At 40.8% G+C, this 141,068-nt stretch overlaps 2 protein-coding genes across 6 annotated transcripts; one reads left to right on the top strand and one right to left on the bottom strand.

The window, feature by feature from the left end:
* Positions 1-2,069: 2,069 nt before the first annotated feature.
* Positions 2,070-74,207, top strand: NSMAF (neutral sphingomyelinase activation associated factor). Of its 4 annotated transcripts, none has more exons than XM_049854454.1 (31): positions 2,092-2,659; positions 18,862-18,951; positions 22,065-22,143; positions 22,236-22,303; positions 22,384-22,420; positions 29,541-29,591; positions 31,943-32,014; positions 32,309-32,356; positions 32,457-32,509; positions 47,249-47,378; positions 49,765-49,836; positions 51,333-51,441; positions 53,656-53,832; positions 55,096-55,175; positions 56,816-56,906; positions 57,000-57,063; positions 57,982-58,033; positions 58,142-58,262; positions 58,656-58,787; positions 59,599-59,641; positions 59,953-60,116; positions 61,536-61,644; positions 63,530-63,588; positions 66,721-66,788; positions 68,906-68,973; positions 69,401-69,524; positions 71,102-71,185; positions 71,664-71,814; positions 72,234-72,336; positions 72,446-72,555; positions 73,556-74,207. In XM_049854454.1, exons 1-31 carry the CDS (start codon positions 2,601-2,603, stop codon positions 73,648-73,650), a joined length of 2,763 nt encoding a protein of 920 aa, XP_049710411.1. In that variant the 5' UTR covers positions 2,092-2,600; the 3' UTR covers positions 73,651-74,207. The 4 variants fall into 4 exon arrangements, with proteins under 4 accessions (XP_049710408.1, XP_049710411.1, XP_049710410.1 ...); XM_049854453.1 differs by adding an exon at positions 4,782-4,945 and having other exon boundaries at positions 2,578-2,659; positions 72,446-73,648; XM_049854452.1 differs by lacking the exon at positions 2,092-2,659 and adding exons at positions 3,011-3,063; positions 4,782-4,945 and having other exon boundaries at positions 72,446-73,648.
* Positions 74,208-74,883: 676 nt separating this feature from the next.
* SDCBP (syndecan binding protein) lies at positions 74,884-101,645 on the bottom strand. Of its 2 annotated transcripts, none has more exons than XM_049854456.1 (9): positions 101,553-101,645; positions 89,854-89,919; positions 87,168-87,246; positions 85,553-85,662; positions 82,959-83,117; positions 79,971-80,146; positions 78,079-78,250; positions 77,249-77,340; positions 74,884-76,048 (listed from the first exon to the last, which is right to left on the bottom strand). In XM_049854456.1, exons 2-9 carry the CDS (start codon positions 89,902-89,904, stop codon positions 75,994-75,996), a joined length of 894 nt encoding a protein of 297 aa, XP_049710413.1. In that variant the 5' UTR covers positions 89,905-89,919; positions 101,553-101,645; the 3' UTR covers positions 74,884-75,993. The 2 variants fall into 2 exon arrangements, with proteins under 2 accessions (XP_049710413.1, XP_049710412.1); XM_049854455.1 differs by having other exon boundaries at positions 82,959-83,120.
* Positions 101,646-141,068: the final 39,423 nt, after the last annotated feature.

Genomic DNA, 141,068 nt, shown 5'->3' on the forward strand with positions numbered 1-141,068 from the left:
CTCTGCTTCTGTACTGTCTCTCTCTCCCCCTGCCGCTCAGTCCATTTTCTAACTTTGCCTTTGATGTTCAGGGCTTCTAGCTTGTCATAATCGTTTCACTTGATTTTTTTTGTCTTTTTTGTAAGAGCATTCGCCAGAAGCATCTGTCTATTCTGCAGTCTTGGCCCCACCTCTCTCTCTCTTTTTCATAACACGTATAACTCGTCTGACTTCATTCCACTTAAATGAAAGATACTGTATATTATTTACACACAGAGTCCTGGGAACTTTAGCATTCTCATAACACAAATTGTATTATGAAAACATGTAAAATCTCTTTACTTCATATACTTGAATGGGAGAAACAGTAACTTGTTTTCTGATTTACAGAATGTATTTTTTTATTAGAAATTTTCCTGTCTTTGTAACACAAAGTATATTTTGAAAACCTGTAAAACTCTTCTTTTACGTACCTGAATGTGAGAAGCTGTGTATTGTTTTCTTATTCACAGAGTGGGTTGGGAACACTCTGGTCCTTGCAACACAATGTGTGCTTTGAAAACATGGAAAACTCTTTTGACTTCATGTATTTGAATGAGAGAAACTGTATATTGTTTTCTGATTCACAGAATTATAGGGAACATTCCATGATGTAACCCAAAGTGTGTTTGGATAACAGGTAAAACTCTTTTGACTTAATGTAGTTGAATGAGAGAAACTGTATATTGGTTTCTCATTCACACAATGTATTGTGAACTTTGTGTCCTTGTAAAACAAAGTGTACTTTGAAAACATGTAAACCTCTTTTGACTTGAAGTACTCGAATGGGAGAAACACTACATTGTTTTCTCATTCACAGAATGTGTTGCCAACTTTCCCATGTTTAACATAACATGTACTTTGAAAACATGTAAAACTCTTTCGACTTCATGTAGTTGAATGACACTGTATATTGTTTTCTCATCCACAGAATTACTGGAAACATTCAGCAATTGTAACCGAAAGTGTTTTTTTCTTAACAGGTAAAACGAGTTCATCTACTTGAATGGCAGAAACTGTATATTGGTTTCTCATTCACACAATGTATTGGGAACTCTCACGTTCTTGTATCATAAAGTATACTATGAAAACATGTAAAACTACTTTGACTTCATGTACTTGAATGTGAGAAAGTGTTCATTGTTTTCTTATTGAAACCAGCCAGGAGAGTGATAACCTTGATGAAACACTGCTTGAGGGACTGCATAATAAGTCAGCCTCTTGTGACTCTGGTCCACTGTAGTTGACACTCTCACCTCTTTCCTTCCTCCTTTTGAAGCTCACTGGAGTGTCTCCTTCTATAGCACGGTGAAGCTAACGAAAGCCTTCCAGAAAATGAGTTACTCCTTTGTGGGAAATATGAGACCTGCCTTGAAGAGGAGAACTCCACCATGTAGTGTAAAAGGAAAATACTCAGTGGTGCCCAGTCACCATTGCCATGAGTCATGACAGAGTGAGAAAAAGCCTTCCCCTGGAGCTGGCACCCTGAATTCAGACTTCTAGCCTCCTAGAGGAGCCCTGGTGGCACGGTGGTTAAGAGCTTGGCTGCTAACCAAAAGGCTGGCAGTTTGAATCCACCAGCCTCTCCTCAAAAACCCTACGGCACAGTTTTACTCTGTCCTATAGGCTGGATGGTGCCTAACAAAAATGGCCTCCTAGTCTGTGAGAGGATAAATTTGTTTGTTAAAGCCATCCGCTTGTGGAATTTCTGTTAGAGCATCACTAGATAAGTAAGACAGTAACCAACTGTTTTGTAGCTATGACCTCTGAACAAATAAGGTACCCTTCCCGCGCCTTGCAATATCCCACCTTTCACTTCCCTAATCAGAGATGCACCAATCAAGAAGAACCTGTGGCTGATGCCTGATGTAGCAGTGTACTCATCCCTGATTCAAACACCCCTCTTTGGAAACCACTGTTTCACCTCAATGAGCTGTGTTATTCCTGGTTCGAACTGTAACCTTTGCTTAGGATAAATTTCTGTGGTTTTATCCAAAACAAACTTGTTTTCTGTACCGCAGTGATGCTTTAAATCCTTAAAAAGAAAGGCCAATTATTTCAAGAACCCAAAAAGTTATTTCAAGTCCCTGTAGCAAAAAAGCGGTTTAGTTTATGGGTAAGTATCCACTGTCATACATGAAACATTAAAAATGGGGCAATGCAGTAGCGGCTGGTGAAGTGCAGCTGGTAAAACGTTGGGCTTGTAAGCGAGCCGCGTCCTACAACCCCTGGCCTGGCCTCTGGGTCCTCCGCAGCCTCTGGGGACGCCTCGGGCCACCGCGCCCGGCTGCCCCTCCTACGGCCTGAGTCACGGCGCCGCCGCCGAGTCCCGACGCCGCGATGCAGCTCTGAGCGCGGCCGGGACGCCGGGCCGCGGGCGCAGCGTTGGACTCTCGGCCGCCAGGGCGCCACACGGGAGCCAGGCCTGTGGCCCTCCCCTCGCTCTCGGCCGCCGCCTCCGCGCGGGGACCTCGCAGACCTCTCCCCGGGTTTTCCCCGGCTCCCCGGGCCCGCGCCTTCGGCCGGCGGCGGCGGCGCCTGAACCCTTGCGCCCTGCGTCCGCAAGCTCGCGCCGTCCCTCCATGGCGTTTATCCGGAAGAAGCGTCAGGAGCAGCAGCTGCAGCCCTACTCCAAAGAGAGGTGAGCGCGCAGCCGGCGGCGGAAAGCCGAGGGGACGGAGGACGGGGCCCCGGCCGGGCTGGGGTCCTAGGTCGGACGCCGTGGGCTGGGAGCGGGGTCGGCGGCCGGAGATCTCCGGGGCAAGGAGCCTGCCGGGGCCGGGAGCCGGAGCCCGGGGTCAGAGGCCGCGGGCCTGGTCGGGCTCTGGAGACGGCCGGGGCAGGAGCCTGGGTCCCACCCCGCGGGGAAGCCGAGCTGCAGAGGAGCCCGGCCCACCCGGAAGAGAGGCCGCGCCGAGCAGGGTGCGGATCCTTCCCGCGGGCGGCCGGCCGGCCTGGAGCGCGGGGATGCCGCTCACCCGCCCGCGAGCCCTGGCCTTCGCCAGGGGCGGGCCGTAGCGGGCTCGACGGACGCCCCCAGCCCAGGTGAGCGGCGGTGTCGGGGCCGAGCACTGCGGTCGGGCGCTGCAGGCTGGTTCCACGCAGTCCCGACGGAGCAAGTAGGTTGGCGACCACAGCTGCCTGCCCCGGGGCGGGTAGACTTTCCTGCCTCACGTCGCCCTTCCTTTCCTTGCCGACTTTTTCAAACAAAGCACATGGGCAAATAGCTCCCTCTCCCCTCGTGGGCTTGAGGGAGCGCCGCGAGAAAGGTTTTTTTATGAGAAAAGCTAGGGCCTTCCCTAAACGCGTGCCACTAGTCAGAGCGACGGCCCTGATAAGTGCGGTGAAGGCTGTGCCTTCGAAATTGCCGGGTACAGAGCAGTCTTTTTCGCTGGCATCCGGGTAAGCGACGTTTGGCCTCGGGAGCGGAAGCTAAAATGATCTCCTCGGCGTCTCACTGCAGTGTGGCTTATAGAGTTTCTGATCCTCACAGGCAGAGTTAGTCTCCAAGGGAAGTCTCCCCTAAGAAACCTCACTTGGCTCTGAAGTCAATCCATTCCTGTCACCCAAACAGCTTGCTGATGCCTCGGGTCACAGGGCTTGTTACCTGATTAGGGTCTGTGCCTTGGAGGAGTCGAGCCAATGAAACATACTTCAAGTCAGAAAGAGTGAGAAAGTTTATTAAGGAGATGCATACATCACCGGGGACCCAGCAGAACGCAGGCCGTCTCTATGGAATCCCAAATAGCAATTTTACATTAGAGCTTACATAGGATCTTACAAGGGTTACAAGTGTCCTTGTAGTCCCCTGCCAGACATTTCTTTATTAGGCTAAAGGTAAACACATCTGATACCTGGGCTCCAACTTTCCTGTGGGGGTTGTATGCCACAGGTAGTCCGGATGGAACAAAAGGTTATTTGCATCAGTTTAAAACAAAGAACAAAGTCATTAACGTTTGGTCAAAACAAAGACATTAACAGAGGTATGTGAAGGAGGTAGGCAGGGGAAGAACAACTTATAGGTTTGTCTGGCCTTAGTTATATTAAGCTCTCAGTTGCCCATTTTGAAAAAGGAAGAAAACATGCTGGGGAGTATTGGGGTCACAGGCCAAAAGAACTCGGAGTAAATAATTTTGCAAATACTATTTTGGTTGTAAAAGCCACAGTTTTCTCTGAGTGTTTCTAGCTTGTCACGTGGTTTTCTGATCAGTGGATACCCACAAAGCTGGTTATATGTGTAAATACCAGTGCAAACTAAGGCTCGTGTGATTTTGCAGCACCTACCTTGTTTTATCCAAACCTTCATATGCTTCTCTAATCAGTAGTGTGGCCGGGTAGCCACAGTCTGAAATTTCATTCCTCATACTGCGGAGGAGATGAGATATACAGAAACCACATCTTGGATATGTGTTCTAAGAAAGTTTTTGGTAGTGTGATTAGGTTTTAGCAGCAGCCAGGCTTGTTTATTAATAACTGGGCCCTGACTAAAGTAACTCACACTTGCAGGTCTTCTGACTGCATTTGTGAGGCCTGTTTCATGTGGGAAGAGCTTGAATAGAATTTCTTTGTTTAGTTCCAGAAACATGAAGACATGTTGGTATTTTGTGTTAAAGTGATGAACGTTTGGATATGCATTGTGAGAACTTTGAACTACCTGAAATGCCATCATTTTTGTGATACAAGAGTCAGTTGTAATGCTTCTATGGACTCTGATATACAGGAAAACCTGTTTTCTTTACATCTGCCTGTTGTCTTGATGACAGTGATGTGTATACAGCTCTGCATGTATGAAGTCACGAGATGAGGATGGTTGGCCTTCTTGGTGAAGGGAGGTGATTCAACCTGCAAAAACTGGTACCAGCCCCTCTTTTATTGATTCATCAGTCATGAGTATCAGCGGTTACTGCGCATCAACGATCCAAAAAAGGTGGTGTCACATGTTTTATATTTATTTGACTCCTACTTGCTGACTGCCCAGTTTCTTAGAAGCTCTGCCTCCTGGCTTTGCAATTTTGGGCTGGCAGGCATACTCTAAGTAGGGCTTGTGCCATAGAATATGGATTGGAGTAACAGAAATCTGTCTCACAATCTGATGTGGCTAGAATCAAGCAATCTTTGTAAACCTACAATTCATTCCAAAAGCCCAGAATATTCTAAGACAACTTTGTTGTGCCCTAATTTATCATTCCTGCACAGATTCTTACCTGGCTCAACCCTTTGTGATGATAAACAGAGAGTACCAAAATTGTCAATGAGGTCATGGTCTCAGGAATACCCAGTAGAACTGTTACTTTCCTTGGGAAACTTGAAAAGGGACTATTTTAGAGGTTATCCATGAAAGGCCTCACCTTTTCAAAGTTATGAGTTTGTTGGCTCCTTTGATGCTGGCTTAGGAATTTTAGATTTCTGTGGATAACCAAGCCCTCGTGGCACAGTGGTTAAGAGCTCAGCTGCTAACCAAAAGGTCGGCAGTTCGAATCCACCAGCCCCTCCTTGGAAACACTGTGGAACAATTCTACTCTGTCCTGTAGGGTCACCATGAGTCGGAATCGATGCTATGGCAACAGGTACAGATAACTGCGTAATGGCTCCAGAAAAGGAGAAACTTGAAGTTAGCTTTTATTTTTCTTAGTGTTAACTTGATGCCACTGGGTTTAAAATAATATTTCTACGAAAATGGAAGCAGAGAGCTTGGTTGGGAGATTCTTACAGTGGTGGCTTAGACCAAGGTGGTGGCAGAGGAAATGGAGAGACATGGATGGATTCCAGATATTTTTGGGACGTAGAATTGGTAGGTCTTGGTGTGATAGATTGCATGTAAGAAGTGACAGAGAAAGAAGCAGGGGTGACTCCCAGGTAGAGTTGTCAGAAAAAATGCCCAGTTAAATTTGAATTTCAAATAAACAACAAATTTTTAGTATAAATATTTGGGACATACTTATACTAAGAAATTATTTATCTGAAATTCAGATTTAGCCGGGAGTCCTGTTTTCTTATTTGCTAAACATGTCAATCCCATTCCCAGGTTTCTGGCTTGAATAGCTATGCAGTGGTGCCGTTTATTTATCAGGATTATAAAGAAACGCTTTGATAATTTTCAAGATTAAAAAACAAAGGGAATGCTCTTTTTGGCCATGCAGATTAAGTACACTGATATCCTGATGCAGTGCAACAGGTTTCTCTTTATATGTCAGCCTTTCTTGCCCTGAGTTTGTAGTTTTCCAAGATGATTTGCTAGGCCACAGTCTTGTAGAGCAATTGGACAGTTCACTATGTAAATAAGGTAAATAAAACTGTTATGGGGATTGGTTGATTACTATGCAAATTAGGTGACTATGGCCTACCTAGGGGATTGGTCAGTTCATTGTCTTGGTGGGAGGAACAGGCTTACAAAAAGCCCAATCCCACCGAAGTTGAGGGGGACCTCACTACCATCAAGAAGAGGAGCCTGGAGTAAACATGTCCTTTGGACCCAGGGTTCCTGTGCTGAGAACCTCCAAGATACAGGAGAGAGAGTTGTTTAAGACTGAAGATGATACAAGACTGCACAGAGGAGGCAACCGCATGAGTGGTGCGAACCAGTAGACCAGCAGGACTTGGCTGCAGTGGGCTTGCCCACTGTCATGGATTGAATAGTGTCCCCCAAAAATATGTGTCAACTTGGTTAGGCCATGATTCCTAGTATTCTGTAGTCTTCCGTTTTGTGATTGTAGTTTTATGTTAAAGAGGATTAGAGTGGAATTGTAACACCACCCTTACCCAGGTCACATCCCTGATCCAATGTAAAGGGAGTTTCCCTGGGGTATGGCCTGCACCACCTTTTATCTCTCAAAAGATAAAATGGAAAGGGAAGCTAGCAGAGTGGGGGACCTTATACCACCAAGAAAGCAGCACCAGGAATAGACTGCCTCCTTTGGACGTGGAGTCCTTGTGCCTGAGAAGCTCCTCAACCAGGCGAAGATTGAGGACAAGGACCTTCCTCCAGAGCTGACAGAGAGAAAGCCTTCCCCTGGAGTGGACGCCCTGAATTTGGACTTTTAGTCTGCTTTAATGTGAGAAAATAAATTTCTTTTTGTTAAAGCCATCCATTTGTGGTATTTCTGTTACAGCAGCACTGGATAACCAAGACACCCACCCATGGAGCTCTCACTAAGCACCTTTGGGCAGCAGGCTTGCTGGTATCAGAAACGGTGAAAAATTGGGAGAGTGGAGATATGTCTGAGCTCCACCTCAAGGGCTCAGCTTTGGGCTGGTGGTGATTCTCATCCCTCCTCGTGAAGTTAGATGAAGGCTGATGCCGCTAAGTAAGTTTTGCCTGGTTAAGATTTAGATGGCATCTTGATTTTACTGGTTTTTAAAAGTAGCCTATGCAGGTGTTGATGAAGATAAATGGAAAAAAAAAAAAAGACCAACCACGTAGCTTCCTTGGCATTTTTGGAAGTGGCAGATGTGTACAGTGGGTTAATGGATGAGGATATTATACAAAACTGCTGCTATTTAAGATATTTCTATTTTAAGACTTAGGAAAAGGCTAATTGTTAAATATTTTTTGCTCTTCACACTCTTGGAGTGATGTGGTGGTACTACAGCAATTTTTACCTTGGGTAATACAGAAATTTAGGTGATTGTGGCATGTTCCTTCCCGGGGAGAGTCACAGTTTTAGCTCTATGATGCCACTGAACAAATTATTTAATCGTGGCTTATAAGCTGTTATCCAGGATAAAACATTGCTGATCTTGAATTCTGTATTGGACACCTACATATTACCTTATTAGCTTTGTAAGCATTTCTAAAACTTCAGCTTTGCTTCCAACATCCTGTGTGTGTGTGTGTGTGTGTGTGTGTGTGTGTGTAGTAGTTCTCTTGAATGTGCTGACATGAAAATTCTTTTACTCAACATGTTTTTTTATTCCCCTGATTCTGTATTTATTATACTAAAAATACTGATTAAGAGGGCAGAGTGATTTGTTATAGTACGTTTAGTCTTTCATTTCTAAGGATGATCATCCCATTTTTTTGTTATCTCTTTGCGGGATATGCCCGGTGTAGAGTGGAGACAGACTGCACAGTCACTACTCGATCAATCAGGAATGCTGATGGGTTGCGAGAAATGGATAATCTGGCTAACTGTGATTTACAGCGTAAGGTTTTTCTTCCTGACATAACAAAAGAGGAAATAGATGTTGCAAATATTTTGGTTAATTTAGAATTCACATTGGCCTTATCCAAATCGCTATCTGAAATTAACTTCTTCCGAGATGGCTACCTTTGAGAGGGCACAAGTATCTACCCGTGAATGGATTTTGAGTGTTTGCTATGTGATTTTTATTTAAAAAAAAAAAGTGATATAAAATAGAAGAGACTAAGAAATTAATTTCTTAGTGTCTTCTTAAAAACCATTTTGGTATTTAGAACCAGATGTTTAAAACTGTCTAAAACTTTCCAACTCATTTTTAAAATTATCTTTTTGTTATTAATTTTTAAATTGTGTTTAGTGAACGTGGCCCATATAATGATTCTTTGAAATTATGTTTCATGGCTTAGTACGTGGTTGGTTTTCACAAATGTTTTGTGTGAGGTTAAATGTAAATGTGTATTGACATCGGTACAATATTATTTTGTTACCAAGAGGAAACCCCAGGTTCTTACTCAGCGTGACTCCTATTGGCCAATAAATGAGAGGCTGAGGTAGAAGAGCAAAAAGGCGCCTTTATTTTGTTGTACAAGGAAATGGAGTTGGCGGGAGCTGCTGCTGCCAGGACTGCTCATCAAGGGCAGGCAGGCAGGTTACTTTTAAAGGGGTTTACAAGTAGGGAGTTCATACAAATTATGTAGGTGCAAAGGATAACCTCCAAGCAAAAGCAGGATTCAAATGCAAAGTTAAAGGGGGGGGGGGGGGGGAACAGCAAAGGAAATAATTGTGTAATACAACACTGTAGGGGAGGAAGCCAATAAAGGATACCGTCCTATGGGGGCTGTCTCACTACACACACACACACACACACACACACACACACACACACACACACCTTGTGATTTTTTTTTTCTGATTGACTATTACTGAGAGGTGCTTCATGATGGTGGCTTTGTGAACTTTGCCCTATATTAATTTTTGCTGTATGTTTTGTGTATACAAGTTTGAAATTGTTATCTTCTTGCCGAATTGAATCTATCAATACGTAACGACCTCGTCTTCTAATTTTTTGTCTATTTTGTCTGACATTAAAAACAACCGCAGTGCCGTTAAGTCGATTCCGACTCATACGACCGTATAGGACAGAGTAGAACTGCCCCACAGAGTTTGTCTGATATTATTAGAGCTTTATTAGTTTTCTTTTGGTTATTTGCATGATATTGTTACAGTCTGGGGCCCATGGACCCCCAGAAAGTGAGTCCTTGTCTTGCCCATGAGAAAAGAATTACTTGGGGTGACTTGGCTGCTGACTTTTAAAAGGAAAACCTTTATTAGAAAATGAAAGCACTGCACAGTGGGGCAGCAGCCAAGCCTATAGCACTCTAGCAGGCTACTCCCACCCGCATGAGTCTTTTTGTCTCGAGCTTTTATTGCTGAAAAGGAAGTGGGGGTAATAGCGAATCAGCAACTAGGGTTTCAAAGAATTCCTTTTTTTGGTATAAGGAGTCCCACGTGGTTCTTTTAGTTCCTTATCTGCACGTGCACTCTGCAGGTAAGATGGAGTCCGTGGCAAAGGCATCTGGGAAGGTTGGCAGCACTTATTATGGGGTGTCGCGCCTGCGCAGTCGCCTTTTGCCACGAGTTTGATTCCCAACTGCCGCTGCAGCTCCTTACTGCCTCTGGTGGAAGGTCATATAGCGGTCGCCGGTGGATGTTCCGTGCATTTCTCTCCGACTGGTTCTATCCCTCTGCTTCAGAAAGACAACTTTGAGGAAGTATATCTTAGGTAATCTGACAGCCTTTCATGGGGTTGTTTCCCTCAATTGTTCAGGAAACGGTTTGAGCTCAGGAATGTTTCAAGATTATGGACCTAGGTTCCTCTGGGTGACCCCTGGCTCTCTCAATAAAGCATTTTCCATTCCATTCTTTTAGTTTAAAATTTTCTATGCCTTTAAGTTTTAAGTGTGTTTCTTGCAAGTAGTATTGAACCCAGTGCCATCGAGTTGATTCCGACTCAGCGCCTCTGTGGGACAGAGTAGAACTGCCCCATAGAGTTTCCAAGGAGCGGTTGGCGGATTCAAACTGCCGGCCCTTTGCTTAGCAGCTGTAGCACTTAACCACTAGGCCACCTAGTTGGACTTTTTAATAATTCAGTCTGATGATTTTTGTCTTAATAGATTAGTCCATTTACATTTATTATGAGTACACATTTGAATTTATTTCTGTCTTCTCCTTTTGTGCTTTCATTTTGTCTTGTTTTTCCTTCTTTTGTATCAACCCAAGCCATCTCTTACCCCGTTCCATTATTCTGTCCTTAATAGTATGACACTTCTGTTCTGCCTTCTTAGTGCTTACCCTTGGAATTTTAACATTTATATTTGAAGTTAACAATTCTCTTTGTCCTCCTCCCTGACAATATAAGGGTCTTAAAATGTTTAACTGCTGTTGTTGTTCCATTCAAAATTGTAGTCTGTTATTGTCCAAGATTTTTGAACTATATTTTCAGCCCACAAATTAGATATTATAATTGTACAGCTAATGCTTGTTTAGTTTTATATACATATTTACCACTTTCTTTGCTCAGCATTCCTTCTTGCATGTCATGTCTCATTTTGGGGATTATTTTCTTGTTCCTGAAAAACTATTCTTTAGAAGTTTCTTTGATGAGGGCCTGAGGGTAGTAAACTGTTTTGGTTAGTCTAAAAATTTAATAGTGAATATCTTAAATTTTCTATGCTGCATTATGAGTTATTTAAATCCATTTTACAATTTAGGAATTTTCTCTCCAGTTGCCTAATTCGCAGTTTAAACCATTATTAATTTTTAATTTCGATTATTGTATTTTTAATTTCTAGCTTTAATCGGTTCATTTTCGTAACTACCTAGTTATTTTGGATTAAAGTCTCTTCCTTTGTCATGCTTTTGACGCCTTTTTATTTCTTTAAACATACTATTGAAATCAGAGCATATAAAATACCTGGAGTCTTTACAGGTTTGATTGAGCAGTTTGTTGCTGTTACTGACCCTCGTTCCTAGTAATTTTATTTCCTTGTGTGTTTTATGCTTTTTGATTATTCTCTGGTTTGACTTCTTGTTCCCTGGAAGTTTATCCTTGGAATTCTTTGAGACCTGGATATAAGGTATATTTTTCCAGAAAGTGTTTACGTTTGTTTCTACCTAGAGTGGCGAGAGGGACTACATTAATTTGTTGTGGGTTTAATTGGGCTAAATAAAAAAATCAAACCAAATCCGTTGCCGTCAAGTCGATTCTGACTAATGTGAATTCTGGCCCCAGGGTTTGTAGCTTCAGATTTTCCGGAGAGACTTACTTTGTTCCCGTTCTAGAGCCAAGGCCCTCCCATCTCTCACTGTGGGAGATGGGGACAGGTGGTTTTTATTTCCCAGTTCCTCCTCAGAGGTGAGGGGGTGGTCTTTAGGAGTTCTGGCATTTTTCTGTATCCTCTATGACTGTCCCCACCACATGGGCCTCAATAATTTGTCCTCAACAAAGGATTGGGCAAAGCCACAGGGAAAAAGGTCGCTCCAAGGCTTGCTAATGACTCTGGATTTATGCTTTGTGTTTGTTTCTGACCTCTAGAATCTCTCTTGCTTTTCTAATTTTTCAGCCAAGCATTTGAAAAGATTTTTGAGTAAGCTATCCAGCACTTTCAGAGAATCAGTACTGAGGTTGTTTCTCTGACATCTGATCTTCCATAGTGCCTGAAATGGAATTCCTGCTGATTTCATTAAGCCTGGGTTTATTTAATAAAGCTGTAGATGCACTGATTAAGAAGGAACCTTTGAGGTAATCTAATCTGTATCCACTTGGCCCAAATTTTATAGTTGAGATACGTGAGCCCTGAGTAACTAATGTGTTCTGACGGAGGTCAAACAACCAAGTCCTGGTTGAACTAAAGCTAGAACAAATGTGCCCTGAACCAAGCCCAGCCTTTTTACCACCATAATATACTGCTTCTGTTTTAAATATTAGGCATGTGGGCTATTGGCCAGTGTTTAGTTTCATGGAATCCTTGAAGCTTAGAATGATTCAGGAATGATTGAAGTCTGTTTTATGTAGATATCAGAGCCTTTTTACTCAAAGTGTGGTCCCAGGACCAGCAGCATGGGCATTGCCTGGGAGATGGTTGTTGTTATTAGTTGCCATCACGTCGATTCTCACTCATGATGATCCCATGTGTGAAGAGTAAAACTGCTCCATAGGGTTTTTGACGCTGTAGGAATGTAGAATCTCAGGTGCCATCCCAGACTTGAGAGTCAGATCCACCTTTTAGCAAGATCTTCAGATGACTGTGTGTCCATTAAAGTTTTAGAAGCCCTGCTCTAGATAACAGCATTAAGCATTCATCTTGATTGTTTTTGCTCCTTCAAAGTGTACTACCATCTTCTCAATTAATAGAGAAGGCTCATGAAAGTGTCCTTTCCAGGGCTGTGACCCTTGGTGAGGAAATTGAAAGACCGAGAGCATAGGAGATATATATATATATATATATATATATATATTTACCATTTCTTCTCTTAGATTGCTGGAACTTGCAAATAGAAATGACCGGCTTTATAGATTGTCATTGTGAGAGGGATTTGGATCCCTGAGTCATCTTAGCCCGGAATTAACTGCATCTTACATAGTCGGGAGAATGTAATCTCCTAGGGGCTGGATGAGGTAATAAAGAGAGCTTTAAACTTATTACAGAAGAGGAGGGTGGCAAAGGCCCAGTGAAATAGTGAAATTGGTTATGCTGGAGGACAGCAGGCAGGAGATGAAATGCTACTTCAGGGATACAGGGGCCTCCAGTAATTTACATGAGGAACAGTTGGGACAGAGCCTAGAAATAATACTGACTCACATATCTCTATACAAATGTGCAGAACATGGGTAAGAAAATGAGCTGAATGTTATTACAAAAGAGGATTCATGTGAGTTTTAGGCATCACTGAAGTGTGGTAGAGTGGGACTCAGGATTGGAATCTAGTGTTGAAAAGCTGCAGATCTATTCAAAGGGAAAGACCTGTTAGGAGGTGAGGCAGTGGGTTCAGAATGTCAGGAAGATACGCAGTGGAACCCATGAACCAGAGGGAAAAAAACTCAGAGAACATATTGGGAAGAGGAACAGAGATAGCATAATTGCACTCATTTGTTATAAGTCACCTAGCTGTGTGGAAAAAAAAATGGCTGATGTGTGTCTGATGCAATCACAAAATGGGAAGTGGCATTACAGAAAAATAATAGAAGACCATAGCCAATACCTGCTGAAATGCTTACTGAGGTATAATCACAGTTTCTTGACTTCCTTGTTGAATTTTAATTTATTTGAAGGCAGAAGACAGGAGAGCTTTACATAATACTGAACCTTAAAAAAAAAAAAATTTTTTTTTTTTTTAAGCAGAGATTAATTAATAAGGGAGCAATGGTAGATGTCTTTAGTTAAGCAGTCAATTTTATCAAATTTTATATTATTGAAGCCCACATAAGTTAAGAAGAATCCTATTATACATAGAACCTAGATTTTGAAAGTTTCAAGGAGAAGAAAAAGATAAGGATTGTTGGCTGAACCATTGACTCTGGAATGGCTTGTTGACCCACGAACTTTGTGAAAGTGGCAAAAATAGAATTTTGTGAAAGTATCCAAAGTAGAATTCTGAACATTCAACCCAAATGGTCTTTGGTGAAGATTTATAGAAAATGAGGCAAGCAAGTTAACAATATAGAGAGACTGCACAGATTGTATTCCTTGGAGCTTATGATTTGTAAAATATAAAGCAGGAAGGGCAATAACCAGGGACAGATTAAAGGGTAGTACAGACCTGCACAATTAGCACCAAGAAGGTTAAAGCCATACGTGAGTGGAGGTTTTAGAAAACACTATAGATTAAAACCAAAAGATCGGTAGCTCGAATCCACCAGCTGCTCCCTGGAAACCGTATGGGGCAGTTCTGCTCTGTCCTATAGGGTCAGTGTGAGTTGGAATCAACTGGACAGCGATGAGTTGTTTTTTTTTTTTTTTGGTTTGTAGATTAAAAAAAAAAAGTCTTCTAAAGTTGTGATTGAAACGAGGAAGTGCTAGGCAGCTGCTTAGGGTCCAGCCGAATGGGATAACGTTGATTGATGAGAGAGAAAGCGGCTCTTGTTTTGCCATCTGTAAATGACTCTGAACATTTATATGATGAGTGAAGATGCAAGGGACACCCATGTACTGTTGTCTCCTGGCAAAAAATCCTGGGAAAGTTTGCATTTTAAGTGGTCTAGGAACTTTGAAGGTGTTGAAAGAATTTATGTGTATAAATAGGCTTAAAGCTATTTCTAGATCAGACAGATTATTTATAAACAGCTGGAAGAGGAAGTCGCTGTCACCAGTGTCTAGCATGAATTCACACCGTAAAGTAGTCACGCTAATCTGATCGCTCTGAACAGAGTTCTAACTGGTAGGTCAGGAAACTGCAGTAGATTTAGTTCATCTGAACTTTGACAGAGAATAAGATTTGCAGTTGTGATGTTTTAATAACAAAATCGAGACGGGGAAGTTAATGTTAACTTTATTAAAAATTTTCTATCTAATGTGTTATTAGGAGAATGTTACTAATGATGGGTTACCAGACTGTGTTCTTGGCCCTTGTCTGTTCAGCATTTTTCTTAATCTCTTCCTTATTTCAAAACCATTTTAGGAAGTTTACAAAAATGTATATGATGCCCAATTTCGTTAAACCTGTTCACCAGCAGTGCAGTCTAGCTTAACCCAAGGATGGTGTTGGGGTATTCAGGGTAGGGATGGCCAGACACAGCACTCACACTCTTTCCTCTGCCCTTGCTCACATCTCTAAGGCTCCCGGGCACTTTCTCCCGTTGATCGATTGTCAGTACAGTGAAGCCTAGAGAATCTTGGGAAATGATTGACTAGCAGAGCCATCCAGATGCACCATAAGGGCTAATCATCAACAGAGCTCTGAGTAATTGTTGAGTAGCTATGAATGCTAGGTTCCTGCCTAAGGACTGCCGGGAGTGGCGCTATTTTAGGTTGTTGTTGACCAGTGTGCTTTATAATTTAGGTGACAAGAGACAGAACAGCATCTTTGTAGGCAAGTTGGGTTGCTGAAAGAGGAAATTTTTTTAAAGAGAGTGCGGTCCTTTTCTTCTGTAAAGGTGGATTAAACAAAAATTCAGAAGCAGGGCCAAAATTCTCCTAAAGAAATAATTTATGGTGTTATTTAATATGAATACTCATTGTCATCTAGTCAATTCCGTCATAGTGACGCTATAGGACAGAGTAGAACTGCCCCTTAGGGTTTGCAAGGAGTAGCTGGTGAATTCAAACTGCCGACCTTTTGGTTAGCAGCTGAGCTCTTAACTATTAGAATTGATGGCAGTGGGGAAAATTGTTTTTTTAAAGAAGGAAACCTTTCACTCCACAGAATGTACTGAAAACCATTGTTCTATATACCATGAAACAGCTGTAATCACTTTTACATAGAAAAATTTTAAAGCAAGGGTGACTAAAGACTTAAAAGAAAAACTCAGAAAAGTTCCATAGTCCTTTAACTTTGAATAGTATAATTTGGTTACATCCCTTCACTTTGTATTTCTTATAAACTGTATATATTGGTGAGTTAAAGAGGCCATAGGAGACTGGGTGGTACAAATGGTTAAGCATTTGACTTCTAATTGAAAGGTTGGCGGTTCAAATGAACTTGCCCAGAGGCGCCTCAGAAGACAGGCCTGGAAATCTGCTTCCAAAAAGTCACAGCCTTGAAAACCTTATGGAGCAGTTATACTCTGCACACACGGGGTCACCATAACTCAGAATCAACTCCACGACAATTAACAACAGCACGGAGGCTATAAACCATTTACCAAAATGGTGACTTTAGTTCTAAACTAGTTGATGTGATTGTGTTTTAATAATTATATGGAAGAGCTAGTTGTCTATGAAGGCTCCTTGTGGTTCATAGCGATAAATCATGTCATTGTCTTACCGAAAAACACTTATTTTTCACTATCAATAAGAGGAGGGAGGAAGAAGGATTGCGTAGCCTCAGCCCGAGCAGATGGTTTCAGGTCATTAAGATACAAGCTATAAGTTAGGGCCGAGATCATTTGTGAGTATCTCCCTGATTTATACTTTCCTAGATATTTTTTTTCAGAAATTACCTGATGCATCAAAGGACTGTTCTTAGCAACCCTAACTCTTCTGATTGTATTGGAATTCAGGATAAATATTAACAGTGAGCATTTCAAATTGAACTTTGGCAGTTTAGCCTATGATTAATTCTTGTTCAAGGATTTTAATTATTTTTAATTTCTAAGAGGTTTTTTTTTGTTGTTGTTCAGATCATTTTTTTAGTGAACAATTTTTTTTTTCTCATTTCATCAATACAGTTTCTTCCTTGTAAGGAAATTACAGTTTTTTGACCTTTTCTTCTGTCTCCTGCATTGTCTCTAGTCCTTCAAGTTGCCTCCTTCTGTTTGTTTTGGCCTTGATGGTTCTTGTTAGAGGCTGACCTTTGGCTGTCTTTTCTTATTTAAGTGTGGAGCACTCAAGCGGAGAAGGGCCTTTTCTGTTGGGCTTCACGGTGGAATGAAGTTTCAGAGACCTGGCTCTTTTCAAATGTAGGCCCTTTTTCTGGGGCTGTTTAGGTTTTCTGAAAATAATCCACCAGATTCCTTCCTGGAGTGGTGTATGTCTCCTGCTAGTGTTCATGTGTCTAGTCCATTGCTTAATTGCCTTCTTTTCAGACCACAGCCTACCCCCTGCTCTCCACTCTGCCTGGTGTCTAGTTGGCAGCCTCTTGCCGGGTTTTTCTATAGAAAAACCATCTGCCTGAGTGGGGTAGGGATAACCATCAGGGAAGGAAGCTGTGGGCCACTGTCCCTCACTCTTACTTTTAACCATTCCTTTGGCCTCATCTCTGCTCTCCCTGGTACCAGATACCTAAAATTTGAGAATCTTCATGTAATCCTGTGACTTGAGCTGGTTTTCTCTGGAATAGCAGTCTTCTCTGCAGGCATCTGCTACTCTGACTCCTGATGACTGCTGATTCTTGCCATCTGCTTTCCTTCTTTCACAAATGTGTTGATATCTCTTATCTGCTTTTATGTTTCTGGAAACCCCAGTGGCATAGTGGTTAAGTGCTACGTCTGCTAACCAAAAAGTTGGCAGTTCAGATCCACTAGGCGCTCCTTGGAAACCCTGTGGGGCAGTTCTACTCTGTCCTGTAGGGTCACTGTGAGTTGGAATCAACTCGACGGCAATGGGTTTGGTTTTTGGTTTATGTTTGCAGTTTGCTTTGATTTTATGCGGTTTATTGCTTACTTTTGTTTCAGGAAGGAATAGAAATAAGCAAACGAGTTCAGTCTGCCAGGTTTAATCTCAGTATTTCCTCCAACACACCAGACCTTCAAGACCCAGCTCACGTCCTACACTTGTCATGAAGACTTTCCACGTGACGCTAGATGCCAGTGATATTTCTTTGCCATATATTTTGTTTCTGTGACCATATTTTGTTTCTGTGACTGTACAACTAAATTAATACTTTTTGTTGTTACCTCCTCTTGTTTTTTAAAAATTTAAAACACTTAAAATGCGAAAAAGAAGTATATTTCAATTCCATTCAGTTCAGCTTACTTATTTTTAAATGCCCATTTTGTACAAAACATTAGGTTGGTTATTGTAGGGAATATCTGGAGACCACCTTCAAGAGGCATAGGGTCTTGTACAGTGACAAGATAAACACAGGTAACTGTGAAACATGGTGGAGGGGGTGGAGAGTGGAGGTACGGAGCCTTGTGTATCAGTTGGGGGTGGGGGAAGGAGATGATGAAATTCTATAGCGGGGACAGCTCCAAGCTTTGTTCAGGTCAGAATAAGCTTAATTTAATGAAATTTGCAGTTTCTGCAAAGGTGTAAACCAACCTCTTGGGCTATTTTACCTTTTGGTATGGTAGATATTAGACATACAAAGGAAGTCTGTCTTCTTTACAGTGGTTCCCCTTATCCAGGGGGGATGCGTTCCAGGACCTCCATGGTGCCTAAAACCGCGGATAGTACTGAACCCTGTGGATACTATGATTTGTCCTGTATCTACATACCTGTGATAAAGTTTAATTTATAAATTGGGGACAGTAAGAGATTAACGACAGCAATAATAAAATAGAACAACGAGAACAATATACTGTAATAAACGTTATGTGAATGACGGAGTAGGATGGCGTGAGATTTCTTTATGCTTTGTACTCATTTAACCTCTTTGAACTGCGATCAGCTGTGTCTAGCTGGAACAGAGGAAAGCGAAGCCACGGATGAGGGTGGGGGAGGCTCCTTTCTTCACCTGGTAGAAGAGCGCCTGGCATATCAAAACTAAGCCGGTTGCCGTTGAGTCGATTCTCACTCATAGGGACCCTGTGTGTTGCAGAGCAGAGTTTTCAAGGCTGTGACCTTTCAGATGTAGATCACCAGGCCTTTCTTCCAAGGCACCTCTGAGTGGGTTTGAACTACCAATCTTTCAGTAAGTAATCGAGTGCTTAACCGTTGGCGTTTCACCCAGGGATGCCTGGTATATAACATATGCTTAATAAGGATGAGCTGAATTAATGAACGGAACTGTTCTAATGAATGGTCAGATGTTTTAAACAGATTTTTCTTATACTTTCTAAAAAATAAACATAAAAGAAAGTTTGGTTATTTTCCCTCCAATTTAGATTTTCCTTGCTGCTGCTTACTTTGGAGGAGTACTATTTTGAACAGCACACAGCTAATCATATTCAGCACAAAGGCAGCCCGAGTGAAAGGTAAGGAAGATTTTTGGATATTTTACTGATATCTGATATTTTTTAAATTAAATGCATGATCATATAGGTTTTTTCTTCCTCATTTCTTATTGGAAAAGCAATGAGGAGGGGAATCTACAAATTGCTGCCATAACTTCAGACAGTTTTCAAAGCTCAGAAGCATTGTATTCTAATTCCCCTAAGGTTGTGGGTACCTTAAATCAGCTGGCTAGAAAGCTACGATTTTCATCACTTTTTTTCTTGCACCCGTCTTGTGCTTGTGCAAAATACTCTCTCCCCGTAATTACTTGGTTTTGGTGTTGTAAAGTGATGATCATGAAGCACAAGAAAAACTTGCTGCCAGTGAGTTGATTCCGACTCCTAGCAACCCTATAGGACAGAGTAGAACTGCCCCATAGGGTTTCCAAGGAGCAGCTGGTGGATTCGAACTGCTGACCTTTTGGTTAGCAGCTGTAGCACTTAACCACCGTGCCACCAGGGCTCCTGAATCACGAGTGGTATAAAAATATACACTTTCAGGATGAATAATGTGGTTTGAACTAGAAGCAACATCTGTTTTTTCTGTAGTTTCAGGGCAGGTATTTACTACTATAAAAACAGATTGTTTCTTTTGGTCTTATTTTGAAAGCTGTATACAAAATGTGGAATGTAGTTTTTTGTTTGTTTAAAATGCCAAGTAGGAATTAACTAAGATGAAAGTTGTTCCAGAAAAAATGTATATGCTAATGATTTCCTTTTGGGAAGTTACTTAACGGCTATAGGCTACAACTTAGAATTAAAGGATCCTTTGACATTAGATAAATACATGAAGTTTTAGTTTTCTTCAGGTTTTATCCTGAAAGGATAGAAAAATGTGTGGCGTTTAAGTGCAAGCCAAAGTAAAAAATCACTTGGCTTTTGGTAGCTTAGGACGTATCTGTTTCCTTAGCATTCAGTTGAATTAGACATTTACTATTACCTGACCAGGTTGTGGTGCCCTGGGGGCACAGTGGTTAAAGTGCTTGGCTGCTAACCAAAAGGTTGGCAGTTCAAACCCACTAGCCACTCTGTGGGAGAAAGATGTGGCAGTCTGCTTCCATAAAGATTTCAGCCTTGGAAACCCTGTGAGGCATTTCTACTCTGTCCTGTAGGGTTAGTAGGAGTAGGAATTGACTCGATGGTAACAGGTGGGTTGGGAACCATGTTGTTGGCTGCCATCGAATTGATTCTGACTCGTAACAACCCCCCATGCATTGCGTAGTAGAACTGCTCCATAGGGTTTTCTTGGCTGTGATCTTAATGGAAGCAGATCACCAGGCTTTTTCTTCCATGGTAAACCTTTAGGTTAACCCAAAAACCAAAACCATTGCTGTCAAGTTGATTCCGTCTCATAGCGACTAGCAACCCTATAGGACAGAGTAGAACTGCCTTGTAGAGTTTCCAGGGAACGCCTGGTGGATTTGAACTGCTGACCTTTTGGTTAGCAGACGTAGCTCTTAACTACTACACCGCTAGGGTTTCCTTAGGTTAACAGTAGGGTGCAAACAGTTTGCACCATCCCTGTTAAGTGCTTGGTTGCTGACAGAAAGCCTCGTGGTTGGAATCCACCCAGAAGTGCCGTGGATGAAAAGCCTGGTGATCTACTTCCAGAAGGTCACAACCTTGAAAACCCTAATGAGCACAGTTTGACTCTGCAACACGTGGGATTGTCATGAGACAGAATTGACTTGACGGCAACTGGGGTTTCCCTGACCACAGCATCTGCTTTCTTACCTCTGCAGTTTTACTCATATCCTTTTCCCTGTTTGATACTTTTTTTTTCCTTGCAACACTCCACTGTCCTGTGCCATAATAATGCCTTGCATTTGTTTATTATCAAAATACAAATATAATACACCAAACTGAAAAATGTTTTTATTGTTTTAAAGTTATTATTAGGGCAAAACGGTACGACCCCATGGAGGTGAATTTGGTAATATCTAACTAGATTGCATGTGCCTTAACCTATTAATCTAGCAATTCCACTTCTAGGAAGCTGTCTCAAAGATACACTGGCCAGTATAAAAAAATGGCAGGTACAGGGTTACTCATTGCAGCACTGTTTTCAATAGTAAAAGACTAGAAACAGTTGCCTAGAGGACTGATTGAATAAACCATGGAATGTCCACCTGATCTAGTAAATATTTTGTATATTTTAAAATAGAATTCAATTTATAAAAGGAACAGTAGTTCCTAAAAATCAAAACAAATGAGCTTTATGTAAAGTTGGTGAATTAACCACCTAGGAGAATAATTTTAATTGACTTCAAAACACAATACTTTAATTGTCCCTGGTGGGATATATCCTAAGTGGAAAAAAAAATGGCAAAGAAGTCATGAACTGTTTTCAGTCATAACACTTTGTAATGATATTGGTATTATTATTTTGAAAGGATTTTATAGACAATATGCAGATAAATTTATAAAGGTGGGTAAAGCAAAGGAGTAATTATGTTAATACCAAAGCCAAAAATTTTCTGTATAAAAGAGATATAAATATATTATTAAAGAACTTAAGCCTTGCAATCTTACATTTGAAGTGGAAATGCTTATATGAATTCATGTATTTTTGAATGGGGTCACCATGAGTCGCAGGCCAACTGAACTGGCAGCAAACAACACTTATTGAGCACTTAATATGTGCAGGGGACATAGATGTGACAGTCAGAGTCAGGTTTACCCACTGCTGTCGAGTCGATTCTGACTCCTAGCAACCCTATAGGACCGGGTAGAACTGCCCCACAGAGTTTCCAAGGAGTGCCCGGTGGATTCAAACTATAGACTTCTGGTTAGCAGCCGTCGTAACCACTGCGCCACCAGGGTTTCCAGAGTCAGGTTTAGTAGGAGCTAGATTGGCACAGTGCATCACAGATGAAACCGTAATTACAGTATGTGCAGATTTCTCTGATCTCCAGGGAGCTGGAGATACGGGAAACATTGTTTGCTGTGTTTCCAATCTTTGATATCCTTTCTTTAGCTGCACTGTTGATATTTTATTAGTTGACACATTAGTGGCCTACTTTCTAGTCAGAACATGTGATGATTCTTTTACAACTTTATCTAGGTTCATTAATCTTTTATACTTTGCTCCCTAGGAAAATCAGAGGCTCCTTAAAAATATGCTCCAAGTCAGTGATTTTTGAACCAGATGCAATATCCCAGCCCATTATTAAGGTAAGCACATTTTAAATGTGAACAGAAACATTCCAATTTTTGGTATTTATTTTGCCTTTGCTGATTTTTATGTTTCTGTCAATTTTATCCAGATTCCTTTGAGAGATTGTATAAAAATAGGAAAACATGGAGAAAATGGAGCCAGTAGACACTTTGCAAAGTATGTCATTGCCACTAAATGTTTACTTCTACTTCATCCAAAAAATTGTGTATATTTAATGACTTTTATCTGCATTTTAGGGCAAAATCTGGGGGAATTTCACTTATTTGCAGTCAGGTAAGAAGCATATAGTAAAAATGTTTTTCCTGAATAAAGATACATGTATTTTGCGTGGCGAAATTATTTGTGGAAATCTCAAATAAAGACTGTTGAATATATTTTTAAAAGCTTTTTAAATTTAATCATTGAGAAATACGTATCATTTAAAAGATGTGATCCCTAATGGGCAAATGGCTGCTGATTAGTCAAAGACTATTTATTAAGTGTGTGACACACGCAGGCTGGCATTTGCATCTTGAGGGTACCATGGAAGCCTTTGAGGGCACCTTTCCTGGACAAGGCAGCCGCTTTGAGACAAAGGGGCTGCACTTCCTCCTGTGGCCCCTGAACATTTAGGAGGCTGGAAACCCAGGGCGCACCCCCCCAAACTGACCCCTGCCTTACTAGGACAACCAGGGTGGTCTCTACTGATTATGACTCTTGGGGGCAGAACCTTTTGTTAACCTCAACTTTATTCATCTTCATTCACAGACGCAGTATTGGTGATAAAACCTGTTACTGTCAAGTCAATTCTGACTCATAGCGACCCTATAGGATAGAGTAGAACTGCCCCATAGAGTTTCCAAAGAGCACCTGGTGGATTTGAACTGCTGACCTTTTGGTTAGCAGCCGTAGCACTTAACCACTACACCACCAGGGTTTCCACTGTTGATAAAGAGATCAGTTAAAACATGGTTTGTCTCCTGTTAGTCTATAGATTTTTTTTTTTTAAATTGTAAAAAAGAAAGGAGTAGAGTTTGTGGACCACTTCCTTCTGACTCTGGATTTCATGTTCTTTGTAAATGAAGGGCTGGGAGGGCTCCAGGTTGCTTCCACTGTCTGCAGAGCCCTGGTTCCCGAGGTGTTGACATGTTCGGAGAACACTTGTTCCGTGATCAAGTGAGTTTAGGAGAAGCTTTGAGGAGCAGAGTTAAACAGATGGCTTTACTGCAGGGCGGACTCAAAGCCTTGACCATACTAACATGCATTGGTTCTCCAGGAGGCAAATGGTTAGTAGGAGACAGTGTTCCGGGCACATTTTTTTGGCCACTGGACCCTTCTGTTCATGGAGCACTTATTAATGTAAAATGAAGAAAATTATTTTGTGAAAACTGCAGGAGCACAGATTAGGTGATTTTCTGCTGTTGATGATTTTGCTAACTTGAAGGAAGAAAACATCTCACAAGCTGTCTTTGGTTTATCTTATTTCAACTGGCACATACGAAAACAGTTACAGCCATCTTAGTGCTTTGGAGAGGGAATACCATTATTAATTATTCCGGTCCACACCTCTGCTCCCATTATTTCTGTGTTATGATTCTTCATGATGGTCTTATTCTAGATAGGCCGTATCTTGAAAGCAAGAGGTATTTTTTCAGTAAGAAGTATGGCTTGTATCATAAAACTATACATTTTAGTTACATTTTAAAATGTTGATTCACTTTAATAGATTTTTAAAAAATCTCTCCACTTACTTGTAATAGTTTGTAGAAGAGCCGACTCAAAGTCAGCTTAATGCCAATAGTGCCTAGATGCATTCTTTCAAGAATTATTTTAAGCTTCCTGGGTCAACCAGGAAACTTTTGTGGGGTTTTTTTTCTTTTTGCTTATTAGGTCAAAAAGTCTCAGAAATATAGTGCACTGGTTTTCACAGAGTTTTGCTTCCACATTTTCTGTTGCTGCTAGAATAAGGAGGGGTGTGTATATGTGTTTAAGTATTCAAGGATCTGGAGATACAAAGGAGAATATCCAAAGCCCCTCTCCCCATGGACTTCACCTTTCAGCAGGGCAGACAGATGGCAAAAAAACATCTACAGTGATGCTATGAAGAACGCTAAAACAGGACAGAAGGATAGAAGTGCTAAGGAATACCTGTGCTGCTTTCATAGAGTGGTCAGGGTGGCTTCACTGAGGAAGTGACAGGAAAGAGACTTGAAAGGCTTGCGGGAGTGAGCTGTGTAATTGTAATGAATGTGTTCTAAGTAGAGGAGATGGCAAGGGCAGAGGCCCTGCAGTGACCTCAGCTATGGGAAGAGCAGTGAGGTAAGTGTGGTGGGAGTGTGGGAGTCAGAGAGCGCTGGGAATGTGATTGGAGCAGTGCACGGCCTGGTCATCAGGGCCCGAGGCCACAGAAAGGCAGGAGAATGAAGCACAAGAGAGAGAAGCCGGTGGAGAGCTGAAAGCAGAGAAGGACCAGGCTCTGGTTTATACATAGAGTTAGTCTCCAACTTACAACGTACTCGAGTTGGAAGTACCACACTTCTGATGGTCTTTTTTTTTTTTTCATCTTATCATTAGTAATATGTACTATGTATGTAACCATGGCCTGGGTGCAGCATCTGACCTCCTCTAACATCACAAGGGGGAAGGAGAATCAAGATCAACAGCCCAAGGCTGATTCCTATGCGGCGGAGGTCAGACATACCTCCTTTCTCTGCCGTCTTTACCAGTTCTAGCACCAACCATCCCTCCCACAACACTCTTTACTTGTCTGCTGGGTTCAGTAGGTCATTGCACTGGCCGCAGAGAATTCACAAACAATACTCATAGTTACAGGGTTTATTAGGGAAGTAATAGGTTACAATTCAGGTTCAGAAATACTCAGGATGTAGTTCTTGATCAGGACAGCCTCTTCTCAGCCTTGCCCCCAGGCATGCCTCTCTCTGGTCCCTGCCTGGGCAAGTGTTACAAAGGTCTTTTAGCTCTACTGACAAATGCCCCAAGGCACCCGGGTCACTCTGCCAGTAAGGCTCGCCCAAAGTCCACTTAGCTTTCTCTGTGGGCTCTGAAGCCCACTGCTGTATCTCCTGTAGGTCTCCTGCCGTTTCTCTGCCACCGCTTCTCTCCGTCTTCAGTGTTACAGCCCTTCTCTCTCTCGTTATGTCCCCCTTCTCTCCTTCTCTCTCTATAGTCTCCTGATTCCAGGGGCTTCTCAGTGCAGGGATCCCAGGTCCAAAGGATGCACTCTTCTCTTGGCTATTCTTCCTTGGTGGTGGTGAGAGCCTCTTCAGCTCCGGCATTGGTTCTCTAATTTTAAGGCAAAATTGGCTAATCCCCTGGTGGGCCACAATTACCTTTTTTATACAATTGCTAGGGTGAGAGTTAAAGACCATGGCAAGAAAGGCCACACAAAAGCAGTCCATTGCACTGCAGCATACAGTGTTGCAGTGTGTAATTTGCTGATGTTATTCTCAAATGTTCACTCACAGATGTTCAAAGATAGAATTCATAAAGATAGTGATAATAAAAGGCAATCATGATGAAAACTAAAAAAAAAAAAAAAAGTATTCAATTTATGTCAGAACTGACATCCGACAGGTCAGAGCAGAACCCCATTATAAGTTGGGGACTACCTGTATTTGTATTGTTAATGATATTAACAATATCATTAATATCACACGCAAGCAAAATTTTGCTGAAGATCATTCAAAAGTGGCTGCAGCAGTATATCGACAGGGAACTGCCAGAAATTTAGGCTGGTTTCAGAAGAGGACATGGAACCAGGGATATCACTGCAGTGTCAGATGGATCCTGGCTAAAAGCAGAGACTACCAGAAGGATGTTTACATGTGTTTTATTGACTTTGCAAAGGCATTTGACTGTGTGGATCATAACAAATTATAGATAACATTGTGAAGAATGGGAATTCCAGAACACTTAATTGTGCTTGTGAGGAATCTTTACATAGATCAAGAGGTGGTTGTTCAGACAGAATGAGGCACTACTAATTGGTTTAAAGTCAGGAAAGGTGTGTATCAGGGTTGTATCCTTTCACCATACCTATTCAATCTATATGCTGAGCAAATAATCCAAGAATCTGGACTATATGAAGAAGAAAGGGGCATCAGGATTGGAGGAAGACTCATTAACAACCTGCGTTATGCAGATGACACAGCCTTGCTTGCTGAAAGTGAAGAGGTCTTGAAGCACTTAAAGATCAGAGACCACAGCCTTCAGTATGGGTTACACCTCAACATAAAGAAAACAAAAATCCTCACAACTGGACCAATAAGCAACATCATGATAAACAGAGAAAAGATTGAAGTTGTCAAGGATTTCATTTTACTTGGATCCACAATCAACAGCCATGGAAGCAGCAGTCAAGAAATCAGGAGATGCATTGCATTGGGTAAATCTGCTGCAAAGGATCTCTTTAAAGTGTTGAAAAGCAAAGACATCACCTTAAAGACTAAGGTGCACTTGACCCAAGCTATGGTATTTTCAATAGCATCATATGCATGTGAAAGCTGGACAGTGAATAAGGAAGACCGAAGAAGAATCAATGCCTTTGAATTGTGGTGTTGGCGAAGAATATTGAATATACCATGGACTGCCAAAAGAATGAACAAATCTGTCTTAGAAGAAGTACAGCCAGAATGATCCTTAGAAGCAAGAATGGCGAGTCTGCGTCTCACATCCTTTGGACGTGTTGCCAGGAGGGATCAGTCCCTGGAGAAGGACATCATGCTTGGCAAAGTACAGGGTCAGTGGAAAAGAGGAAGACCCTCAACGAGGTGGATTGACACAGTGGCTGCAACAATGAGCTCAAGCATAATGATGTTTGTAAGTATGTTGCGGGACTGGGCAGTGTTTCGTTCTATTGTGCATGGGGCGCTATGAGTTGGAACCAACTCAACGGCACCTAGCAACAACAATGCTTGTATTTGTAAATCCCTCCAGATGCTGAGTAGAGAATGTCCCATCGGGTAAGATCGGAGGCCGGGAGACCAGTGGGGTGTCTTCAGAAGCCCAGGCATCTTGAACCAGGATGGTAGCTGTGGAGGGGAGAGGCAGTTGGTGTCTGGTTAGATTCTGAACAGAGGCCTGAGAGGCTGTGTTGACGGAATCTCTGCAGGATAAGGAGGAGAGTAGACAGTCAAGGATGACTCCTGCAGGATGGATCGTGCCCTTTGCCTCGGGAGAAGCCTGGGGAGGAGCAGGCTTGGGTTAGAATGTGAGGGTGAGAAGCCTGACACACCCCTAGAGGAGATGTCAAGGGGTATTTGGATCTGGGTGTCAGGGGAGGTCGAGGCTAGAAAGGTAAACTAGGCAGGCAGCAGTTTGCAGATACTGTGTTAAGCCCTGGGGCAGGTGAGATTTCCTAGGGATGAGGTGCACAGAGCCATCTGAGAGTGAAGGCCCTGGACCTCTAACAGGAAAGGTTGGCAAGAGAGCAGGCTGCAAAGGACGCCTGAGAAGGAGCAGCAAGGAGGTCGGGGAGAACCAGGAGCAGGTGTCTGGAGCCAGTGTGAGTTGTTTCAGGAAGTCCCGAGAACTGGCTTAGCCTTGGTGGTGGAGATGGCATGTGTCTTTTGTGACCCTCACAGGAGTGGCCTCAGTATCCTGGCCTGGGTGAAAACCTGTGTGTGGTGGAGAAAAAGTAGAGTCAGTGCTTGCAAAGAGTTTTACCACAAAAAGGAACAGAAATGGCAAAGGAAGATGTGAGACCGAGGAAGGATTCTTACCTGTGGTTTGTTTAAAATGGGAGAGGGCACGGCGTTGTTATAGGAGATAAGTGTTTGAGTAGCTGACGGGGTAGGGGTCACATTCTGTGCCCGTGTGGAGTGGCAGACCCTCCCTGTAGCAGGAGCCAGGCAGGTCTGTGGGCACAGGTGCAAGGAGGTTGGTGGGGCTGCTGGCTGGTGTTGATGGGCCTAATTATTCAGTGTACAGCGTCAGGGCAGTGGCACAGTGCCCTGAAAAACAGTGTGTGTCCAGCCATCTCCAGGGAAGAGAAGTTTCTATGAACAAATGTATTTCATACCACTGTGATTGAGTTTTAACCTCATTTCTTAGAAAACCAGAACTTAGACTAGCTTTCCTCAGTAGTCCACTCATTACTCAGGACAGGTGTTGACATTCAAAACTTGTCTTAGATATTTTATTCAGCAGGTAGTGATTGATATCTTGTTGCCTTGATGGTTCTCTTTTTAATTTAATATTTGTTATTTTAGTAAGCACCAGATCTTTATCCATTCATCTGTTGATGGGGACCTTCGTTGCTTCCATCTTTTTGCTATTGTGAACAGTGCTGCAGTGAACATGGATGTGCATGTATCTGTTCGTGTAAAGGCTCTTGTTTCTCTAGGATATATGCCAAGGTGTGGGATTGCTGGATCGTATGGTAGTTCTATTTCTAGTTTTTTAAGGAAGTGCCGTATCTATTTCCAAAGTGGTTGTACCATTTTATGTTCCTACCAGCAGTATATAAGTGTTCCAGTCTTTCCACAACCTCTCCAGCATTTATAATTTTGTGTTTTTTGGATTACTGCCAGCCTTGTTGGAGTGAGATGAAATCTCATTGTAGTTTTGTTTTGCATTTCTCTAATGGCTAATGATTGTGAGCATTTCCTCATGTATCTGTTAGCCACCTGAATGTCTTCTTTAGTGAAGTGCCTGTTCATATCCTTTGCCCATTTTTTAATTGGGTTATTTGTCTTTTTATTGTTGAGTTTTTGCAGTATCATGTAGATTTTAGAGATCAGATGCTGATTGGATTTGTCGTAGCCAAAACCTTTTCCCAGTCTATAGGTAGGGCATCCTTGTCTGGTTTCCATTCCCAAGGGGAATGGTTTCAGACTCTCTCCATTTAGGGTGAAGTTGGCTGTTGACTTTGTATAAATGACCTTTATTATGTTGGGCATTTATACAAAGCCAACAGCCAACATCCTTATCATGTTGAATAATTTCTCTTCTATTCCTGTATTTGCTGAGAGTTTTTATCATGAGTGGGCAAACACCGGGTCTTGAAAGCCAATTAATCCTTTAAACTAAACCAATAAAGCTATTAATCCAAAGGAACCCTGGTGGCACAATGGTTCAGAACTAGGCTGCTAACCGGAAACGTCGATGGTTTGAACCTCCCAGCTGCTCCGTGGGAGAAAAAGAGCTGGTTATCTGCTCCCGTGAAGATTACAGCCTTGGATACCCTATGGGGAAGTTTTGCTCTATCCTGTTGGGTCGCTGTGGGTCGGAATCAAATTGCCAACACACAGCAACAGCATTAGTCCAAGTTTTTTGGGAAATAGATATTATGTAATAGTGATTTTTAACTCTTTATATCCTAACTTATAGTTGTTCTTTACAGTGAAGAATTTTTTGATTACTTATTTTATAAGTACCGTTTTGTGTTTCTCAGGTATATTTCATTAAAGAACATAACATTGTTGCACCATATAAAATAGAAAGGGTAAGTAAAGCTTTTCGTTTACTCCCAGCAATTATAGAGTGATTTTGAGCAATAAGATTTTGTGACTCTGTTAGCATTTTAAATCAAATGTAACAATAAGGGATAATTAAAAGCTTGTTATATAGCAATTATAACAAAATTTCCCAAGGGAGCCACAGACTTTAGCCCAAAAGAATGCAATTAATTTTTGGGCTTGAAAAAAAAATAATATCCTAATAGAGAAATAAAGTTTAAGTGATTTGATGATAAAATTATAATTGAAATATGCATCATTTACAGGATTATTTACTGGATATTGCTAAGAATTTATTTGCTAATACGTTACTGAAAATTTATGTTCTAAAATGTTTCAAGAAACATTTATGGGTTATAAAATGCCCTTATTTGGGAACTCAGCAATAATTTCTAAATACTCCAAATTGTGTAGATGCCACAAAAACCAAAACCAAAACAAACCCTTTGCCATCAAGGGGATTCTGACTCATAGCGACCCTACAGGACAGAGGGGAGCTGCCCAATAGTATTTCCAGGGAGCGTATAGTGAACTCAAACTGCCAGCCTTTTGGTTAGCAGCTTAAAGCTTAACCGCCGTACCACCAGAGCTCTAGAAGCCACAAGTAGACTTGAATACAGGACTTGTCCGGTCAGCGGAGGCATTTCATGTACCCATGCAGTGCTATATTTAATTCTTTGTTCTTCAGCTTAATGCACAGTACAAGAACAACTGACCAAAGGGAGTTTTTAAAGGACTTAGGGACAGGCTAGTGCCCCTTATAATGACACCTGTGTCAGTTCAGGGGCCACCCTCTAGGCAAACACAGTCCCACAGGCTGCATCTCAGTCCCAGGTACAGCCCAGTCTCAGTTTCCCAGCTAGCAGGTGGAACACACAAATCGCATAGCAGTGGCCTCTGGGTTGTGTATACTAGAAACAGCTGCGTGTGCTGGTTAGCCAGAAGCCATAAATACTGAGATTTAATTACCTCCAGGTGGTGCTCTGGGCATTTTGGGCAGGACAATTCAGTCGGTGGGACTGCTCCTTATATTACAGCTTCCCCGCACCAACTTAGTGCCCGTAGGGCCTTTCCCCTGTTCTTGAGGCACCTCCACACATTGACAAAAACCCCAGAACTCCTCCTGGAGTTGAGAGCCACTGTCTTGGGTGCTCCTGCCCGAAGGCTCTCAGTATCCCCCCCTGAAGTGCAGGACGCTTACGTAAAAGGAACAAGGGTGAGGTTGCCTGAGCAAAGAAAAGCTCTTTTGTTCTGATGTGAATCAGAACATTGAAGGATTTTCAGATAAAAAAAAAAAAGTGTGAAAAATAAGCTGCAGTTTATAATAAAGATTGGAAAGTTTTGCAATCAGAGAAAGAAGCGACACTTTAGCTATAGTAGGTCTCTTGCTGTCCTCAAAGGATAATGGCTCCCTCTGGTACAGGCAGTTACATGAATAATACAGCAAAAAGAACTGTGTGTACCGAGAGATGAGAGAATCTCGTTCCCAGAAACATTATGTTGTGTTGTTGCTGGTGCCGCGGAGTCGATTCTGGCCCCTAGTGACCTCGTGTGACAGAGCAGAGCTGCTCCACAGGGTTTTCCTGGCGGAGTCGATTCTGGCCCCTAGTGACCTCGTGTGACAGAGCAGAGCTGCTCCACAGGGTTTTCCTGGCGGAGTCGATTCTGGCCCCTAGTGACCTCGTGTGACAGAGCAGAGCTGCTCCACAGGGTTTTCCTGGCTGTAATCTTTACAGGAGCAGATCGCCAGGTCTTTCTCCCTCAGAGCTGCTGGGTGGGTTTCAGCTGCCAACCTTTTGATTAGCAGCTGAGCGCTTAACCATTTCCGCCACCAGGGCTCCTTGACAATATTACGCAGAAGGACTCTCTTTGTATCAATTACTGTTAATTTAATTCATTTAGACCTGACTTCTAGTTACAAATATGAAGGCATTTATTGGAAGAAAATCAGACTTTCCAATTTGTATACTTTCTCATTCTGCACATATGAATTTAAATAAGTAAAAAAGAAGAGTAAAATTCTTCACAATTGTACTTGTCCACAATTAGACACTGCTGCCGTTTAACTACTACCCCCATCCTTCTGCGGACTTTTCATTGACTACTTCAGCGGGTGTTTATCCTGTCCGCCTCAGTGCCCTGGACTCTAGGCTGGGCCACATGCGCTTGGTCAGATGAACTCTGCTGCCCGGGACCTTGTATTTCTCCCACTGTGGAGTACAGACTAGGCAGACGTGTTTGGAACTCATCAGGTGGTTTACCAATGTTCTTACAGTCACATGGTTTTTGGCATGCTTCTTCTCCACCCTTGTTATGACCTTTTTTTTGTTTTTGTTAGGGCGAAATGGAATATGTCTTTGAATTGGATGTTTCAGGAAAAGTGGAAGATGTTCTGGAGAACTTGCTTCAGGTAAGCCAGTGGTAGCTCCAGCGTTCACTGGGCCCATTAGTCAAAATAGACTTTCTGTCAAATTTTGTATTTATACACCTTACCCAAATAGTAATCTCTCCTAAATATAAAGCAGATTTTACTTGAATAAATTGAAATGGAAACTATATGTTGAGAAGAAGCTATAGACATATTAAAAAGCAGTCTCAGCTGTTACTGATAACAGAATGATTGCTGATATTCATTGATTCTAAAGAACTATCTTCATATCTTCTAAGAAAAAAGTAAATATGTATGTTATTTATGATATTTTAGCTCCACAGAGCATCCTGCCTTGACAAACTGGGGGATCAGACTGCCATGGTAAGAGTCTCTAAAGATCTGTCTTTGTGAATTACCTTCTATCGCTATTTTATTCATAAATACTTAGATCCATGCTTTTTAAATTGTTCTGTTTTAATAGATAACTGCTATTCTGCAGTCACGTTTGGCTAGGACATCGTTTGACAAAAATAGGTAAGTTTATTTTAATAGTTTTCTTTTTCTGATTTTAAAAGCAGTGGTGGACGTCTGTGTGCCTTGTTTGGTGTTTCCAAAACAGATGTTGTCACTGCCCACCTCACCCAAACCCTGCTTGTCTTAGGGAACTGCACACCCTCAGTGCAGTAGATATTTTAAGGCTTCCTCAGCTCCTCTCCTTGCTGTCATCCCTCAGTCAGAAAGGCCTGTTGCTGCTGTTCCCTCAGATCTCTCTTCTCTGTCCGCTCTGCCCGTTCACACCACCATCACCTCACCCAGAACTCCATGCCAGCCGCTCAGCCTGTCAGCCTGATCCCAGTCCATTGCCTTCACCAGTCATTTTCCCCACTGTATGCAGTGTGATCTTCCTAAAGAACAGATTCAGTCATCTCACTTGAGTTTAAAGCTCTTCAGGACTCCCCATCGCCTTCAAGGTAAAGTCAGACATCTTATCTGGGCACACAGCCTCTGTGTTTAGCCCTGGTTTACTGTGTATGGTCTCTGATTTAGCTCTTGAATTCTGTGCTTTAGCGGATTGCGTTCCATGGGGTTCCCAGTTGCTCTGTGTGGTCTCTTACCTCTGAGCCTTTGTACACGTTCCTTCTGCTTAAAGTAATTCCTTCTTCTTTTGTACCTGTTAAGGCTTATTTAATCTTTTGATCTCAATGTAGAGTTCAGTTCTTCTAGAAAGTCTTTCCTTAACTTCTTAGCTACCATAGACATCTCCCTGTGGCGTTCCATAGGGACCGGTAGACTAAGCTCTTACTGTTCTAACAGTTTTTTTTTTTTTTTTATTGGTTTTCTTTATTTTGGGGGAGGGCCTTCTAAGTATATATTTTCTACAAAAAATTGTTTATATTGTCCCATTCTCTTAATTTCTTCTTGCCTTATATTGAGTAGATCTCCCATTTATATCCCTGTTTTCTCTCTCCTAGAAGAACAACTGTATTTTTACCATTAAGTATAAAGTATGTGCATCCCTGAACAATAGATTGTTTTCTTTTTGCCTAATTTTAAACTTTGGAATGTAGTCATTCTGTATGTATATTCGTGACTTGCTTTTTCCCCTTCATTGCATTCAGCAATATAAATACACCAGCATTTGTTGATGGACATCTAAGTTGTTTCCAGTTTCTGCTGCTGTGAACGGTACTTGTAGTGAATATTTTCATACATGTCTCCAGGTGCACAGGTATGAGAATTTCTGTAGGATGTGCACCTTAAGGGAAGAATTCCTGGGGTGGAGGTATCTGCAGTTTCCGCATGACTGAGGAATGCCATATCCTTTTTCTACGTGCGTGCACCGCTTCAGACTTCCGTCAGCAGCGTATGAGAGTTCCCACGACTCAGTATTGTCGGGGTTTAATTTTTGCCAGTATGGTCGTCATGTTGTGGTATCTCATTGCGGCTTGATTTATATTTCACTGATAGTTAATGGGGTCTTTTCCTATATTTACTGAAATTCATATTTCTTGTGTGACCTGTTCTCTAGCTCTAGTTTCTATGGATTGTTTATTTTTCTTATTGATTCAGCTACTTTATATAGTCTGGACATTAGGCATTAGTCAACAAGTGGGTGAAATTTTTTTCTTCTTCGTGGGCTGTCATTTCAGCTTCTTATGGTATCATTTCGTCACCAACACTATAATTCAAATGCATCAGTTCTTCTTTGCTATTGGTGAAGATTATTGAATATACCTTGGACAAACAAATCCATCTTGGAAGAAGTACAGTCAGAATGCTCCTTAGTAGAAGGGAGGATGGTGAGATTTTATCTTACATACTTTGGACATGTTATCAGGAGGGACTAGTTCCTGGAGAAGGACATCATGCTTCATAAAGTAGAGGGTCAGGGAAAAAGAGGAAGACTCTCAACAAAATGCATAGACGGTGGCTGCAACAGTGGCCTCAAACATAGCAGTGATTGTGAGGGTGGTACAGGACTGGGCGGTGCTCCATTCTGTTGTACATGGGGTTGCTATGAGTTGGAACCAACTTGACAGTGCCTAACAATGTATTGTTTACAAAACGAACATTCTGAATTTTAAAGCAATCTGATTTATCAGTCTTTTTCTTCTGAATGCTTTTTGTGTTTTAAGAGATGTATAACCCCAGTTCATGGAGCTTCTCAAATCTTACTTGTTTTACCTTTCACATTTAGGCCTTTTTGGAATTGAATTTCTGTGAATGATGTGAGAAACCAAACCAATACAAACCCATTGCTGTCGAGTCGATTCTGACTCACAGTGACCCTATAGGACAGAGTAGAACTGCCCCATAGAGTTTCCAAGGAGTGCCTGGCGGATTCGAACTGCCAACCTCTTGGGTAGCATCTGTAGCACTTAACCACTATGCTATCAGGGCTTCCGATGTGAGATAAAGGGGCCCATTTTCTTTTTTCCCCCCGAAATTGTCCCCCAAATTTTAAAGCTTATCGTTTTCCCCACTGGTCAGCTGTATCAGGTGTCCACCTATATGGAAAATCAGCATGTTGGCATTCTGTTCTACTCCATTGGGTATTTGTGTATATCTGTACCAGTCCTACAGTATTAATTACTGTAGCTTTATGGTAACTCTTTTTTTAATTATGCTTTTGGTGAAAGTTTACAGCTCAAGTTATTTTCTTATGCAAAAATTTATACACACATCGTTATGTGATTCTTGTTGCGATCCCTGTAATGTGACCGCACATTCCTCTTTTCCACCGTGGATTTCCCGTGTCCATTCAACCAGCTTCTGTCCCTTTCTGCCTTCTCGTCTCACCACCAGACAAGAGCTGCCCGTTTAGTCTTGTGTATCTACCTGAACTAAGAAGCACACTCTTCATGAATATCATTTTATGTCTTATACTCCAGTCTATTCTTTGTCTGAAGAGTTGGCTTCGGGAATGGTTTTAGTTCTGGGTTAAAAGAGAGTCCAGGGGCCATGTCTTCTAGGGTTCCTCCAGTCTTAGACCATTAAGTCTGGTCTTTTTACCAGAATTTGAGTTCTGCACCCCACTTTTCTCCTGCTCCATCAGGCACTCTTTGTTGTGTTCCCTGTCAGGGCAGTCATTGGTGGTAGCTGGGCACCATCTAGTTCTTCTGGTCTCAGGCTGATAGAGTCTCTGGTTTATGTGGCCCTTTTGTCTCCTTGGCTAATGTTTTCTTTGTGCCTTTGGTGTTCTTCATTCTTCTTTACTTCAGGTGGGTTAGGACCAATTGATACATCTCAGAGGGCCACTTGCTAGTTTTTAAGACCGCAGACACCAATCACCAAAGTGGGATGCAGAATACTTTCCTAACAAACTTTGTTATGCCAGTTGATGTCCCCTGAAACCATGGTCCCCAGAAACCTACCCCTGCTACTCTGTTCCTCGAAGTGTCTGGTTGTATTCAGGAAACTTCTTAGCTTGTGGTTTAGTCCAGTTGTGTCGACTTTCCCTGTATTGTGTGTTGTCCTTCTCTTCACCTAAGATAATTCTTGTCTACTATCTAGTTAGTGACTTCCTTTCTCCCTCCTTCCCCGCCCTTGTAACCATCAAAGAATGTTTTCTTCAGTGTTTAAACCTTTTCTTGAGTTCTTCTAATAGTGGTCTCATACAGTTTTGTTCTTTTGTGACTCACTAACTTCACTAAGCATGGTGCCTTCCAGATTCATCCATGATACGTTTTGCGGATTCATCGTTGTTCTTTATAGTAGCATATTCCATTGTGTGAATATGCCATAATTTGTTTATCCATTTGTATGTTAATGGGCACCCAGGTTGTTTCCATCTTTTTGCTATTGGAAACAGTGCTGCAGGTGAATATAGGTGTGCATATATCTATTTGTGTGAGGTTTCTTATTTCCCTAGGGTATATTCCAAGGGGTGGGATTACTGGATCACATGGTACTTCTATTTCTAGCTTTTTAAGGATGCTCCAGTTTGATTTCTAAAGTGGTTGTACCATTTTACATTCCCACCAGCAGTGTGTAAGTGTTCAGTCTCTCCACAACCTCTCCAACATTTATTATTTTGTTTTTTGAATTAATGCTAGGCTTCTTGGGTTGAGATGGTCTCTCATTGTAGTTTTGATTTGCCTTTCTCTAGTGACTAATGATCGTGAGCATTTCCTCATGTATCTGTTAGCCACCTGAATGCCTTCTTTGGTGAAGTGCCTGTTCGTATCCATTGCCCATTTTTAATTGGGTTATTATCTTTTTGTTGCTGAAGTTTTGCATTATCTTGTAGATTTTAGAGATTAGACCCTGATCAGACATGGCCTAGGCAAAATTTTTTCCCAGTCTGTAGTTTGTCTTTTTCACTCTTTTGGTGAAGTCTTTGGATGAACATAAATGTTTGATTTTTAGGAGCTCCCAGTTATCTAGTTTCTCTTCTGGTGTTTGTACATTGTTAGTTATGTTTTATATTCTGTTTATGCTAGATATTAGGGCTCCTAGCATTGTCCCTAGTTTTTCTTCCATGATCTTTATTGTTTTAGATTTTATATTTAGGTCTTTGATGCATTTGAGTTAGTTTTTGTGCATCATGTGAGGTATGAGTCTTGTTTCATTTTTTTGCAGATGAATATCCAGTTATGCCAGCACCATTTGTTAAAGAGACTGTCTTTTCCCCATTCAGTGGACTTTGGGCCTTTGTCAAATATCAGCTGCTCATAGGTAGATGGATTTATATCTGGGTTCTCAGTTCTTTTCCGTTGGTCTTTGTGTCTGTTGTTGCACCAGTACCAGGCAGTTTTGACTACCGTGGCTGTATAATAGGTTCTAAAATCAGGTGATGTGAGGCTTCCCACTTTGTTGTTGTTCTTTAGCAATGCTTTCCTTATCTGGGGACTCTTCCCTATCCATATGAAGTTGGTGGTTAGTTTTTCCATCTCGTTAAAAAATGTTGTTGGAATTTGGGTCAGGATTGCATTGTATGTATAAATTGCTTTGGGTAGAATAAACATTTTCACAGTGTTGAGTCTTCCTGTCTGTGAGCAAGGTTTATTTTTCCGTTTATGTAGGTCTCTCGGTTTCTTGCAGTAGTGTCTTGTAGTTTCCTTTGTATAGATCTTTTACGTCTCTGGTTAGATTTATTCGTAAGTATTTATTTTCTTGGAGGCTATTGTAAATGGTATTGATTTGGTGATTTCCTCTTTGAAGTTGGTGTAGCGGAATCCAACTGATTTTTGTATGTTTATCTTATATCCTGACACTTTGCTGAACTCTTCTATTAGTTCCCAGTATTTTTCTTGTGGATTCTTTAGGGTTTGCTGTGTATAAGATCATATCATCTGCAAATAGGGATACTTTTACTTCCCTACCAATCCAGATGCCCTTTATTTCTTTTTCTAGCCTAATTGCTCTGGCTGTTGGCTTTGTATAAATGTCCTTTATTGTGTTGAGGAATTTCCCTTCTTCTTCTATTTTGCTGAGAATTTTTATTGTGAATAGGTGTTGGACTTTGTCAAATGCCTTTTCTGCATCAATTGATAAAATCATGTGGTTCTTGTCTTTTGTTTTATTTATGTGATGGTTTACATTGATTGTTTTTCTAATGTTGAACCATCCCTGCATACCTGGTATGAATCACACTTGGTCATGGTGAATTATTTTTTTGGTATGTTGTTGAATTTTGTTGAGGATTTTGGCATGTATGTTCATGAGGGATATTGATCTGTGATTTTCTTTTTTTGTAGTGTCTTTACCTGGTTTTGGCATCAGGGTTATGGTGGCTTCCTGTTTTATATTTGTTCCAAGTACGTCATAGTTTTGATGGCATTTTAAATGCTATCCTATTAAAATTTCATTTTTTGTGTATTGTTGGTTTATAGAAATGCAATAGCTTTTCGTGTGTTAATTTTGTTTTCAACAGCCCTGCTTAAACTCTGTGGTCAATTCCATTAACTTTATATGTCCATTCTTTATGTAATGTACATAATCTTATTGATTGGTAATTGCCATTTCTATTCACTAGAATTTTTTATTTCAGATTTTTGCATTTGAGCATTTGTAATCATTCATCTTTAGGAAAAAGTAGAAAATATTGGTTGAATAGATTCATTCATTTATTGATTATTATGTGCTAGGTTTTTGCTAGAAGCTTATGTTTCTAAGTGAGATAATAATTTTCTGTTTTTTGCTACCTTTGTGAGTGACTGTGTGGGAAGCAGAATAACCTTAACCCTTGCCCTGCATTTTAAGGTGTTAAAGAATTTACTAGGAAAGCCACCTGACCAGTTATGTTTTCTGTGTTTGTGTTTGTTTTTTTTCACTACATAGCATTACTTTTCTTTCGATTTTTATATTGGCAGTTATATATATAAGTGGATTGCTGGGAGAAGAATAGCTTCCATTTTAGAAAGGAAATGGAATAATAATAGGAAGAATGACCTTCTTTTGACCTACTTTGAATGCATCATTTTTCTAAATAGTGCTTTAGTTCTGGGCTTAAGCATTGCATGAATTTAAAGAATTTTAAAGTTTTAATTTAGTCAGTCTCCAAAATGTGAGGCTCAAGAAACTGCGGGGTGGGGGGCGGGGAGGTTTTTGCAGTATAAAATGAGATATACCTGTGTTACATACTTCCTCCAAAAGAAAGAAGGTAAATTTTGCTAAGGTGAGGCTTCATCATGTTTTTGGGGAAATGCTTTTTTACTGAAAGAATATAATGATAACTATGTTGATTTTTCCCCACCTTTTATTGTGCAAGTTTTCAAATCTATACAAGTTGAAAGAATAATATAATGAGCACATATACACTGTGATTCATCAAGTGTTAATTTAAATTTTTCTCCAAATTTGCTTTAATTCTTGCATGCTCATGTTTTTGCTCACAGGCGCTCTCTCTCTCTGTTTGTATGTATGTGTGTGTATGTTTTATGTATGTGTGTATGAATTTTTGTATACATAATGCATTTTTGTGTGCATTTCATTTACTATCCCTTTCAGTTGCAACTCTTTTTTTAGATCCTCGTTTTGTTCTTGCATTGTTTTCCTTATTTGTTTTAGTTCTTTTTCTATGTTTTCCCTTAGTTGTTTAATTATGTTTAATGTTGTTGTATTATGTTCCATTTTTTTCATTATTTCATCATCACTAGGTGCCTTTTCACTCACTTTGTCATGTTGATTTGGCTCGGCTATTGTTTCTCCATTTTTTGTGTGCCTCCTGATTTTTTTGTTGGGGCATTAGAATTTTCAAGAGTGTTAACTTTCTCAGTTTTCCCAAGTATTTGGTGTTTTTTGCCCACGCTACTTTCTACAAGAAACTCTTAGGCGGGCGGAGCCTTTGGATTTTGCTTACCATTTCCTCTCTCACTCTGTGATAGTTCTTTCTCCCTCCCTGGTTTAATTAGGATTTGAAAGTTCCAGATCTCAATTTCAAATTTCAAACACACCAGAGAACATGCCGTGGTCAGTCTGTCTACCAGCCAGCGCTGCCACCCAGGTGAGATATCGTGTAGTAATCAATCTGTCCACAGGGGAGCACAGTCCTCTTTCTCTGGTTATTACTCTCTTCCCTACTCTGTTTCAGCAACCAAGTTTTTAGTCAGAAAACTCAGACTGAGCAAGCCACCAGTGGGGCTAGCTGTTGCCCTCTGGCTTTGCCTGAGGCTTCCTTCCCTGCTCTGTGGGGGCCGCTTGTATCTGAGCTGACATTCAGGCGATGCACAGGCAGACTTTTCCTGTGTTTCAGGAGGAGGAGGGGCTGGGACTCCCCAGAAGGACCTCTGAGAGATCTTTTTTTTTGTTTGTTTGTTTCAGAGCCCCAGTGGCCCTGTGGTAGTTGGGGGAGAAGTGTCCACTTAGCTGACCCTCCTCACTCTATTGTAGGGAACATTCTGTGACAGTTTGTATCAGTTCAGTAGCTGACACCTACCAGTTGGGGGAAGGTAGTCATACTCTGAACGAACTCCCAGGAAGGCCTGCCTGGGTCCTATCAGAGCCTGCCCTGGCGTATGATGACTGTGGGTGTAGCCTCCATACAAGCACACAGCAGCCTCAGTGAGCAGTCCTCAGCACCAACTGTAAGAAGGAGTAGACAGACCCAACCTGATCCCCAGGGAGGTGCGTCCTGTTGGTTTCAGAGGCCTGAGGTATGGGGTGCACAGGGAGACAGGTGTAGTGCTGACTATGGGAGCAGGCTCCACTGTGCAGGCCTTCTGTAGCAGTTTGCAACAGCCTGGCAACCAACAATTACCAGGTGGGAGGGAGATGTGATGCCCTGGTCACATCCCATGGAGGTTTCCTTTGTTGCTGTCACAGTCCCCTTGGTAGATTGTTGGCTCTGAGTGTCACCTCCACTCCAGACTTCTGTTTCCTAACCCATGACAGCCTCAGTTGGCAGTCATCAGCACCATCCAGGAGTGGAGGCGTACTAACCCTAGTTGACTTCCAGGGAGGCTTGTCCTGTTGGTTTCAGAGGCCAAAGCTATTAGGTACATAGGGAGGCAGGTAGAGTGCTGACTTTCCCAGGGAAGTCTGCCTTGTTGCTATCACAGCCCCCCCACTGTGGTATGTTGGCTACCGGTGTAGCCTCCACTAACGATGCCTGCTTCCTAGCACACAGTAGCTTCAATCTGCAGTCATCAGCCCTGACTGAAAGATAAAGCAAACAGACCTGAATTGACTCCCCAAAAAGTCTGTCCTGTTGGTTTCAGAGGCCTGAGCTATGGGGTGTGAAGGGAGGCAGGTAGAGTATTGACTATGAGAGCAGACTTCACAGCACGGTCCTTCTGTAGCAATTTAAAGTAGTCTTGCAACTGACAGTGTCTTGAGTGGGAGAGGTGCTGGCACCGGACCACTGGGGAGGTCTGCCTTTTTGATTTTAGAGCAGAAGCTTGGGGTCCTGTCTCTTTGTACAGGCAGGGGCTGTGGTGGTTAGGGAAAATAACTTTTTCTGGGGCTACTATCCCAGTTCACAGCAGCTGGAGGCTCATGTGGCTGGGGGAAGCGGAGGGACAGAGACAGTGGGAAAAGCAGTTTTCCTACTATATGCGATTCATTGATTCTTGCCTGTCTGCAATTCTCCGTTGCTTTCTTCTGCTCCTCTATTCAGAGCCTCTCAAAGCTGAGTACCATTTCTTTATTGTATTTCTTGTGGGGGAGGGTTGAAACAGTGGTCTTTTTACACCTCTGTCTTCCCAGAATCCTGTCTTAACTAGTATGTAGAAACACAGTTCATTTTCGTATATTGACCTTGCCTTGTATCCTGTCTAAATTCTAGTGGTTTTTTTCCCCCAGATTCCATAGAGTATTCTCTGTACCTAATTATGTAAACTGTGAATAATGACGGTTTCACTTTTTTGTTTGTAAACTTTATGGCTTTTATGTCAACTTCTTGCTTCATTGTACTGTTTAATTAATAGATGTGTTGGGATTGGACATCATTGATTTGTTCTTGATCTTATGAGAAAACAGTTTAATGGTTCATCATTAAAGTATGATGCTAGCTATAGGTTTATTGTAGATGCCCTTTGTCAGAATGAGGAAGTTCCTTTCTGTTCCTACTTTGCTGAGAGTATTTTCAATAATGGGTGTAGAGTTTTGTCATATACTTTTTTTGCATCTATTAAGATGATTATGTTTCCTTCTTAATTAGCATTACAATTACTCTGACTTTTTTTCAATATTAATCCAACCTTATGAAATAGTTTTATGAAATAAGTCCACCTTAATCATGATGTATTATCCTTTTTATGTACACCCACACCTCACTTATCATCATGGTCAGGTTCCAAAGACCAGATCATTATGCAGAAATTGGTATTATGCAAAAATGGAAGATGAGTACATCATTACATGACCACCAAACTGCTGAGAATCATGGCCCAGACAAGTTGACATATAACCTTAATCATCATAGCCAGCATTACTCTGCCTTGCACCCCAGCCAAGTAAATAAATTTTCAAGTGCCATCCAAGAGGTATATCCTGATGACAACCACTGCAATTTTAAAAAGGCTGTCTGGAGCCCTTGTCCCCTCCTCTGGTGCATTCCCAAGGACCCCACCTTCTTTTTATTCCCTCACCCACTGCCTTCTGCCTAATTGCCCCCTCCGCACCAATTTCACAGTGGTCCTTCTGGCCCAGGGTGGGTGGGCACACACACTGGCACTGACCCCTTAGCTGGCGATTCTGCCACGGAGACTCTGAGTGAGAGGTTTGTACTTGGGTGGGACTGTAAACACTCCCATTAGTACCCTGAGCCCTGTCCCCGTGGGCACCCACTTGACAGACCTTGGTCCCACCACCCCTCACTACACTTCCAAAGGCCTCCACCTGACAGGAGCCCCTGCCATGGGCACTCACTTTTCCAAAGTTCACTCCAAGAAAGGACTCTCCCTTCAGCTCTACAGAATCAGCTGACACCAGGCAGTGCCCAGCCCTCCCACGGAATGCCCTCTTCCCTCTGAGCCACCTGTGACCCCCCACTCCTTCAGACCCTTGACCAGGACTCGGGCCAAGGCAGCAGCCACAGAAATAGCCATGCCTGCTGGCTGCGAAGATAGAGCTTGAATCTCCCAGGCCAGCCGCTCTCAGGAGGAGGCTCCAGGCACTGTGGCTAATGGCAAATGAGAGCTATCCGTTACGAGGCAAAATTCCATCTCCCAGCAGCTGGGAAGCAGGGAATTGGCAAACTTGAGCTGTCAGAGACAGACAGCAATTTTAGCTGGTGACTGCTTGGTGCCTTGGCCAATGGGAAACCTGAGTATAGGATGGCAAATGAGAGGGAACGAGGGAAAGGTGAGTCAGGGAGGCCATGAAAAGTAAGTTTTTTATATCCATAGTTACCAGAGGGGTACACAGCAGGACATGCAGGGCCACAAGGGAGCCCCTCAGTTTCATTTCTGCCAGACATTTGTCATTAACGTGCAAAATAGTCAGATGGTAAATCTTTTACTGTTGTCATAAACGGGAAATGTCAAATAATGAGACAGTCAATAAGTGAGGAGTGGGTATATTGCTGGATTTTTTAGAATTTTGTTAAGAATTTTTGCATCTGTGGTCATGAGGAATATTGCTTTATAATTCTTTCGTAATGTTTTTGTCAGTTTTTGGTATGGTTATGCTGATCTCATAAGTTTAGAGGTGTTTCCTTATTCTCTGTTTCTGAAAGAGTTGGTATTTTTTCCTTAATTTTTAAATAGAGTTTATTGGTGAAGCCATATGGGCCTGCAGTGGTCTTTGAGGTTCAATTCATTTACTAGACATCATGCTATTTAGGTTGTCTGTTTCTTCTTGTGTCAGTTTTGATAAGTTGTGTTTTTCAAGAAATTTGTTCATTTCATTTGTCACATTTATTTGTATGAAGTTGCTCATGTCTGTTTTGTTTTTCTAAAAAAATGTTTATTGAGGTAAAATTCATGTAACATAAAATTAATCATTTTAACCTGTATGATCTAATGGTATTTAGTACATTTACAATGTTGTGCACCCATGCCCTCTATCTAGTTCCAAAACATATTCATCATCCCCAAAGAACACACCATTAAGCATTCACTCTTCATGTCCCCTCCCCTCTCTCCCTGGAAACCACTAATCTGCTTTCTGTCTTTATGAATTCATCTATTCTAAATACTTCATATAATAGAGTCATATGTGACCTTTTTGTCTGGCTTATTTAGCATAATGTGTTTGAAGTTTAGACACATTGTAGTGTGTAGCAGTACTTTATTTCTTTTTTATGGTTGAATAATATTCCATTGGGTGTATATACCACATTTTGTTTCTTCATTCATCTGCCGACACTCGGGGTGTTTCTACCTTTTGCATATTGTGCATAGTGCTGCCATGAACATTCATGTACATGTATTTGTTTGAATACCTGTTTTTTAATTTTTTTTGGTATATACCTAGGAGTAGAATTGCTGGGTCATATGTTAATTCTATGTTTTACTTTTTGAAGAATCACTGAACCGTTTCCTCAGTGGCTGCACCATTTTACATGCCCACCAGCAGTGTGAGAGTTCTAGTTCCTTCACATTTTTGTCAATACTTGTTATTTCCTGTTTTTTGTTTGTGTTTTGTAACTACTCTAGTGGATGTGAAATGATACCCTATTGTGGCTTTGGTTTGCAATTCCCTAATGAATAATGATGTTGAGCTTCCTTTTATGTGCTTGTTGGCCATTGTTAATGTCCTTTTAATGTCTGTAGGATCTCTTTCATTCCTTATATTGATGTACTTTATTTTCTTTTTTATAAGCATTGTTGGTGTTCACCAACCTTTACAAATAACCAACTTGGTGGGTTTTTCCCATTTTCTGTGGAATTTATTTCCGCTTTTATAATTTATTCCTTCTGCTTACTTTGGGTTTAATTTGTTCTTTTTCTAGCCTTAAGAAGAAAGCTTACATCACTGACTTTTTTTTTTTTTATGACATAATAAAATAAAATTTTAATTCTGGCTCATATTACAGTCCCATGAGATATTTTGTAGGTAGCCTTTTGCCTGGTGATGTAGGCTTCTAAATTTGAGTCTTCAGCTTGATCATCTGCTCCATCAGGGGTTCTCTGTTGTGTTCCCTGTCAGGGCAGCCGTCAGCTGTAGCCGGGCACGATCTAGTTCTTCTGGTCTCAGGCTGGTGTTGTCTTTGATTTATGTGGCCCTTTCTGTCTCTTGGACTCATAATTACCTTGTGTCTTTGGTGTTCTTCATTCTCCTTTGCTCCAGGTGGGTTGAGACCAATTTATGCGTCTTAGATGGCTGCTTGCTAGCGGATAACCTTTTTTTTTTTTTTAACTCCAGAGCTGATACAGACAGACTGCATTCCCCTGGAACTGGAGCCCTGAATTCAGACTTCTAGCCTCCTAGACTACTGCTTCTGTAACGCAGATTCCTCGAGTGGCTAGTTTTTGTTGTTGTTGGGTGCCATCAAGTTGATTCCGACCCACTCCACAACAGAATGAAATACTGCTCAGTCCTGTGCCATCCTCACAGTTGTTATGCCTGAGCCCATTGTTAAAGCCACTGTGTCAATCCATCTCCTTGAGGGTCTTCCTCTTTTTCGCTGACCCACTCCTTTACCAAGCATGGTGTCCTTCTCTGGTAACTGGTCCCTCCTGATGACGTGTCCAAAGTATGTGAGATGAAGTCTTGCCATCCTCGCTTCCAGGGAGCACTCTGGCTGTATTTCTTCCGAGACAGATTTGTTCATTCTTTTGGCAGTCCATGGCATATTCAGTATTCTTCGTCAACATCACAGTTCAAAGGCATCACTTTTTCTTCAGTCTTCCTTATTAATCATCCAGCTTTCACATGCATATGAGGTGATTGGAAATATCATGGCTCTGGTCAGGTGCACTGTAGTCCTAAAGGTGTCACTTTTGCTTTTTAACACTTTAAAGAAATCTTTTGCAGCAGATTTACCCAATGCGATACATCTTTTGATTTCCTGACTGTTGCTTCCACGGGTGTTGATCATGGCTCCAAGTAAAATGAAGTCCTTGACAACGTTGATCTTTTCTCTCTTTATCATGATGTTGCCTATTGGTCCAGTTGTGAGGGTTTTTGTTTTCTTTATATTGAGGTGTAATCCATACCGAAGGCCATGGTCTTTGATTTTCATCAGCAAGTGCTTCAAGTTGTCTTTCAGCAAGCAAGGTTGTGTCACCTGTATATTGCAGGTTGTTAATGAGTCTTCCACCAATCCTGATGCCACATTCCTCTTCATATAATCCAGCTTCTCAGATTATTGCTTAGGATATAGAACAGAAATTTGTTTTTCACCCTCCAAATCAGGGCCTGGGCTGTGTCGATTCCTTTCTGGTAGGTAGTTCCAAGTGTTCCTTGTTCTTTGGCTTGTAGATGATCCTCTCATAGCCTCTATCTTCTGTTTCCCCATCCCCCCTCACCCCGTGTGTGTATGTGTGTGTGTAATCTGCCTTTTTTTTTTTTTAATTTTTATTGAGCTTTTTCAAGTGAACGTTTATAAATCAAGTCAGTCTGTCACATATAAGTTTATATACACCTTACTCCATACTTCCACTTGCTCTCCCCCTAATGAGTCAGCCCTCCCAGTCTTTCCTTTCGTGACAATTTTGCCAGCTTCCAACCCTCTCTATCCTCCCATCCCCCCTCCAGACAGGAGATGCCAACACAGTCTCAAGTGTCCACCTGATACAAAGAGCTCACTCTTCATCAGCATCTCTCTCCTACCCACTGTCCAGTCCCTTCCATGTCTGATGAGTTGTCTTTGGGAATGGTTCCTGTCCTGGGCCAACAGAAGGTTTGGGGACCATGACTGCCGGGATTCCTCTAGTCTCAGTCAGACCATTAAGTATGGTCTTTTTATGAGAATTTGGGGTCTGCATCCCACTGATCTCCTGCTCCTTCAGGGGTTCTCTGTTGTACATCACTGACTTTTGACCTTTTTGTAATATAAACATTGAACTGACAAATTTGCTTATAAGCAAATGAAGTGTTCCACAAACTTTGTATCCCACAAACTTTGTTACGTTATCATTATCATTTATTTTAAAATATTTTGTAACTTCTCCAGTGGTTTATTCTTTGGCCCATAGGTTATGTGGGAGTATGTCACTTAAGTTCCACATCTTACCTGGAAGTGGGCATCTGCCCCTGTATGCTTTATCCTGTTACTATCTGTAGGAGAGGTTTGTTTTTAACCCAGTGATTTAACTAAGTAATTGGCTTAAAATGTTGATGATTCGGTTATTTCCACTGTAAATTTTTGTAATTACTAAAGCAGAAATAGAATGGACTTAGATTGATTTCTAATTTTTCTTGTATTGAAAAATATATCCTCAGATTCCAAAGTGTTTCTGAAAAGCTGCACATGGAATGTAAAGCAGAGATGGTGACGCCCCTGGTGACCAACCCTGGGCACGTGTGCATCACAGACACAAACCTGTATTTCCAGCCTCTCAATGGGCACCCGGTAAGGACTGCCCACGGGGTCCTGCTGAAGAGCTGCTTCAGCACTGGAGTGCTCACTTTTGTTGCTGCTGTTGTTTTAATGTTTTATTGTGTTTTTGGTGCAGGTTTATGTAGAAAATTAGGTTCTCATTTAACAATTTGTATACATACTGTTCAGTGATATTGGTTACATTCTTCACAACATGTCAGCATTCTCATTATTTCCATTTTGGTTGTTCTCTTTCCATTAATCTAGCTTCTCTGTCCCCTCTAGCCATCTCATCCTTGGTCTAGGGTAAATGTTAGCCATTTGATTTCATCTAGACGATTATTTTGAGAAGCACAGTACTCATGGGTGATATTATTTATTTTATGGGCCATCCTGTCACTTGGCTGAAAGGTGACCTCTGGGAGTGGTTTGAGTTCCAAGTTTAAAGAGTATCTCAGAGCAGTAGTCTCATGAGCTCATCTAGTCTGTACGGGTCCAGTAAGGCTGGCCTTTTTTAAGAAATTTGAGTTTTGTTCTACATTTTTTGGAGTGCTCGCTTTTATCCTCTTTCCCCTGAGCTTGACTTCACATTCACAGAGTCCTCAAAATCACCTACCCCAGTGGCTGTCTTACAGGCCCCTGTGTCATCCTGTGCACGCCCACCTGGGTTTGAGCACCTCTGACCCATTTCCTGTCATTGTAAGGCACTTGTTCTCGGTGTTATAAAAAAAAGCCCTGCCATCTTGATTCTAGGAAAGTTAATAGAGGTTTTTACCTTTGTACTGAGAAGTACTTCTAGAAGAGACCAGTGAAATGTACTAAGATGAAGAAAGAGATGGAGGGGGCGTGTGTGTGTATGTGTATGTGTATGTGTTTGTATATACATGTATGTTAGTATTTCTCCATTCTCCTTCATTGCAGACAAAATCAGCAGATCTGAACCTTTCCCAAGGAAGCACTGTGTAGTACAGAGGGGCATGCAGAGATGCTAGAATCTGGCCTAGCATTAGAGCTCCTACTGTGATTGTGGAAGCAGTCTTCTCTTTCACAGTGTGGCATAAACAGTTAAGCCTTGGCTACTGACGTTGGCGTTTTGAACCCACCCAGAGACAGCTCTGAAGAAAGGCCTGGTGATCTGCTTCTGAAAGTTTACAGTCTTGAAAACCCTGTGGAGTACAGTTTTACTCTGACATAGGGGGTCACCATGAATCAGAGTCTACTCAACAGCAGCTGTTTTCTGTTTGTTCATTTTTTGTTTCAGACTTATTAGTCCAGAAAGTAAGATTAACTCAGGTTTCTACCCTAAAACTTGTAAAGGTTTGTAGCTTGTCTAGATCTGGCTACTATTTAGAGTGGCTCATGAGAAGAACAGAACCCCTAAGCATTCTGATAGTATAGGGGAAGCTAAAAGAACCCAGAGGGTAGCCGTAGGAAGTGACACCCCAGAATTTCTCCAGGCTGGTCATTATATGTTGCTAAAGGATCTCACACTTTCTCAGTGAGAAACAACACTATTATGATTGTATCTACTAGGTGGTGGGGCAGACTCTCCAAATCCTCCAGTGTACATCACACATCTTGCTGGCTGGGTGTTCTCCAGTGATGTGATGAGTTGGCTTGGCCACTACTATTATATAGCTTGGGTCAAAAACTTGTGGGAAATGCCCGAGTATGCACCATGCTTCAGGGTCCATAGTGTGAGCATTTATCCCATTTCCAGATCTCTGGGCCAGGATCCTTGTCCAGCAGTCCTCGAGATCAGACTTGGGGTCTTTAGGGTACTTTCAATGGCCAGACAACCTGGCCTCTGCTGGCACTTCCTTACTTCCACTCAGGAGGGCAAAGGCGGAAGTGTTGCTTTTGGCCAGTCTCAGTGCCTTTCTAAATCCCATTCCTCTTAGTAGTGAGTGTTTTAAGACTGTAGAGAAGCAAGAAATTTTTCCTCCTCATAAGTGAAGAAAAAGTTTAGAGACTCTGCTTGATGTTACTTATAGTTATTTATGAACCATAATACACTGTAATTTCTAAGGAGATAAGACAGGATTAAAAAAAAAATTTGTACTGGTATTAAGCAAATCATTAGTTTATTAAAGATAGGAAAAATCCTGCGAGGTTATCTCTACCAAGCATTTAATCTTCCTTTTCACCCAATGGCCTTGCAGTGACCTGAAAGACAGGTGATTGTGTGGTCATTTTTTTGGAAGGTTGGTGGATTTGTGAAGATCATAAATCCCCTGAAGCATGGAGGACCAGAATGTGAAGCCAGGCGTGCCTTGTCCCTGGCTCTCCCTTCCTGAGTGTTTACTTGTAACATGTCGGGAAGGCAGGAGTTGGTCATTTTTTTCATTTCTGATACTAAAGAACAGCTGCTAATTGTGTCAGCATGTTGATGCTAGAGATTGTCTTTCTGTTTTTGAAGAAACCTGTGGTCCAGATAACACTCCAGGATATCCGCCGCATTTATAAAAGGAGGCACGGCCTCATGCCTTTGGTGAGTCCAATTGGAATGTTAGTTCTTCTAGCTGGATAACTGTCATAACCTCAGCCACAGGTTATTGGATGGAAGCACCCAGGGCATATCTGAAAAGTACACACATGCTATGCCATAAGCAAATGGACTCTGATTCTTGCTGTTCTTCTTTTTGTATGAGGTAGACATTTATGAAGCGCTAACTCTGTCCTGTAAGTGAGTACTATGAAAATGTTTTGGCTCCAGGAGCAAGAGGGCTAGAGTGCCCTTGAGTTTCTCATCCTCTATTCACAGAGTTCAGGGACTGGTGCTCGAATAAAACACGTAGAACCAATCTAGTACTACTTGCCACCACCCCATTCACAGCAGCCAGGTCTCAAAGTAAAATTTGGAAGATAATTACAGTGGATTGTAGTAAATTCACAGTTAATTTAGGTAATTCAACCTTTGGGCTTGGTGAGGGAGAAAAATGGATTAAAAAACCATTTAAATCATATGGGCAGCTCTTCCACCAGTCCCCTAAATAAGCAGAGGACCATATTTGTGTTGGTCCTGCATGGTTACTTGAGAAATCAAACTCCACATAAGGTAGGATTCCATAGTGTTTTAATTTGGCATCAATATAAATTAATTTTTCTCCCTTGAAGATCAGCCAGGAACTTGGTGTTATTCACAAAAGCTTTGTGGAATTTTAAGCATCTTGTTTTTATGTTTTAAATTTGTGCACTGTAACTGTTTTGCCGCCAGTTTTACTTAAAAGGTGACTTTTCATTTCCAGTGCTAATAGAGGGTCAAGGAAATAGAAAACTATTAAAAATCTTTTTTTGATACTGAGACATGCTCAGAAAAAGAGAGGAAATTAACACTGATGAAATGCTGTCTATGTACCAGGTGGTTTATTTATCATCACAGGTTCTAAGAGATAGATAACATCGTATTTTACAGATAAAGAAGTTGAGACTCAGAGAGTTAACCTTCCCAAGTAAATAGTGAAAACCTGTATTTGAACCCAGGGCAACTCCTTGATTTCATTCTTTCTTAGTCTACTTCTGTCTCATCTCAGCCTTAAATGCACAGTATTCACAGTTAGCTTATGGTTTTCTTAAAAATAATCAGGACTTATTAACTGAATCAGTTATTATCAATTTTGTAGGTCTGCCTAATTGTCATCTGATCCAGAAAGAAACCTAAACATTTGTGTTTGAAGAAGAGATGTAAAGACATGCATCCACTAATTTTGAATTTCAAAATAATAAGCTCTCAAAAACAATTATCAAAAATATTCAACACCTAAAAGGACTTTACAAAGTTTGGCTGAGATACATGTCTTATTCTCAGGACATTTAAAATGTACATGTCGATGAATCAAATCTAGATGGAAAACACGAAGACAAGATCAGCAAATCAGAAATATAAATGTTTAATTGAAAGGCTTTTGCAGTTATGTCGCTTATATGTTGGGATTGCAAGTTGCATACAATGCTATTTGATTTATTCTCTTCTTTCTGAATTTACAGGGCTTGGAAGTATTTTGCACAGAAGACGATCTGTGTTCCGACATCTACTTAAAGTTCTGTGAACCTCAAGATAGAGACGACCTCTACCATTGTATTGCTACGTATCTAGGTTTGGTGCCCACCCTTCATTGTATCTCTTCTTGTAAAGGTCATTTGACCCCTAAGTAACTGGGATAGGAGCTAAAAGACGAAAAATGTCATCTCCAGAATCGCCTCTCTGTGGTTCTGCTTACTTCTTCTCATCAGTAACTATAGTTGCCAAAATAAGATTTTTAGAAAACTAAGGGAAATACAAGTAAATTTTGGCAACAGTTCATTACAACTGTGTGTTTTAGGAACTCTTGATAAATATATTTAAATGTTTTTTCTATCGCAACAACCTCCATATTAAATGGATTATGAGGAGTTCATACAATTATTTTTATGTCCAGTTATGTCTAATGGTAGTTTATGAAAACCGAGGCTCAGTTTTTATTGTGAGACCATGAGCCATCCAGTCATGTATTTGTGACAGTTGATTGTGATCATAATCACAAATGCAAGAAATGAAGCAAAAGGGACACGTGAACCTTATGCTCAGTATAGTACCTGGGACTGGAATCCCTTTTACTGACTGATATTTCATCAGTCTTCCGTGGTGAATGTAAATTTCCCCACCTTTTTTAGAGAAAACACCTGTATTTTTCTTTTCTGGTGTAAACATAATATTAAATTGCCTGGCCAAATGAAATTATTCTTTTTTACAGAGGTGCCAGATGACTGGAGTAGAGTGATTTTTAAAAACGGTTGTAGGGATTTTAATACAATCTCTATTCTGTTTGCTTTTCTAGTGTGCTGTGACACCGTTTATGTGCTAGAATGAAGCACATCCTCCCTTAGAAATGAATTTTCTCTGAGGAAGGAATAGTTTTCTTTCTGTAAGGAATATATTTTATTTTACAGTGGGTTTAGAGTTAACTTTTTTTTTTTCCTTCTTAGTTAAGCTCTTTAGGTTAACTTAAAACATTAATATAGCTTTGGTACAAGTTTATTCTTATCTCTTGCCTCCTGATTTAATTTTTTTTTTTTTTTAATTTTTCTAACTGTAACAAGATCACAACAAAAAACTCAGCTTTCATGGTGAGTCCTAAAATTTCAAGTATGAAAACTTGCCATGGTCTAAATTATAGTCTGTGTGATATAAAGCTGTCAGTTTTCTTCGAGTTTCTTCTTAAGATTGTTTATGCTGTGTCTGTGGTATTTCAAGAGTAGAACATGAGTACAATAAGTATTTTGATTTTTAAAGCCTCCAAAAAAGCAACCCCCCTGCCATTTACTTGATTCCGACTCCTAGCGACCCCATGAGGGCGTCCAAGGCTGTCAGCCTCTGTGCAAGCAACGCCACATCTGCCTCCCGTGGAGCCACTGGTGGTGTCAAACCACCGACCGTTCGGTTAGCAGTCAGGTGCTTTAACCACTGCGCCACCAGGGATCCTTTTTAAAGCCTAGTCACCGATTAAAGAAGAAATTTGGTAAAAGTAAATAAGAAATTTTATATCGACAAATTAGAGAAGTTGCTTGATGCACCCAATAAAAAAGTTGAAAATAGAATTTTCTAAACAAAGTGGAAGATCTACATGTGGGCCAGTTGCCTTGATTTTATCCTCCCTCTGAGAGGAAGTTATAGTTGATGCCGTGTTACAGATGCTTTCACTTTTACTGAGACATTTCTGGCTCTTTCAGCTTGAGAAAGTTGTCCCTTCCGCCAAATACCTTTTTCTCATATAGCAGTTTCTTTTCTTTTCATTATTTCTGACATGCGTAAATAATATGTAGTCATTGACAAAAATAGTATAACTCTTCCAGATTTGAAAGAAGACTAAATGACTGTTTTGTTTTGATTTCATAAAAAAAGTTGAGGAAATAAGCTTTCACAGATGGCCCATAGCTTTTTAAAGGCAGTAAAACTCAAGCACATTTGGAAGTATTTTTCATTAGCTGTATTGTAGACTATATGTAATATAGTAAATATGTATTACCAAGTAAATACATATACAATTGCCTCATGCTTTCATATTTGTTTAGGTTATGTCATGTTTGGGGGATTGGGTAACAATGATATTTAAGCATTTTCCCCCTTGGATCTTGGAGATGTTCACATTTAATGGAACAATTATATGGGTGAGAACAAGTCAACAGCCTACTTTTCCTTTGCTTAAAATGTGTTTTTCAGAAATGCATTGAACGGTTTACATCTGAAGCATCTAGATTTTATGTGTTAATTCCAAATGAGCCAACTACTTGCACAGTGAAGTGGCTGGCTCCGTGGCCCTTTTTCCCTCAGAGCGCCACGTGGCCGAGCACACTGCCGAGAGCTACATGCTGCAGTGGCAGCGGGGCCTCATCTCTAACTACCGGTACCTGCTGCACCTCAACAGCCTGGCTGACCGGAGCTGCAGTGACCTCTCCCAGTACCCTGTGTTTCCGTGGGTAATAAGGGACTATCACAGCTCTGCACTAGGTAAAGGCCGTGCACGAATTCTGACAAAGCTGGGTTTGGAGTGGTCACCTCTGTTGGCCTTAAAGGAGAGAATAAATTATGTTTTAGAGTCAGGATGTGTTAAGTGAATAAATTAGAACCCGTTTGGGTTTTATTACTAAAGATTACCCATCTCCATTCCAAGATACTGAATGTGTTATATAAACCAACCAAAAACCAAACCTGTTGCCATTGAGTCAATGCCAACTCACAGCGACCCTATAGGACAGAGCAGAACTGCCTCATAGGGTTTCCAAGGAGCAGCTGGTGGGTTCGAACTGCTGACTTTTTTGGTTAGCAGCCATAGCTCTTAACCACTGCGCCACCAGGGCTCCAGGTGTTATATAAGTATTGTATGTTACACGTTTTCTCCACCATCTCTTAATTTTTTTGTTTTAATCTAAAAAAAAGTACTTTCATACGTTAAGGGCACACATAGGAAAGTATGTACATGATTTTAATCCAGCATTTTCATTATTACTTGTAAGTATCATGTTTTGAAACATTTAAGTTTCTCCCTTTGAAAAATGGGACTCAGTTTATCATATTATTTTAAAAATTACATTAGAAGATATGGTTACCAAAAGTATTAACTATTACAGAACATTTGAAAAATACTGAAATAATCAGAAATAATCATCTATAATCACATTACTGAGAGAGAAGCATTTTAACAAAAATGTTATAATTTTATCTTGTAATATTTTAAAGTTATAGACTATTAATAACAGATTTCTATTGATAGTTCACTAAATCAAGCCCTTGTTCTTGAAAGAGATAACAGACTTTCTAGGACTGTGAGAATTTATTTCTATGATAATATTCTGGTCCCCAGATTCTAAAATTATGCCAGTATCACAGAATAATAATATTCAGTATAATTCAAACTTAGAAAATAAACCTTGGTAGAATAATGGCTTTTAAAATGTGCTAATTTTTTGTTATTTCACTTGGAATATAGTTTGTATTAACAGATTTTTTTTAAAGTCAATATACAAGGTGTTATCAAATTAGAGATATTACTATTGAGTTGGTATTGCTAACTTAAAACACAAAAAGTTCTAACCTTTTCTTTATAGCCACATCAGTAACCAATGGAAGTACTAGTAATTCTTAGAGACCTATCTCAATTTTTTTAAAAACTATTTAATTTGTAGAAATAAATAAAAGTGTGCGTATGAATCAATTTGGGAGAATAATGATATTAAGTACAAGCTGGAATTATGTATTCCTTTTCTTTTATAGACTTGTCAAATCCAGGAACCTTCCGGGATCTTAGTAAGCCAGTTGGGGCCCTAAATAAGGAACGGCTGGAGAGGCTGCTGGTATGTGGTGCACTTTGGGTGCCTTGGATTCCAGGCAGCTTCATGAGCTGTGCTCTGTGTTTTTCTAAGATAGGGAGAGATGCATGGGAGTGAGTGGAGGGCCTACATAATAGTTTTCTCCCTTACCCCTGTGCAGTAATGAATCGCCTTTCGATAAAACAATTTGGACTTTATCCTTGGTTCCTGAGAGATAGCTTTTAGAATTTCCTGAATAATTGAGGTGCCTTTGTTATCCAGAACCTCCAGATCACAACTGAAGATTTGTGCCAGTGAGTCGATGCTAGCTAGCCAGGCCAAAAGTCCACATGGTAGCCTGATGTCAGCTAACCTCATGATCTAACCTATCATGTATATGCAGTGAGGCCTCAGTCACGACTGTGTAGTGAAGCCAATGAAGGTACTGAACACAGAGGCTCCAAGAGCTTCCTGGTTGGCAAAAGGAGGATGACGTACCCGCTTTGGGATATGGAAGCTCTGCGTTGAGAACCCTCCCAGACCTTGCCCATGTGTCTCTTCTTATGATCCTGATTTGTACCCCTTAGGTCCCTGCTGGCACAGTGGCTAAGCATTTGGCTGTTAACCAAAAGGTCAGCAGTTCAAATCCTCCAGCCGCTGCTCACTCCTTGGAAATCCTGTAGGGTCGCTATGAGTCAGAATTGACTTGATGGCGGTGGGATTTTTTTTAAGTACAGTACTTTCTGTGAGTTGTGTAAGTCTCTCCAGAGAACTATCAAACCCAAGGTAGTAGTGGGAGCCAGCAGGTGAAAGTAAGGGAGAACGGGGGAGGCCTCTGAGCTTGCAGCTTGCATCCTGAAGGGGTAATGGGAAAACCCTGAAATTGTGGCCTTCAGGTTAGAAGCAAGGGCATTGCATGAACTTTGGAGTTTGTGGCTGTTGCTGCCCTATTTGGCAGTCTGAAGTACAGTGTCCTTTTAACTTGTGAGCCCTGACCCAGCTCCAGGTGGCTGGAGACAGAGTACCGTGTGGGTGGCTGATGTCAGAGATAATTGAGAACTGGGAAAATGGCGATTTGATTAATCTTCACATTTTGGGGACTAGACTTGTGTTCATTCTTACCAACAGATCTCCCTTCACCCATGAATGTAGCTGCTCATCATTTGTGTTTTTTGTCTATAGCTCAGGAAGTAGCGGGGTAGCCTAATTTACAAGTTCACTGACTTGTTTTCATGAAGGTACTCTGTGATAAATTCCACAAGAGATGCATAAAGTCAGTTCTGTTCAATCAGCTCCCACATTGTTATCACTAAGCCGAGAAAACCAAGATACTTGTGTTTATTCACAGATCATTTTCCTCTTTTTATCTTCTCCTTTTCTTATTTGAGAGAAATTAAACAGACAAACAAACAAAAAACCAAACCCATTGCCACTGAATCCATTCTGACTCGTAGCGACCATATAGGACAGAGGAGAACTGCCGCATAGGGTTTCCAGGGTACAGCTATTAGATTCAAACTGCCCGTCTTTTGGTTAGCAGCCAAGCTCTTAACCACGGAGCCACCAGGGCTCCTAGAGAAGAATTAAGGAGTATAATATATCTACGCCGTGATTTCTTTTAGACTTTAACTGCTTGAGCCAGCATAGAGCAATGCTTTTTTGTTTTTCTTTTTCCTATATTGTAGACACGCTACCGGGAAATGCCAGAGCCAAAATTCATGTATGGAAGTCACTACTCTTCTCCCGGTTATGTCTTGTTTTATCTTGTTAGGATTGGTAAGATTCTTTATCATCACCCCAGTTACATTTTATTTCCCTGGATTCTTGAGTGAATCTATGATATGACTTAACTGGTAATTTTTTCTCTAGCACCAGAGTACATGCTGTGTTTACAGAATGGAAGATTTGATCATGCAGATAGGATGTTCAACAGGTTTGTTATATATACTTCACTTATTATTTAAAAGCTTTTTCTAGTTATATATGTATGATATGTGTTCGTCAAAAAACTAGATATAAAGAAAAATATAATGAATTTTTTTTCAAAATCACTAATTGATATATCTCGTTTACTTTCAGGCTTTTTTTAGGGCGGTGTGTGTATGTCTATAAATTTGGGAACATGTTTTTTGTGACACATAATTTTGACTTGTGTAGCCTAGTATTACATCTTGAGTGGCTTCCCCATAGTATTATTCAAAACAGTGATTTTTTTAAGAAATGATTTATATCACATTTCAACACATACCATAATTTATCTTAACTGTCTCTACTGTTACCAACATTTTATTGTTCTAAATAATCTGCTATGAATTGAATTAACTACCTGTGAATATTTAAATATTTTACTTTTTTTATTCTAAAAGTAATATTTCTTTACCAAAAAAGAAAAATCAGAAAACATACAGAAGGAAATAATACTTAATATCCCACCACATTGAGATAATAATCACAGATAATCTTTTGGATTTTTTTTTTAGTCTTTTTCTCAAATCTATGCACATATTTATAATTCCTCTTTGAAATGAGCTATTAAAATACCTATTGCGGTTTTTCAGTGTTTAAGGGCACACCACTGGTTGGCACTCCACGAGGCAGTGTGCCTGTGGGGGGTTAGTGGACTGTGGAATTGGCCCCCCGGGTCCATGTCCTGACTCCATCGTCTCTACCTCTGTGAGCCCCAGAGAAGTTGATTATATGCTCCGGGCCCTGGTTTTCTCATGGTTAAAGGGGGTCCTCCAATGGCTGTTGAGAATTAAAGGAGCTGATGACCTAGGTGCATAGGAAGCTGCTCCTGTTTCCACAGCCTGGATTTTAAGATTAGTTTTTTTTTTTTTTTTTTCATATTTAGTATTGCAGAAACTTGGAAAAACTGTTTGGATGGTGCCACAGATTTTAAAGAGGTACGCAACTAATAAAGCTAATGGTTGACCAGACGTATGGTTTCTATGTGCATTAAAAAAAAAAAAAAAAGTTTTCTGCTCTTCTTTTTTTTCTCCTGAAACTTTCAGTTGATTCCTGAATTCTACGGTGATGATGTCAGCTTTTTAGTCAATAGCCTGAAGTTGGATTTGGGAAAGAGACAAGGAGGGAAAATGGTTGATGATGTAGAACTTCCCCCATGGGCATCGAGTGAGTATTGGAATATTGAGTATATAAGTTCTTTACTGAGTAGTGCGGAGTCAGTATTATCCTTTTATTAATTAGATTTAAAAAAAAAAAAAAAAACAGTATTCTTTTTCTAAATGAGCTGATACCAGTCCTAATAAAATCAGAAGTATTCCATGAGTCTGTGATGTAAAAACACTAATAAACATTTGAGAGATCTAAATGTTGTGAAAATGATTCTTGCCACTTTTTCCCCCAAAAGACTTATATTTTATATGATGGAAAAAAATACTTATTTAGAAAGTCTACCCTACCCTACCCTATTCTGGAAGCTTTACGTAAATATGGATAGACAAAAGAAATAGGAGAAAATGAAATGGAGACTGCGTGGTGTTGTGACTCAGTTTGGTCTGATAGGTCCTGAGGACTTTCTCCAGAAGAGCAGAGATGCATTGGAAAGCAGTTACGTGTCAGAGCATCTTCACGAGTGGATTGATCTCATATTTGGCTACAAGCAAAAAGGGAGTGGTGCTGTTGGCGCCCATAATGGTACGCAACATTCACTGACATTTACCGTTTGGTGGAAACAACAGCAAAGGAACAAAAGTGGCAGGCTTGAGCTGTCCAGCTTATTTCCTCAGCAGCAGCATTTTATACGAGAAAACAGTGCCTACAGCTCAGTGACAGTGGATTAGACAATGAGTAACAGAGGGAGAAATGCTCTTAGCTAAAGAACGCCTACCTCGCCATGATTCCAAGAGCTTGTATGTCTTTTTCTAAAGTCTTCTGATTTCAGGTGTGTTCTTCATCCTGGTCAATAATTTCAATTAAAACTCAATCAAAATATGACACAACAGTGACCTCAATTCCAATGAAGGGCCGCAGGGTTTCTCTTTAATTGAACAGGAAGAAAGCACCTTCATCCAGTTGTCCGAAAAGACAGGCTCAAGCCTCAGGCTCGTAGGAGGCTTCCCCTCAGGCTCAGTTCTTACCTGCCTCCAAGTTTCTCAGTGTTGCTAAAAAGAAATGAGCTGGAATCTAGACCTGATTGCTCACAGGGCTGTGCAGGGTAAAACTAATCATATTAGTCACGCTTCTTCTAAGGAGAGAAGAATGCTGACTGAGAAATACATCAAGATAACCAGTCGTCAAAGCTGACAGAATTTTGTTCAGTAAAAGGTAATAATTCAAATCATTACTCACTGGAGCTGGATAGGAGTCTGTTGTACAAAGCAAACATCAATGTCTTTGAGAAGAAGTTTAAAGTTGTTGAGTTGTTTAATTTCTGAGCAGAGTATGTTATAATGAAAGAATAGCTTTTATGTCTCTCTTCAGTAGTGTTTTATGTCTCTCTCTTCAGTGTTTCATCCCCTAACCTATGAAGGAGGCGTAGACTTGAACAGGTACTTACATGCCTATAAGGAGTTTCTACTTAAGTTACAAAATACCTCTTTTTCTAAATGATTACTGCAGAGATTTGAGAGTATTAAGGTATGGAAATTTTACAGTGAATTATCTTATTTTCATCATTATGTAAGTTACTGAACCTCAGAAAGTTATTTAAAGATTTGTGATGTGGTTTAGACAGTCATGGCATATAGTTGCTGTTTTTATCTGAGGTTCATCTCCCTCACTGATTGTGGTGTTTGGGAAGCATGTACCCCAGGCACTGTCCCCTGTGGGCTCACCACGCGGTTTGTGCTCTGTCCTGAAGCATCGAGGATCCTGACGAGAAAGTAGCCATGCTGACCCAAATCTTGGAATTCGGGCAGACGCCAAAGCAGCTGTTTGTGACCCCGCATCCTCAAAGGATCACCACAAAGTTTAAAAGTTTGTCTCAAACATCCAGTCACAACGCATCCATGGCCGATTCCCCAGGTAAGTGTTGTAAAGAAGGTGGATGTGGGCGGGTGCCTTCTGCTTATCTTCTTTGGTGAGGATGACTCTGAAGATGGGCCAAACCATGAGCTGGCGGGCCGCTTAGGATGATGGAGTTTACTGTCTTACTGTAGCTCTGGTGAAAACAGTTACCCATTTTTGTTGCTGTCATTTTAATTACTGACTTTAAAGTAAATCGAATTGCTTTTACTTTCTGGTAATTGAAGTAAGTCAGATTTGACGGTATTTTCTCGATATGGTTCCCTTCTTTTCTGTGGTTTCCATGCTGGTGTATGATTCTCAGCGAGTCCCTATGTCATGTTGGAAAGTCCCGGCCATAGCTGCTTACGGCCACAACCCTCCCCAGGGGACCTCCCGGGAGGGATCCCACTGTCCCCAAGTCTCCTCTTCCTTACCCATCGGCAAATCTTCAGCTCTAACTGTTCTGTTTTCTTTATTTAATCATTTGAAAAACATTCACAGAATAGCTATTGTGTGCCAGGTTCTCAAACGTACTTGACCCTGTTCTCACACCAAGTATTTGGAAAGGAAGAAACACTCCCCTTCATCCAGTTGTCCATGTTTCACAGTCCAGAAAAGACAGGCGCAAGCTTCAGGCTCCCAGAAGGCGTCTGACACTGTATAGAACCTTGAGGGCAAAGTCATCTTGTTTCTCACTGTCTCCAGCTCCACCTGCTGTCTGTCTGATGCACACACAACAGAGCACCCTCACTCAGGCCTGGACGAATGGCGGATTGGAGTCATGTGACTCAAGAGTGGCTCAGAGTCCTTCTTTAGGAGATGATACCCCAAAAGGCTAAGTGATGAAGACCATAGGGTTACCTTGTGATGCAATTGAAACCCGTGCTGTGCCTGGTCACCATCCCCATAAACAGTGTCATGTGAGTGTGCTAAAGGACAGCTGTCCTCCCAGGCCTTCACGCAAGCAGAGTATGGAAGCCAGCCTGGAGCTGGAGCCCCGAGAGGAAGGTCTAGGCGGCGCTTGGGGTCATTGATTTCATCTCAGCTCCTTCCCCTCAACACCAAAACAAAACCACGTGTTCCTAGGGAACAGCCAGGTTTCTGCAAGGATTGCTGACAAGGCTCAGCCTTGTATTGCCTCAAGTTCATAAGTTATGGGCCAGGTAAAAACTTTGCAGACACTGGTAAAAGTATAAAAAGACAGTACTGAAAAGTACATTCTTACCTTTCTCCTCACGTCCTTTATTTTATTTAGACTATACACCTTAGTGTTTTTCTCTAACTAACTTGGAGCTCTCTGACAGGTATATTCCAAAGCAGAGTTTTGGTGGGCACTTTGTTTTCTTGGTTGTTTGACTTCAATAGAAAACATTGTGCATCAGATGCTTGCTGTCTGTCAGGAAGATAGCTGACTCACTCAGCAACGACTTCATGTAGTGTCTGCAGGTGAAGAGTCCTTTGAAGACCTGACCGAAGAAAGCAAAACCCTTGCCTGGACGAACATCACCAAGCTGCAGTTACACGAGCAGTATAAGATCCACAGAGAGTAAGAGCATTGCCGGCCTCTCCTTGTCGCCGATTGTCCTTGAGGAGTTGGGGTGTCAGCTGGGAGTTAAAGTTTTTTCAGCCGAGTCAGGGGGAAAGCTCTCTTTCAATGTCCTCATGATTGTTAAACCTCCCTAGAATGTCTGCGTGATTTGCCACCCGAGGGGGATGTGGCAGGTGCAGGTTTGGCAAAGGTGGCTTGCTTTACCCACCATGCTGTCCTTCCTAAAGCCTGTCCCTCTTAGAGCACGAGGCGCGGTCTGCAGACCTTGCACGGTTTTGTGCCTCTCATGGACCCTTGAGGTCTTTGATAGGGAACCTATAGGAGGAACGTGCTACATCTTCCTGCAGGGTTGAATTTACTCACATTTAGAGGGGAAATGCATCATTAAATAAAAAAGAGAGCAAACATGGGTAGAAAACATTAATTTTAAGAAAGTGCACATTAATTTTAAAAATAGTACCAATACTTCAAAGACATTGGCTTGCTGTTGGACCCAGAGGGAATATGTGTGTGTTCCTTGTGAGAAGCACTCGAGCTAGCCGGAGCCATCCTGTCATAAATGAGAAAGCCCAGGTGCAGAACCTTGACCTGTTCTGCTCCATGGCCACAGAGAGCACGGCTGATGTGTTCACAATATGTGCACCATTGGCCGTGGTGGGCCTGGACGTGCGTGTCTCATTTAGGTCAGTAGTTCCAAATCAGAGTACAGCCTCCTGAAAATAGGTACCCAGAATACCCAATGCCATCTAGTCGATTCCGACTCATAGCGACCCTATAGGACAGAGTAGAATTGCCCCATAGAGTTTCCAAGGATCGCCTGGCAGATATGAACTGCTGACCCTTTGGTTAGCAACCGTAGCACTTAACCATTATACCACCAGGGTTTCCTGAAAATAGGTAGTACCTCCTGATTCATTATAACGATGGCTGTTCTTTTCTCAGCTCCTCTAAATAGCAAGTAGAAAGCAATCTTCCAGTCCAAGGCGGTGAAAAAACAAACCTTTAAGAGGACACGCTAGAAGCAGACACTGCGTGATTTTGAACATATGCTAGATGTCTCAGTTATCTAGTGCTGCCGTAGCAGAAATGCACAAGTGGGTGGCTTTAACAAACAGAAATTTATTTTCTCACAGTTTAGGAGGCTAAAAGTCCAAATTCAGGGCACTGGCTCTAGGGGAAGGCTTTCTGTCTGCTCTGGGGGAAGATCCTTGTCTCTTCTCAAGCTTCTGTTCTTGGTTCCTGACAATCTCACAGATCTTCACCTGTGGTGGCATCTGTTTTCCCCATCTGTGCTTCCTTTCTCCTGTCCCTAATCTGCCTTTTTTTTTTTTTAAATACATTTGAAAGGTGATGGGATTAAGACACGCCCTATCCTGATGTTTTATTAGCATAACAAAACTCTATCCTCAAATGGAGTTACATCCACAGGTATAGGGTTTAGTATTCCAGCACATATTTTGGGGCGGAACAATTCAGTCCATAACTCTAGGGAACGTAGATTCAGTAATGAAGCAGTGAGGTTATTGTAAAGAAGAGTTTCAGTGATTTTGGTCCTGGCTCAATAAGGTAGAATTGAAGGAGAATGACTGCTACTTTTCCAGCCGTCAGAAATAGGTTACACATTGAATGTGGAAGCTAGGTGAGCCAGGAGTGGGAGTGTCTTCTAGACACAGAAGTTTGCCAGATCGAAATGAGAAGTTCCCAAGAGATGATTTGGTAATGGCAGGTGTATGCTGGGACAGAGCCAACAGACAAGCCGTGAAGGACACATTAAAGAAACTTGGTAAAATTAGTCAATGACTTTAGTACATGTGGCATAGTTCATGGTTGTGTCGTAGTACGTGGTCGATAGTCATTTATAAAACTCTTTGCTTTTAAACAGGGCAGTAACTGGAATAGCGGTCTCTTGCAATGGCTCATCAGTCTTTACCACGTCCCAAGGTATGTTTTCCTTTCTGAAAAGCTGTTTATCCAGAATCATAAAGGAGCCAGGTTTGTTAACTCCCGGTTAAAGAGTCTGCTCGTATGAGCTGCCTCCACAGAACACACATTTAGAGCAGTTAATGTAGGAATCTTACATAAATTTTGTTGTAGTTTGCTGACAGCGAAAATGAAATGCCTTGCTGTTGCTGATGAGGTTTCCTAAAACATTAGTTATAGTGCGGAAGCAGCCTGTTGGCCTCGCCTCACGTGGGAGGGCCACATCACGGGCAAGGTCAGCAGTGAGCGGCTCCTGTGGCGGGCAGGGACCCGGCGCCTGGCAGCAAGTGCAAATGCCGGTTTGCTCTTAAGTTTTCCAGTTTCGTCCCTCGGTGTGTATTTCTTGAGATATGTGTACTGTCGGATTTAGCTCAGAATCTAATCCATGCTTTGTTAATATGGCTGTACATTTTACAAATTGTGAAAAATCCCTGAAATGCTTAGTTGGTGTGACTTGTAACTATATTTTAATGACACATTAGAGTTTAACTGTCTTGGTCTTAAAAAAGGACTAAGCAAAAAGCATGCCTTACCGTCTATACCATCGCTTTCCCTGGCGGTCTGTGCAATACGTGATTGTTAAACGTGCCTTGCCCTCCTTATGCTCAGGGCTCTGGTAGACGCTTCAGGGTGTAAAGATGAAAAGGATGTTACCATAGCTGTCCTGCTCAGGTCATAAGAAAACTAGTTTTGATAAAGCTAGTAGCTGCCTATTTTTTAATGAGGTTGGTAGTTCTTTAGTCTTTATTGTAGGAAATGCTGTTTTCATTCATTAAGGTAAGAAATGGTGCTATCCAACTAGTCACTCCCTGCTAAATCAGTTACTACTCAAAGTTGCCATTATCGTGGCTTATTCTCTATAACACTTCGTATCTTTTTCCTGCAAATACTACCTCAGATTTCATAAAACAGAGTTTTCCACAAAGCGTAGAAAAACGATTGTATAGTTAAACAAAAAGAACTTAACATGCAGTGTGTACACCAGTGGGCCAGCTGGGGTTACCCATATTATGCTTCTAATAGAAGTAAGCAGTCCCTTGCCTTGCCAGGATTTCTGCCTTCTGAGTTTGCCAATATTATAACACAGGACGAAACGTTTCAATTTTAAGCAAAACTTGTGTTCTAAAATGGATTTGTCTGATGTGGTTTGTTCAGTCCTCAGCTCATTGTACTTGTATGGCCTTGTAAATCATGAGTTTTATGAGCATCAAGGTTTCAAAACCCAGAGGCTTACTAAGCATTACATTGCTTCTTTGTGGATCTGCCAAATAAAGGGGAGAGATTTTTTTTTTTTAAAGTCAAAAGCTTGTTTCTTCTCACTTTTAAATTTTAGTAATTTATACCACTGCCTTAGGTCTATTGCTATTGTCACCCCAAAGTTACATTTCTTCCTCAAATGTTCCGTATATGTGTAGGTATGTAGGCCTTCACGGGGACCTGCTACCTATTAGATTTGCTTTTACAATATTGTTGGACATTATTACCTGACTCAAGCCATGATCTTTTCAATCACCTCATATGCATACAAAAGCTAGGCAGTGAAAAAGGAAAACAAGACAAATTGAAGAATTTGAATTGTGTTCTTGGCAAAGAATATTGAACATACTGTGGCCTACCAAAAGAATGAACAAATCAGTATTAGAAGAAATAGTCAGAATTCTCCTTAGAGGCAGGGATGGTAAGACTTGGGCTTGCTTACTTTGGAAAGATGAACTGTTAGAAAAGGACATCATGGTTGAAAAGGGTCCCCCATAGAAATAACAAAATGAAAACTAAATCTGTTGCCATTGAATCAATTCCAACTTATAGCAATCCTATAGGACAGAGTAGAACTGCCCCATGGGGTTCCCAAGACTGTAATCTTGACTGAAGCAGACGGCCACATCTTTCTCACATGGTACGGCTAGTGAGTTTGAACTGTTGACCATTCAGCTAGCAGCTGAGTGCTTAACCACTGTACCACCAGGGCTCCTTATGCAGAAACAGGGGGAACCCTCAATGAGGTGGACTGACACAATAACCTCAACAGTGGATTCAGACATATACCAGTGATCACGAAGATGGCACAGGACTGGACGGTGGTCGTTCTATTATACGTAAGGTTGCCATGAATTGGAGCTGACGACAACAGGGAGGGAACATTTGGTCTTGAGAAGAGTATCTTGACACACTTGTGTCTGTCTCACGGCCTTCTGCACTATGATCAGGATGCCCCAAATTAATGAGAAAATCAGACATTGAACCAAATAGTCAGAATTGCCTAATGGAAAGGGCATTCTTAAGAATCAAAAGCAAGGTTGGGGAGAATATCAGCATTAATACTCCTCAGACAAAAGTTGAGGGCATAGAGTGCTTGGTTGTCTTTTGTTTTCAGGGTAATGCCAGAGAATGTCTTTATTTAGGCTCATGTTTATAGATTCTAAGGCTACCGTGTGTTGGTTTTGCTAAAATGAGATTGAAATAGTAAGTTGTAGTAAACAAAAAAAATTATTTGAAAAGCTCATTCTTAAATTTATTGTTATATGTTTACAGTTTGGGAAATGTTACAAACTTCAGATATGAGGCATTTGAAGCATATTAGAGTATTGTAATTTGTGAATCATGGTTTTTAAGAGGTTCTGGTACACTTAAAGCTTCTGAGAGCCAAAGAAATTAAGAATTTAGACCTTTTAATCTGTATTTTATTATTATTTAGAAAGCTAGCAGTTCTCTTCTGTAAATGCTAATTCAGTACAACAGTATTATACCATAATCATGCTATTCATTAGAAGGAAAATTTAAATTGCCAAAATCTTTTTTTTTTTTTGCTTTCGTTATTATAGTTAATATTAAAATTGCTATTTCATTCTTTAACTTTTAGTTTATATGAGTTATTAGGCTTAACTCTGCCTTCACTCATGCTAAAATGTCAGCATGACACAATGTTGACACTGGGCTGATGTTGGCTGAGGCCTGAGATCAGTGAGCCAGCTTGTTCTCAAGTTCTCCTGGGACTGTGCTGTCCATTGGCCACAGGAACAGGAAGGAGAGCTGTTCTCTTGTCATATGTGATGCTTAGGAAATCTTATGTTTGCTTTCCCATTATTAAATTAGATTCCACCTTGAAGATGTTTTCTAAAGAATCTAAAATGCTACAACGAAGTATATCATTTTCGAATATGGTGAGTTCGTTTTAATCTTACCAATGTTATTATAGATATTCATGTAATAGTTTGTTTTATACGTACATATGCATGTAATGATATTTCTCCCAACAATTATTTTGAGTTTATTTCTGTGTGGTATCTACAGACTACCTTACTTAGATGACTTCTGAATTCAGTTTAATTATTTTTTCAGATTGCCCCTTTCTCATCTATTGTGATTTCATTTTTAGCCTAAACAATTTGAAGAGCTGCCCAGTAAAATTCTCCTTGATAAATCTTTCCTTTTTTGAACTGTCAGACCAGATGTTTATGTTCTACTAAATAATGCATACATTTCTGAGTTGGTCCTGGTGGCCAATGGTTAAAGTCTCAGCTGTTACCCAGAAGGTTGGTGGTTCAAATCCACCAGTGGCTCTGGTGCAGAAAAGACCTGGTGATCTGCTCCTGTAAAGAGTACAACCTGGGAAACCCTATGGGGCAGCTCTGCCCTGCCCTATAGGGTCAGTATACCTGATACTAGCAAACCAACTCTTCTGAAAAAAGACATTGGTAATGTAAATCATCCAAAAGATTTTGAAATGACTTAAAGAATTTTGGAAGCTTTCCTTACTCATGTAATTTTGTAACCCAGAGAGGATATTTTCATTCCTAAGAATTATTCCCCCAACCCCCGCCGCCAAAGATTTACTCCATGGTGTTGATAGAATTCATCCACCCAGGGTAGTTAGGACCGTCCAGAGCCCATGGCAGTGTTGATAGAACCCATCCACCCAGGGTAGTTAGGGCTGTCCAGAGCCCATGGCAGTTTTGATAGAACCCATCCACCCAGGGTAGTTAAGGCCGTCCAGAGCCCATGGCAGTGTTGGTAGAACTCACACACCCAGGGTAGTTAGGGCCGTCCAGAGCCCATGGCAGTTTTGATAGAACCCATCCACCGAGGGTAGTTAGGACCGTCCAGAGCCCATGGCAGTGTTGATAGAACCCATCCATCCAGGGTAGTTAGGGCCGTCCAGAGCCCATGGCAGTGTTGGTAGAACTCATCCACCCAGGGTAGTTAGGACCGTCCAGAGCCCATGGCAGTGTTGGTAGAACTCATCCACCCAGGGTAGTTAGGGCCATCCAGAGCCCACGGCAGTGTTGGTAGAACTCATCCACCCAGCGTAGTTAGGACCGTCCAGAGCCCATGGCAGTGTTGGTAGAACTCACACACCCAGGGTAGTTAGGGCCGTCCAGAGCCCATGGCAGTTTTGATAGAACCCATCCACCCAGGGTAGTTAGGACCATCCAGAGCCCATGGCAGTGTTGGTAAAACTCATCCACCCAGGGTAGTTAGGACCGTCCAGAGCCCCTGAGAGTCACTGGGCTAGATGGGTAATAAACTTGACGTACTTTGACATTCTTTGCAATCTTTGGGACCCCCATGTAAGAGAATCAGTTTCACAAATGCCAGATGTCTTTAGTAAAACAATCTCTAAAACTGATTAGAAAAAATCCAAATCCCATTTTCACCCCATCCTCACACCACAGTATCCAATTCCAACACAGCTTTTACAGTATTGCCATGGGAAAATGGGGCCATTCACCAACGGGCATTAGAGGAATAAGTCCACAATGGTCTCTGGAAAAAAACCTGAGGATCCTGATTCCTAGATTCCTGTTCTTTGCGTCTAATGTCACATGGATTTAAAAGCAGCTCTAATGAGAAACACTAAGGAAGTCTTGACAGCTATCCATCTCAGGACAAGCAGCCAGCATCAGTTATGATTCTGTGTCTTCAGTTGCCCCCGTCACAGTCTCTAATGTGGAAATAAACTGCTCAGTGTCTCAGCTTCATTTTGTTTCATGGTGCTCAGGTTCAACAGCAGGTCTGTTGAGAACAGGCAGCCAGGGTCAGTCGCGGGGGCACTGAAGCAAGCTGTCCACATGAGCCCTGGCCCTGCTCACTGCAGTGGTCGTCAGGACGGACTGGCACCTGGAATTTAGCCAGCTGAGAAAACCCAGATAAATATGAGGAAAGCCAATATAAAGAGAATTTGAGCATTGATTTTTTTAGAAGCTTATGAGATCGTTTTACCATATTAGGGATTTATTAATTATTGTAAGTTATTAATGTTGACTTATTTGTGTTTCAGGCTCTGTCATCTTGTTTGCTGTTACCAGGAGATGCCACTGTCATAAGTTCTTCGTGGGATAATAACGTGTACGTATCTGTGAGATGCTCCTTCGTCAGTCCACAGGCATTGGAGCTACCTTTGTGGGTACCTGGCATTCAAGGACAGTCTTCCACTGGCTGGATACTGGGTTGTTTTCTAAAGGAAACAAACATTAATATGAGCATTGTTACCATTAGATTGGCATTGGATTCTTTGAACCTAATAATTTCTTCAATTGGACTCTAATTTTCTCTAAGTTTTAAATTGAAGTGAAAGCACAGATAAGCCAAAATCTGGAAAGTTCTAGTTTTAAATTCAAATTCGAATACTTTGGTTTAATCACATGAGAATAAGTACTTTCTAAGTCTAGTGGGTCTTAATAACTCCAGAACTAAACAGTGTCATGTTTCTTGATCATGTCTTACAGTTAGGCTTGACTCCTGTTCTAATAGTTCTCACTGTCTTTTATTGTAGCTATTTTTATTCCATAGCATTTGGAAGACACCAGGATACATTAATGGGACATGATGATGCTGTGAGTAAGATCTGTTGGCATGACAACAGGCTGTATTCTGCATCATGGGACTCTACAGTGAAGGTTGGTAAATTTTTAACTTCGAATGTTTAGATAATAGAAATACTGTAAACCATTCCCCAACCTGTTAATGTGTTCAATCATTTCACTATTTTTCACAGTGTCAGTGATATATAACCCCCCCCCCCCCCCCGCAAAAAAAACCAAACCCATTGCTGTTGAGTTGATCCTGACTCATAGTGACCCTGTAGAACTGCCCCATAGGGTTTCCAGGGAGTGGCTGGTGGATTCAAACTGCCGACCTTTTGGTTAGCAGCTGAACTCTTAACCACTGTGGCACCAGGGCTCCGAGTGCTGTGTAAGGATATTAAATGTTATTGTTTGTGTCTTTGTTAATTTATGCACTTCTTGATACAATAGGAAGTTACCACGAATTTTGTGCCGTGTGTTCAGCTGGGAGCTGAATTATCTAGTATTCATGTGATAGCTGAGTTGTAAAGAAATGTACAGTAAAACCCCGTCTTTATCTGTTGTGATTGGGACTAGTAGTTGGTCAGTTCATCAGAAAATTACACCTTAAAGTGAGGAACTGTTAAAAATACTTACCAGGTATTTAATTTTAACATGCATGTATATTCATTCACCTTTCTTTTGATATAGTACCTTGGTCAGTCTTTTGTTTGGAATTTTGCATAACTTCTTGCATAAACCACACCATATTCATCATCTTTGGTTTTCAGTTTTCATTTATATAAAAGAAAGCAAGAACCTTAAATCCTTAGAATTCTTTAGTAGGAGTATTTCAGAATCTTCCCCTCGGCCAAAATTCTCGCAGAGTTTTTTTGGCCTTTACCTAATTTTTTTTTGTGTGACTTGCCTTTTTGAGTCTTCTTAAAGCATTAATAGAGACTACCACACTTTTGGAAACCTTGGTGGTGCTACGGCTGCTAACCAAAGGGTTGGCAGTTCAAATCCACCGGGCAGTCCTTGGAAACTTTATGGGGCAGTTCTACTCTGCCCTATAGGGTCACTATGAGTTGGGATCAACTCGACAGCAATGGTTTTTTTTTTTTTTGGTACCACACTTTTGTACCCACATTTCCTTAAAACCAAAAAAAAAAAAAAAAACCCAAACCCATTGCCGTGGAGTCTATACTGACTCATAGCAACCCTATAGGACAGAGTAGAACTGCCCTATAGGGTTTCCGAGGAGTGCCTGGTGGATTCAAACTGCCGACCTTTTGGTTAGCAGTTGAACTCAACCACTATGCCACCAGGGTTTCTGTATGTCCTTAATTCACACAATATGTAAATCACGGAATTTATAATAGGAAGTGCAACCGATTCAAACAGATTTGGGTATGAGCAGTCAACTCTAGGTGAGCACAAGCCCAAGCATTGTGGAGAAGGTGCTGGGAGCATTATTCAGTTTAATTTGATGAACAACTATGTTAGATGGAAGTTGGCCAATGCTTTTATGTTAATCTGCTAAACATCTCACAACATGGTTGAAGCTAGAGGGCATTATGCTGAATGACATAAGTCAACCACAAATGGACAAATACTGTATGAGACCACTGTTATAAAAATTCATGAAAAGGTTTTAGAAAGCAGACAGACCTGCAATATGTCCATCCTAGGTATGGTCTGCCGTTCCTGCAGAGACACCCAGCACCAGAAGACAGCGCTTTCATCTGCTTGCTGAACTGGAGCATGATGTCGGTGTAAGTATGGGCAAAGGCCGGGTGGGGCGGATGGGGGTTGCTTGGTTTTGCTTGTGTGTATATATTCCTTCATCTTTCGCTTTGTTTTGATTATTGAAGGAGATATAAACTAAATCTCAGTTCTTTGAGTTGGCTCCTTAGATTTCTAAGTCTGGTTCTTTTTTCTCCAATTTGCTTCTTTCTGCATTTCCCTGATAATTAGCTACCATCCAGCTAGATTTCCAACATACCAGTTTCTAAGTATGACATCGAATATTTGAGTACCCTCAAACTATTGAGGCACCAAGATGTGATGCGTCATCTTTCATGTTTTCTGACATGGAAGGTAGGAGGGACCATCTGTCCAGGATGAAGCCCATCAGTAGATGGGGACACTGACCCACCCTGCTGCTGGAGCTGACTCGCCAGCACGTAACAGCAACATAGCTAATGACTGTATTTCTGAATAGAGCACTCATCAGTGTGCTTTCTTCCTTAGGTAGATACAATCAGTTTAAATGCTGCGAGCACACTGTTGGTTTCAGGCACCAAAGAAGGCACAGTGAGTATTTGGGACCTCACTGCTGCCACCATGTTGCACCAGATACCGTGCCATTCAGGGACTGTGTGTGATGCTGCTTTTAGCCCAGGTATGTAGTAGCCATTTTAATGCAAATGATACCGGGTGAATTGGAAATGTTGTTTTGAAGTAAACAATACAAATTTAAAAAGAAAACCACTGTTTGCTGATTAAAGACATTTTGCCTGTAGCTGAAGGTGCTTCGTTCCCAAAACACATTGTACTTGTGGCATTTGTACCTAGCAGAAAAGCATTAGTGGATATCATTCCTAACTCACTAGAGAAATTTATAAGATGTAGCTGAATGCATACCAAAGTGCCATCCCCGTGTCTTGGAAACAGAAGCATGTCAAGTCACTGGTTTAGTACAAGGAGCTCAAGGACAGTGCAAGTGGAGATTAAGCCATTGGGTTTAGAAATAAAATCTCAGAATAACTGAAAACAGCTTCCCAAAGCTCTTGCCTGTATTGTGCGTGTTTTCCATGTTAGACAGCCGTCATGTCCTCAGCACAGGAGAAGACGGTCGCCTTAACGTCATAGACGTGCAGACTGGGATGCTCATCTCGTCCCTGCCTTCAGAAGAGCCGCAGAGGTACATTGCCTTGAGTCCCCCTGCAGACGTTTATAGATATGCTCGTGTGGCCGATGCTGTGCCCCTCTTTCTTCATGGTGAAAGGATTATTTCTGAATCGGTCTTGCAGGTGCTTTATCTGGGATGGAAATTCAGTTTTATCCGGAAGTCAGTCTGGTGAACTGCTTGTTTGGGACCTCCTTGGAGCAAAACTCAGTGAGAGGATTCAGGGCCACACAGGTAAGCAATTAGGCATTTGTCTCAACCTCCCTCTTCCGTCAGGTAACATCATCGCAGGCCCATGTTCTCTCCTCGGTGTCAGCGTTGGGGCAGCCAAGGTGATCAGCACTGCAGTGAAGCAGGACTTATGTAGACAGACATTTGACTCCCAAAAGGAAGTCTTTACATTAACTTCCAGATGGAGGATTAAAAACCATAGTAAAAGTTGTAACAGTATTTAAAAAAAAAAAAAAAGATAATACATGGATATAGTTAAAACAAAAACAAATCAAAATTAGTAAATTAGTCAGTCGTCCCCCGACCTGCCTTCTACCTTCCAGGATGTTTAGTTCATGCGTCTGTCCTATGTGTGTGTCCTCTTACTGCGGAGGGGGGGTGTGTAGAATATATAAAGTATAACACAATTGTTCTGCCCTTGCTTTTCACACTGAGTGGTGTCTCCTAAGAGTCACTGTATCGTGTTTGCTGACATTACATGCTTTGCTCTCCATCATTTGGAAGATTTCGTTTTAATTCTCCTAGTATTCTCCGGTACCTGTTGACTTCCCACTTTTATTCCCTTTCCTGTATCACTCTGCTTTGGATGGTTATATTATTTCTTTACGTTATACCTTAAAAAATTACGTATCTGTGCCTTTTTTCGTCAATAACATTTGACCCCTTCCAGTGGAAAAGTAAGGTGAACCCGCATGCTGTGGCCGGTTGCCCTTCTGCCTCCTGACTTCCCCGTATCACACGCGTGTTGTCAGGGGATGTGTTTGCATTCTGTTCTGGACCCATAATTCCCAGCTGTTTCGGCTTTAGATGTATACTTAAATGGTTTCTTATTCCTTCCTCACAAGTTCTTTATAGCTATTATTTTTTTATACAAAGATTTTATTATAGGACGAGAACCAGACGAGGTGGGACTTCACTTTTTGGGTAAATGAATTGGAAGCTACGTCTTTGGGGGCTGGCTCTCTGGTCACCTTACTGCTGAAGCGATGTGTTTTTCTCTCAGGTGCTGTGACCTGTATATGGATGAACGAGCAGTGCAGCAGCATCATCACGGGAGGGGACGACAGACAGCTTATGTTCTGGAAACTGCAGTATTAAGTGCCTTTTCCTCTCCTGGATAAGCTGAATTCCATTTAATGTCTTTTTAAACCAAACTTTTAAATGAACCGGTGAACATGCAATGACGGTCGTCAGAAGTTTTACCGCATGGAAAATTTGTGGTTTTAAACTTTCTAAAATCATGACTTCACTGAAGTCATTAGTTGCCATCTTCTGAGGCGGATAAAGATACAGCAGTATTTGGGAGAAAACATGACATGGGTTGTAAGGCAGACGGTCGCCCCAGCAGGATGCTCTGAGTGACAACAGCTCAGAGAGGCTAAACTGGGGAAACCATCACAAAGCACTGGACGGTTTAGACTTTCCCAGGAGCGTGTGCAGCTCTGTTTGCCAGTCGAGCCACTCTGTTTGTCTTCCTGATCTACCATAATTGCTACCCATGGGTTTTGGGTGTGTTTTCAAGGAATGGCTACTTTCTATAACCTGCTGTACCCAGATTCTAAGTTTACTGTGTATAGGAGTGGTTTGTATTTCATTATAGCTATTAAATGTTCATCTTTTCTACGATATTAAAATTATTTTTATGTAATAAAAGCAGTTTTCATTTTCTTACCTGAATGACTTACTACAAAGACTAGTAGCTTCTAAGATTCACAGTATTGATCTGTTCTAGAAAATCCTACTTAGTGACACTAATGTAGTTCTCAGACTTTTAGAACTATCTTCACACCCAAATCTAGATAGCAGAGTAGATAATTAAACTGGGAAATGCTGTGTTTTGCCTTTTTAAATTAGACAAGCTCAGCTATAAAGCAAGAGTTCTGATATCCTCTTAAAGTCAACATCTGAACCACAGCAGTTATGGGATTTAATTTTTCCATACACTTTAAAAACACTGTATGTTCCTAAGTATCGGGTAGGTAGTATGGCATAAGGGAAAGAACTCGAGTCACGCCAGGGCAGTAGTTTTCTAGTTCTAAATGCCATTAAACGTGACGTGGTCTCTAGTGTGGCCTCAGTACCCCCTGGTGCACGGTCTGCACAGCCCTGGTGTGACCAGCTTTGTTGGCCCTTTAGTTCTTGTGCCCTTCAGTCTGCAGCTCACATCTGGTACTGCCAACACGACACCGAGGGCTTTCCACAGTGCACCTCAGTGCTAGCTAGCTGCTTTGGGAGATGACTCCCTACAGGACCAAGGTGAATTTCACTTCCCTATTTCCAAAGTCATGCATAAGTTTGGTGAAAACCAATGAGAGCTTTTCAATGATGAAGTAACAGTCTGAAATTTTACTTTATTTATACATATTTAATTAGAATAGAATAGGCATAAAACAAAGTATCAGGATAAAGTGTTAGCGCCATTTTGTTGGCAGGGCGAAGTCAGGAAATGGAACAAATTACCAGAGACGTTCTAAGATGATTCCAAAGTAGCTCGATTATAAAAAAAAAAAAAATAATAATGTCAAAATTAGGTGTGATGCCAAAATTGGGTATTATCTCATTTAATCTACGAATGCAACAAAAGGGGTCCAAAGTTTATCCTGTTTAGTATAAGATTTTACATTAAATATATATCATTTCTCAGAAAGTGATACCATTAACTTTTAGAAAAGTTTCCATTATGCAATTTTACTAGAAAATCTCAAATACAACTAAGCTATGCAAGAGCTCTTAAGAACCATTAAACTGTTCTGGGTTAGTGTACATTTCAGCTCAATATGGAACAACATTTTGGATTTTAGAAAGGCAGCAATAATTATATTTTGGCTTTTATTCTAGATGCTTATGGTTAAGGCGATAGTTCAAGCATATTGAGTGAAGGTAGTTAAAACCTAATGATAATCATCACCGTCCTCTGCGGTCTACATACACTGTAATGCTTACATGGAATGAAACCAGTGTTAACTGGTGTTTAACACACACTCACACGACTAAAAAAACTACCAGAGGCCATCATTCTACATGTAATATAGCAACACATTAACAATGCATATATACCATAGAAATAAAGTAATATGAACAGCACTACTCCGTATCTTGAATAAATGTGACTGGTTCTAACACAAAGCTAAGCCTGTATCAGTCATCTTAATCATGATGGCTTGTAGAAGCATCAAGCTTCCAGTAATTAAACTAGTCTATGAAAGTCAGTACATCTTTTGAAAGTTTCACATCTGTAAAACCATGATAAGGCTACAACTATCTTGAAGTGTGAACAGATACAGGTCAAGAGGGTAAGGTTCCCAGCCATACGTGAGGGAGAAAGGTAGCTCCTCATGCAGCATGTGCTTGGTGGCTCCTGGAAGCTTCATGTGCGTAATACAGAGTTGCCGGAGAAGCTGACTGCAGACGTGCGGCTAGGTTTCCGTTATGACCTGACTTTTAAACCTCAGGAATGGTGTGATCCATCAGGCTTTTCATAATGCTTGGTGCCATCCTACAAGAGAGTCATTTTTATTACATACTAAGGTTTTGTTTTGTTTTTCCCCAAAAATGTTGTGTTAGTCCAAGAAAACTTCGATTCAAATTTAGTACCTATTAACAGCAAGGGAGATTTGGGGGGCGGGGTGTCTTTTTAATGAGCTCAGATCTAAGTCTTGGTTAAGCTAGTTGTTTGCAGACACCTGGTGTGAAAGACTATACCAGAGACATACTTCTGTTCTTGCACCTTGGCTACAGTAGTTGGACAGGATACAAATATGCCCTTTAATATTAAAGGTGGTGATGGTTGTAAAAGAGTGAGGGGGAGGGAGGAAAGGAAGGAAATCATTACACAAGGCTGTGAGGAGTTGGGAAGGGCCCTGTTATAAAAAGAGAGCTCTGGAACGACTGGTCCCAGCAGTAGTTTTAAGAGTAGCTAGCTTTATGTTATCCAGAAGCCAAAACACCTACTTGAAATTTCATTGCAAGAGTTATCTTACTTCCCATGCAAGAGAGCTATTCTGACAGCGGGACCCCAAGCTGGCTTGGCAGGAACAGGTATGACAGAAGCCAGGATTTGCCTTGCAGCCAGCCCTTTTCTGTTTTCCTCACTTGGCTCTCTGATCCTCGGTTCCTGAGAACAGATACTAGCACCACACCCCGCACACCCCACACATTTACTGCCTCCTCAGATGCTGAAGAAATAGAAATCGCTCCTCCTAACTTCCTCTAGACAAGAATTCTCTATCATGAAGTACGAGCATCTGCATCAATTTGACTGAAAGCTGAAAGCATGACCGCCTCTACTTTCTGCTTGTACACTTTTTTTCTATTAAACCAAAAAAACCAAACCCATTGCCATCAAGTCAATTCCGACTTGTAGTGACCTGACAGGACCACGCAGAGCTGCCCCATAGGGTTTTCAAGGAGCAACTGGTGGATTTGAACTGCCGACCATTTTGTCTGTAGCCAAGCTTTTAACCACTGTGCCACCAGGAAGTGTCAAAATTGAGGCACTGTATGATGAATTTTACTCTATACTTGGGAAGTTATGCGTGGTCATCCTTACCCATTTCTCTGATTTAAATAATTCATTTCATGAATTTCTAAGTACACCAGGGTTGTTCCTTAGGTTAAAGAGTTGAAGGTTTGGAAATCAGATGACAGCACAGTGCTAAAGCCCCAGAGCCATAAACAAGTTCAGCTGTCTTCTTACCGTTTAATAACATGCTCAAAGATGAAAGCCGGCATGATCGTAATAGTAACCACAGTCCCAGATGTTGACAGTATGTCTGCAATTTGAGAGTCCTATTGAAAACAATGAAAATTAATTCTACTGAGACTTTACTTAATCCAAATAGAAAACTGCTATTCGTGCAAAAGAAATATATATTGTATGTCTTTTACGTTTTGCTATCTATTTTTCTATTTTACCAAGTTTAATTCTGTTGATTAAATCAGCTGATTGTACACCTAGAAACTAAATTGCTAAGTAAACTGAGTTGAATGTATTAGCCAAAAAGAATCTTTTCATTACTTAAGATTAAATAATTTTCCCCACGTAAAGTACTACCATATCCTTCGGTTAACTGTATTCGAAACCAAAGTTTGTGAAATAAGCAGATCTTAATTTAAAACTTTAGACCTGAAGACAGACCTGTTTAGGAACTTGGGCGGGGAACTATAAAAACAAATTACTGATATTGTAAACTGAAACTATGACTTATTTCCTGCATTCCTAGATTGAAAAAAGGCAACCAGTCATTCAGAATGTCATCAAAATCTTCAATGCCCCAGTGGTGGGACTTCAGAAATCTCGGCCAGCCCCTTGTACGAACAATAATGCCAGATAACAGCCAACAGAACGCCAGTGACTGGCCCAGAGCACAGCTAGCGAGGGGCAGAGCCAGAGCCCCGCCTCCCAGCTCCCCAGTAGGTTTCTTTCCTTTGGAGATCAGTATGTAAACAGCACCGCTGAAACAGTCAAAAGAAAAAGGCATTTGCTAAATAAAACCGGCAGAATAAGGCACACACTCTGTTCTTTACCTTCAATCCAATAACATTCTGTCCATTAATTTCACAGATGTTATGTTCGGTGAGAAGACCGTTTCTGGCTGCAGAACTGTCTTTCACTATGGATGTTATTTTTCCATTTTTAAAGACAAAACCAACATGTCCAGTACTATCCTTATGCATGGTAATAGTCCGTTCAAAGGGCCTGTAAACACAGTGGGGTTTGTTGAAAACTTAATTCCAAGATAAACACTTTAATAGACTTCATATACCAAAAATTCTGACATACCAGATACCAAAAACCAAACCAAACTTGTTGCCGCTGAGTCGATTCCAACTCAGAGCGACCCTGTAGTAAAGAGCAGAACTGCCCATAGAATTTCCAAGGAGCGCCTGGTAGATTCGAACTGGTGACCTTCTGGTTAGCAGCTGTAGCACTTAATCACTATGCCACCAAGGTTTCCCCACACTAGATACTTGGTTATAATAAACTGTTTCAAATAAGAGCAACTTACTGTAACGCTGATCTTGTATATTCAAAGAATATCTGTGTAAAGGATCGTTTTAAAAAAAATCTCTTCATTACGGTTTAACTGGCTTACTAACCAGGATTTCCGTCTTGGGGTATCAAAGGCTTGACTGAACACAGTTCTCCATGCAGTTTGCCATCTATGTTTTCCTCAGAATTCACTGGATTTTAACATGAGAATGAGGCTCCAAACTAAAATGACGATGTCACAACGAATTCTTTCTAACTTTAGTATCTCTTGGAGCTTAACTATTCATTTAAAACCTGTATCAATATGGTCTCATACCTCGATTTTGATATATTGTAATTTTTTTTTTTTTGGCTGTATTTTAAACAATAACTGCATAAGCAATATGACTTAAGTTCCTCAAGCCCCTTTTGGAAAGAAAAGTGCACACAGCTATTCTGACAGAACAGTGGAGCCTCTACTCTAAAAAGCAGACGTCTACACCTGACAGGCAGGGGACATTTTGCTCACTTCTCTACAATGCTGCCACCATGTTACAACATGGGTTTCATGATAAACCTGTGTTTACATTATAGAGTTCAGAACAGCTCTGCCTTCCTGCTGTTCTGAATTACTCTTTCAAGTTTGGCTTAGATATAAAGTAAAAATGACATTCATCTACAAAACATTCACTGCATATTAGAAATTTTGATAACACTGCCAACTGTCAAAGATGAATAACAAAGAAGTATAATTTAGAAAAAACAGACACCCAGAAGTTAATTACAACAATGTGACAGAGAGTCACCCTTCATGCTCATGGGGGCCCATACATCATGTGCTAAATGTTTAAGTGTTATAAACACTAACTGGTAAATAAAACGGTCTACTCGCCTACCCTGACAACTAGAGCTTCGTAACCACCTGAAAGGCCAGCTCTGCACTGACCCTGACCCTCACACCCCTGTGTGAACCCACCACGGGTAAGCAGTACACTGGAAGGTGAGGGCAGACACCGTGCTCCTTAGTTCCTTCACCAACTGACATTTTCTAGAGACAGAAAAATATCTGCTTAGAGGACACATTCCTGTAAACTCTGAAATAAGGTGTGTATGTGATAGCAGAGTGTTGTTTTTTAAAAAAATCAAACTGTGAGAAAAATCTGCACTGTACAACTGGCAAGAGCATCAGGCTCATCAGGAATGTTTGGTAATTTTGGAAAACTAGTCTTACATTTTTATTGGAACGATTTAGTATCAGAGGAAACCCTGGTGGCCTAGTGGTTAAGCGCTACAGCTGCCAACCAAGAGGCTGGCAGTTCGAATCTGCCAGGTGCTCCTTGGAAACTCTATGGTGCAGTTCTACTCTGTCCTGTAGGGTCGCTAGGGGTCGGAACTGACTCAACGGCAGTGGGTTTGGTTTTGGCTGGTTTATTTAATATCGGCTTACCTGTCACGGATAGTCATGGTAATCTTCTCTCCAAACGCCTGTTTGAGCACTTTGTGTGCTTTGTCTGAGCTCCAGCCAGCACAGTTTTCACCATTAATCTGCAGTACCTGATCCCCAAATCTCAGACCAACCAAAGACGATGGAGAATTAGCCTGGACCAGCTGAACGAATACTCCCTAGATAGTAAGAAAATAACTTTAGTCATTTACTACTGTTATGATACAGTTCCAAAATGCTGGAAAATTAGGAACCAGCTGTTTAAGTCAGAAATCTACACTGAGTTAAAAAAAAAAAAAAAAAAGTACATGAGTACAATGTGTCAAGTTACCCCCTAAAAAGAAGTTGAAATTGGTATGAGGGAAATGATCCTAGGAAACAAGGCAAAAAAATGAGGTCTTGTTGGTAATTTCTACCTCAAACCATGATACACCTGACCAAGCCTCAGCCACCCTTTCATCCTGGAATAAAAAGATGAATGAAAACAAAGCAAGACAACTACTGTAAACAAGCTTCTATGAGTCAGTGTTATAGACTGAATTGTGTCCCCCCCAAAATGTATGTCAACTTGGCTAGGCCATGATTCCCAGTATTGTGTGCTCGTCCACCATTTTGTCATCTCTTGTAACTATCCTGTGTGTTGTAAGTTTTAACCTCATGATGTTAACGAGGCAGGACTCAATCTAAAGGAAGAGGCTATATCTCTTCTGAGATACAAAACAGAGAACTGATCAGACAAGAATGGGACCTCACACCACCAAGAAAGAAGTGCCAGTAGTGAAGCATGTCCTTTGGACCCAGGGTCCCTGTGCTGAAAAGCCCCTAGACCAGAGGAAGATTGATGACAAGGACTTTCCCCTAGAACCAACAGAGAGAGAAAGCCCTTCCCTGGAGCTGGTACCCTGAATTCGGACTTACAGCCTCCTAAACTGTGAGAGAATAAACTTGTCTGTTAAAGCCATCCACTTGTGGTATTTTTGTTATGGCAGCACTAAATAACTAAGACAGTCCGATAGAATGCCAAACAGGTATTAACAAATGGCCATTATTCAGGGGGAAAGCAAGTTAAGTGCTAGAAATTTAGCAATTTCTTTTATAGCTTAACAGTGAAAGCTTAGGGCCATAATCTATCCTTAAAGCTGAAGGATCCCTTCACCCATGTGCCAAAATATGTGTAATCAAGTAAGATAATTTCTCTGTATTTCATTGGTCTCTGATAACCACTTAGCATTTAGAAAATAAATTAAAATCAGGGTTTTACAGCCTAAAAGATGGGATGTATACCACCACTCCGGCTCTCATAAATAATCTGCCAGGAAATACAGAAAACCCAAGTATGATTAAGAACTAAATCCGCACAAATTTTTTAATTATTTAAACTCCCAATCTCAAATGTTAAGCAAAAAATATAAATTGACAAGTACAAAAAAGAATGAAGCTGGCAAAATATAAAAGCATCTACAAGGGCTAGACTCTAAAATCTGAAGCTGGGGCAGACAGGATTTCTGCCATGTTTCTGAAGCAGACTAACCCACTGGAAATGTAACTACAATGGCTCAAGACGGACCACATTTATCCTTCAAGACACAGGCAGCAGCAGCCCTGGCAGACAGGGAGCAGGATACTCATTCACTGAAGAGAGAGAGGGAGAGTACCGCTAAGTCAGAGCTTCTCAGTCAAACCCTGATGGGTCCTGAGTAAGTTACACAAAGACGCAGAGGTCAAGTCTTCCTGCCCGATCAGCCTGATCCATTTGCCCCAGTGGTCGCACTCATTTTCATTTTTTCTGTGTGTCAGAGCAGGGAAACAGTTGAACACACTGAGCTGCCATGACTTAAGACTAAAAAGGAATCCGCTAAGGTAACGGCTAAACCCATAAATAGGGCTAAAGATTCAAGACTCTCTTAACAATCCTAAGTAATGATTACTGCTCCTAGAGTTACCTTTCTTTCATTTCATCACGGTGGTGTTGTGGACTGAATTGTGTCCCCCAAAAATATGTACATCAATTTGGCGAGGCCATGATTCCAGTACTGTGTGATTGTTCTCCATTTTGTTATCTGATGTGATTTTTTCCTATGCGTTGTAAATCCTATCTCTATGATGCTGATGAGATGGGATTAGCACAAGTTATGTTAATGAGGCAGGACTAAATGTACAAGATTGTGTTTCTTGAGCCAATCTCTTCTGAGATATAAAGAGAAATGAGCAGAGAGATGGGTGGACCTCATTATCACCAAGAGAGAGCAGTGCCAGAAGCACAGTATGTCCTTTAGACCTGGGGCTCCTAAATGGACAAGCTCCTAAACCAGGGGAAGACTGATGACAGGGACCTTCCCCCAGAGCCTACAGAGAGAGGGGGCCTTCTTCCCCTGGAGCTGATGCCCTGAATTTTGGGGCTTCTGGCCAACTGGACTATGGGAGAATAAACTTCTGTTTGTTGAAGCCATCCACTTGTAATATTTCCCTTACAGCAGCACTAGATGACTAAGACATATGGTAAGGGTGAGAGGGAAAGGAATCGCAAGGTAAAGTAAAATATTAAATTCAAATTTGAAGGACAGGAGTAACAAACCTCACAAATCAAACAAGTATCATTTGGTTTAAAAACACCCATCATTTATGGGTCAGTTTTTTCTTAACTTTCCCATATGCTGCCCTATGTCAAGGTCAGAATTCCATTAAAGAAACAATGTCATAATGTAACAGTTTATGCAGACCAGTTAACTTAATTCAAGAAGGAGTACTCAAAAAAAAAAAAAAAAAAAAAAAATTCATTCAAGGTAATGGTGTTGGAAGTTCCAACTCTGCCTCCTTAAAATATGGCACCTCAAAATTGATAAATGAGCAGATTTAAAATATTATGTTATATAGATCCAACATTTTTTAATAAAGTATTTCAAACAAATTTCCAAATTATTTCAACATTAATTACATAATATTCTACAAGCTATTTAGACAAATTTAAGTAGATTAAAAAAAAATACTTACGTTATCTATTGATTTAAGCCTGAGGCCAATTTTTCCATCTTGATCCTTACACAAAATAACTTCACGAATCCCCTGCTTAATTTCTGCTCTTCGAATTCCAATATCATTACCAGTTACAGGAGCCACCATATAGTTCACACTGGAAGGCCTTGCTACCAACTGCTAACAAAAATATGCCATGTATCAATATTTAGAGAGACTTTCCATCAAGAAAGCCTAACTTAATTTAAAAATAGTTGTGGCTTTCCAAAAAGTAATCAGCAAATAATTTCCTGCAGATAGTTTGGTTTCTATAAAAATGAACCTGGTTGTATGTACCAATTCGTAATTTATTAGTCCCATATTTATCATCACCAACAGTTTATGTCTTCCTTTCTGTTGCCTTCTGAATGAACTTACTGGCATTTGTTTCATGTATATACTTGTTTTCAATTCAAATGAATTATCCTTAAACTCTGAAGACCATACGATAATTTTGAAACTCACACAACATTTGCTAGAGGGCTATTACTATTTTTATCTTTTTACTGTGTTTTAGGAGAAACTTTACAGAGCAAATTAGCTTCTCAACAATTTAAACACAAATTGTTCTGTGACACTGGCTGCAATCCCCATTATGCGTCAACGCTCTCCTCTTCCACACCCCAATGCCCCGCTTCCATCTGTCCATTTTTCCTGCCCCTTCCTGCCTTCTTGTCATTGTTTTTGGGCAGGCATGCATTTCCCTTTTAGTCTCATATACATGACTGAACTAAGAAGCATGTTCCTCACATATGTTGCTATTTGTTTTGTAGACCTGTCTAATCTTTGGCTGAAGGGTGAACTTCAGGAGTGAATTCAGCTCTGTGCTAAAAAGGTGCCTGGGGACAGAGGATTCTTTTATATGGCATGATCTTTGGCCAGAGACTTTCAGGGTCTCTATAAAAGGCTCAACATTCTTACCTCACAGTGTTACTGTAGGATTAAAGGAGAAGTGTATGTTATATGGGTCCTGCACACGTAAGACAGTCAAATATTATTTCTCTTCCTCTTTAACAAACATCTGTGGATTAGCTGCCACAGAACAGCTATCTCAGGGACTCGCGTAATTAATATTTATGACTTCTTTTTTCCACCACATTCCACACTTCCTTTGCCCTCTGAAAGAACTCCAGATTTGTTTTACACCCCTAGTGAGGTGACCCAAACCTTCATTTTGAAGCATCTAAATCTCCAGAGCTATTCAATGCCCTGCTTTTCTTATTTATATTTTAACTGAACTGAATTCATTTTATTTGTTGCTGGAGGTTATTACCAATTTCCCATTAGTGAGTTTTTTCATTTCACATTATTGTATTTTTCTTCTCTAGACATTCTACTACCTGGTTCTTTTTTGTATTTTCTGTTTCTCTCCTCATTCATGGTTTCATTTAAATCCTTGAGCATATTTATAGTACAAACACAGTAGTTACTTTAAATTCCATGTCTGCTTATTTCATGATCTCTGCCATTTCTGGATCTCTGATTTTCTCCTGGTCCTGGGTCATTTTCCTGCTTCTCCACATCACTCATTTTTTTCAGTTGGCTGCTTCTGACACTCCCAGAAACAGCTTCGTTGCAACCCCTCAGAAGTACCAGGACCAGCCAGCAATGTCTCCTCCTCCAAGACTATCAGCCCCAGCTTTCCCCAGCCTTCTGGGTTCTGATAACTCCCACCTCTCTCCCGTGCTACCCCAATCCTAGGAGAGGTAGCTACTTCCTGCAATTACAGCTGTGTTACCTCAGCATTCCACTTTTGCTTTTTTAAATTCTCCAACCTCTTTATCTAATTTCTTACGTTAAATTTTATCTGTTGAAATACCTACAGAGACTTCTTTTTTTACCTGGCTGAACCCTGTTATAAGATAGTTCTCGATAAATATTTAGTAGATAAATAAATGAATGTCATGCACTGTATGTACCTTGTGTTCATGAAGTCTAACAGCGGACACATATGAAATGATTACACAAGTATTAATGATAATTGTAGTAAGCACTATAAAGCACTATGGGCTCATAACAATGAGATCTTAATAAAAAGTTACCAGGTAAGTTAAATTTAAGCCTAGAACCTGGGGTCTATTATAAGAGCACTGAACTTCCACACAGAATATTAAAAGCTTCTGAGCAAAGAAGGCTGTGGCCTATACTTCAGGAAGACTCATCTAGCCGCAGCTTAGTACTGTCTGATGTAAGAAGTTCCTACAGGAAGCACAAGGGATGACTAAATAATCTAGGATAGAAGTACAGAAACCTTGAATTAGGGTCGTAACAGGACTGGAGTGGATAAAATCAGTACAAGACACATGGCACAGACAGAATCATTAAGGTTTAGAGACTGATTAAATGCAGACGACAAAGGTGAATAGATCAGTCCCAGGCATCTAAAGCCTTAACTCCACATAACTGGGAAAGTGGTAACAGCACAGAAGGAAGCTGACGATTCAGAAGTGATATCTGGAAAAAATGTCTAAAATTTCCGAGAAGTCAAGGCTAAAGTTATACATCTGTAAGTTAATCACAACAAAAATACTTATATACCTGATATAATTCAAAATTAATCACACTATACATACCCCCTGTGTTGGTGCTCCAGGGACCATGGCCATATTTGCTCGTATTTCTTCTTCATTTAGACTCAGACCCATGTATTCAGAGAGCTCCGGGTACAGTTTAGGGTACAGGCCTAATATAAATGAATAAATGAGTGAGTGAATAAAGCACTGGCAGAATACTCAAAATGAAAACTATTGTTATTATGGACCTCTATTTGTGTTGAAAATATTGTTTAATTTATAAAATCTGGGAAAAACTGAAAGTAGCAATTTGGAAGGATACCTTTCCATTCCTGTAATGACAATGAGAAATGGAAAATGCAGGAAAATTTTTAGGTAAAAAGTTGTAGAAAATAAAGATATTAGAACTGGAACGATCTCAAATTTCTAAAAACTCAAGAGCAGAAATAATCCTTCCAAGTAATTCCTCTTTCTTCAAATAAAACCTACTTGATTATATATATATATATATATATATATATTTTTAAGAATACTGCTGATTCTCCAATTCAGAAAAACTAACGAAAATATCTACTGGCAAGCCAACCACTTTATAGTTCATAGTAAACACTGATATGGAATGACTTATCTGAACTGAACAATAAAAAAAATTAAAGCTTATAAGTTTATTTAGTGTTAGATCATTCTGGGACTAACAAAATCTAACTTACTAATAAAAAACAAACCCACTGTCATCAAGTCAATTCCAACTCAGAGCGACCCCTACAGGTCAGAGTGGACCTGCCCCACAGAGTTTCCAAAGAGCACCTGGTAGATTCAAACTGCTGACCTTTTGGTTAGCAGCCGTAACTCTTAACCACTACGCCACCAGGGTTTTCAAGTCAGCCATAAAGAAAACCAAACGCGGTGCTGTCGAGTCGATTCTGACTCAATAGCGACCCTAATAGGACAGAGTAGAACTGCCCCATAGAGCTTCCAAGGAGCGCCTGATACATTCAAACTGCTGACCTTTTAGTTAGCAGCCGTAACTCGTAGCCACTAGCCACCAGGGTTTTCAACTCAGTAATAAAAAAAAAATTTTTTTTTTTATAGCTAGGTATTATTTCCAAAAGTTTTACTTTAATTATGTGGAAAAACATATTTCCCAAAAGAAATATTACAGATATGGATGAGACTGGTAAGATGCCAGGCTTCTGTGTATCTTAAATCTTATTAACAGGTGGTCTGTCCTAAATCCTTCCAAACCTTGAAGGAAAAGAGATCAAAGAAAAGGAAATGTAGAGACTCCAAATTTTGGGAAGCTCTTAAAAAAGAGGTTTACTGGAAATTTCAAGAAATTCTCCCCACAAAGATAGAGGAAGGTTAAGAAGTTCCAAAAGCAACAGAGCATGACACAACCACAGGTGACATGTAAGGTCTTCTCGTTAAGTTAATCAGTCACAGGTCAGGGACTTGTCAGTCAGGCTCAAATCCATTTTCATTAAACCATAAAACAACTTCATATTCACAGCTCACTCTCTTAATTACATAAAAGGTTATTTTTGAAATAAACATTTTTTCTTATTACTACTAGAGAAATGCTGCATGCCAAAATATCTTGGAGTCCCTGTTTCGGTAAAACAGGGTTTAACATATATTTCTATTCAAGGAGAACGATCCCAAAGTATAAACGTACTTGCATCCTGAGAGATGGGAGCAGAAGCTTCAGACAAAATTGCTGGGTTGGCAGGGTTTGCAGAAAAGGCAGCTTGAGCCTGAAAAAGAAAAGAAGAAAACTCTAACAACTATGCTATAAATACTTAGTCATTATGTAATTTGAAAAAGAAATTCAGTACTTGAGAGAAAATTAAAAACACTGACGTTTTCTTCAAAATGTTTAATTTCACTTATAGTAATACACTTTTCAGAGAATATCTGCAAATCAAAAATAGATTTCACATTCTAAATATCTGAAACTGTAAAAAAAATTAAGCACCATTCTACATATTATATGGTCAGGTATTTCGCATGCTTATGAAAACAACATGCAAGGGGACTGCATGGCTGGAAAAAAGGTATGATACATGAATTATATGCGTAAAAATACAATAGGTACTTCAGCAGTATTTAGATATTAAATACAATAATTACTGCAGAAAGCACACTTTTATCAATGATATACAAGGATGATGATAAAGTCATACAGTTTATGACTGTTGAACTTGCCAAAATCACAGTGACTAATTATACATTTACTCTATCAAATATGCCTGGAGCTCCTGGGAGCTGTGTTTATATCCTATGTCATATTAAGTATCCCACTGATGGAAATACTTCGTCCTCGACAGGTACATATGATCTTCTGAAAGAGCCAAATGGCATTTAGAGACAAATTTGTTAATAAGATGTATGACCAATCTCCTGTATCACTTTTTACTTAACTGGAAATCTGTGAATTAAATAATGAAGTTTATACCTATAACTTAACCAATGCCATGAGCAGGCCCGAAGACTCCTGGAGAGATGGAAGCTGAATTTTAATGCATACAGTCTACCAAAGCTCTGAATAGTACGAAACTCAAGCGGACTGTAAACGTTCCGCTCTGTTTGTTAGTAAGAGTCATTCTTCAGTGTTTTATAATTTACCACCCACTCTGAAAGAAAATGTGGCATAAAAATCTCTGTAATTTTAACTAACCCACAAACTCAAGAGTGTGCTGAATTTTGAGTTCACCACCTATCAAAAGAGCTAGTGACCAGATGAATTACTTCTTGAATAACCTAAGAAAAAAATACTGTTCCCTTTTACACTAGTTATTTTTTCCAATCCTTTCATTCATTACTATTTTCCTTATATAAGAACACTGAAATGATATATAAAGCACAGTTACTGCCAGTGTCTGTCTCTTTCATCATCTGCTAATGCTTATCCCGTAATGTACTGATGCTGTATAACGGCTTAGTGGTTATTCTGAAAGGCTTAGTATTTCAGATAACAGCTTTTAAAAACAAAGTGTGATTGTTCGGATGAGCTTTGTGGAAATAAAATGAAGAGTACTGTCAAAAGACTGAAGAAAGCAGCAACAGAACATTTAAGATGGCTAAACAGGCCACTTCAGACTGTGAGGCATCCAAAGCATTGGCGGCTGAACAGCAGACTTCAAAGGTCCCATTTTAACATCCACCCTGGACCCGTGATGCCGACTTTGCGTTTATGATCTCCTCAGGTAACGATCGCCCATCACGGCTACAATGTTAATAAACCCAGCCAAGCACGGGTTACGATTACTGCTCTGTGTTTTTCCTCACCCCCGAAAAGGTCAACATTTTGTCCAAAACATTTGTATTCTTGAGGTTGTTTAAAATTTCTCACAAGTTTGTAATAAACTTTTTCTGCTGATTGGTCAGTTATGATGAAGTAGATCTCACTTTTATAGTAAACTGAGGTCAAGCCCCCAAGAAAAATGATCTTTAGCTTAAGAAACTTTAAAGAACTTCCTCACATTTATCATGTTAGAAAAATTATTACAGGAATAAAAGAAGTACAACAGAGTTAGGTATATCTTTTAAAATTAAAATAAACATAAGCTGAAGAGACTCTGAGTTTTAAGAGATCAGGCTAAAAGTAAACTGGAAATAGATGGCTTCATTATACACAACAAATTATCACAAATTAAAAAGACTAATAAAAATTCCAAAACAGCAGAATTGATCCCAAACCCAGACTTTCTTCTAAAAAGCAGAAGCATCTATCTTCAAAACTAATACTTAAATGAAGAACTGTAAGAGTTTTCTACTTAAATGAAATTAGAAACACCGTCACCTCTAACAGTCATTTAGAGTGTAAGTGAAATAAATGCCCGCTCCTTACGTCCAAAAGGAAATCACTAATGCTTTCATTGTGCTTTTATATAGTACTAGTCTGCTAAAGGCAACATGCAATTTGCTATTTCTGAGATTTTTCAATTCAAAGATGAAATAATTATTTTAAAAACTGATTATACCTAAAGATCCAAAAGAAAAATGTACCAGTTAACACTGAACTAAAAAAAAACACAGAACTAGGATGGTTTAAATGGCTAGAAAGTATTTTATCAACTTACATTGGGTTGTATGTAATTTTGGTCACAAAGTCAAGCTAGCTTTGAAGAGCTTAGGTCAAGCTTTAAAGAAATAATGATCCATGCCCCTTAGTTCAGAGAGAAATGAGAATTACTAACTTTAGTAAAATTTTTTTAAGCTGTAATTAAACTGAACAAAGGGTTTACTAAATATAAAATTTAATAAATACATTTGCTATTTAGGTTTTTGCTTCACTTCATGTATAATGTATAACACAGTGTTTAAAAAAAAAAAAAAAAAAAGGATGTACTTAAACATACCTGAATTACTTTGTCCACTTTCAGGTCTTCAAGAGATGGGTACAAAGACATTTTTGCAGGATTTTTCTAAAAAAAAAAATTGCATTATTCAAAAGTCATGGAAATTTAAGTATATCATAACCAGCAACATAAAATATGTTATATTAAATGTTAACACAGTAAGAAACATTTAGATTACATTATACTTGAAAAAAATTTGAACATCTAGATCATATGCCAAGTTGTTAACTCATACTTAAGGATTACCAAATACCTCTCACCCCTCCATTATCACTACTGAACTATAGCAATCACAGATTTTCAACTTCCCTTCAAGAAAATTTCCCTCATTTCACAAATTTAGAAAATCACCGTGAACGGTTATGTGACTTATTCCAGCTTACATAAGGGCTTAGCAACCAAGCCAGTGCTAGAAGCTCTTCTTAAATATAATGCTCTTGGCCACTGCACACTGCGCACTTCCTTCTAACAACAAAAACTGAAAAGTAACTCATGTGTAGTATCCATGTAGAAAACTTCTATCGGTTGAGCTATATGTATACACTCCCCTCGCCCCCGACACACACGTACATACACAGAAAAACATTCATGTATGCCAAGTACTTAACAGTTTCTCTTCAGATGTGACTGGGTAAAGGGTTAAAGGATAAGGGAGAAATTTTCACCTTAAAAGTGCCTGTATTATTCAAAGTTTTTCAGTGACCACGAATTGGTTTTTGTAATAATTAAAAAAGAAAAGTCACTGAAAGTATTACAAGGACACACGCTGAAAACTTACTTTAAAATTTTGCTAGCTATTTTGACATGAATACAGGCTGAGCACTCTCCTTAAACCCAAAAATCGAGCCTACGTTAGTATCAGCTTTGACACAGGTTGAGTCAGCTACCCACTTACTGACTCCCAGCTCCCAATCCATTGCTCCTTGCCTACAAAATGGAGAACAGTCCTTCAAATACTTCTCTTTTGCCAGCTGGTATGATGTCAAGCTTTAACAGCAGAGGCAGCTGGAGGAGGAAGGGGTCATACTCTAGCCAGGCTCCTGCAGAGAGCAAAGCTTTTCCAGCTAGGCATGCCCCTTCTCCAGCATCTCTCTCCTTCATGCAATGGCTTCTCAAGCACCCCACTTCTGCAGGGCACAGCTTGCCAACATCACCCAGAAGCTCACCCCAGCATCCTGTCCAGCAACGTCCCAGAAGAATGCCCGGCAGAGTACCTGTACGGCATTTCACTGTGAATGACCTTCCCCACACAGCTCCGCAGTGAGTTCTGAGGCATGGCACCTGCCTAGGGATGGATTTCCCCAACACCCAAGAGGAATACCTTCCAGTATGTTCTATCAGCATGGCAGCTCCGTGACTCCTCCACCAGCCACTGAGCAATGGCTGTGCTTCTCCAACAATGTGTGGATCTCGGCAAAAGGAAGAAGGCAGCCTTTTTCTCGGGCCCTCTATCACAGCCCTAGAAGTAGTCGCTGCTTTTTAAATCTGCTACTCTAGGATTCTTTAAAGTTCTCTCTACTTCTTACTAGCCAATCCCCGTTATTTGAATATTGCTGTGACTGAGACTAGTGAGTAGTCTCAGTAGTTAATAAAAATTCACCCTTTTGAAGTATACAACTGAATTAAAAAAAACGAAACCAGCTGCCGTTGAGTCGATTCCGACTCATTGAGACCCTACAGGACAGAGGAGAACTGCCCCATAGGGTTTCCAAGGAGTGGCTGGCGGACTCAAACTGCCAACCTTTTGGTTAGCAGCCTTAACACTTAACCACTACACCACCAGGGTTTCCATACAACTGAATAGTGCTTAGTATATCCGCAAAGCTGTGCAATCATTGCCACTACCTAAATTCCAAAACATTTTTAATACCCCCCAAAGAAACTCCACACTTATTAACAGTTACTCTCCACTCCCTACTCCCTTCAGTTCCTGGCAACAACTAAATTATTTTCTGTCTCTGTAAACTTGCCTATTCTGGACATTTCCTATAGACAGAATCATACAATACGTGGCCTTTTGGGTCTGGCTTCTTTCACTTAGCATCATGTTTTTAAGGTTCATCCATTTGTAGCATGTATCAGTACTTCCTTCCTTTTTACGGCTGAATAATACATGTACGCAATTTTATCTATCTATCCATCTGTTGGACATCCTGGGTTGTTTCCACTTTTTGGCTATTATGAACAACACTAGTAATGCTAATGAACATTTGTGTACAGGCTGAGTGTAAACACATTGTTAATTCCCTCGGGTATATACCTAGGAGTGGAACTGCTGAGTCATTGGTTTGGCTACTAGCCAAAAGGTAGGCAGTTCAAATCCACCAGGTGCTTCTTGTAAATCCTATGGGGCAGTTCTCCTCTGTCCTATAGGGTCGATGAGTTGGAATCAGCTCGATGGCAAAGAGTTTTTTCGTAACTCTTAGGATTCGCCTTTCGAGGAACTGCCAAAGTGGTTTCTGAAACAGCTGTAACATTGTACATTTCTACCAGCAATATACGAGGGCTCCAATTTCTCCATATTCTCACCGATACTTGTTTTTTTTTATTATTATTATTATAGGCATCCTAGTGTATGTGAACTAGTTATCTCATTGTGGTTTTAACTTGCATTCCCTTAATGTGCCATATGTATATAAATACTCTTGGATAAATGGCTATTCAAAACTTCTTTTCATTGGGTTGTTTTTAATGTTGAGTTGTGAGACTTCTTTATATATTCTGGATATGGATCCTTCTCAGATATACAACTCACAATTATTTTCTGTTTTTCTATATATTGTTTTCTCACTTGATAGTGTCCTTTAGCACAAAAGTTTTCAGTCTTGATGAAGTCCATTTTATCTATTTTTTATTTGGTCATCTGTGCTTTAGGTGTCATATCTAAATATCATAAAAATTTATATCAATGTTTTCTTCTAAACATTAGCTCTTACATTTTTGGTCTTTGATCTATTTTTCATTAATTGCTGTTCATGTTGTGAGACTGAGGTCCAATTTCATTCTTTGCATGTGGGTACCCAGTTGTCCTAGCACTATTTGCAAAAAGACTATTTTTTTCCCCGTTGAACTGTCTTGGCACGCTTGTCGAAAATCAACTGACCATAAATGTAAGGGTTTATGGCTGGACTTTCAATCCAGTCCTAGCGCCAGTATCACATAGTCTTGATACTGTAGCTTTGCGTAAGTTTTGAAATCAGAAAGTGTGACTCCTACTTTGCTCTTTTTCAAGGTTGTTTTGTATATTCTGAGACCCTTAAATTTCCATACAAATTTTAGGATCAGCTTGTCAATTTCTGCAAAAGAAACAGCTGAGATTTGATAGGGATGCCACTGAAGCTGCAGATCAATTTGGAGATACTGTCATCTTAACCATATTAAGTTTTCCATGAATAGATTTCTTTCCATTTATATAGGTCTTCTTTAATTTCCTTCAATGATGTTTTGTAGTATTTTGTGTATAAACCACTTTTTTTATTCCTAAATCTGGTATTCTTTTGATACTATTACAAATAGAAGTACTTTCTTAATTTCATTCTTAAATTGTTCACTGCTAGTTTAAGGAAACAAAACTCATTTTGTATATTGATCTTGTATCTTGCAACCTTCTGAACTCATTTACTAGCTCTAAGAGTTTTCTGGTGAAGTCTTCAGAATTTTCTACATACAAGATATATTAATTTGGAAATGACTTTTCTTTCTTTTTCTTGCCTAATAGCCCTGGCTAGAAACTCAAGTGTAATGTTGAATAAAAGAAAAACAGGATCAAATTTATGAATAAAATATAAATTCTGAGATCACAATCAAATATGGCTTAATTTTAATAATCCAGGAAAACAAAGTGGAATGTCTTCTTAGTGTTCCAACAGTACCAGTTCTCCTAGAAGCTTTCCCCTTAAACCTTTTTTATACTTTATTTAAACTCTCAACCATTTTATCAATATCATACTTACATCCTATCTGTTGATTCTATCATTCATAAGTTCCCTAGAATGGGAAAAGAAAAGTCTTTTTTTGCTCTGAATTTACCTTATTCACTTAATAGGCTCTTGGGGGGAAAAACAGAAAACAAAAAGCTGTACACATAAATCAGACTTCTATAAACAAAATCATCTTAAATGTACTGGAAAGAAGGTTGATTGGTAGTATAGTACTGGCTTCTATTTTTGGTTCTGACGCTAGCCAACTATAAGGCCCCATATTCTTCATGAAAAATGAACTGGAGGAACTCAATGGTTTTCTAACCTTTTCCCTCACAAAAGCCTTTCTTCAAAAAAATAATAACTGAAGATGTCTGAAAACTCTTCCAGGCCACCCATACCACAAACTCCAGCCCTTGAAGAGAAACAGGCTTTTCAGGACTTTTTTTTAAATAACTAACGCACCCAAATTTATTTTTATTTAAGTATTTTAAGAAAAATATTTTGTTCAAGTTTGCTCAAATTGTGTTGACCTTCCACTCATAGATATATACCCAAAAGAGTTGAAAGCAACGATGCAGACAGACACACATACAACAATGCTCACTGCGGTACACCTACAATAGCCAAAAGACAGAAAATACCTAGACATCCATCAACAGATGAATGGACCAACAAAATGTGGTACATACATACACGGAATACTACTCAGCCATAGAAAGAAATGATGTTCTGATACATGTTGTAACATGGATGAACCCTGACTCACTTTCCTACACACCAAATCTGAGTTGCAACATGGCAAACTTACGATGTACTCTCAAACACCAACCAAACCCACTGCCCTCAAGTCAACCCTGACTCATAGTGACCCCACAGGACAGAGAAGAACTTCCCCATACAGATTCCAAGGAGTGCCTGGCGGATTCAAACTGCCGACCACTTGGTTAGCAGCTGTAGCTCTTAACCACTACGCCACCAGGGTTTCTGATGTACTCTCAGGCTGCCCCCAATTTCTAGACAGCCAGGAGGCCCTCAGAATTAGGGAACTAATGGAGTGCTCCTTAAGCATCACGTCCTCCAATCAGAGCCTTAACATACATTAGCGCATGAAAAGAAACTTGTCACTCACAATAAGCAGCAGACAGTACACCACTGAGGAGTAGTCCTCTGGTCAAAAATACAGTGGCCACAACAAAAAGATCCAAGTTCTAGTTCTAGCTCTACTACCTATTTTGCTTTCCAGGATCTCTGTTTAACTATGTGTCATGGATTGACTTATGTCCCCCCCCCCCCCCCCGCCAAAATGTGTGTATTAACTTGGTTAGGCCATAGTTCCCAGTATTCTGTGGTTGTCCTCTATTTTGTGATTGTAATTTTACGTTAAAGAAGATTAGGGTGGGACTGTAACACCCTTACCATGTCACATCCCTGATCCAATGTAAAGAGAGTTTCCCTGGGGTGTGGCCTGCACCACCTTTTATCTCTCAAGGGATAAAAGGAATGGGAAGCAAGCAGAGTTGGGGCTCTCATACCACCCAGAAAGCAGTGCCAGGAGCAGGGTGCGTCCTTTGGACCTGAGGTTCCTGTGCTGAGATGCTCCCAGACTAAGAGAAAACTGATGACAAGGACCTTCCTCCAGAGCTGACAGAGAGAGAAAGCCCTCCCCTGGAGCTGGTGCCCTAAATTCAGACTTCTAGCCTATTGCACTGTGAGAAAATAAACCTCTCTTTGTTAAAGCCATCCACTTGTGGTATTTCTGTTATTGTAGCACTTAACCCGTTAACCCGTTGCCATCGAGTCGATTCCAACTCATAGCGACCCTATAGGACAGAGCAGAACTGCCCGATACGGTTTCCAAGAAGTGCCTGGTGGATCTGAACCTTTTGGTTAGCAGCTGTAGCTCTTAACCACTATGCTACCAGGGTTTCCACTGCAGCACTAGATGACCAAAATACTATGGTATACTAAATCATCAAAAAATGTTTTCTATCAGGTAAAAGTCTTCGGAAACATTAGTACTTTAAATGTCTGCTACTACTGGCTATATTTCTCTAACTTCAACAGCAAATGGGTTGAATATTCTAGTTCCACAAAACATTTCCATATGAATGCAGCATATCAAACTATTCCCTCATCTAAACACGGAGGTAACCTAGTTAACTTCGATTATTGTAAAATGAAACATCACAAAACCTTTTTCATTGGCACAGGCAACGAATAAAATACAGCAGCCTAAAGTACTACCATATGGTAGAAAATCTAAAACCATCTTAAGGCCCTAAAATAGTGGTTCTTAACTTTAAAGTATATCCAAATAATGTGGAAATCGTGCTAATAACACCAATTCCTGAGTCCTAGCCCCTGAAACTGAAACAGAAGAATTGGGACAGGGTCCAGGGATCTGCTCTTTAACCCTCTGTATACCGTCAGGGTCCCATGGGCCCAATTTTTCAGTTGCTTTTTAGAGTAATTTTATTTCATGGCTTTTATTCTTTTTTAGGCATCTTCCAAAGAACAAAGAGTTTTGTTTTGTTTCCTAAACAGAATAAAACTCATTCTATCTTAAAAGTGTCACGTGGGTTCAAAGGACCCTTTTATGAATCTAAGGTACATTATAAGATCTTAATCAACTTATTTCTCCATATCTTGAGCATTTTATTATTTTATCACAGGAATTATTTCATCATACTCATCAGTTACATCAAAAAATAAACAACAGAATCACCTAGACTAATGACGCAATAGTGAAATAACTGTCACTGTCATGTCATCCTTCTGTTTGCATTGCCCAAAGTACTGTTCTGCTTTCAAGAAGTTGCGTAAGTTTGGAGACTACATTTTGGAGCTTTTTAAAAGCTTTTATTAAATACAAAGAAATCACAATAGCGGTTATAAGGAAAAAATGCAAAAATGAAACAACTTATTGGATTATTTTAATAGGCGTCTACAATTGTGTAATAAATTTTTTTTTTTTTTGCAATGACGGAGCAAAGGAGATGGTCATCTTATTAACACAATTACAGGCCATTAAGGCTTTCAAAGGTACTGCCATTTGACAATGAAATCCAGGAATCAGGGGCCCTGGCGGCACAGAGGTTAAGTGCTGGGCTGCTAACCAAAAGGTTGATGGGTCAAACCCACCAGCTGCTCCAAGGGACAAAGATGTGGTAGTTGGCTTCAGGAAAGATTACAGCTTTGGAAACCCTATGCAGCAGTTCTACTCTGTCCTATAGGGTTGCTATGAGTCAGATTCGATGGCAATGGGTGTGGAGTAATGACAGAATCGGAGTCCCTGGATGATGCAAACAGTTAATGTGCTGGACCACTAACTGAAAGACTGGAGGTTGGCTTGGCAATCTACTTCTGAAAAATCAGATACTGAAAACCCTATGGAGCGCAGTTATATTCTGAAACACATGGAGTCGCTATGAGTCGAAACCAACTCAACAACTGGTTCTGGTTTTTGATGATAAAATTTGTTAGAGACATATCTGAAATCTGCAATCAGTACTGCATTTTGATGATGCAAATGCAAGAAGATTTGTGACAATAGGCTAGCACCCAGTATTTGAAATTTGGAACCAGTTTTTTATAAGACGGATATGTTCTAAGTTCACGCATGACCGTTGATAAGCACTTAGTTGTATTCAAAGGAGGTTGCCCATTTCAGATATACAGACCTTTAAAAGCGGAATAATTTGGAAAACATGTGTTTACTATGTTCAAATTCTTATTAAGTTTCTAATAAAGCTGTTCTTCATTATCCCTTTATTTTCATTACTGAAAATTACTTTTAAAATTACTTAAAAATATTCTTTTAAAAAGTGTCCATCAGACCCACAGAGTAAATGGTAATAATGATGTTTCTCAGTATACAAAGGGTAGATAAGAATCCCAGATGGTTCATTATCAAGGTGTTCTTATAGACTGAATTATGCCTACCTTTTTTAACTTCTATGCCAGAAACCCTGGTGGCGCAGTGGTTAAGTACTATGGCTGCTAACCAAAAGGCTGGCAGTTTGAATTCACCAGGTGCTCCTTGGAAATTCTGTGGGGTAGTTTTACTCCATCCTATAGGGTTTTTAGGAATCAACTGTCAATTGGAATCAACTCGATGGCAACTTTTTGGGGGGGGGAGGTTAACCTCTATGCCTGTGCTTATAACCCCATTTGGGAATGAGTTGTCTCTGTTAAGTGCATGAGGCAAGACTAGTGTAGGGTGTACCTTGTTGCCATACAAATGGACCGTGAGAATGGAGCTACCCAAAGCTTAGGGAGCAGAGTTGTCATCCCAGTGGACCAGGAAGGTGGAGCTAGAGCCCAGGGCCAAGGGGCCTCCACCCAGAATCCAGAAAGCGTGGCCCTGTCTGGAGGGCCATTGCCTAGATGGTCTCACAGAACAGAGGATTATTTTCAAGCCTTGAGAGCTAATATAATGCCTTCTGCAGGGCTCTACACTTGTTTGGTGGCTGTTATCCCTTCTTTCCTTCCGATTTCTCCCATTGGTAATGGAAATGTCTACCTTGTGCCTATTCTACCATTGTACTTCGGAAACAGATACCTGTAATCTAGATTTCACAAGTTCACAGATGAAGGATTCTGCCCCAGGATGGAATATACCTAAAGTCTCACCCATATTTGACTTAGATGATTCAAAAGATGAGATTTTGGGTCTGGGAGTTGATTTAAGACTTTTGGGATGATGTAATGGGGTGAATGTCTTTTGCATGTGGAAAGGACATAAATTTGGGGGGGCGCAAAGGGTAGAATGTTATAGATTGAATTAGTAAATCCTGCCTGTGGTTATAATCCCATTCAGGAATGGGTTGTCTTTGTTACGTTAATGAGGTAGAATTAGTGTGGGGTGTACCTTGAATCCATCTCTTTTGAGATATAAAACAAATTAAAAAAGCTAATAGAGGAGATGGGGGAAGAGAAATGCCAAGCCACACAAAGATCTCGAAAGAAAAGAAGCTGAAGAGACAAAGACCCTTCTCCAGAGCTGACAAGAGAGAGAAAGCCTTCCCCTAGAGCTGGCACCCTGAATTCAGACTTCCAGCCTTCTAAACCGTGAGAAAAAAAAATTGTTTGTTAAAGCCATCTACTTGTGGCATTTCTGTCATAGCAGAACTAGATAACTAAGAGGTGTCAAGGAACACACTCTGATAAAGTCCTTTACGGCCTGCCAGGGCAATGTTTCTCAAACTTGGCTAATCATCAGAATTACCTGGGGCACTAGTTAAAAACAGTCTCCCAGGCTGACACAGATTTAGTAAATGAAAAACTTCATGGAAGGACGTAGGAACTTGTCTTTTTAATAAATATCCAGGGAGATTCTGATGATTAACTGCTGAGAAATTACGGCCACACTGAAGTCTACTCTGAGTACAATAATTTCTTCTTACCCATATGATTTGGACTGGCAAAAATTCAGAGTTTGACAATACACTGACAGTAAGGGAGAAACACTCTCAAACATTACTAGTGGAAGTGTAAACTAGTACAGCCTCTGTCAGTATCCATCAAAACTATAAATGCCGATACGCTCCACCCAGCAATATCCATTCAGGTTTTCAGTCTACAACACACTTGAGCATGAAGACACTAGAAGAAGAGCAGCACAGTGTAGAGCAATGTATATAGTATGCTAACATTGGTACTGAAAGGAAGGGGAAAGTATACTTAAACACGCTTTCTTACAGAGGTATGAACTATACCTGGATGGATACCTAAGAAACTTTTAAAAGTTGGTTGCCTACAAGACGGGAAAATGGTTGGCAAGGGGACACAGATGGACGAAGACTTCATACCTTTTTTAGTTAAATTTTGAACCAAGTGACTGCATTTCTTTCTCAAAAAAGTAAATAAACCTACACACAAAAAAAGTTGGCAACACTTATAAATAAATTAATAAATGCTAGTACCCTGGTGGCGTAGTGGTTAAGTGCTACAGATGCTAATCAAAGGTCAGCAGTTCAAATCCACCAGGCGCTCCTTGGGAACTCTATGGGGGCAGTTCTACTCTGTCCCATAGGGTCGCTATAAGTCAGAATCAACTGGACAGCAATGGGTTTGGTTTTTTTGGCTTAATATAACTAGGGAGTCCCTGGGTAGTGCAAAAGATTAACATACACAGCTTCTAACCAAAAGGCTGTCCGGTGAAGTCCACCTAGAGGCACGTTAAAAGAAAGCCCTGGCGATCGATTTCAGTAAAATCAGCCATTGAAAATCCTATGGAGCACAGCTCTACTCTAACACTCACGAGGTCGCCAGGAGTCAGAGTCATTGTGAAGGCAACTGAAGGAGCCCTGCTGGTTGCAGTGGTTAAGAGTTCAGCTGCTAACCAAAAGGTCAGCAATTCGAGTCCACCAGTGGCTCCCTGGAAACCCTGTGTGGCAGCTCTACCCTGTCCTATGCGGTCACTACGAGTCAGAATCGACTCCACGGCAACGAAGAGATGTAAAAAATATTTTAAAGTTGTATGGCGTAGCCTCTTTTTAGAAACTCCGGGCATTTACTCCCCCCCAAAATGTGCCTAATTTTTGGGGAAAAAAAAGTTGAGTCTCGCTCATTTTAAGGAACTATTTTACTGAACAGTACATTTAAGTGCCAACTCTTGCTAAATTCAGCCGCTTTTGGTCAATGATTTTTATATCCTCTCTCATAACGCCCAAAATAGAAAAATTAATGCTGCCAAAGTTAAGCTGGGATCACAATTGAATAATTACTTCCTGAAGCTTTTAAAAGTTGTTCGCTTTCTTATTTTTATTCTGTGGCACAAACCACTTGACCTCTAATATTTACCTACCCTTCAAAGCACAAAAGCTTACAGAACTAATTTGGAAACAGAGAAAATGAGGCACTCACATTTTGGGCTGTTTGTTCTTAATCTCAAATAGAAAAATGAAAAGATTGGACAAATTTAAGTTTTAACCAATCACTTACATAGATCTGAGGTAAATCTAACTTACAAAGACTGCAGCTGTTTTTCGATGTAATTTTCCTTTCCAATCAACTGTCTCCTTGGAAGCAGTGGATGTTAAAGAGTGTGACAAGCTAAGGGTACTTTCTAAGTAATTACTTTTATAACGGAGAAAATAACAGTAAATTTGCGCGCAGGTAATATATACAGACTACACAGACCTAAAAATTTCCCTCGAAAATCGGCACATTGTAAGACCCCATGATTCAGTAATTCCACTTTGGTGAACAAGAAAACTTTCCAAATCCGTACGTTTCACTTTTTTATTATTACAGTGAAATCCTGAAAGGAAAGCTGTGAGTCACCAGATCTCAAGGGCTATTTCCTTGTGAACACACCCTACCGGCTGCGGCTTCCTTTCGTCCAACTTCTCCAGAAATCAGCGCACAGCCTCTCCCCCATCCCTTCCCGAAAGCCAGGCTTCGCCCACTAAACAAACACCTCCTTCCTCCTCCAAACCCCGGGCTTGCCGACTCCGCCAAGGGCAGATTATGTCCGAGCCAGGAACCGAAGCCCGCGACGGGTCACGAGCAGCGGCTCGCTCTTCACTGGTCCCTGGAGACCTCACCGGGAGGAACAAAAAGGGTCGAGGAGGACCTGGCCGACCCCGAAGGCGCCGCGCCCGCCAACTTCGCCCGGGCCCGGGGCGCGGAAAGGCGCTAAGGGGTGGGCTAAGGGTTTCACCTCCCGGAACCGGGGCCCCGGACGCTCTCCGCTAGGTGCTCGGCGCCGCCGCGCCTCGTCCCCGCGCCCGGACCGCGCGACGGACTCGCCCCGCCCCCAGAGCCGCTCACCTAGGCCCAGGGATCCGCCGCCTGCCGCTTCCTCGGCTCCAGGAACAGACTTCCAGGACCCCAGACGAGCCGCACCGCGAACACCCGAGGAGCCGCCCACAAGCCCGTCACGGCCCGCCCCCGCCTTCCGCCCGCGCAGGCGCGGCGCCGCCGTCAGGTGACCGGTCCCCTTGGTAACGGGCCGACGGCCGGGCGATGCAGGGGCGGTGGGAGGCCGGGGGCGGGGCGATGCAGGGGCGGTGGGAGGCCGGGGGCGGGGCGTCGCGGGGGCGGGGGGAGGCCGGGGGCAGGGCGATGCAGGGGCGGTGGGAGGCCGGGGGCGGGGCGTCGCGGGGGCGGGGCGATGCAGGGGCGGTGGGAGGCCGGGGGCGGGGCGTCGCGGGGGCGGTGGGAGGCCGGGGGCGGGGCGATGCAGGGGCGGTGGGAGGCCGGGGGCGGGGCGTCGCGATGCAGGGGCGGTGGGAGGCCGGGGGCGGGGCCTCGCGGCGGCCTGCTGATCCCCACAAGGTCCGCCGGCCGCCGGCGGTTCTGCGCGCCTCCTCTTTCCCCCCGTTTGCTGTTGATGCCCAAGGCCCTTGCGTCAAGGGACAGATGCCGCCCCCTCGCTACTGCGCTTCTCTCCGCTCCCTTGGTTCCCGTCGCCTCCAATAGAAAGAGGCTTGGGGGCCCCACGCGTCCCCCATTTCCCGGCCAGCCCACGCCCTCCTCGCCGCCGCCCAGCCCTCTCTCCCCGCCGCGTCGCTCCGCCCGCAGGCTCGGAAGCGGTCCTCTCACTCCCGCGTCCCCACTGCTGCCGCTCTTCTGCTGCGCTGCTCGCTGTGGCATTTGTTACTCTTGGCTCACCTGAGCTAACGTCCGCTGGCTGATGCGGGCATGTGTGGTACCGCGCAAAAGTCATAACTGTATCCTAACACGAAAACAGAATGAAAACAATGCTTATTATACGCCAGGCACCGTTATAAGAACTTCATGTATATGGTCTTACTTGGTCCTTAACGTGGAGTCCCGGTTAAGACAAAACCTCAAACAGTTATGCATCAGGATAAGCTTTTTCTTTGCTTGGCTTCTTCCCCCAGTGTTGCATTAAAATCCTTGTTTCATTCGCTTGCCTTCCGCCCCCACGACTTTGCGTTAAAATCCTTCTTTGCTTAGAAGTTGTATGTAAACCCAATTGCGCCTGCGTAGTGTGATTAAGAATGTTGCCGACTTAATTTGTATGAACTCCCTACTTTTAAACCCCTTAAAAGTAACTTCTCCCCTCGGCTTCAGAGAAGAGTCTTAGTGGCAGCAGCTGCGACTGACTCCTTTTCCTGGCGCAAGGAAATAAAGTTTGCCTTCTTGCTCTCCCACCTCGATCTCTCATTTATCGGCAAATTCAACTCATGCCAAACAGAGCCTGGGGTTTCCACGTGGTAACATTTCAGCGCAGGGTTAAAGCAGTCCACTGCTAACAGAAAGATCAGCGGTTTGAAAGCACCAAAGATACGGCAGTCTGCTTCCCTAGAGATTTATAACCTTGGAAACCGTATAGCATTAACTTTGAGTTAGAACCGGCTCTCAGCAATGGGTTTGTTGTTTCCCCCTCCCCTAGGGTCCTTAACATCAATCTATGAGGTAGACAAGAACATACCTCTTTTAAGGAGGACACAACTGAGGCACAGGTTATCTGCGAGCATCTAATCATAGTTACCGTAGATGTACTCTACTCCAATATGAATTCTTGACAAGCAGTTCTTCTAGTTAAATTATTTCATGCCACTGTATTAAAACTGATAAAAATCAGGATAATAATAAATGACAAGGTGGAAAATTTAGTCCTCAGGGAGCTATGGTATAGCTGATAAAATAAACCCCAAACCCATTGCCATCAAGTCGATTCCAACTCATATCAACCCTATAGGACAGAGTAGAACTGCCCCATAGAGATTCCAAGGAGCGCCTGGGGGATGAGAACTGCCGACCTTCTGGCTAGCAGCCATCATACTTAACCACTATGCCACCAGGGTTTCCAGCTGATAAAACAGACATTAAAAAATAATTACACAAATAGAGTCGTGGTGGGTGTTTGAAGAAGTTCAGGGGACTATGAAAGATATTGCAAGGAAACCAACATTAGTCTAGGAGTTCAAGGAAAGCTCCCTTGAAGATGTGGCTTTTAAGCTGACGAATAAAAATTAGCCAAGTGACAAATGGAGGAAAGTGTTCGAGGTAAAGGGAATAGCACTTGCAAAGGGAAGTTGAAATGAAACTTGATTCCTTCCGGGAGCTGAAAGGCCCTTGTGGCAACACAGGGTAAGAGAAGGAATGGCATCAGATGAAGCTGGACAAGTAGGCAGGACCTTACAGAAGCTAATGAAAAAGATCACTCTGGGCTGCTTAGAGGATGGACCGGATGTGAGGACAAGCCCTGGACGTGGGAAGGTCCTGTAGGAGACTACTGCAGTGATGTAGATACAACCATTACGGTGCAAATGGAGAAAAGCAGAAAACCTCAAGAAATACTAGGACAAAGACACAGTAAGACTTGGTGGTTGATGGAATGTGGATTAAATGTGCTGGCACGTTTGCTGAGGTGAGGCACACTGAAATGAGCAGATATAGGAGCTAAGAAGAGTAGAAACTTAAAGGAAGCTTCTAGCATGAAATATAGAAATCAAAACAAATAGAAAAAAAAAGGAAATGGGATGAAACAGATAAAAAAACCAATATAAAAAAATCTATCAGTATTTTCAGAGATAAACAAAATAGTACATGCATGAAAGAGGAACACGATGATATTTGCAAGGAACATTCAAAACCTTATGTTTAAATGTCTATATTTTACAGGAAAGTATAAAAAATTCATAGAAAGTTTGGAAGATAAAGTCAGTGAAATCTTTTAGAAACCAAAATCAAGGAGACGGGAAATAGAAGAGAAATATCAAGATCAAGGATCAGTCCAGGAGGTGCAACATCCAAAATGCAGAAGAGAAACTAAAGAAAAAATAAACAAGTAATGCAAGACTGTCACGAGGACTGGAGGACAGGTGCCTCCTGACTGACAGCATGCACTGAGTTCCTAAAACAATTAATTTTTAAAAAGACTCACACAAAAGCACATCACTGTGAAATTTTAGAACATTAGAGATAAAGAATAGGTCCTTATAGTTAATAAGGTTAAAAAAAAAAAAAAAGTCTTATACTCAGGACCGGAGTTCCGAATGGCATGCAATTTCTCAACAGAAATACCTGAAGCTAGAAGACAATGAGCAATGCCTTCAAAAGTAAAGGGAAAAATGATTTCTAACCTAAAAGTCTATACTGATCCAAAGTATATCATCAAAGTGTAAGGATAGAATGAAGGCATTTTCATATATATGAAGGATTAAAAATTTACCTCTATTTCGGATTAAATTGTGTCCCCCTAAATGTGTTATGGATTAAATTGTATCCCCTCTAAAATATGTGCTGGAATCCTAACCCATGTACCTGTGGGTATAATCCTGTTTGGAAATATGGTTTTCTTTTTTATGTTAATTAGGTCATACCCAAACTGGATGGGTCCTGAATCTTATCACTTATGACTTATAAAAAGAGCAAAGAGATATGCACGTGGGGGAGGGTGTCTTGGTGGAGACAGAAACCATATGAGAATTGTCTACAAGTCAAGGGACCAAGGATTGCCTGGTCCCCCCTACAAGGAAGGCATCCACACAGCCAAGACTTCTAGCCCCCAGAACTGTAAGAAAATAAATTTCTGTTCTTTAAAGCCACCTACTTGTGGTATTTCTGTTGCAGCACTAGGAAACAAAAACAACCTCTCATGAGCTATTGCTCAGGAACTTAATGGAGCATTTGCTCCACCAAAATAAGAATACAAGAAAAAGGAAAATGGGGAGGAGGGGAGGTTCCCACAACACAGGGACTCCAGTGCAAGAGGAGGCAAAAGGAGAGAGAGGATGATGTTAAAAGGCGATCCCACGATGACCACCACACAAGAAGCTTAACAAGCAACCATACTGACTGGAACTGGAACTGGATGACGGATGTTCTAGGAGGAGCCGCTCCAAGAAGAGTCATATGTTTGAGCAAAGTGAGGAATTCACGCACTGGTAGAGTGGGGGATGAATTAATGATAAGAACTTAGAGTACACAGCACTGGGGAAAAAACAAGGGAGATTGTAATCATAGAACTCTATGGTTCACCTTTGAATAATATTTGCATAGATGTAATAAGATAAACATAATACCAGTTTAAGCCCTATGATCATAGGTTAGCTACTAACACTAATGTAGTTATTTCTCAGAACATCTTACTTTCCTCAGGACTTTCAGTGGTCTGGTACAAAACTATATCCACAAATAAGAATATAACCTATCTAACAATTCCCATGGATCCCCTGGGTGGTGCAAATGGGTAACACACTCAGCTGCTAACTGAAAGGTTGAAGGTTTGAATCTACCCAGAGGCACCTTGGAAGACAGGCCTGGCGATCTACTGCTGAAAAATCAGCCATTGAAAAATCTATGGAGCACAGTTCTACTCTGACATACATGGGGTTGCCATGAGTTGGAATTAACTGGATGGCAACTGGTTTACTGGTTAACAATTACCACAGCAGGATACAACTAACCAAAGAACTTACTGCACGCAAAAGTCTAATGTTCCACGTTACCCTCGAAGTACAAAGGAAAACAACAAAACAAAAACAAAAGCAAAACAGTTGCCCTCCAGTGCATGACGACCCATGTGTGTCACAGTAGAACTGTGCTCCCTCCACAGGGTTTTCAATGGCCGATTTTTTGAAGTAGATCGCCAAGCCTTTCTTCTGAGGTGCATCTCCGTGGATTCAAATTTCAGGTCTTTTGGTTAGTAGCCAGTGCTTCACCATTTCTGCCACCTTCACAAGAAACCCTCTTAGATCCTTCCAGGTTTAAAATATGACTTATGGGTACGAGTAAAGATGAGAGTAATTACTGTAAATTTTTATTCAATTTTCAGAGTTGAGAATGTCATCTTTTTAAGGTACCCAAAATATTAACATTATAATACTATCACAGTCAGCATTGTTGTTTCTAAAGACTTTATTTCATCATAACGCACCAAGAGGAGTTGGTCATTTGCAAATCATTTGCTGTATTGAATTTTGTAACTTTTTCTTTCTTTTGTAACCTCAGCCACGTGACAATCCAGCCTACCCTACAATCCTTGTGATGTCTGTATTTCAGAACACATTTCCCCCTCAGGGTTTTATGTTATATCAGCAAGATTATGAACAATGTTTTGTTTAGCAGTAAAACCACAATTCAAAACACTCCTCAGCTGACTTTCATGGAACAAATTTGTTTATGCACATTTTGGTGAATTTCACTTAACAGAAAGTAAGTTCCTGAAAAGAAAGTCGTATTTTTGTCAGTCACCTTCTAAATGCACAAGGGTTGCTCCTTAGTTATGAAGAACACAGAAATAAGTCACTAGTGAGCCCTGGTGGCACAGTGGTTAAGAGCTATGGCTACTAACCCAAAGGTCGGCAGTTCAAATCCACCAGCTGCTCCTTGGAAATTATGGTGGCAGTTCTACTCTATCCTATAGGGTCACTATGAGTTGGCATTGACTTGACAGCAGCTGTTTTTTTTGTTTGTTTGTTTGTTCTGGGGGGGGACACTAGTGAAAGGTGAATAAGCATTTCTTAATACCCTCTTCTAAGGTTTAGTATAAAAAACTAAACCAAATCTGTTGCCATCAAGTCGATTTCAACCGATAATGACCCTAAGGGAACAAGTAGAACTACCCCATAGGATTTCCAAGGCTGTAATCCTTATGGAAGCAGACTGCCACATCCTTCTCCTGAAGAATAGCTAGTGAATTCAAACCACTGACTTTTCAGTTAGCAGCCAAGCGCTTTAACCACGCTGTCATCAGGGTTCCTTAGTTTAGTATAGTTGCTTATTTTATAACAGAACATTCCCGTGCAAATAATAATGGTCTTTTTTTCTGGCACTAAATTATGGAGCCCTGGTGGTGCAGTGGTTAAGAGCTTGGCTGCTAACCAAAAGGTCAGCAGTTCAAATCTACCAGCTGCTCTTTGGAAGCCCTATGGGGCAGTTCTACTCATTTTCCCAGGTACTTACTATTTTACAAAGCTATTTTTTTTTTCTTTTTTTAAATTTTTGTTGTCATAAAAATATAGGTAACAAAACATTTGCCAATTTAACTTTCATGGGCATAATTCAATAAAACCAATTACATCAATCATGTGCAACCAGCACCAATATCCATCGCCAAATTAACCATCCCGGTAAACAAAATCTCTATGTTACCTAAACAGTGATTCATTCCCTTCTCTCCACCCTTCATTACTATGGAATATCTAGGATAGGCAAAAATAGTAGTTACTATTAAACTCTAATCTCTGTATTTTTGCCTATTCTAGATACTTCATATTAATGAAATCATACAGTATCTGTCCTTTTGTGATTGACTAATTTCATTCAGCGTAATGTTTTCAAGGTTCTTCCACGTTGCTGCATGGATCATGACTTCGTTTCTCTTTATGGTAGAATAATATTCCATTTGTATGTAGGTTACCGCATTTTATTCATCCGTTCATCTGTTGATAGATGTTTCAGTTGTTTCCACCTTACAAAGATATTTTTGAAGTTCTTCCATCATAGATTATTTTACCATAGTGAAGTGATCATCTGTACTAAAGATTCAATCACTGTTATGAGCCCTAACCCAAACCGAACCCATTGCTGTTTGTGTTGATTCCGACTCATGGCGACTCCATAGAACAGAGCAGAACTGCCCCATAGGGTTCCAAGAAGGGGCTGATGGATTTGAACTGCCAACCTTTTGGTAGCAGCTGAGCACATAACCACTGCTGTACCAGGGCTCCGTTATGAGCCCTAGGTAATACAAATTATCGTTGGTTGACATATCAAGTTAAATATAACTTAAAAATATAAGTTAAATTCAGTTATGGAACACCTGGTTTCCTTTTCAAAGGTATGTGTTGATTTTCCTTTTCCGAAAATTAAAGCAAATTTTAGCATATTTAAAAATTCTTCCCTGAATAAGAAAAATCACATATTCTGGAGCAACCCAAAATTTTGAAGGTAAAAGGACTTGACTAAAAAGAAAAAGTATATATATATATATTTTCATTTATCAATTGGGTCATTTGCTTTGTCTCAAGGTTCTACTTTCTACCTTCTTAGACTGGCCATCATGACTAATACTTAGGTGGGAAGAAATTTAAAGATATATTAGCCCACTTGATTCAGGATTTTTTTTATATAACAGAAAATACAAAAAGTAGTTGATAACACCAAGGAATCCACTGCAGATTACCATATTGGTAAAACATCAATGTCCAAAACAATGTTTATAGGAACATTAACTTCAACGTTTTGTGGCCACTTATACTCAGTTTGATTTTTAATAATGTCTGGACTATTAAGAGTATCTGTGCTGTTAAGGCAGTAAAATTATTCAAGTCACTAAATGCATGTGTACTCCACATTCCATCATGCATTGGATGAACTTTTTGGCCACACAGGACAGTACTTTCTCAGTATATTAAAAATTGCTTTTTGCTTTTAACTGTGGGATTTAATATGGGATGTGAATACACATACACACACCTTTAAGCAGGATGTCATATGCTCTGTTACAAGTTGCCCATGGCCAAAGTTGTTCCAGATATTCTGAATCAAACAAACGAGTTGTACGTACACGGTCCAGAGAACACACAGGTTCTGAACTGTATTTATATGGCAAATTATTACAGTTTCTATCGCTCAGATTCTTGTGTGTGGGTAATTGGGGCATAGTGTTAATTTGATCTTTTGTTTCATTCTGAAGGGCAATGAGTTTCCCTTTTTATATGGCCTTTCTTGCTATGGTCTCTTAACTCCCACAAAATGATTGGCTGGAACTATGCAAATAAGATGTGTAAAACTTTTGCCAGGGCTTGGACAGTGACTATGCAAATAAGGTGCCTATGACCTACCAAGGGGATTGGTCAGTTTTGCCATCCCGCTAGGCTTAAAAGAGCCAATCTTAGAGGTTGAAGGGTGACCTCACTACTATCAAGAAGAAACAAGAGCAGAACATGTCCTTTGGACCACGGGTCCCTGTGCTGAGAACCTCCTAGACCCAGGAGGCAGTGAGAGCTGAAACACTGGAGACAATGAGAAATCATGAGAGATGGCAGCAGCAGGAGACAGCAGAGGCATGGGATCAGCAGTGGCACAAGGTCAGCAGCCAGGTGCAGTAGGCTCGCTGACCCACCCACAGAGTGAGAGAGCCGAGTGCCTTCAGGCAGGAGGCTTCCTGGTGGAGTGGGGTGCCTCTGGGCGCTTATCAGCAGAGCTAAAGAGCTGTAACACTTGCCTGAGCAGGGCAGTGGACAGGCCTGAACAGGGCCCGACAGCAGTAAGCCCAAACAGGGCTCAGAGGCAGAAGCCTACCTGTGGGTGTGGCTGAGAAGAAGCTGTCCTGATCAGAGAACTGTAACTGAGTTGTTCTGTTACTTTCAAGCTGATCCCGATCCAGAATTGTGACCTGTTATTTCCTTAATAAATCCTGTAATTGTGAGTATGGTCTGTGAGCTCTGTGTGACCACTGCAGTGAATTATTGAACCCAGCAGAGAAGTAGAGAGTGCCGTGGCAGGGATGGCTGGTGTCAGAATTGGTTAAAAAAGAAAAAAGTTTGGAGAGTGGAGGAATGTGGGACTTCTAGCTCATAGGTTTGGGCCAATGCTGGTCTTGATTGTCATCTCTCCCCTTGAAGTTAGATGTGCCACATTTCACACCCTCATTCTTGCTCTTGTTGCAGTACTTACCACACAACTTTAGATATCATCAGAAGGAGTCTTTTAAAAAAAATTCTTCCCTATTGTTTCTTGAGTATTAATCATTATTTATTTTATTGGAAAGTTCTTGAGGGCTGGATCATACATTTTAAAGGTCTTTGATGCCTGGCAGCACAATGCTTGAGGAATAGAAATTTGATTCCTTGTTTCTAAGACCCACATTTTTCTTGTTTTAACACTTCAGAACTTAAGATATATCTAATACCAAAAAAAAAAAAAAAAACCAAGCCCAGTGCCGTCGAGTCGATTCCAACTCATAGCGACCCTATAGGACAGAGTAGAACTGCCCCATAGAGTTTCCAAGCAGCGCCTGGCGGATTCAAACTGCCGACCCTTTGGTTAGCAGCCATAGCACTCAACCACTACGCCACCAGGTTTTCCAAGATATATCTAATATAATCAATGCAAAAGAAAACCTCGGCCGCTAGGCCAATGGGTCAGTTGAGTTGATGTTCCTTGCCTGCTCCTATGTGACCTTCAGCTGGAAATGGTACCCCTTCAGCAGAGTGCCACTTCGGTGGTGGTATTTGCATCCAGAGCACTCCACACTGTTAAATTTTTATGTAAATGTGGATTCCTTATTGTTACTGAAAATGCCTGCAAAAAGATTTCACAATGAGGTTTACTCAAGCCACAAATTAAGGGCACTAAAATGAGGCCAGAAGGAAGCAGAATTTCCCTTTCTTACTCCACAGGTTCTACTTCTGAGTCTGAAGATTAACCTTTCTCCAGCGATGGACTCTACGAAGGAACACCCTCTACAAGGGAGGCCACCTCACCATAAACGGCTGCTCGAGAGGCATGTAAATCAGCAGAAGAGTCTTTCAGGAGCACAGCCTGGGCTGGTGATAGGGAATTGGGTGAAATAAGTGTGAATAAGGTAAGGATACTCACTCAGAAGGAGTGCTAAGGTCTATCAGAATCGTAACGCTGTTACTGTGTTTTACACCTGCAAGATAGCCACAGAGAGTAGAAGTGGAGCTTTCTCACCAGGGTTTTGGGAGGCTGTGCAACCCTCTGAGGTATGCTGTTGCCCCAAAGCAGAAGAATATTCCATGTGCTTAGCACAAGAAGGTCTCCTATTAAAAGCACAGGGTTGTTACTGGGACTCTTGGAAAGTAAGAGGATTCCAGAAGCAACTGTATGTATCATGGATGATGCACTCTACATAATGGGGGTGCAAGGATTGTCATATGTCTGAGTTTCTCAAGCCAAGTTAAAACTGGCTCTCCATGTATCATAGCGAATTCTTCCTGGTGTCTCTAAAAGATCTGTAAAACACATTTGATGTTACTTTCCCATATGTGCAAACATATCAGATACTGCCTCAGTTCCATCTCCCCAGAAATCTCCTCCCCGCCCCCCCCCCCCCACCCCCAGAGCTCAGTCTAAGCACTTTGCTCTGTAGTCTAATGCTCAGCTGTTTTCCTGGAAGTTCCAGGGGCCATCACCCTCGATGGCTCCTCCACCGTGCTCCTGGGTGAAGCCCCTGTCCTACACCCCTCATTTGCTCATTCATTCTGGCTAGTACATCCTTAGCAGCTTCCTGAGAAAGGGTGTGCAAAAGGTGAGGTGTTTAAACATAAAATGTTTACGCCTTTGCATTTTTATTCTAGGTGATAAATTAAAAATATGGTAGGTTGGAAAGCCACATGTCTCTTAACTGGAAAACTGGTGTGAAGATGTGAAAGAGAAGTGTTTTATCAGCTATAATTTGCTCCGAATCTATTTGTAATGCTTTGTACAGTCATTTTATTCCTATAAAATGATACATGCATTCATGTAAAATCTTGCATTCTGTAAAATCATGCATCAAAAATAATAGGGCGTGTGAGATAAAAAGAGTTAGGGCCAGACCATACCTATCCAACTTTGTAACAGGAAAACTAACAAAAACAATCAATACTAAATTAAAAACAACAACAACAAAATGCTGGCTCATAAATCCACTAGTGTGCTATGCTTTGCAGCCTTTGAAATCAGGGGCTTGCACTTTCTCCTTCGAGATGTGGGGCATTTGCTTCTAAGAGACAAGTTTTACAAGATTAAAAATCTGATTCGGGGGCCTTTACTGCTTTTTTAAACACAGAGGGAAATATTTTTGCAGCTGCTTTATCTGCGGTCACAGCTTCACCAGATAGCCTAATAGTGTGGACTGCATAGCAGTTCTTGAAACCACTCAGGCAGCCCCTTCTTGCTCTAAAGGAAGCCTGCTCTGTGAGATTTTCAGCTTTTTTCTTACAGTGTTCCTGTATTGAATTGTGGAGAAAGCGTGTCCCTGATTTCTGGGAAATCACATACGGCAAAAAATGGCGAACAAACCAAAGCAACTTCTGGATCATTACCCTGGTATCACTCCCCCGTCTACCAACTATATGTCAGCTAATTCACACCACGTGTAGCAGGCACAGCCTGAATATTTTCTTCTCCGAAAGACTCTGGGAAATACAGCACCTCTAGAATCCTAAAACCATTTCTGGTCTGCATTTTTTGCTTCTTTCCTCAATCCTGTCTCCATGTTTCTTTTCTCTACAAAACCAAACCCACTGCTGTGGATTCAATTCCAGCTCAGCGATCCTATATAAGCCAGGGGAAAACATGTTTATTTAGTTAGAATCATGTTCAGCTACATACAGAAACCCAAAATAAAGTAACTTAAACAAGATAGACACTGATTTTTCTCACATAAAAGAAATCCAGAAGTAAGATTGTCTAATGATTCAAAATTCCTGCAGGCACCAGCCATCACACCCGCATTCCAGGTAGCAGGAAAGAAGAGAAGATGGCCCAAAAGGCACAAGCCCCTTCCTTTTATGAAATCTTCCAGGGGATTCACTGCACATTTAGAATTATAGCTCCTTGGCCATATCTAGCTGAAAGAGGGTCTAAAAAATAAAATCTTTTAGCCAACCACATTTCCCAGGGTCTGTTACTGAGGAAGAAACGCCGGTGCTGTAGTGGTTAAGGGCTACAGCTGCTAGCCAAGAGGTTGGCAGTTCAAACCCAGCAGGCGCTCCTTGGAAACTCCATGGGGCAGTCCCACTCTGTCCTGTAGGGTCACTATGAGTTGGAATCAACTCAATGGCAATGGGTGTGGTTTTTCTTTTATTGGTTATTGAGGAGGAAGGTGAGAGTAGATATTGTGAGGCAACATACATTCTCAGCCATGGTGTTATTTCAAATAATATTTAATATTTATCGAGCATTTGTAATATACCAGAAACTATGTTAAACCAAAATCAACTAACCAAATACGTTGCTGTCATGTTGATTCCGACTCATAGCGACCCTATAGGACAGAGTAGAACTGCCACAGAGGGTTTCCAAGGAGCTGCTGCTGGATTCAAACTGCCAGACTTTTTTTGAGTAGCCAAGGTCTTAACCACTGCGCCACCAGGGCTCCAGAAACTATGTTATGTGATGGGAAAATCAAAGAAAAATACAACTTGGTTTCCCCTACTAAAGATACATTTCAACATGATGTGCTAATTATATGAATTTACAGTAAGTCAAGAGCAAGGATTCAAGCCCAAGTGTCTTGGCAGGGTGACTTACCCAAAGTGCACCACCAAAAATTAAACTTGTTTAATTTTCCCTTAATTGAGAGAGATTACCAGTTGTGTCACAGTATATTCAGGGGCAAAAATATCACCTTGAAGCTGATTTTTCTTATGAGGAAAGGACCAAGAACGCATTTGTTTTGAAGAACTCAAAGACTTCTTGGAGGAAAAGAATCTATGCCTAATCTTTGTTCTCTAAGATTTGAAGTTGGGGAGATCTTCCAGAATCAACCAAGATGACCCAGACAAAATTTCAGTACTAGGCATGGGAAATGGAGCCACTGAAATAGAGTTACTGAAAAGCTAGAAGGGAAGCCAGTTCTGACATTGAGTCAGAGACAGAGGAAGTAAAGGGATAGTGCATCTGGGTGTTACGAGGTTGCATCCTGGGACTGAACGTGACCCACCTCCAGAAGGCAGCTTGTGCCTTAGGAAGTGGCTGAATGAGCAGACTCCTTCTAGATGTGAAAATTGGGTTTTAGGATTATAAAGATATAATCCTGGGAGGTTGCCTTCCCTGGTGGAGTTACAGCAAAGGGTATCTAGTCTATCCTGGGGTGGCAGCCAGAGAAGAGGGCGTAGCCAGTGTTACCATGCCGTGGACCCAACGCTCAGGGACAGTCTCACCAGGGCAGGCATCTCTTCATCTCTATGACTTGCTTCTTTTACCCCAAATTCACGAGGAGTATTTCCTCCTTCACCACTCTCAGTTGCAGTCCTGTTGCCCTTCAAGAGCCAACAGCATGTTCCACTGAAGTGCAAACCTCCCCGATTCACCCCCTGGAGGTGGCTTACCTCAACTCCTGCGTACCCTCTTGACTCTGGGTCAGGGAGTGAGGAAACTGAGGCTTACCTGAGAGCTTTGGCTGAAGGGATGGCTGGAAGTGCTCTTCATTGAAGAAAACATGAAGAATGGATACCACCCTGAAAGAACCACTATTGCCAGAGAAAGATTTCACCTGTATTAGTTTCCTATTGTTGTTGCAACAAATTACCATGAATTTAGTGACTTAAAGACAATATGAATTTATTGGCTTATAGTCCTCGGGGCCAGAAGTCTGAAATGAGTTTTACAGGCTAAAATCAAGGTGTAGGCAGGGCTGCATTCCTTCTGGAGGCTCTGGGGAGAATCTATTTCCTTGCCTTTTCCAGCTTCCAGAGTTCACCTGCATTCCTTGGCTCATGGCCCCCTTCATCCATCTTCAAGGTTCGTCACTCCATCCTCTAGTTCCATCATCACATCTCCTTTTTGACTTTGACCCTTTTGTCTCCCTCTTGGAAGTACCCTTGTGATTACATTGGGGCCAGCCAGATAATCCAGGATAATCTTCCCATCTCAAAATCCTTAATTAAATCTGCCAAGTGCCTTTTTGCCATGTAAGGAAGGATTTTCACAGGTTTTGGGGTTAGTACACAGACATCTTTGAGAAGGCATTATTCTGTTGACCACACCACCCTAGCAAATATGGTCACTGTTATGGATTGAATTGCATCCCCTCAAAATGTGTATCAATTTGGCTAGGCCATGATTCCCAGTACTGTGTGACTGTCTACCATTTTGACATCTGAGGTGATTTTCCTAGGCATTGTAAATCCTACCTCTAAGATGTTAATGAGGTGGGATTAGCAGCAGTTATATTAATGAGGCAAGACTCAATCTATAAGATTAGATTGTGTTTTAAGTCCATCTCTTTTGAGACATAAAAGAGCAATCAGAGAGACAGGGGGACCTTATACCACCAGGAAACAAGAGCCAGGAAGGGAGCACATCCTTGGAACCTGAGGTCCCTGTGCTGAGAAGCTGCTAGGAGAGGGGAAGATTGATGACAAGGGTCTTCCCCCAGAGCCAACAGAGAGTGAAAGCCTTCCTCTGGAGCTGGCACCGTGAACTTGAACTTCTAGCCTTGTAAACTGTGAGAGAATAAATGTCTTTGTTGAAGCCATCCACTTGTGGTATTTCTGTTACAGGAGCACTAGATGACTAAGACAGTCACTATGAAAACAAGAAACTGTTTACCTCCTCTACTTCGGATACAGCTCATCAAAGCCACATCCTGCTTAATGGCAGGCAGTTCCCCTCTGCTGCTATTACCACACTGAGATAGGTGCCAGTTACACAGGCTCCTCCCCAGAAGACACTCAGAAGCACTTAGGTAGTGGCCACAGCTGCTGGCATGGCTTCTACCCCACCAGGAAACAGTCCTTAGTCATAAGCCTGCATGCACCTATCAACACAGTTTAAAAACACAAGAGCAGAGATTCATGGAATGCCAAGGAGAAACTGATAAATCCCCAGCCATAGTGGAAAAGTTTATTACAACTCAGAAATCAAATATCAAGCTGAGAATAGTGAGAAAATGGAAAATTTAAACAAACACAATTAATAATTTTGATACAATAAAAAGATATAGAACCCTATACCTAACAAACAGAAAAATATACTTCCTTTTGAAAGCCACATAGAACACTCCCCAAAACCGATGCTATATTAAACCACATTCAAAAGTCTCAAAACCAGTCGAAAGAGCAGAATTCACAAAAGACACATTCTCTGACCATAATGCAATAAATATAGACATTCATGACAAAAGGAAAAAAATCAAAACAAAACAGACCCCCTGCATTTGAAAACTTATAATCACTCTTTTAAATAACTCGGGTAAAAGAGGAAATAGAAATAAGGGCTCTAAATTAACTATTAACTATTCTAAGGTTTAGAATCAACTTCTTACTGAATTAGTGGCTGAGTAATACTGAATATATAACTGAAAGGATATGTCGTAAATATAATTTAAGATCCTGCAATCATTTAAAGTTGAGACCTTTGATTTAATTTTTCTTTCCCAGCATGTTTTTCCTAATTCCATTACTCTTGAAGCCCGGAGCTGCTCATCCTTGCTGGAGGTGCACGTACAGTACTTAAAATGAAAGGCTCTCCCTTCTGCTGATAAGTGGCATGACTTATAGGGTGGCTGGTAGGTGGAGAACCAGCCAAGAACTCCAATTATTAAAACAACCAAGTAGTATGTTTGGGAGGGATCTGTGGGAAGAGGCTGAGGGGTACAGGAGCAAATCCAACTATAAACCAAACCAAACCAAACCCGTTGCCATCAAGTCGATTCCGACTCATAGCGACCCTATAGGACAGAGTAGAACTGCTCCCATACAGTTTCCAAGGAGCACCTGGTGGATTTAAACTGCTGACCTTTTGGTTATCATCTGTAGCACTTAGCCACTATGCCACCAGGGTTTCCAATCCAACTATAAAAAAAAAAAATGTTAGGAGGGATCAAACTCTTTAACGCAATTGATAAGGGTGATCGCTGTATTGATACAGTGATAACTGGTGTCTACCTGTTAGACTTTAAAACAATGCCTAGCTGACTGGTGTGTGGACAGAGTTAAAAAGGACACAGAACACAACCGGAAACATTTGAGGATAGATTAACACGCCTCTCAGCAAGGCCAAGTATTCACTACAAGAGTGTTTGCTGATGCTCCAAGTGAGGAGTTCTTAAAGCAGTTCTTCTTTTCTAATTCCATATTTGTGCTATATATGATAGGAATGTGGAAGAAAGGCCTGGCAATCTACTACCGAAAATCAGCCAGTGAAAACCTTATGGATCACAGTGGTCCAATCCACAACCAATTGTGGGGATGGTGCATGACTGAGCAACATTTGGTTCCATTGTGCGAGGGGTCGCCATGAGCCAGCAACAACAACAACAATACAACACAATAGGAATTCCATGTGGAGACATTTCATTGAAGTCAAACAATCCTTAAACATTCTGAGGACCAGAGAAACATAGAACACTGGAACAGAAGGTGTAGAAAACAATCAACTCTGACCTGGCCGTGGCAATGGGTGCCGGGCAGGGAAGACTACAGGATAAGGGGAGGGTGGAGGAAAGGGCTAGGAGTGGGGCAGTAGGGCTGGGGACAGCAGGGGTGGTGTGGTGATTGTGGAAATCACTGGGTCCTGCTGTAGCTGGGCGTAGCTCACAATGCAGTGTACTAGTGCTGTCAACACTTAGCTGTTGTTACGGGTTAGGATATCCAGCATACCACCTGTGTCCAAGCAGTACAAGGTGCAGATCAGGTACAGACAACCACCAGAATAATGAGATGCTTTGCAGCCTTAGAAAACTGAAAAGCAATGTTTCATAATGAGTGGTATGCCATATACATGCCATGGAGCAAGCAGAATTGATAAAAGCAAGATAATTAATAAGAGACCACCATGTATCTTCATTTGTAGGGGATGATGTTAGAGTCCCATGTTGTGTATAGAGATGTGCAATCTGTCCAGGAAGTTTTTACATCCAAAATGACCCACAGAAGTATCAGTTCTCCATTTTCCTTCCAACCAGATGTATTTAATTTTTAACCCCTAGTCCTATAAGGTGGTGTAGTGGTTAAGTGCTACAGCTGCTAACCAAAGGGTCGGCAGTTTGAATCCGCCAGGAGCTCCTTGGAAGCTCTATGGGGCAGCTCTACGTGGTCCTATAGGGTTGCTATGAGTCAGAATCGACTCGACAGCACTGGGCGCTGGGTTAGTCCTATAAGAGGTTTTACCTGCTCAGTTTGGAAGCTCTGGCACTGTGTTCACTGCAGCTTCTGAAACATACCTGCCTTTGTTCTAAGCCTAAGGGACAGTGGGGGCCAGATCATACCACTACTTCAAGGGGAAATACCAGGCAGTTCTCGCATTGGTTCGAAGAACAATGAATGTCAAGTTAATGTGATCGATTAATGCCGTTATCAATACTGCAGTGAAGGCTGTGGAAAGCATCTCCTCACTGGTTAAAGGAAAATAAAAACCAGTTGCCATCAAGTCAACTTTGACTCACGGCGACCACACGTGTATCACAGTAGAACTGGGCTCCATAAGGTTTTCAAGGCTGTGACCTTTTGGAAGCAGATTGCCAAGCTTTTCTTCCGAGGCTCCTCTGAGAGGACTTGAACCTCTAACTTTCAGTTAGCAGTGAGAGGGTTAACCATTTGCACCACCCAGGGACTCCTGAAGAAAAATGTTGTCGCTGATTGCCGTCAAGTGGATTCCGACTCGTGGCAACCCTACTTGTACACAGTAGAACTGCTCCACAGGGTTTTCAAGGCTGTGGCCTTTACAGAAGCAGATCACCAGGACTTCCTTCCACGGTACCAGGGGGTGGGTTAGAACTGCTAACCTTTTAGCAGTTGAGGGCAAACCATTTGCACCACCTACAGAACTTTCAGAGTTCCTCAAAAGGAGAATGTGATGTTTGGATCAAAACTTAACAGGGACTGAGATAGCATCATTGGATCCGCTGGCTTATAATTTAGATCATCTTTATCACCTTAAAGCTAAAATAAAGCAATGTTATCTAACACCACATAAAAAGTCCGTGCAATAGAGAGAGGCTCTGGAGTTAGTCATTAAGCAAACCTAACCACAGGGTAATCTCCAAGCAGCTGGTAAAGCCACCCATGTGTGACGCTTCTCTTTGTCCTTGTTTTACTAACTATATCTTGTAGTTGAGTCGGACAACAGCTATCTTCTTTTACTTCGTCAATTCAAATTTCTCCGCTCCAAGAGATGGGTCTCACCTTGGTGGTCTGTACTGAGACAGGCAGATAGGGTCAAATTTCTTCTTTCTTCTCACTCCAGCTCCTCTCGATGGGTGGTTCCTGTTTGTATTCTCTGTCCCCAACCCAGTGTCAAATGGGATGGGTTGTGCATACAACCTTATAAGTCTGGGAGCAATTCTCAACTGGCATCTGGTCCCACTGTGCTTCTTAGTCCATTTTGGCTCTTTTTTTTTCCTAGTGTATTTTGTGTAGTCATGGAGGCCCCTAAACCAAAAACAAAAAACAAAAAGAACCAAACCTGTTGCCATCCAGTTAATTTTGACTCATGGTGTGTCATATATAGGACATAGTAAAAGTGCCCTATAGGGTTCCGAAGGCTGTAAATCTTTACAGAAACAGATTGCCATATCTGTCATGCCTGGTGGGTTTGAACTACCAACCTCTTGGTTAGCAACCAAGTGCTTAACCACTGCACCACCAAGGCTCCCTACCACTGGGGAATCAGCAAACCCCTATTGATGATGACCCACCAGTAGCATTTGTAACCCTCCCTCGGCCCCTACTTACTGAAGTTTCAACCTACACAGAGCCATCTCTGTCCTCCAGGCAGTCCTTTTAGGCATGGTCCTTTTCAAGACGGCTCAAGACCAAACTTTCTCTAAGGATGTTCTGGACATGGAAGGCTGCTTCCTGTGGAGCACTCTCTTTTCTGTCACCCCAGATTGCTCCAGCAGGCCTCTTATCTGTGTCATCCAAATGCCAAGGGATACATGTTAAGCTCTTAATTTGGTTCAAAATGAAGGGAGAACACCCCCTTGTCCTTCTGCTCTCTGGGAAGGACATGGCATGTTGACAATTGTCACAAGGGAAATTCTTACTAGTGACCTCTTGCAGAATTTCCTCACTTCCACTTATAAGCCCTCAAGGTCAGTGATTAGCTAAGTGTCATGAACAGGTTTCATAATCTCCTGGCCTGTTCTGCACAGAGGATCTGGTACTTATATTTCTTGGTCTTTAGATCTCTGCTGAAAATCTGAGACAACAGGGAAAATGTTTAGCATCTTATTACATCCTATTACCTATAAATAACTAAACCCAACTCAAATAAAAATTGCAAAACTGACAAGATGCCAAAGATCTATCTTTAAAAATGAAACAACTGTGAAAGTTTTCATGTGAATTTTACAGATATTTAAGAAAGAGATAATTCCCATATTATATTAAAATTGCAAAGAATAGAAAGTGATGGCAAAATTCCTCAATCATTCTATAAGGCAACATAATCCTGATACCAGGACTGTATAAGATACCACCAAGAAAACTTTAGGTCAATCTTATTTACTACTACAGAATGCAGAAATTCTAATTAAAATATTAGCAAATAAACACAATAATATTACCAAGTATGGCTTACCCCAGGAATTAGGGATGGTTTAAAGTTTTAAAATCTATCAATCTTTTCGTTGGTAGCCAAGTGCATTAGCCATTTAGGCCGCTCAGCAGCCCCATTGGGAATATAGCAGTAATTAACAGAGACAAAAGCCACCACCAAAACTTTGAGACTTCTAGAAGAAAATATAGACGAGAAACATACCTTTACAATCTTAGAATAAAAGAATAGGATAGATTTATTTAATTAAACAAGAGGAAATTTAGCTGTGTCCCAAAAGTTCTGATAGGAAGTGTTTTCATTCTCATTGGGTTCTATGAATTTCTTTTTTCCATCCTTAGTTTCTTCTATAATCCAATTGTTTTTGAGCAAAGTGTTGTTTAGTTTCCAAATGTTTGATTTCTTTTCCCTGATTTTTCTTTTATTGACTTCTACTTTTATGGTTTTATGGTCAGAGAAGATGCTTTGTAGCATTTTGACATTTTGGATTCTGTTAAGGCTTGCTTTATGGCCTAATATGTGGTCTATTCTAGATAATGTTCCATGTGCATTAGAAAAGAAAGTATACTTGGCTGCTGTTGAGTGGAGTGTTCTGTATATGTCTATGAGGTCAGGTTGGTTGATTGTGGCATTTAGATCTTCTGCGTCTTTATTGAGCTTCCTTCTGGATATCCTGTCCTTCACTGAAAGTGGTATGTTGAAGTCTCCTACTATTATTGTGGATCTATCTATCTCACTTTTCAATGCTGATAGAGTTTGTTTTATGTATCTTGTGGCCCTGTCATTGGGTGCATAAATATTTAATATGGTTATATCCTCCTGGTATATTGTCCTTTTAATCATTATATAGTGTCCTTGCTTATCCTTTATGATGGATTTAACTTTAAAGCGCATTTTGTTGGAAATTAATATTGCCACTACTGCTTTTTTTTGATTGTTTGCTTGATATATTTTTTCCATCCTTTGAGTTTTAGTTTGTTTATGTCTTTAAGTCTAAGATGTGTCTCTTGTAGGCAGCATATAGACAGACTGTGTTTTTTTTAATCCATTCTACAGCTCTGTCTCATTATTGGTGCATTTAGTCCATTTACATTCAGCATGATTATAGATAGGTATGAGTTTAGTGCTGCCATTTTGATGTCTTTTTTTGTGTGTTGTTGACAGTTTATTTCTTTCACTCAGTTTTTTGTGCTGAGTAGTTTTTCTTTGTAAATTGTGTGTTCCTCTTTTTCATTGTTGTTGATTTTGTTTTTGCTGAGTCTTTATGTTTTTCTTGTATTTTATTTTGATGTGTAGGATTGTTAGTCTCCTTTGAGGTTATCTTAATAGTTACCCCTTTTTTTCCAAAGTTTAAAACTAACCTATTTCTTCTCCGTATGAAAGACCTATGACTATTTATTCCCTCTTCATTGTTTTAATGTTGTCATATTTTACACAATGACATAGCTGATTCCCTGTTTTCAGATTTTTTTTTATCTTGATTTATTTTTGTGATTTTCCTATCTGGGTTGATATCTGCTTGCTCTGTCCTGTGTTCTATTGTTGGGTTGATATTTGATATTATTGATTTTCTAACCAGAGAATTCCCTTTAGTATTTTTTGTAGTTTTGGTTTGGTTTTTGCAAATTCCCTAAACCTCTGTTTATCTGGAAGTGTCCTATTTTTGCCTTCATATTTGAGAGACGGTTTTGCTGGATATATGATTCTTTGCTAGCAGTTTTTCTCCTTCAGTGCTTTATATATGTCATTCCATTGCCTTCTTGCCTGCATAGTTTCTGCTGAGTAGTCCAAGGTTATTCTTATTGACTCTCCTCCGTAGGTGACTTTTCATTTATCCCTGGCCACTCTTAAAATTCTCTCTTTATCTTTGGTTTTGGCACTTTTGATTATATGTCTTGGTGACTCTCTTGGGATCTACCTTGTATGGTGTTCGATAAGCATCTTGAATAGATATCCTCTCATCTTTCATGATATCAGCGAAGTTTTCTGCCAACAAATCTTCAACAATTCTCTCTGTATTTTCTGTTATCTCTCCCTGTTCTTGTATTCCAGTCACTCGTAGGTTATTTCTCTTAATAGAGTCCCACATGATTCTTAGGGTTTCTTCATTTTTTAATTCTTTTATCTGATTTTTCTTTGACTATATTGTTGCCAAGTGTTTTATCTTCAATCTCGCTACTTCTGACTTCCATTTCCTCAATTCTGCTCCACTGACTTTCTACTGAGTTGTCTAATTCTGAAATAATATTTTGGTAATCTGAATTTCTGATTGCTGTCTCTCTAAAAAAAAAAAAAAAGTTTTTTTTCTAGTCTCTCTAGGATTCTTACAGCCTATTAAATTTTTCATTATCTTCTTGAATAATCTTAATTTCCTCGGTTGCTTTATCTGTGTGCTCCTTGGCTTGTTCTGCATTTTTCCTGATCTTCCTGATGTCGTGAAGAGTTCTGTATAATCTTTTGTATTCTACATTTGGAAACCCTGGTGGCATACTGGTTAAGTGCTATGGCTGCTAACCCAAAGGATGGCAGTTTGAATCCACCAGGCACTCCTTGGAAACTCTACGGGACAGTTCTACCCTGTTTTATAGGGTCGCTATGAGTCAGAATTGACTCGATAGCAATGGGGCTTTGTTTTTTTTTTTTAGTCTACATTTGTTAATTCCGGAAAAATATCTGCATCTGGAAGATTCCTTGATTTTTTGTTTTGGGAGTCTGTTGAAGCAATTGTGGTCTGCTTCTTTGTGTGATTTGACATCGACTGTTGTCTCTGAGTCATGTATAAGTCATTGCACTAATTTATTTTATGTTTGCTTACTGTGTCCTAGCTTCTTGCTTTGTTTTTGTTTTGATTTGGTACACCCAAATAGGCTACTAGAGTGAGCTAACTTGATTTTTGGAGCCTTTAAAGCACTAACATCCTATCACCAGGTGGCTAGAGCTGTTACCAGGTATATGAGCCTAGGAGTCCAGTCACTATTCTTGTATAGATTCAGCTCAGGTGTCCCCATAGTTGGTCACCAAGTTTGTGGTGTAGGCTCTCACCTACGATCTTAGAGGAGCAGTGGTGATTGGTGTATGCATGGGTTTCTGGTAGCATCAGAGGGTCACACTCTGGGGAAGGCAGGGGGCTGACAACTTTCCCCCTGAGTGTCAGTGAGGAAGGCAAGTCCCTGTTCTTTATAGCACTCTGGTGTGTGGGCTCTGCAGCCATACCATAGGCACCCAATGCTTTTAACTGTAAGGACTGGTAGGAACCACTTATCCTTGGACCCCCATTGCAGGTGGCTAGGTGATGTGGGTGGAGCCACAAGTCCTTAGGCCCCTGCTTTGGGTAGGTGAGGGCCCTGTGTAAGGGGAAGAACAGTATCAAATGCCAAAAACTCGCCTCTCCACCACACAGCTGAAACATTTACAGTCAGACCTCAAACAGATTCGTCCTTGCAATACAACAGCCAGATCCTATCTGCAGTAATGGGGCCACCTGGATCCATGCAGGGGTGAAAGACAAAGTCTGTGGACTGCTTGTGGCTGGAATGGAGCTGCTTCTGCTCTGATTTTCCAGAATAGGGTAGTTGGCAGAGTATTTTTTCTCCATTTGTTAATTTGTTCCTTCTCCAAAACCAGGAGAATGGCCCAGGGAGCGCAGCAGAACCTATCTCAGGCTCAGGAAAATCAACTGTTAATGAAGCCAGCTGGGGCAGAGAGAGGAGGGATCAGATACATAGGAGAGAGTTCTTTCAAAAAGTGGAGCTATTAGATCTGTACGGTAAATTAGACACAATCACTTATCTTGTGCCAAGAGCACTGTTATATCTCAGATTCTGGAGGCATGTGTAGATTGTGTGTGCTGGCTCAGTCCCCACTGTGGTCACACCACCTCGCTTGCCTTTCACTGAAGCAGCTGCATTCTAAACGCCACTGCCAGCCCCACTGTGGTCGTGCCAGGGGATCAGGGGTGCACTGCTTCACCTGCCTTCTTTCGCTGAAGCAGCCATGTCCCTGAGCACTACTGCTAGCCCTGCTACAATCACTCCGGGGAATCGGGGCTGAGGTGCTTCTGCCGACTTGGCAACTCCTTGCTGCTTCTGCACCATCTCTCCCTCCCCCGTCGCTCAGTCCAATTTCTTAACCTTGCCTTTGATGCTCAGGGTTCCTAGCTTGTCATATATATAATCGATCCACTTGTTTTTTCAGGTCTTTGTTGAAGCGTCTGACTACTCTACCATCTTGGTCCTGCCTCAAGAAGCTTTTCTTGATTCATATAGCCACAGGGGCTGGTGAACTCAAAATTGGCAGTCTAGAGAACAGTGAAGATCAATGAATCCCAAGATCAGTAGTTAAGACTGCAGGTAAGCTGCTAGCTCAAGTCCCAAGAACTGGAGGTCAGATGAACAGGAGCCAGCTGCAGGATCCAGAACCAGCACAAGCCCCTGGGCCCTGCCTGAACATCTGCCCACACTCGATGGAGGGCACACGCCCAAGGAAACTCCCCTTCAACTGACTGGCAACTCACAGCAGATCGCATCATGGGGGTGATCACATGCAAAATCTCAACAGGGACGTGATCACAATTTTATATGACTGCCAAAACATTGAGACTCCGAGCCCAGCCAAGCTGATAAGCAATCTCAACCAGCACAGTATTCTTTACTTTTCTCCTCTGTGGATATTTATCTACATATATATGTATAGGCCACCACCTATCTTTCAGTTTGTTGTACTGTGGTAGCTTACATGATGCTGTGATACTGGAAGCTATGCCACCAATATTTCATATACCAGCAGGGTCACCCATGGTAGATAGCTTTCAGTAGAGCTTCCAGACTAAGACTAGGAAGAAAGGCCTGGCAAACTACTTCCAAAAATTAGTAATGAAAACCTTATGCATCAAGACAGAACATTGTTTGGCTGGCTTGCTTTGGACACTTTATCATGAGAGATCACTCGCTAGAGGAGGACCCCATGTTTGGTGAAGTGGAGGGTCAGCAAGGGTGAGGGAGGCTCTGGGTGAGATGGATTGGCACAGTAGCTTCAATAATGGCCTCAAACATGCTGGTGATCATGAGAATGACACTGGAGCGGCCAGTATTTCATTCTGTTGTATATGGGGTCACCATGAGTTATAGTTGACTCGACAGCAACTAACATCATACGTATAGGAAGATGGCATGGAGGTTTTAAAATATAGCCACAAATTCCTCCACCCCTTTTGGGAAAGACAGAGCAGTCTGCTCCTGTAAAGACTACTGCCTAGAAATCCTGTGGGGGCAGTTCTACTCTGTCACATGGGGTTGCTATGAGTCAGAATGGACTCAATGGCACCTAACAACAACTCCCATTGAGAGGTGGGGTCTGTGTCACCTCTCTTTAAATTAGGACAACAGGCTATTCCTTTAACTGCTAGAAAACAGCAGAAGTTGATGCTATGTGACTTCTGAAGCTAGGTGAGAACAATCTACCTAGAGGGAAATCTAAAGCATAAAATGCTTATATTAGAATATATAACAGGATGAAGGTTCATGTACTATAATGATCTATCTTAAGAAATTTGAAAAACAACAGCAAAACAAACCCCCTCAAAAAGAAGGGCACCTCATTGGAGTTTTAATTTACATTCCCCTGATGACAAATGGGAGCCCCGGTTGTGCAAGTAGTTAAGAGCTCCGCTGCTAATCAGAAGGTTGGCATTATGAATCCACCAGCCCCTCCTTGGAAACCCTAAGAGACAGTTCCATTCTGTCTTATGGGGTCGCTATGAATAGGAATCCACTCTAAGGCAATGGTTTCTTTTGTTTTGGTTTGATGACAAATGATGTTAAGCACCTATTCATGTGCTTATTGGTGGTGATTCAGAGGACTTCTTTTGTGAAGTACCTGATTATTTTATTTACTTTTTAATTAAATTATTTGTTTTGTAGGCATTTTCTATATATTCTAGATTGGTGTCTGTTGTCAGATGTATGTATTGTGAATGTTTTCTCCCAGGCTGTCGCTTTTCTTTGCAATCCCTTAATAGTGTCCTTTGATGAGCAGTTTTTAATTTTCAATATTTTATTTTATCATTTGTTGCTTTTTGTGTTCAAAGAGAATTTTGCATCCCTCTCCTAAGGTCATAAAGATGTTCTCTTTTTAACCACATGACTGAGGTTTTGTTCCCCACCCATGGAAACTGCTTTTGTCAATGACTTCTACTTGGTTAATTCAGTCATCTCTTAGTTCTTCTCTTACTCATTAAATTTTTTGTTGTTGTGGTATACTCATTTCCAGGTGATCTCCTCCCTTCCATGACTTTAAATGCCATCCTTACACCAACACCCAAATTTACGTCTCCAGCCAGGACTCCTCACCTCAACTGCAGACTCGTATATTAAATTGCCTGCTCAGCATCTCCACTCGTATGTCTAATAGATCTCTCAAATATAACTTGTTCCAAGTCAAACTTCTTCATTCCCCCATGCCCATGCATACACATGTGCACATGCACACAAACCCTGTTCCTCCCACAGCCTTTACCAGATTGGTAAATAGCAACTTGATTCTTCCAGTTGCTCAGGCCAGACATCTTGGCCTAAATGCCTTTCTATCTTTCATACCCCACATTGAATTCATCAACAAATCCTATCAATTCCGTCTTCAAAAATATACCCCAAATCTAGCCACTTCTTATCACCTCCACTGCTTTCACCCAGTTCTCAGCCACACTTCTGTCTCATGTGGATTATTGCAGTGGCATCCTCACTGGTTTCTTTGTGTCTGTCCTTGCCCGTTTTAGAAGGAGCAGTCCTTCTAAAATGTATACCAATCACATCACATCTCTCCTTAAACACTCCAGTAGCTCTCACTTCACCCAGAGTAAAACCTACCATCCTCATCATGGCCTACAAGGCCCTATAGGATCGGTTCCCCCACTCCCTCTCTGACCTCATGTCCTACTGCTCCCTCTCTTGCTCCCTCAGCTGTAGCCACAGTGGCTGCCTTGCAGTTCCTCATTCACCCCAGGGCTGTTCACTCCTAACTAACTGCCATTAGGGACATGACCTTGGGACCAATTGTTTTACCCCACTGAGCATCCATTCCCTCTTCTGCAAAGTGGGGGCAGTTATAACTCCTGCATGGCAGTGTGATTGACATCACAGGCAATAACATGTGTGGAACACCTGGCACGTAATATATTCTCAACAAGTATTATAATATTGGGAGTGCCCTGTTGGCACAGTGGTTAAGCGCTCGGCTGCTAATTGAAAAGTCGGCTTTTGAACCCAGGAATCTTTCTACAGAAGAAAAATGTGGCCGTCTGCTTCTGTAAAGATTTACAGCTATGGAAGCCCTCTGGGGCAGTTCTACTCTGGCCTATAGGATTGCTGTTGAGTCTGCATCAACTCGATGGCAGTGGGTTTGGTTGTTTGGTTTATCATAATATTTATTTAAAAAAAACTGTCTTTTCTCCATTTGATTGACTTTGGGCCCTTGTCAAAGGTCAGGTGACCATAGGTGGATGTATTTACATCTCGGTTCTCAATTCTGTTCCATTGGTCAGTGTATCTGTCGTTGCACCGGTACCAGGCTGTTTTGACTACCATGTCTGTATATTAAGTTCTGAGGTCAGGTACTGGGAGTTCTCCTACTTCAATAGTGCTTTATTTATCCGGAGCTTCTTCCCTTTCCATATAAAGTTAATGATTAGTTTTTTCAGTCTCTTTAAAGAATGTTGTTGGTATTTGGATCAGGATTGCATTGTATTTATAAATCGTTTCGCGTAGAACTGTCATTTTCACTATGCTGAATCTACCTACCAGGAGCATGGTATGTTTTTCCATTTATGTAGATCTCTTTTGGTTTCTTGCAGTAGTGTTTTGTAGTTTTCTTTGTATAGGTCTTTCACATCCCTGGTTAGATTTATTCCTAAGTATTTTATTTTTTAAGGGACTATTATAAATGGTACTGTTTTTCTGATTTCCTTTCCATCATTCTCTTTATTGGTGTATAGGAATCCAAGTGATTTTTATGTTTCTCTTGTATCCTGCTACTCTGCTGAATCTTTCTGTTAGTTCCAGTAGTTTTCTTGGGGAGTCTTTTGGGTTTTCTATGTATAGTATCATATCATCCACAAATAGGAACAGTTTTACTTCTTCATTACCAACTTGGCTGCCGTTCATTTGTATTTCTTGCCTTATCGTTCTAGCTAGGACTTCCAGCACAATGTTAAATCAGAGTGGTGATAAAGGGCATCCTTGTCTTGTTCCTGTTCTCAAGGGGAATGTTTTCAGCCTCTCTCCATTAAGAATGATGCTGGTTGTTGGTTTTGTATAGATGCCCTTTATTATGTTGTGAAAGTTCCCTTCTATACCTATTTTATTGAGAGATTTTATCAGGAATGAGTGTTGGACTTTGTCAAATGCCTTTTCTGCATCAATCAAGATGATCATGTGATTCTTTTATTTCTGTGGTGAATTACATTGATTGATTTTCTAGTGCATACCCGGTATGAATCTTGGTCATGGTGTATTATTTTTTTGATACGATGCTCAATTCTATTGGCTAGTTTTGTTGAGAATTTTTACATCTATATTCATGAGAGGTATTGGTCTGCAATTTTCTTTTTTTGTGGTGACTTTGCTTGGTTTTGGTATCAGGGTTATGCTAGCTTCATAGAATGAATTTGGAAGTATCGCTTCCTTTTCTATGTTCTAAAATAGTTTGAGTAGTACTGGTGTAAGGTCTTCTCTGAATGTTTGGTAGAATTCTCCAGTGAAGCCATCTGGGCCAGGGCTTTTTTTGCTTGGGAATTTTTTTTTTTACTACCTTTTCAGTGTCTTCTGTCATGGGTCTCTTCAGATTTTCAGCACTGTTTTGTGTTAGTTGGGTAGGTAGTGTGTTTCTTGAAATTCATTCATTTCCTCTAGGTTTTCAAATTTGTTGGAGTATAGGTTTTCAAAATACTCTGTTATGATCCTTTTTATTTCAGTTGGTTCTGTTGTAATGACTCCCATTTCATTTCTTATTTGGTTTATTTGCATTCTCTCCTGTTTTTCTTTTGTCATTTTGGCCAGTGGTTTGTGGATATTGTTAATCCTTTCAAAGAACCAACTTTTGGTTTTGTTGATTCTTTCTATTGTTTTTCTATTCTCTATTTCATTTATTTCTGCTTTGATCTTTATTATTTCCTGTCTTCTGGTGGCTGTGGATTTCTTTTGCTGTTCTCTATTTGCTGAAGTTTGTAGCTAATGTTTTAATTTTGTCCCTTTTTTCTTTTTTGATGCATGCATCTATTGCTATAAATTGACCTTTCAGGGCTGCTTTTGCTGTTTCTCAAAGGTTTTCGTATGACTCGTTTTCGTTCTTGTTTGATCTAGGAATTTTTAGATTCCATCTCTGATTTCTTCTATTACCCAGTGGTTTTTAAGCAGGATATTATATTCAGTTTCCATGTAATTGAATTTTTTCCTTGCGCTTCCTGTTGTTAATTTCTATTTTGTGTTGTGGTCAGAGAGGATACTTTGTGTTTTCTCAATGTTTTGGATTTTGTTGAGGGTTGCTCTGTGGCCTATAATGTGGTCTATTATGGAGAATGTTTCATGTGCACTGGTAAAGAATGTGTACTTTGAAGCTGTTGAGTGGAGTGTTCTATATATGTCTATGAGGTCAAGTTGGCTGATTGTCTCCTTTAGATATTCTGTATCTTTGCTGATTTTCTTTCCAGATGTTGTCTCTTACCAAGAGTGGTGTGTTGAAGCCTCCTACTGTTGCTGTGGAACAGTTAATTTCTCTTTTCAGTGCTGTTAGAGTTTCTTTTATGTATTTTGGAGCCCTGTCATTGGGTGTGAAGATATTTATTACGGTTATGTCTTCATGATGGGTCATCCCTTTAATCATTATATAGTGCCTTTGTCTTTTATGTTGGATTTTGTTTCAAGGTGTATTTTTACATGAGATTAGTATTGCCACTCCTGCTCTTTTTTGGTAGCTTTTTGCTTGAGTTTTTAAAAAAGAAATTTACATCTTTGTTTCTAAGGTGTGTCTTTTGTAAACAGCATATTGATGGATTCTGTTTTTTTTTATCCATCTGTCACTCTGTCTCTTTATTGGGTGCATTTAGGCCATTTATGTTCAGTGCAGTTATAGATAGGTGTGAGTTTATTGCTGCCATTTCGTAGTGCTTTTCTTGTGGTGCAGTTATTTTCTCCTCTTACTCTGCTGTATTGAATTCTTTTTGTTTCTTGGTTTTCTTTTTTTATTTTTGTTAATTTCATTTTCACTGAGAGTTTGTTTTTCTTCTTTATTTTGATGAGTAGATTTGTTAACTTTCTTTGTGGCTACCTTGAAATTTTGTTATCTTGCTAGGTTTCAACCAGTCTTTTATTACTTTGTATCTCTTTGCCTTCCTCTCCATTAGAGAATTCTATACTTACACCATTTATTCCCTCTTTTATTGTTCTGATGTTGTTGTCATTTACAGATTAAACTCTCTGGTTCAATGTTGCAAATCTTTTGGTTTTGAATAGTCCTTGAGAGTTCATTTAGTAGGTTGGGATCTGGCTGGTGTGCTTTTGCATCCTAGATTCAGGCTGTCATCTGATATTTGCTCTCAAAACGGAGGACTCCCTTTAATAATTCTTATAAGTTTGGCTTGTTTTTTACATTATTCCCTTAATTTCTGTTTATCTTGAAATGTCATAATTTCACCATCATATTTGAATGAGAATTTTGCGGGATATAATATTCTTGGTTTGTATTTTTTTTTCAAGGTTTTATATGACATTCCATTGCCTTCTTACCTTCATGGTTTCTGTTCAGTAATCAGAGCTTTGTCTCATTGTTTACCTTCTGTATGTGACTTTTCATTTTTCTCGAGCTGCTCTCATAATTCTTTCTTTGTCTTTGGTTTTGGCAAGCGTGATTATGATATGCCTTGGTGATTTTCTTTTGGGATCTATCCTATATGGGCTTCATTGAGCTTCTTGGATGGTCAGCCTTTCATATTTTATATTTTTGAAGTTTTCTGTCAACAATTCTTAAATGATCCTCTCTGTGTTTCTTGTTTTCTCCCCCTGTTCTGAAACTCTGATCACTTGCAAATTTTTGCTTTTGATTGTATACCACATCCTTTTCAGGGTTTCTTCATGTTCCTTCATTATTTCTTCTGATTTTTCTTCAAACAAATTTGTATCCAATTATGTTTTCAATTTTGCTGATCCTGTCTTCCACTGTTTCAAACCTGCTCCTCAGACCTTCTATGACACTATTTCTGAAATCTTATTAATCCTCTAACACGGATCTCTAATTGTTGTTTTTGTATGATTTCTATTTTGACATTTTGTTCCTGTATTATTTTCTCAAATTCTTTCATTGTTTTGTCTGTATTTTTCCTGAATTTGTCTTGTTTTTCCTCACCTCATTTTTGTCTGCTTTTTACTTGAACTCTTGGATAACTGTTAATATTAGAGATTTGAATTCCCTATCAGGTAGCTCTAGTCCTTTTCTCCTGCTGGAAAGTCATCTGGTATTTTATTTTGGACGCCTACTGGAACCATCTTGTCCTGCTTTTTTAAATATGTTTTGATATTGTCTGCTGTCTTCAAGACACTGAGTACTTCTTTTCTCTGTTTATTGATTGTAGATCTGTTTGCCTCATCCTGCATTTTTGTTTTATTTGGTTATGTCTGAGCAGGCAGGCTGTGCATTCTTTGTTGTTTGCTCATCTGTGGACATGATACTTTTTATCTGCTTTTCCAATGGGCAGGGCCAGTTGCTCAGCTATGGTGCAGTAGGGTAGGTCCAGCTGAAGGGGAAGGGCTGGGAAGGATTGTTTGTGGTATGTACGGGCCTGACAGGGCAGGCTGAGGACCAGTGCAGGGCAGGTTCTGGTAGGCTGTGCCTATGCTGCTCAGGGGTGTGATGTTAAGCACATGGTACAGGAAGGAGGAAGGGGGGAGGTTGTGATGTGTGGAGCTGAGATGGATACAGATAAGAAAAGGGAGAGAAAAGAGAAATAGAATCCAAAAAAACTTTAAAAAGTGCTGAGGAAGCTAGCCATTGGAGTGGAGAGATGAGAAACCAAGAAGTGGAGAAAAACAAAAAGAAAAGAGAAAAGTGTAAATAAATAAAATTTTTTAAAAAAGAATGAAGAGGCAGGGCAAAGATGGCTGACTAGGTAGAAGCTACCTCGGATCCCTCTTGCAACAAAGACTCGGAAAAACAAGTGAATTGATCACATACATGACAATCTACGAACTCTGACCATCAAACACAGATCTAAAGAGTTGACCTGAGTGACAGAGACTGAGAACGAACAACCACGGGGAAGCAGCGACTGTTTTCGGAGCCTGGAGCCAGCATCCCAGTCAGGAAACCTTGGCGCCGGGCTTTGGACTGGGTGCAGGGCAGCTGAGCACGGCATCCTGAGACGGTGCAAACACGGGACGCAGCCCTAGCCCCCAGAAGTGACCTCGGGGGAAGCCCAGCCAGTGCACGCAGGCAGTGCAGCGACGCGGCTGACAGGAGGAGAAGTCACTGGGAAGCAGCAACTGGTTTTGGAGCCTGGAGTGCGGTCTCCCAGCTGGGGAACCTTGGCACTGGGGGCTTTGGACTGGGAGCGGAGGAACTGACCATGGCTTCTGAGACAGCGCAAGCACGGGACGCGGGCCTGACCCTCGGGGACAATCTCGACCCAGCCAAAGCACACATGCTACACACCCCTCAGGAATCTCAGATAAAACAGTCATCGCCAAACAAGATAAGTAACTTTGTCTATATTCTGGGGTGCTACTCTCTCCTATTTATCTGAACCCTCCCCTCCCCTTCCCAGGCGGCTTCATTAACAGTGGAATTTCCTGAGCCAGAGAGTAAAGTGCACTGCGGGTTTTCTTTTCTTCTTTTTTTTTTGGTCTTTTCCTAACCCATTCTCCTGGCCTGAGAGAAGCAGCTACAAAAAACCCAGGGACCAAAAATCATTCCCTAATTGGACTAAAAATACAGAACCAGCTCCAGCCAAACGTATGTGATCCACAGTCTTGGGCTCTCAACCCTACAGGGAACAAGGTGCCTATTTTAATGCAAAGGCAATTCTGATAGGGATCTGACTGTAATTGTTTTAGTGGATTACTGGAAAGACAAGTTTATCAGGTCTGATATCTCTGCATATTCAACAGAGCCCTCACTGACCCACAACAGGGAACTGAGGGCTGAAGCTCCCCCCAGACCACCTAGCCTCCTGCCTTAGGGGTCTAATGAGGGTGACACCTACCAATCTGTAGAGGTACATGCATTGGGGGCCTAACGTATAGCTGCAGAGCCCACCTACCAAAGTGCTTTAGGAATAAAGACACACCTACCTCACTGGCACTTGGGGGAAGCCTGTCAGGATCCTGCCCCCCTGGAGTGTGAACCCCTGCTGCTACTAGAATCTGGTGCACACAACTATCACCACTACTCCTCTAAGTGAATAGGTGACAGTCTACACCACACACTTGGTGACCCAAAATCAGATTATACTCAAGAATAGTGAATAGACTCTTAGGCTTATATATCTGGTAACAGCCCAAACCAGCTGGTAATAGGACATAAGTGATTCAAGGGCTAAAACAATCAAGACAGCATAATCTAGTAGCCCATCTACGTATATTGAAAGAAAACAAAACAAGATAAGACTCAGTGAGCAAATATAGAACACTACAATATCTTAGAGATGGCTCGGAGACAGCAGTTGATATCAAACCACATAAAGAAGCAGACCATGATTGCTTCTACAACTCCCCAAACTAAAGAATCAAAATCTTTCCCAAATGAAGACACAATCCTGGAATTGCCAGATGCAGAATATAAAAAACTAATTTACAGAATGCTTCAAGACATCAGGGATGACCTCAGAAATGAAATAAGGCAATCTCCAGAAAAAGCCAAGGAACACACTGATAAAGCAGTTGAAGAAATCAAAAAGATTATTCAAGAACATAGTGGAAAAATTAATAAGCTGCAAGAATCCATAGAGAGACAGCATTCAGAAATCCAAAAGATTAACAGTAAAATTACAGAATTAGACAACTCAATAGGAAGTCAGAGGAGCAGACTCGAGCAATTGGAATGCAGTGTGGGGGATCTGGAGGACAAGGGAATTGACACTAATATAGCTGAAAAAAAAAATCAGATAAAAGAATTAAAAAAAATGAAGAAACCCTAAGAATCATGTGCGACTCTATCAACAAGGATAACTTGCGTGTGATTGGAGTCCCAGAACAGGGAGGGATAACAGAAAATACAGAGACAATAGTTGAAGATCTGCTGGCAGAAAACTTCCCTGACATCATGAAAGACGAAAGGATATCTATCCAAGATGCTCATCAAACCCCATATAAGACTGATTGAAAAAGAAAATCACTAAGACATATTATCATCAAACTTGCCAAAACCAAAGATAAAGAGAAAATTTTAAAAGCAGCTGGGGATAAAAGAAAGGTCTCCTACAAAGGAGAATCAATAAGAATAAGTTCAGACTACTCAGCAGAAACCATGCAGTCAACAAGGCAATGGGATGACATATATAGAGCACTGAAGGAGAAAAACTGTGAGCCAAGGATCATATATCCAGCAAAACTCTTTCTCAAATACGAAGGTGAAATTAAAACATTTACAGATAAACACAAGCTTAGGAAATTTGCAAAAACCTAACCAAAGCTACAAGAAATACTAAAGGAAATTGTTTGGTCAGAAAACCGATAATATCAGATACCAGCACAACACAAGGTCACAGAATAGAACATCCTGATATCAACTCAAATAGGGAAATCACAAAAACCAATTAAGATTAATTGTAAAAACAAAAAACGCTCAAAACGGAATCATTGAAGTCAATATGTAAAAGATCACAATAATCAAAAAGAGGGTCTAAATACAGGAGGCATAGAACTGCCATATGGAGAGGGAAACAAGTCAATATAAGACAATACAAGTTAGGTTTTTACTTAGAAAAATAGCGGTAAATATTAAGGTAACCACAAAGAGGTCTAACAACTCCATAACTCAAAATAAAAACCAAGAAAAACACAATGACTCAGGAAACATAAAGTCAACTACTATGAAAATAAGGAACACACAATTTACAAAGAAAACGTCTCAGGACAAAAAAGTAAGTGGAAAAATGAAATTGTCAACAACACACATAAAAAGGCATCAAAATGACAGCACTAAACACATACTTATCTATAATTATGCTGAATGTAAATGGACTAAATGCACCAATAAAGAGACAGAGAGTCTCAGACTTGATAAAGAAACACGATCCGTGTATATGCTGCCTACAAGGGACACACCTTAGACTTAGAGACACAAACTAAAACTCAAAGGATGGAAAAAAAATATATCAAGCAAACAATAAGCAAAAAACAAGAGGAGTAGCAATATTAATTTCTGACAAAATAGACTTTAAACTTGAATCCACCGCAAAGGATAAAGAAGGACACTACATAATGATTAAAGGGACAATAGACCAGGAAGATATAACCATATTAAATATTTATGCACCCAGTGATAGGGCTGCCAGATACATAAAACAAACTTTAACAGAACTGAAAAGTGAGATAGACACCTCCACAATTATAGTAGGAGACTTCAACACACCACTTTCGGAGAAGGATAGGACATCCAGTAAGAAGCTCAATAGAGACACGGAAGACCTAATTGCTACAATCAACCAACTTGATCTCATAGACTTATACAGAACACTCCACCCAACAGCTAAAAGTATACTTTTTTTGCTAGCGCACATGGAACATTCTCTACAATAGACCACGTATTAGGTCATAAACAAACCTTTGCAGAATCCAAAACATCGAAATATTACAAAGCATCTTCTCAGACCACAAGGCCATAAAAGTGGAAATCAATAGCACAAAAATTATGGAAAAGAAATCAAATACTTGGAAACTGAACAATACCCTCCTGAAAAAAGACTGGGTTATAGAAGACGTTAAGGAGGGAATTAAGAAATTCATAGAATGCAATGATAATGAAAACACTTCCTATCAAAACCTCTGAGACACAGAAAAAGCAGCACTCAGAGGTCAATTTATATCCATAAATGCACATATACGTAAAGAAATAAGAGCCAAAATCAGAGAACTGTCCCTACAACTTGAACAAATAGAAAGTGAGCAACAAAAGAAACCTTCAGGCACCAGAAGAAAACAAATAATAAAAATTAGAGCTGAACTAAATGAATTAGAGAACAGAAAAACAATTGAAAGAACGAACAAAGCCAAAAGCTGGTTCTTTGAAAAAATTAACAAAATTGATAAACCATTGGCAAGACTGACTAAAGAAATACAGGAAAGGAAACAAATAACCTGAATAAGAAACAAGATGGGCCACATCACAACAGACCCAACTGAAATTAAAAGAATCATATCAGATTATTATGAAAAATTGTACTCTAACAAATTTGCAAACCTAGAAGAAATGGATGAATTCTTAGAAAAACACTACCTACCTAAACTAACACAATCAGAAGTAGAACAACTAAATAGACCCATAACAAAAAAAGAGATTGAAAAGGTAATAAAAAAAAAAGTCCCCCCCCCAAAAAGCCCTGGCCTGGAGGGCTTTACTGCAGAGTTCTACCAAACTTTCAGAGAAGAGTTAACACTACTACTACTAAAGGTATTTCAAAGCATAGAAAATGACGGAATACTACCTAACCCATTCTATGAAGCCACCATATCCCTGATACCAAAACCAGGTTTAAAAAAAAAATAGACACCACAAAAAAAGAAAATTACAGACCTATATGCCTCACGAACATAGATGCAAAAATCCTCAACAAAATTCTAGCCAATAGAATTCAACAACATATCAAAAAAATAATATACCATGACTAAATGGGATTTATACCAGGTATGTAAGGCTGGTTTAATATTAGAAAAACCATTAATGTAATCCACCATATAAATAAAATGAAAGACAAAAACAACATGATCTTATCAATTGATACAGAAAAGGCATTTGACAAAGTCCACCACCCATTTATGATAAAAACTCTCAGCAAAATAGGAATTGAACGAAAATTCCTCAAGATAATAAAGGGCACTATACAAAGCAAAGCCAACAGCCAAAAAAAAATCTAAATGGAGAGAGCCTGAAAGCATTTCCCTTGAGAACGGGAACCAGACAAGGATGCCCTTTATCACCGCTCTTATTCAACATTGTGCTAGAGGTCCTAGCCAGAGCAATTAGGCTAGACAAAGAAATAAAGGGCATCTGGATTGGAAAGGAGGAAGTAAAATTATCTCTATTTGCAGATGACATGATCTTACACACAGAAAACACTAAGGAATCCTCCAGAAAACTACTGAAACTAATAGAAGAGTTTGGCAGAGTCTCAGGTTATAAGATAAACATACAAAAATCACTTGGATTCCTCTACATCAACAAAAAGAACATCAAAGAGGAAATCACCAAATCAATAGCATTCACAGTAGCCCCCAAGAAGATAAAATACTTAGGAATAAATCTTACCAAAGATGTAAAAGACCTATACAAAGAAAACTACAAAGTACTAGTGCAAGAAACTAAAAAGGACCTACGTAAGTGGAAAAACATACCCTGCTCACGGATAGGAAGACTTAACATACTAAAAACATCTCTTCTACCAAAAGCCATCTATACATACAATGCACTTCCGATCCAAATTCCAATGACATTTTTTAATGTGATGGAGAAACAAATCACCAACTTCATATGGAAGGGAAAGAAGCCTCGGATAAGTAAAGCATTACTGAAAAAGAAGAAAGAGGGAGGCCTCACTCTACCTGATTTTAGAACATATTATACAGCCACAGTAGTCAAGAGAACCTGGTACTGGTACAACAACAGGCACATAGACCAATGGAACAGAACTGAGAACCCAGATATAAATCCATCCACATATGAGCAGCTGATATTTGACAAAGGCCCAGTGTCAGTTAATCGGGGAAAAGATAGTCTTTTTAACAAATGGTGCTGGCATAACTGGATATCCATTTGCAAAAAAATGAAACAGGACCCATACCTCACACCATGCACAAAAACTAACTCCAAGTGGATCAAAGACCTAAACATAAAGACTAAAACGATAAAAATCATGGAAGAAAAAATAGGGACGACCTTAGGAGCCCTAATACAGGGCATAAACAGAATACAAAACATTACCAAAAATGACGAAGAGAAACCAGATAACTGGGAGCTCCTAAAAATCAAACACCTATGCTCATCTAAAGACTTCACGAAAAGAGTAAAAAGACCACCCACAGACTGGGAAAGAATTTTCAGCCATGACATCTCCGACCAGCGCCTGATCTCTAAAATCTATATGATTCTGTTAAAACTGAACCACAAAAAGACAACCCAATCAAAAAGTGGGCAAAGGATATGAACACGCACTTCACTAAAGAAGATATTCAGGCAGTGAGAAAATGCTCTCGATCATTAGCCATTAGAGAAATGCAAATTAAAACTACGATGAGATTCCATCTCACTCCAACAAGGCTGGCATTAATCCAAAAAACACAAAATAATAAATGTTGGAGAGGCTGCAAAGAGATTGGAACTCTTATGCACTGCTGGTGGGAATGTAAAATGGTACAACCACTTTGGAAATCTATCTGCCGTTTTCTCAAAAAGTTAGAAATAGAACTACCATGCAACCCAGAAATCCCACTCCTCGGAATATACCCTAGAGAAATAAGAGCCTTTACGCCAACAGATATATGCACACCCATGTTTATTGCAGCTCTGTTTACAATAGCAAAAAGCTGGAAGCAACCAAGGTGTCCATCAACGAATGAATGGTTAAATAAATTATGGTATATTCACACAATGGAATGCTACCCATCAATAAAGAACAGTGACGAATCTGTGAAACATTTCATAACATGGAGAAACCTGGAAGGCATTATGCTGAGTGAAATTAGTCAGTGGCAAAAGGACAAATATTGTATAAGACCACTATTATAAGATCTTGAGAAATAGTATAAACTGAGAAGAACACATACTTTCGTGGTTACGAGGAGGGGGAGGGAGGGAGGGTGGGAGAGGGGGTATTTACTCATTAGTTAGTAGATAAGAACTACTTTAGGTGAAGGGAAGGACAATACTCAATACACGGAAGGTCAGCTCAACTGGACTGGACAAAAAGCAAAGAAGTGTCCGGGATAAAATGAATGCTTCAAAGGTCAGCGGAGCAAGGGTGGGGGTTTGGGGACTATGGCTTAAGGGGACTTCTAAGTCAATTGGCAAAATAATTCTATTATGAAAACATTCTGCATCCCACTTTGAAATGTGGCGTCTGGGGTCTTAAATGCTAACAAGCGGCCATCTAAGATGCATCAATTGGTCTCACCCCCCTGGATCAAAGGAGAATGAAGAACACCAAGGTCACACGATAACTATGAGCCCAAGAGACAGAAAGGGCCACATGAACCGGAGACTTACATCATCCTGAGACCAGAAGAACTAGATGCTGCCCGGCCACAACCGATGACTGCCCTAACAGGGAGCACAACAGAGAACCCCCTGAGGGAGCAGGAGAACAGTGGGATGCAGACCCCAAATTCTCATAAAAAGACCAGACTTAATGGTCTGACTGAGACTAGAGGAATCCCGGTGGCCATGGTCCCCAAACCTTCTGTTGGCCCAGGACAGGAGCCATTCCTGAAGACAATTTATCAGACACGGAAGGGACTGGACAATGGGTTGGAGAGAGATGCTGATGAAGAGTGAGCTACTTGTATCAGGTGGACACTTGAGACTGTGTTGGCATCTCCTGTCTGGAGGGGAGATAGGAGAGTAGAGAGGGTTAGAAACTGGCAAAATCATCACGAAAGGAGGGAGCGGGCTGACTCATTAGGGGGAGAGTAAGTGGGAGTATGGAGTAAGGTGTATATAAGCTTATATGTGACAGACTGACTTGTAAACTTTCACTTAAAGCACAATAAAAATTATTTTAAAAAAACAAAAAGAGAAAGGATGAAATGCCCCCTGGGATCCCACCAGTGACTGGGAGGTGGCTGCAAAGCCACGCAGTACAGCCCGGCTAGAAGGGGCAGAGTTGACATGTAGCAACAGGTATTCAGGAGACAGGAAAGAAAGGAAGTAGAGGGAGATGAG

The sequence above is a fragment of the Elephas maximus genome, chromosome 15, assembly GCF_024166365.1.
Source record: "Elephas maximus indicus isolate mEleMax1 chromosome 15, mEleMax1 primary haplotype, whole genome shotgun sequence".
NCBI classification, from domain to species: Eukaryota; Metazoa; Chordata; class Mammalia; order Proboscidea; family Elephantidae; genus Elephas; species Elephas maximus.

Excerpts from the sequence above, each read along its gene's own strand:
- NSMAF (XM_049854451.1), top strand. The coding sequence starts at position 2,601 with ATGGCGTTTATCCGGAAGAAGCGTCAGGAGCAGCAGCTGCAGCCCTAC. Across the intron at positions 22,144-22,235 it reads TATCCCAGCCCATTATTAAG|ATTCCTTTGAGAGATTGTAT; the intron begins GTAAGCACATTT and ends AATTTTATCCAG. Across the intron at positions 58,034-58,141 it reads GTGCCACAGATTTTAAAGAG|TTGATTCCTGAATTCTACGG; the intron begins GTACGCAACTAA and ends TGAAACTTTCAG.
- SDCBP (XM_049854455.1), bottom strand. The coding sequence starts at position 89,904 with ATGTCTTTGTACCCATCTCTTGAAGACCTGAAAGTGGACAAAGTAATT. Across the intron at positions 85,663-87,167 it reads TCCCATCTCTCAGGATGCAA|GCCTGTACCCTAAACTGTAC; the intron begins GTACGTTTATAC and ends CATTTATATTAG. Across the intron at positions 78,251-79,970 it reads ACCATGACTATCCGTGACAG|GCCCTTTGAACGGACTATTA; the intron begins GTAAGCCGATAT and ends CTGTGTTTACAG.